Source organism: Copadichromis virginalis, linkage group LG2 (genome assembly GCF_057382275.1).
Source record: "Copadichromis virginalis isolate Kocher_CV1m ecotype Utaka linkage group LG2, C_Virginalis_male_GT1.1, whole genome shotgun sequence".
Taxonomy (NCBI): Eukaryota; Metazoa; Chordata; class Actinopteri; order Cichliformes; family Cichlidae; genus Copadichromis; species Copadichromis virginalis.
The window spans coordinates 14,149,084-14,262,944 of NC_140619.1; the positions used below are offsets into that span (position 1 = coordinate 14,149,084).

General features: G+C 44.1%; 1 protein-coding gene, 1 long non-coding RNA gene and 1 pseudogene across 3 annotated transcripts; 2 read left to right on the top strand and 1 right to left on the bottom strand.

The window, feature by feature from the left end:
- The first annotated feature begins 1,775 nt into the window (after positions 1–1,775).
- On the top strand, positions 1,776–96,596 carry fat2 (FAT atypical cadherin 2). Of its 2 annotated transcripts, XM_085471751.1 has the most exons (30): positions 1,776–1,993; positions 17,311–20,577; positions 21,707–22,018; positions 28,346–28,404; positions 29,813–30,124; positions 30,916–31,123; positions 37,360–37,499; positions 38,676–38,738; positions 39,363–39,575; positions 39,814–40,024; positions 40,981–44,648; positions 47,033–47,429; positions 51,390–51,589; positions 52,717–52,870; positions 54,530–54,763; positions 58,053–58,442; positions 61,176–61,238; positions 68,883–69,094; positions 70,077–70,214; positions 70,296–70,439; positions 73,782–73,979; positions 74,730–75,330; positions 75,416–75,616; positions 77,097–77,254; positions 82,829–83,267; positions 84,537–84,690; positions 86,749–86,842; positions 86,933–87,081; positions 87,167–87,441; positions 93,659–96,596. In XM_085471751.1, exons 2-30 carry the CDS (start codon positions 17,319–17,321, stop codon positions 94,156–94,158), a joined length of 13,146 nt encoding a protein of 4,381 aa, XP_085327877.1. In that variant the 5' UTR covers positions 1,776–1,993; positions 17,311–17,318; the 3' UTR covers positions 94,159–96,596. The 2 variants fall into 2 exon arrangements, with proteins under 2 accessions (XP_085327877.1, XP_085327885.1); XM_085471759.1 differs by lacking the exon at positions 61,176–61,238.
- Positions 63,188–65,813, bottom strand: LOC146717089 (uncharacterized). The gene is made up of 4 exons (XR_014922732.1): positions 65,725–65,813; positions 65,179–65,257; positions 64,705–64,800; positions 63,188–63,941 (listed from the first exon to the last, which is right to left on the bottom strand). It is a non-coding gene; the product is annotated as an uncharacterized LOC146717089 (long non-coding RNA).
- Positions 96,597–101,181: 4,585 nt separating the features above from the next.
- Positions 101,182–102,037, top strand: LOC146717090 (uncharacterized; annotated as a pseudogene).
- The last annotated feature ends 11,824 nt before the right edge of the window (positions 102,038–113,861 follow it).

The following is a 113,861-nucleotide window of genomic DNA, read 5'->3' on the forward strand; positions in this document are numbered from 1 at the left end:
AGGGATGCAGAGGACTTCTGCTTACAGTCAATCAGACAACTAATAACAGCTGTAGTATGAATCTGTCATAATTCAGTGAAATTTGCTGAGCAGCTAACTATTCATCAGGATATCAGAATATTTGGTTATGATTGTCAGGCTCACGTGCAGCCCTGTGTCACATTACAGCTTTATCATGTGGAAGGAGTGGAGCTGCACAACAGTTTAAACATAATTTTGTGTTTTGCAAAAATATTGTACTAAAGTAAAATATGTAATCCTGCTTATACAGTTCCGATTGAAAGTTTAAGACCACTTGAAAAATGGCAAAAAACATAATTTGCATGGTTGGATCTTAACAAGGTTCAAAGTAGAGCTTCAATATGCAACAATGGGAGTGACACAGAACATTTTTTGAGCATGCAGTTTAATGAAAACAACACTTAAACTACAACAGATTTTACAGCTGATCAAAAGTTTAGGACCACACTGCCAAAAAAAACCCTGTAAACCCCCCAAAACAGAAATCAAAGTTCCAAACATGAACTCAGTAATGAGTAGCTCCACCGTTACTGTTCCCAAAGTTGTTGATGCAAGCATTGTCATGAGGTGAGTGGGAACATTTCTCTAAATGGTGAAGACGGCCGCATGAAGGGCATCTACTGTTTGGAACTGTTGTCCATTTTTGTAAACGTCCCTTGCCATCCATCCCCAAATGTTCTCAATTGAATTTAGTCAGGGGAACAAGCAGGATGGTCCAAAAGAGTGATATTATTGACATGGAAGAAGTCTTTTGTCCTGCGGGCATTGTGTACTGTAGCGTTGTCCTGCTGAAAAACCCAGAGGTTACCACACAGGTGAGGGTCGTGAGGACATGCTCTCTGCAACATCTGGACATAGCCAGGGGCCGTTTGATTCCCCTGCACCTCCTGAAGCTCCATTGTTCCACTGAAGGAAAAAGCACCTGTAAAATGTTCTCATTATGTAAAAATCAAACACATTATTGGATTTTTATTACCCATGTATTGCTGGGCAGCTTGAACTATATTACTGTTATTTATCACAAACAATGATGGTTTAGGCAACAAAGGACTCTTTGACTCTGCTCACATTAGATCTCTGGTTCACTCTTGTTTTATTCACTTTTTACCAAGCTGAGTTCCTCTGTGTCAGGCTCTGAGGTGGAGATTATTATTGGTGCCTTTATTTCATCACATCTGGATTATAGTTAATCACTGTGTTGTCTTTACCAACCTCCCAGGTTGTTCAGAGTGCTCACATTCAGACTTGCTGCCCATCAACCCATCAAGCCCACTTTAAGATTCTGCTATCGACTTTCAGACCTCTGCATGGACAATCACCAGAGTACATCAATGAGCTTTTACATCCAAACCTCCTCAGCAGGTCACTGAGGTCACGTGATCAGTGTCTCAGATCTGTGGATTAAACAGAAAGTGTTATCGAAATGTTTTACTGAATTCTGGGTTTGGCTGAAGGTCTGTGAGCTCTGTCCTCAGATTTGTTTTTACCCTTCAGGAAAAATCATATTTGCAATAAGAGAAATGTTAAAAATGAAGAGACTGGATGTACAGGATCAGAAACACACACATATGCACTCACCACAGAGGCTCAGTGCTGGCTGAGGCCCAAAGGCCTGAACCCACAGGCAAAGAAAGGGGGGGCAGCCCACGATCTGGGCACATGGAGGGTGTGTGTGTGTGTTGCACTGACAGAGAGGAGGGACAGTGCAAGAAGTGGGTGGAGATGAGATCCTGAGGGAGTGCTGAGGTGTGTGTCTGGTGCAGATCCTCTGAAGGCGCTCAGGCTGAGACTCACTCCTGTAACTCTGCATGTTTGTACACTCGTCTTCTTTTTCTCATGAACTTTGCACCAAACTGTGATGGGAGGACGACGGCTGTCGCCGTGCGAGCAAAGGATTTCTTTTAAAGTTTCCGAAGCGTGACGGGAGAGGAGAAAGAGGAATTCCTGGAAAAGACGTCTAACTGGACGTCAGGTAAGGTTTCCATGCTGCTTGCTGTTTATTGTGAAGAATAATACCACTATTTAGCACCTCAGTGTCACAAAACAGTAGCCAGGAGGAGCTTTAAACAGGACAGAGGAGCTGAAAACTACATGAAGCTCACATGTGAGAAAAGTTCAGTTTTTGCTTCAGTTTTAAAGCACATGTAGGTTTTCTCCGAGGGCAGCATCTCTCCTTGGGAGGATGTCTGAGGTTTAACACAGAGAATAAATGACACGTTTTAGAAAAGAGATGAAAGTGTGAGTGTGTGAAGTGTGTGATCTGACAGGTTTCGCTCCGAGCGTTTGTATGGGAGGAGAGTGAAGGAGCACATGTCAGCGCATGCAGGCTGACGTCCTGAGCTTCAGCCAAAGTTTCTCGGCCTTGTCTTCATATTTGTCCTCAAGCTGATTTACTGTATGAGCAGTTAAATCAGCCTCTGCAGTGCGCTAATAATTTGATGGTTTTGAAATAAGGGTTAGAAGGCGCTGAGGTGCTCCCGTATCCGCCTGCAGGGTCTGCCTGCAAACTGAGTCATGGTGTTTGAAACCGATGGAGGCGAGATAACCTTTAAGGACAAAAACACATAACTTCTCTAAAAGCACACTTTCCCTTTTGCCCTGAACCTGGCTTGACCTCACAGAGTCTGTGTTGTGTCCAGTTGTAATTTGGCTGCCGTGACCCTGGAGAACAGCTGTATCTCCTTCTTGTTCTTCTTCTTCTTTTGTTCGATGCCTTAGCGGATTTGGAACAGCAGCTTGTCTGCCCGTTCTCTGGTCGACATGTTTGACTTGGTAAGGATTTTACCCTGGATACACCTGGAGCCAGGCCGGCACATGCTGTATGTTAGCTGGTGATCCCGTCAGAGGTGGAGTAACCAGATGCCACATCTCTGATGGGATGTAATAGATTTACTAGAAATCTAGTAAATGGAGTTTCGTGTTTTTTAGGAGTGGATGTTCTGCTGGTATTTCAAAGCCAAGCGCTCCGTCTGGACCAATGGGTCATTTCTCCAGGGCCATTTAATGACAGCGTTGATAACACGGTTGTAATGACTTGTTGAGATAAAGACGTAGCTGGAAGGGTGGCTGAAACTACCCGCCATAAATGAGAGATGGATGGTTAGCTGGGAGCTATTAGTCCAGCCTGCTGGGCTCTTGATGGGACTGAGCTAATGTCTCACAGAAGATTACACAGGATCAAAAACCAGTGCTGAGAGGGCAAAATGAGGTTACATGCACCCTGATTCAAACACACACATGCCTACCAGAGCAGCGACACACTTCTCCTCCTCTTCCTCACCGAGTCCGAACGAGCCTGATTGACTGATAGCTGCTGCCTGTTAGCATCCTGTGGAACTTCTGTAAATACAGTGCTGTGAGGCAAGAGTGACCCTGTGTGATTTAAACAGTCCCGCAACCTCACATCACATGACTCATACCTTCACACAGTGGCTTCGTACCTGTTCAGGTGATCTGTTTTGGTAAACGCTGGGTGCAAAGGGGTTAAAAATGTCTCTCACAGCCACTGTAACACACACACACACACACACACACACACACACACACACACACACACACACACACACACATATCTGTGACGTGAGAGTTTTTATGAGGGCCTTCAGTGGTGCAGCGCCACATCTCTCACAGATGCTCCACCAGTAAAAGCTTTGATTGTAAAACAGAGCTCGAACAGAGTTTAACAGCAGCATGTAAAAGCTGTGGCTGTCGGGCGTGGGTGGGAGGGGAGCTGCTCCTAAACAAGGAAAAATGTCTTATTTTGATCACAGATGTCGTTAGTCTGCAGACGGAAAAGGACATGAAGGAAAAACGTGTGATTGTGCAACGCTGCAGTAACGTTCAGTTTAAAGGAAAAAAAACAGGTTAGTGTACTTGGGGCAGATTTTTGGCAAATTAAATAAAAGTGCACACAGTCGTGGGGGCTGGTCGAGTGTCAATCACATGATTTTTGAGTCATTAGGACAGCAGATAGCTGAAAAAAACTCTGAAAATTGCAGGTACTGCTATAGTTTAGTCAGACTTTTCTCCAAAGGTTCATTCTGTTCATCTGGACGTAGCGTTTTGTGGGAGAAACGTTTCGTCACTCATCCAAGTGACTTCTTCAGTCTCAGCTGACTGCAGGTTTCCCCAATCCCCAAAACAGTACATGTGCATAATGACTGAAACCAGCCCACTGAAGGAACAATGGGCTGGGAGGTCACCTTCATCATAATTATGCAAATTCTCATGACCATTGATCAACAACCACTGATCAATGACCACTGATCAATGACCATGAGTACCATTCACAGAGAGTTTGGGAATGGCTGCAATCACAGCACTGTAAGATGGTGAAAGATGTACCCTTAGGCCCCCTCCTCGATTCAGAGATGGTCTTTCCCTTTTCATGTAAATGGCCTCCTTGACTCTCCTGGACAGATGTACAGATGTGTACATCCTGGACAGCCTGCCTTTTGATTGTTTTCTTAAGGCAAAATAATGCATTCTGGGTAAACTTTGAGGGGTCGTGTTCAGTGGGATAGGTGTCTGAAAAAGGTTCATTTTTACCAACACATGATAGCAGCTGTTATCCATGAACCCTCATTAAGTTGCGAAGGCTCAAAAATAAAAATAAAACCTTCAAAGGCTCCAAACAGTAAAAAGATTTGGAGGTAAAAGTTTGCATGGCTTCATTAAATATGTTAAAGATAGTGTAGGTCAGGTGGGGAAGCTCTGGTTGATTTATCAATCTTTGAACTTCTCTGGCCGTGTCAGCGCACTGTGACCACACGTGTGTGTGTGTGTACTTGAATAAAGCTCATTTGATTTGGTGGACACACACAGCCCAGTTTGACGTTGCATGATCCTGACCACTAAAACCAGAAAAACCTCTGAAAATGTTAACATTTAATAAACCACCAGTTATAAAACTGAACAGTAGAGCTCAGATTTTCCACATCCAGCCTGTTTAGTGTCTCTCTCACAGAAAACTGTCTCCGCGCAACAGGCCAGGCCACCTTACTTTGCCCGGTATGGCAGGCCGAGGCTGATGTCCGGACCGCAGCTCTCATCTGCCTTTGGTCACGATCACCTATGACTCAGAACGGTGAGGAGTCCCACGTGTACGCTGAACCGGGGAAGATTGGACGTTTCTCTTTGAAACCCCCTGCTGAGGTTAGCGTCTCTGCTTTTGTTGTAGAGCAGAGCTCAGAGTAAAGGTCGGACACATTTCTGATCAAACCCAGAACATTAAATCATTTCACTCACTCTTTCCTCAACTCCTTATTTCTGACGGACTCTCCGTTTGAGGTTTCACTCACAGATGTCGGTCATCGAGGCCGGGTTAAGTCCTACCACACTGTAACTCACTCAGATATAACCGTTCAGCTAAAGGCCTCCACGCTCCAGCTTCACTCTGGGTGTGAATGGGGTTAGTTTGGAGGCCATGACCTTTCCAGACAGAGGTCACCATTGTAGCCTCACCCTGACGAAATCCAGCATCTGAATTTCAGCTGTGAAAGCTGCTTAAAGGGCTTAACATCTGCTTTTTAAGTTAAACACACCCCAGAAAGGCCCAGACTGCTGATTTTCATCAGATTACTGTGAGGAAGCTGGACTTTCAGCTCAAATAAAAAAACAAGCTGCCCTGCCACGAAGCTCACAGAGTAATGTTACTCTCAGCCTCATTATAAAGTCCCCCTAATAAAGCCCCGAAGCACTAATTTATATATGAGAACAGGTGAATAATTTGGGATGGTGACTGGAGCTGACCGTGCAGGGGTCAGGGGTCACAGTCATTGAGCTCTGCTAACGATCACGCAGGAAAAAAGCTATAAAGCGAGAGCAGAGCTGTGAGGCAGCTTCCATCAAAAAGAAGAAGTCATGGGGGTGGGGAGTCAGTCAGTCATACCTCCGACTGGCAGATGCCCAAGAGCCCGATTTTAATTGGTACCTGGAAGTAGGAGCGCATACAAGAGCAGCTGTCTGTTCTTATTTGAGTATTTTTTCACTTCATACCTCAACAGCCCTCAAACAGCGGAGCACGTTTCACTTCTCCTGTGAAGGTCCAAAAACACTCTGCAGACCTCTGGCTGTAAAAGAAAAAAGCTGACTGACACTTAACACCATGTAGAGTTTAAAGCCCTCCTAACCTGACACGTGGAGCCATCCTGCACCTGGTTGGTCCCTGAACTTAACCCGAGGTCTTTACAGATCTACGTGATGGAGGGATCTCTGTTCTGGTTTTGAATAAATCCAGTTGACCAAATGTGTCACACTGACAGAGTCTGCACTGTGTGCTGGTAGAGTCTCGATCAGTCGGACTGTTTCAGGAAACTGAGATGTCTGAATAGCAGAGAGGATGCAGGTGAAAGACAGAATCGCGTGTAAAGACGGGGCATGACTTCATGAGAAAACACAGCGTATGTATGAAAGCACCAATAATGCTGCACGTTACTGAGACAGCAAACAGATAAACTGCAGCTGCACGTGGCCGACAGGGTGGCTGTGGAAGTTCTGCCTTGTTGATAATCACTGATCACTGTGGGGTTGGCTGGTATTCGCTCTTCTTCATAGTCAGTTTCAAGTTCCAACAGGTTTGGCTTCATTGAATCCAACATTACAGTTAGGACTAGCTTTGCAGCGTCTGAGTGTCGGCCTCATTCTGGGCCACAGTCCAAGCTTCTGGAGGTTTATTTAAAGTCATGAGCCAGTGGTCGCTCTGCTGTCTGCTGCTTCATGAATGTAAACGTGAACCAAGCTGCACATTTTCACTTTTCAGAACAGTTAATCAATAATAACCTATGGTTTTTCCCTGATTGTTGGGGTTCTCTCTGCATTACTCTAGGTCTTTACCCACAGAATAACGTACTTTGGTGCAACTGCTGTTGTGATTGAAATAAAACTGAATTGAACTGAAACTGCCAGCCAGAGTCGGCGAGAGCCTTTCCCGTCATCTGTCCATCCACGACTAACAACAATCACTCTCGGCGATGGTCATGTTCGAGATGGCGTTCGTCATTTTTACAGCAGTAGCCTGTGAACTGTGACAGATCCATACCTGGACGATTCCTCTGAAATCACCTCACTAATCTGTCTGAGATGAGCCTGTAGGTGTTTTCGCATCAGAAACTATGAAATGATTGTGTGAGGGACACACACTGTGCATAGATGTTCTGCAAACAGCAGGCATTTCAAATGGCTGCTGACAATTTGCAAACAGTGCACCAATACAGGGATTAGCGGGGATTATAATGGACAACTCTTCAGGATTAATAAGAAGACCTTGAATCCCCTCTGAGGAAACTGGACCTGGCGTCGATGTTATTTTAAATGTAACTTATGATTCATGAGACATCTTCTTGTTTCATGTGCTGCGCTCTGATTGCTGTTCTTCATCAATTTTAAAACTCTTTCCATCATTAAGCTGCAACGATGTGCTGCAGAGCTGCACGTGTCACAGAGCATAAAGCGACCTTTCGTCTGAAGGCGAGCAGCTGCTGGAGCACCTCATTGTCAAATTTGACATTTGGGGCTGATTTTGCTCTTAAAGGAGGAGGAAGACATTCTTTACGCTTTGCAGTCATCAGATCTTAGGTGTTTTTTTCACCTTAAAACAAAAATGAGTACTTAATAAAGTGGCAGCGGGCGAAGCCTCCCCATCCATCACGGTCCGGCGCTGCAGCCCAGACTCATTACTGTGTGAGATTGTCCCAGTGTAACGACCCTCTGTTGTTCTTTTTAATGGCTACCAAGGAAATTGAACTCTGCAATTATGCAAATGAAGATGAAAGTCTGAAAGTAAGTTGAGTTTCTGGCAGAGGAAAACATGCCGCCGTGCCTCGGCCCAGACGACTGAGCGCATTAAAGGATAAAAACTTCAAACCGCATTCTTAGTGTTTGTGTGGCTTCAGAAGAAAAAGGCCGCCACATTACCGGCTCACTGATGTGCAGCTGTGGGCATGCTGGGACACTGGGTGATTAGTGTCAGTAAGTGATTTGTACTCAGCTAATTACTGATTGGTGGCACAGGTGAAATAACGTGAGCCAATCAGGCTTAAGCTTCAGTTTGAACTGTCTCCAGCTTCCTGACTGAGCTTTCGGCTGTGCCGAGTTTGCTCTGCACAGAGCTCAGCTGTTTGTCAATAATAAGAACGATCATTTTTAGCTTTAACACAGCGGTTGCTTTGTGAAGCTTTCACTGATTTCTCATCCTGAATTTGTGCACTTGTCATGGCCTCGTATTTATATGTAAACAAGTACAACATAAATCAGGTAAAAACTGCTGATGGGAACTGTTCTCAGACTTAAATACATGGTTTTGTGTATATTTCTGAACCTGCATCCTGTCGGGGTCTCAGCAGGACAAACCTCCGACCTGCTGAGCCTCTCTGTCCGTTTCCTCCGTGCGCCATTAGCAGATGTCCCACACCTGGACCGAACAGGTCGACTCACCATAACCAACACTGGATCCAGCTTTTAGATACGGGATGGCAGTGATAGGTTTGTCTGAACTTTGTGTCTGTTTAAACTTCCTGGATGAATTAACAAACCTCCACGGGAGCTCTAATATCTAACTTTACTTATGTTAATTGAACACTAGAAATGATCGTAGGTCTGCTTATTATGGGCCTAAAGTCAGCTAAAAAGGCTCCCGTGCTGTGCATGCAGTGAGACTAAAGCTCTATGTGTACCTGGGTTTGTAGTATAAATGGATGATTTAGCTGTTAGAGAAATAAATAAAACACTGTTTTCATTTATGGAAGTGAACCTCAGCTCTGTGAAACACCTACACCTCAGCAACTCCTTTATGTGAAGACTGGGATATTAAATTTCAGGGCCCTCGTCTCTGCTCGCTTTTTTCAGAATGGGGGTGTAATCACTGACAAAAAGCAGGAAGTGGGTTGGTGGGATTAATACACTCACAGAGGGAGCAGGAGGAAGAATAATGCCAGATAGTTTCCAGTGACAAAAGGAAAACCCTGAGATCCTTTCACTCGCTCTGCGTTTCACTGCAGTTTCCTGGAGGAGAAGCTTTTGTACAAACATATGGCCGTAATTATTGTGCTCTTCAGGCTGAAACAATGTGCCCTGCCCTCCTGTTATAAAATACCCTCAGGTTTTCACAGCCAGACTGGCAGCTCTGCGGATCCATGATTCAACTTGTTGCAGGAGTCGTCACACAGGAAACAAACTACTACCTTCACGCTCAGTGAAGTGACTCATGTTCAGCTCCTCGTAGCATGGATGAGTAAGAACATAAGAGCAAAAGGCTTAATTTATAATAAAACTGAACTAGACAGAGCAGGCTGGAGGAGGGTTCCACTTTATGCAGGAAGTCAGACTATAAGAATAAACCATTTTTAGAAACGTATCACTTTTCAAAGCAAAACGAGGCCTGAAAAAGAGAAAAGTGTGACGTATTTCAAGGATGAGGCCTCATGTAGTTTTTTTCTTTCCTTGAACAGATGAGTCAGATTTAATTTTTAATTTAATTTTTAATTTTGAATGAGTCTGAGACGGTCATGATCAGTTCAGGAGGAGATAATCTCCATGTGAGGACACTTTGTTCCTCTCACGCTCCCTCTGCCCAGTATATCTGGATTTTTTTCCAGAGGCCTGTGGCAGTTCTATGAATCCAGATTCAGTGATAAGACCCGCCAGCTTCCTTGTGTCTGATGGTGTGGAGGAAGTCATCTGGTTTCAGGAACTGTTTACTCTGACATGCAGCTGAAACCTTTAACTGAGTTTTCTACAAAATGCCCTCAAAGTGGATCTCTTATTTCTTTCTATGACTTTTCCAAAGCAGCTTTGCATGATTAATAGTTCAAAATAATCCTTCTTTGTGCCCCACAGCTCCTCCTCATTATTAATAAAGCTCTTTCAGCTCTGATTGGCTGCCCCCTGCTAACAGAAGTTTTAAACAGCAGGTAGGTGACGAGACCACATTAGAGAAACCTGCTCTATGTGACATCATCCAGAGCTTGGAGTGATAAAATGAGTGTTTGTATTACAGCACATCATCAGAAACATGTTAACGTCAGCATGAACCACTGGGACTCAGAGTTTTTTACATGAATGCAAATTATTCCGATTTTAAATCGGCGTGTTGAAAGGTTGCCCAGTTTGAGTTTTAAGAAGTGTTTGTGTCAGTTTAACTGAGCAAACGTTGTTGATCAATTGATTTTTTTTTGCTTTATACTGTGTTGCCAGGAAGTTTACACCTGATAAAATGCGAGGAAATTTAAGATGAAATGAAAAGATTATGCTAAAAATAAAAACCGAGACACAGCAAAGTCGAGAAAAAATAACAAAGATCTTAAAGATTGCTGAAAAAATGTACCAGCATGCACAACTGTGTTGAACTTAGCACTGCAGATAAGATGCACATCAGGCCTCTGTGCTAAAAGTGCTGAACAGAGGCGGCGACCATTAAAGACAGGAAGCTGTCTTTGACCCCATCCAGCTCGCACTGACTGACGGGGCGGGACCAGGATGCAGATGCTGCTCTGTTTGAGCCCTGAGCCATAGGGGTGATGTGGAAATGTAAGCCATGCATTTGTTTGTGCCCCAAAATGAGGTCTGAGGGGGAAGCGCTGAGCTCACTGAACGGACAGTTTGCCATTTCCTGTGCAATGGGGCCGTTTGCTTTCAGAGCAGATCATCTCTCACATTCCTTTAAGTGATTTTCGCTCAAGTTCTGCTAGGATTTTGAATCCACATGGAATTAAATTGTACCTGAGGTGTTCTTACTGATCAAAGAGCTGAGAACTTGTGGTCCTCCTCATGCATTTGCCCTTCTCCCTGACCTGCGCTTCTGTGAAGGATGACATGTATTCCTTCATTTCCTTTGCCTGTAAATTTCAACCAAAAGCACTCCGTGTGTTTTTTAAACCTTAGTCTGTTAGAAATAAGACAGCTTAAATCATCAGCCCAGAATGCACTGCAGATCCAGCGTGCACGCTATCCTTCGCAGGTCAAAATGTATGTTAAACATTTACAGTTTATGGCATCCTAAGGCCCACACAGTGGTCCGTTTATCCAGTGTTTGATAAAACAGAGCACCAGCGCCACTGCAGCCCTCTGAGCAGTGTGTATGAACGCGTGTTGATGAAACAAATCATCCTGATTTGTGAGGTTCATTACAGGCCGGCTCAAAGCTCATTAGATTCAAATGGATTTCATAATGTTTTCCAGTTTCCCAGCGAAGGTCGAATCCATCTTCGTCTCCCTGCTTTGGTCCTTTTTATTTCACCACTAGATGAAGAAGCATTAGATTCCTCCTGTGACTTTTAATGTTCCCAAACTGTGTTCAATACTCTAATATGCAGTAATATCAATATGCAGGTGCAGACTGGCACAGAGCAGACTACAGTCGTACGTAAACTCCTTCAACAAGACGTGTTTATTAATCACTCTTTAATAACTAATTTTTAATAGAATACCTGGCCTACTAGTTTCTCCAAAAAAATGCTAAAATTCAAATCCTATTAGAGGACATGCTTGAACCTAAATCTGCATGATCAGGGAATTCCTGTTTTATGCTCAAAATTCCTCTTTAAAAAACACGTCCCCATGCACGTGGTTTAAATTTGTATATCTATTTGTATTTGACTGTCTCTAAGTGCTGCTGTACAAATGGTAAATATAAGACTTATCTTGTTTTATCTTATACTAAAAAATTATATTATATATTTGATAAGATTGCTTTAACCTTGAAATATTCAAACTGGACTAAATGAACATGTAAATGTTTAGATTTGACTGACATGAGGCTGAATCAAACAGCTTTGTCTGAGAACACAACGCTTTGCTTTGATGTGAAGATAAAAAATAATAATATATATAAAGACATTATGCATGTGTATAGTGAGATGTTCAAGGGCCTTTTAATAATAAAGGAGAAATTAAATAGAAAAAACAAACACTGAAGAAGAGTCAGGCACATGACGGGAAATCAGATTCAGGCTTCTCCTTAAAACTTATCATAGAAACTAAAGCAGTGAAACGGGCACGTCTGCTTTCACCTCAGCTGAGCAGGTAACACTTTATAATACTGCTCCGACTAAGGGCTTAATTCTCCTGTAATTTATGTAATTATATTTACTTACAAATAGTTAAAGGTAAGACCAGGGGCGATTCTAGGATCAGAGCTTTGGGGGTGCTGAGCACCCAGAGAGCTGCCCATCCAGGCAAGGTAAACTTTCCTCATCACGATGAGACTTCTTCCCTGTCTCTGTCAGTCCCTGCATCCTTAAATGTCTCCCGTTGTCCCGAGTTCCCTCTGACTGTCCCCTTGGTGCATTTAAACCCCTGGTCCTCCCTGTCCTCGTCCTCTGTTGTCTTCATCTCCATTATCAGTCATCACAATTTTACCATCTCTGTGCAAGTCTGCAAATTTCTTTATTAAATCATAAGATTCTTAAATTCATCAAGTCTCTCTGTGCCTGGGTCCTCGTCACAAAACATGACATCACTGTTTTGTACATTTTAACACAATTTAATCCCCACATTTGTGAAAGAAAAGCAAAACACTTTTTTGGAAAGTCTGTAACAAAACCATCAAATCTGATCAAGGTTAATTTAAATGCTGCAAAAGAAGAATGGATTGGAATTTTTAAAAAATACATATACTAATAATGGATGGCATTCATATAGCAGGGCCCTCAAAGCACTTTACAATTCTGGTGGAGGCAGGTACACTTGGTGACAGAAGCGAGGCTGCCATATCGCGCCATCGGCCCCTCTGGCCATCACCAGTAGGCGGCAGGTGAAGTGTCTTGCCCAAGGACACAACGACCGAGACTGTCCGAGCCGGGGCTCGAATCGACAACCTTCCGGTTACAAGACGAACTGCCAACTCTTTGAGCCACGATCGCAGTTTCCTAACCTTAATTACTGCGGGATAATAATGAATGATGCTCACTGTGAGTAAAAAGTAAGCTGGGTGCATTTTTTGGACAGAGATTCACTTTTAAAGTGTATTATAATACAATAGAGATACATAAAAATACACTCCAAAAATAGAAGAGTCCTTGAAATGTACAAAATATTATTAAAAAATGTAAAAAAACTGAGACACCTTAGCCTCTGGTACAATGTATACAATGTATGAAAAGATCTTTACTGCAGATACTACTATGGCTCTGCAGATTTTTTCTTTTCTTTTATCCTCTGTCGCCTCAGCTTGAGGTTGGCAAATCTTTCTATCACATTTTGGTGTTCAAGTCTCTCAAGCATCTCTTTCTCAACTGACATCACAGCCAGGTGCTGGAGTCTGCTTTGACCCATGGTCCTTCTCAGCCAGGTATGGAGCTGACTCAAGACACTAAAAGACCTCTCACAGCTCCAGCTGCTAACTGGGTTTGTTAGGACAACCTGAATAACAGTTTTCAGTTTGGGGAAGATCTGATTATCCAGAAGATTGTACAATGTTAACATATCTGGGATGGCACCAGCCTCACTCTTGAGCTTCAAAAAGTCTCTGGCAACCGTGACTTCCTCTGACTTAAGCTCAATATGGTAATGCAGTGCCAGGGCTGACAACCCAGTTTGTTTTGCAGACTGTGTATAGCAGCTTTAATCCGGTTGTTCAGTCTGACATCAGTAGCCGTGTCTGGGTCTAAACTCCGCTGCAGGTCCATATATCAAACGATCACTATGGCATTACTGAGAGTTGAAAAACTGTCTAAAGTCTTTCATCTTTAATAAAATGATCAGCGTTCTACTCTACCAGGTGTAACAATTGAGTTTAACATCCAGGCATCCATGAAAATGGAATTTATGACATTTAACGGAGTTAGAAGTTAGCAGGGAGTTAGCTCGCTAGCTTCTATCTAAATACAATATAGCATGTCCTGACTGCGGGGTTTTGGAAACAAATTAAAACGTAGCCTACAGCTCTGTTATCACTTCCAGCATAAATGAAGACAGAAAACTAAACAGCAGTGACGTTTGTAGGGTTACTGAAGTTGGGCTAGCTTGTAGCTTTTCCAACTATTTATTTATAAGTGACTTATGTATGTATGTATGTATATATATGTATATATTGTACTATTCTTAGTTAGCGTATTGTCTGTCTTGTCTTAATGTTGGTTTAAAATGGAGCACTGTAACAAAAAATAATTTCCCCCAGGGATCAATAAAGTATTCTGATTCTGATTCTGATATAAAGATGTGCTACGTGACAGCTAACGACACAGCTATGTTAGCATAATATAAACAAGCTAACTTTTTTTCCACTCTATAAAAGTTAACGTGAGTGTTCTCGGTGGTCAGGAACAAATGTAATCGCATGGCAGGATGCTGTAAAAGGACCAAACTTCAGCCAGGAGAACAACTGAGATAATCCATCCACAATACGAGGTTAGTCATTCATATACTGCTGCATGGGCTGGGCTGTAGTTACATCCTAAGGTTTTAAAAACTGAGCTTAAATAAATGATTAGCGGTAATAAAAGCCGAGGGAGGTCAACAGGGATCACTGACTGTTTTAGGAGCTTTTTGAGATCAAATAGAAGAAAATACATAATATTAATATTACTACAGAGCAGGACGGATTGTAGGGTAGCAAACATAGTCGGAAAACACGTTTTCAACACTGCAGGTTACCTGGTGTAATATTTTTCAGCTAAAAAGAAACATGGCCTGACTCCTACCTAACTATATAAAGAGTAACTGAAGGTTAAAGGCAGCTAACATGTCCTGTTTTAAGCCAGGCACTTACACCTCTGCTCCGCTGCGTCTCAGCCACCATCGCTCTGGCAGCAACGGCGCTAGAGCCCGAGCAGGGGAGAGCTGGAACAAACCACTTTGGGAGGGGGGAGGGGTTATCTATACTTTTGTTGTTAAAATGTTCCATCTCAATTACGTACTGTATGCTTTTTATATTTTTAGTAGTGTGTCCCACAAACAGCAAATATTGTCAAAAAAAAGTAAGAAATCTTTGGGGGTGCTTTGATTCATTTTGGGGGTGCTGAAGCACCCTCAAAAATGGGCTAAAATCGCCCCTGGGTAAGACCATTTAAATAAGGAGGTAATAAGTCAGGTTTTAAGTAAGTAAGTTTTAGCGCTTGCGTAACAATATTTCCCAGTTTTACATTATAAGAACGCTTTTACAGGAAAAGAGACATTTGGACTGTGATTATAAAAATAAAGATGTCCCAAAATGTCCACATTTCCAGGCAGCATAAATATTCTCGGTGGAGAGATCAGCGATCTGTGAGGTGTCCTAAAAAAGTCAAGTCAAACCCTGAAGCAGTGCATCTAAAATGTGCCGGTCACAAAATAGACGTGAGCACCAGAAAAAAATGATGGTGCAGAAAGCCTGGCTAAATTACAAAACACCTTGCCTCTCTTTTGAATTCCAAGCTGTGACGTTGGCGTTTGTAATCTGATCAACTGTCACCATGTGAGTGGAGATAACACCCCTCATACCTGTCACCGTCCAGTGAAAGCTCCAGCGCCAGCCTACCTGGAGACTCGGGACCAAACCATCAGCGCGTCCGGGAGTGCTGTTTTCCTAAACCCACATGAGTGTGAGATCGTGTGAGATACTGGTATTCATAACTTTCTGCCACAATAAGGCATCTTTTGTCTTGCCCTTTTGTGTGTTCAGATTTGTTTAGACAACTGAAACCGAATGGTTGGTGTGAAGGTGCGAAGATATTCTATTTGAAATAGCTTATTTTTGTGGAGGAACCGGAGGTAGAAGGGAGAACTTTTCATACCTCTGATCTTGGAAAAAGGAGTTTGTTCCTTCCAGATTCCTATGATTGGATGAACTGTCAGAGACGCAGTGAGGATGGTGTGGGCATCCTCATTATTTTCCAGATTCCTTGGACACATCAGACTCTTTGTACTCCTCTGAATAAAGGGAGCTTCACTTTTAAAGCAGTTGTGTGATTCATGGTTTTAGGTCATTTGTGAGTTACTTTTAGCTTTTTGTGTCCTGATGGGGTTGATCTTTCTGCCAGCACGCCGTGTACACACCATCAATCAGAGGCTTGGACCACATGGACATGATGAACCACAGGAAAACATTAGCATAGGTAGATATGGCGATTCCAGAGATGCTGAAGAGTTATGCTACAATGCTGATGTATGGAAACATGGATTAGGTTCAGAAGGATATTGTGGGTCATGATTTTGAAAGACAAACTTTAAAGTGTAAGACAACACTGGCAGTGACATCCTTAACTTTTGATGTATGTCTTCATCAGATTTGAGTTTTAGGCCTCTACATCATCACGGGGATGTCTTCATCCTAACCCCCTTAAATGATTTTGTTTGTATAAACAAATTGTGAGCAATACATTGGACAAAATGCTGAATGTAGCAAAAATGGAAAAAATCTTTTGATTTTTTTTGCATGATTATCGTCATCATCATCAGGTTTGGTCCAAGTCCATCTTTTCAGAACATGTTCAGCTGCTGCTGCTGTGACTCATTTATGCAGAAAGTGTAAACAGGTTAAAACCACTGTCTTTCCCTAAGGCTAACCTGGTTTAGAGTCTGAAGTTTCCCAGGAAGTCAAAGAGAAAGTAAAAAAAGGAATTATAACTGCACCATATGCCTCCAACCTCCCAACAGACGCTGTAGGTCTGTTACTCAGGTCCGTTATTTCTCGCTGCAGCTGGCGCATGAATTGAATCTGATTAAAAAGCATTGTCTTTCAGAACACCTTATAATAAAAGATGCTGTTAAACTGGAAGAATAAAAGACAAAACACACATGTGAGCTTTGTAGAGTTGGACATGAATGTGGGCTGCAGGTAGTGATTGTTGGTTTTATATGTTTAACTTTTTGATCAGGTCTTCCCTGTAAAAGGTTATGGGTGTAGCAGTTTAATGACTCATGCCTCCACGGATAAGTGCTCTCAGTCTCTGAGCCACCCACCATCACCTACCACTCCTCCACACATCGTTGCAATGACTCAAGGCGATTATTGGGACAACTCTGCGCTGCTGATATTCAGCCTCAGAGAAATGATTAGGGGGTATTTGGGCTGCCAACTCTCTGAAAAAGCTTGTTGGCCTGAAACAATCCAGCGTTTTACTGGTTTTACGTTTTGTCAAGACAAGTTAGGACAAGAGTGAGACGCCTCTCCGCAGCCTCCCCTCGGCTGTTGTGTCAATATGCTTTCTCTGTTGTACTCTTTGTGCTCGAGCTTCAGGGAAGTGATTGGTCTATTTACAAAATAGCTTGGAGTGTACATTTCATGTCTTGTCGTGTGATACAGGCAGCTGTTGTCTCTCCCTAAAGGCTTTTCTTACATGACTTTTATTCTTCTCTTTTCTGTCTTTTTTACAGATGTGAAAATGTTCAAAAAGGGGATTATGATGGCAGCTTCAGGAGCAATCCTTCTTGTTTTTGCCTCAGTCCTCACATGTGTGACAAGATCTGAAGGTAGTTATAGACTGGGAAAAGGCAGTTCTCCTCTGCTGTTTACACACCACCTCTACAACGCTGCCATCAACGAGAACTCAGCCCCGCGGATGTACGTTGAGACGCAGGTGAAGATGGGCATTGAAGTGACAGATCCGCTGTGGGACATCAAGTACAACATCGTCTCAGGTGACGATGACAGCTTCTTCAAAGCAGAGGCAGTCAAAGTCGGAAATTTCTGCTTTCTCAGGATCAAGACGCGCAGCAGCAACTCGGCTCTCCTCAACAGGGAGGTCCGAGACTCGTACACTCTCACTGTGGAGGCAAAGGAAAGCACTTTTGGCTTCGAGGCAATGACGAAGGTCTTCGTCCAGGTGCTTGACACCAACGACTTAAAGCCTCTCTTCTACCCGGCATCGTACAATGTGGCCATCAGGGAGGACGCTCCTCTAAAGTCAAGTGTCACCAAAGTCAGTGCTACAGACGCCGACATTGGGAGCAATGCTGAGTTTTATTATTCATTCACCAGCAGAGCTCATCCGTTTGTTGTTGACCCTTTCACGGGCACGGTGAGCCTCATCAAGAGGCTCAATCACACTCGCGCACAGCGCTACGACCTCACCGTATTAGCAGAGGACAGGACTAAAAAGATATCCGGTGTTCAGAAATTTGGGAATGTCGCCAGGGTCACTGTAAACATACAAAAGATGACCATGGCATCTCCAGTTATCACACCGCCCCCTGAAGCTACAGTGTCTGCAGATGGAAAAATAGATATCAATGTCCATGTGGAGGAAGGAGTTAAGCCAGTGGAATCCCTCAATATCATTGGAGGGGATCCCCACAAGTGGTTTGAGGTAATCCCCTCAGGTGTGCAGGGCAGTGACTTCCAAGTGATCTCTACAAAGAGGATTATCTGGTCTCAGGCTCGTTTTGGGTTGAATCTTTCACTGCAAGCTAAAGACAGGAGCTTGCCAAGTTTCCTCTCTCCAATCACACAAATCCACATTCCAGCCTATCATTACAGCCCACTGGCATTTTTGGAGGACACCTACATTGTGACTCTGAGTGAGTTTTCACCCCCACAGACTCATGTACTTAAGGTTTCTGTCACCTCAGTTCCCTTTAACGTTACCTTTAGTATCAAGAACAATCCAGACACCTCTAACTTTAAGATCAATCCTAAAACTGGGATTATCATAACTACAGGGAAATTTGATTATGAGAGGAAAGATCGATATGAGTTTGATGTAATGGCCAATCACGGTGAAGCTGAAACTCACATCGTGGTGGAGATAACGGATGAAAACGACAACAGCCCAGAGTTCACACAGACATCCTATCAGGCCACGCTGGATGAAAACAGCCCTGTTGGCAGCAGCGTGTTGAAAGTAGCAGCTTCAGACAAAGACAAAGGCAAAAACGGCTTTGTGACTTACGCAATTGCAAATTCAGGCCCTTTGCCTTTTACAATAGATCCATTCACGGGCATCATCTCTACCTCCGAACACTTGGACTATGAACTGATGAAACGGCGGTATCACCTGAGAGTTTGGGCGTCGGACAGCGGCGGCCCCTTCAGTCAGGTCAGCGAAAGCCCTGTGACAATAACTCTGAACAACATCAACGATAACATCCCTCTGTTCGAGCAGGTGGGCTGCAATGTTACTGTACCTCTGGATTTACCTGTGGGACACGAAGTCGCAAAGCTGTCAGCTATTGATTTAGATGAGCTGCAGCAGCTGAGGTATGTCATCGAGTCAGGGAACGAGCTCCAAGTGTTCGGGATCAACTCTGTGACTGGAGTCATTTCCCTGAAACAACCTATCCCTCTGCTGCAGGGTTCATTCACTCTGAGAGTTGTAGCCACCGATGGGAAGCATCACTCTGAAGCATCGGTTGTCAGGGTAACCATTACTAACCGAGGTGAAGATCGAACGCTGCACTGCAAGGAAACTGGCATTGCCAAACAGGTCACTGATAAACTAATCAAGTCAATCAAACCCATTTTAATCAATCAGGAGGAGGACACATTCTCAGATATCCACATCACCAATCGACATTCTCCCAAGTTTGATACAAGCATTCCCAGTTCGATTGATCTTGTCGAGAACCATCCATTAAATTCAACCATTGTTCAGTTCAAAGCAACAGACAACGACTCTGGGTTTAATAGTAAGCTTGTGTACGCCATCTCGAGTGGGAATGAAGATGGCTGTTTCTCCATTGATACGTTCTCTGGTGATCTTCGGCTAGTTTGTCCACTTGACAGAGAGAGAAAGGGGTTCTACATTTTGAACATCACTGTTTATGACTTGGGAATACCGCAAACTTCTGCGTGGAAATTCATTGCCGTTAACATCATGGATGTCAATGACAATCCTCCTGTTTTCGATCAGCCCAGGTACGTGATCCACGTGCCTGAAAACAAAGAGGTGAATTCGGTTATTTTTACATGTCGCACAGCAGACCTGGACTCAGATATGAGTGGTAAAGTCCAGTATTCCCTCCTGACAATGACCGACATGTTCAGGATGGATGAATTCACCGGAGAGCTGATTGTGACGGGTAGACTGGATCGAGAAAGCTCACCCAAGCATGATCTCCTGATTGAAGCAAGAGACCAGGCTACAGTCGGCCCTCAGCTGTTCTCCACTGTCAACCTGGTGGTGATTTTGCAGGATATAAATGACAACCCACCCAAATTTGTGCCCAAAGTGCATAAAATAAAAGTTCCAGAAGATGTTCCTGTGGGCACGCTGCTTGTCTGGGTGGACAGCATGGACTTGGATCTGGGCAGTGGAGGCCTTGTCACCTATAACCTCAAAAACACAGAGAGCGGGATCTTCCATCTCGACTCCTCCACCGGCGCCCTCACCCTCGAGAGAGAGCTGGACTTTGAGAGGCGGCCATCTTACAATCTCACAGTCTGGGCAGTCGACCACGGCCTCCCTCGCTCCTTGTCATCGTCATGCTTCGTGGAGATCGAGGTTCTGGATGTCAATGAGAACCTCCACCGGCCGGTGTTCTCAGAGTTCGTCTATGAAGCTCTGGTAAAGGAGGACTCAGCTGTAGGGACATCTGTGGTAACTCTCACGGCTTCAGACAAAGACCTGGGCAGAGACGGGGTTGTCAGGTACCACATCCATGATGGTTCTGGCTTAGGAGTGTTCACCATTGATGAGGAAGCAGGTAACTAACACTTGGTGATTCAATTTTTGTTGTTGTGATGTTTTTATCTAAAAAGTAGAAAAGCAATGTTAGCAATTTTTAGTCAGATGTGAAGCCTGATCTCGCTCTCATAGTTTAGCTTAGCAGAAAGACTGGGAAAAGGCCTTTGTCCTCTCCAAAGGTTGCACCATTAAATCTCACCTGGTAACACACTAGGTTTCCATATAGAAACAAAGTTTAGGAGCTAAGAACCAATCTGACTGAAAGCCAAAGCTAACCACCTGCTAAATAAAGCACTGTTTAGCAGAGTGTGTCTTCAGTGAAGGGTAAAGATTATAGACTAGTTCTCAGTAGAAAGGTCAAAGGTCAGAACCGTTGTGCTCTGTAAACAGTAATTAGCACTGCAGCATAAATTAAACGGCACAAGTGTTGCATGGTAACATTTGTCTTTTCCACCTCTCTGACACGCCTCGTGCTGCATTGAACTTTACAGCTGTATGCTCATGTGCTCACTCTGATAGAACGGGACGTGTACTTGCTTGAAGAAGCAGTTCTTCGTCTGGGGTTGTTAAAGTAGTTTGTATATTTTTCCATCAGCATATCCTTTGCAGAGGATACCCTGCGACCTTGCAGCGTATCACAATGTATTCCATTGGCCTGCTGCTGTACTTAAGACTCAAATAAAATCAGACTGAATGGCGTTCACTGTGACAAAAGAGTTATGCTGAAATATGTCTTTGTCTCCACGTTGCTGCTTCATTATCTCTCACTTGGGGCATCAACATTTAAACAGCCTCTTCAGACCACTGTGCAGAGGAGTACATTTCCATTGTGTTCAGGCCTCTGTGCGGGCCTCTTTTCTAGCGTATTAAGCTAACACAAATATGTCACACATTTTGCTGAACAGGGAATAACTTAAAATTTCACAACCCACGTCTGGGCTCCTTTCCAGATTTTTTTTGAATGCAAAGAGACACCTTAAGCTCAGTGACGGCGCAAGTGGCTGCTAGTTCCTCCCGGGCTGTACAGTGATTAAGCATGAACAGATTAGATGGATAAGTGATTCATTCCTGAGGCAGGGCAGCATGTTTGAAACATGTGAATACCAGTGTAGACAACAATGATTTAACTGTACCGTTGGTGTGTTTAGGTGTGATTCGTATGACAGAGATGCTGGACCGCGAGACGGCGCCTCATTACTGGCTCTCCGTCTACGCCACCGATCTGGGGACTGAGCCTCTGATCACCTGGACTCACGTCTTCATCGAGGTCCTGGACATTAATGACAATGCTCCCGAACTTTCCCAGCCGATGTATTTTGCATCTGTCCCAGAGAACGTGGACACGGTCGAATCCGTCATCAAGGTGTCAGCCACAGATGTGGACACGTCCTCTGAGGGGAAGCTTTCCTTCCAGATGCTGGAATCTCACCGATTGCACTTTGACATCGATCCTAACACAGGTGAATACTCTTCAATGAAAAATATAATCAAAGGAGACCTTGATGAATTTCAACATATCACAGAAAGTTTTCCTGGCTCAGAAAGGTAAAACAAGGTGATATCATGTGAGTTATCTCAGTCGCAAACTGAGGCACAACATTTTAACACCAAGTTTTGAATGGCAAGCTAACCTGGAGAATTTCTTATCCATCCAGACCTTTTCTTTAACTTGTCCAATTCAAGGCTGCAGCGTCACAGGGCGAGCGGCAGAATACACTCTGGACACTTTGCTAGTCTGTCCCACAGAGAGACACACACACACCTACAGTCAATTTAACCTCAACAGTTTATTTAACGTCAGGGGTGTCCAACTTGAGAGCTACTGTCCTGCAGCTTTTAGATGCATTCCTACTCCACCACTGCTGAATAAAATGGTTGGATTACCTCTTCAGTATGCCATCAATTTTGGCAAAGGCCTGATAACAAGCCATTCATGTGATTCAGGTGTGTCGGAACAAAGACTGGAGTTGGACACCCCTGGTGTATGTCTTTGGACTGTGAGAGGAAGCGTGAGTACATGGAGAAAGGCCAAACTGCCCCCAGCTGTACAAAGAGTGTTTAACCTTAATTATGAGTACTCACCAATAAAAACATGGTCAGTACTCTGAACTCTGTCCTTAAAGTTCCTAAACCTTCATAAGATTGAAAAAATAATTTCCAGACCTAGCACTTATTCCATCCAACAGGTAGACATTGTGTTTTTAATTGCAGCTATAATTATTTTGTTATTGAATTTATTATTAGAATATAGTACAAAAGTACAATTTTCCAGTTTTCCAGCTTTGGCTCACGTCTCCTCCCTCCCACTTAAACATTTCTCACCCCTGAATCATGGTATTGAAGCATTCAGTGAGCAGCATATGTGCAGGCAAAAATACAGGAACTCTGGGATGTAATTGGATCAAGTTGCTCAGCGTCATTCTGGCATTTCACGAGCAGCTCGAGCAGAAAAAGAGACTTCATGCTCTCATTGCAATTGATTTACATCTTGATTCAAACTCCCTTTGTGTGTGCAGGACATCTGGCAGGCCTCTGTTGCAGAGTGTTTTGGTATATCTGTACGTGTTACATTTTGATTCATGGGTGAAAAGCTAACAAGCATATGCATGCTTGCAAATGCAGTGTTGCAAGCATGAGTGCAGTATGTGCTGCGGAAGCTAGGTCTGTCTATACCTATACAACAGGGAGCTCCCTGAGAGTCACTCACAGAGTCAGTCACGTGCGACCTGAAATAAAAACTGAGTTAGCATGACGGGAACAATGAGGAAGCCTAAACATCTCTGCCTTCCTCGCTGACAGTTGAAGCTGAATCACCTGGCGAGGACTTTGAAGTTAAAGCTATTGAGCGCAGCATTAGCTGTGATGCTACCAGCCGCTACCAGCCCTGTCCTTGTCCTCTAACATGCTATTTGTCCACGCCCCGAGGCCAGTGTACCGAGGGATTACAGAGATGTCGCTCAGAGACGGGGCAAAGGTTTGCTGCCAGCTGGAGTGTGTCACATTCAAACAAGTATTTTTCTATAAATGCAGGTGTATTTGGTATCCATTTACTCATGCATAGAAGCACAGGATGAATAGTGTTTTGCTGAAAAGGGGTTATTAAATCTCTGTGAACCTTTTTGTATTCTGAGGCTGCAGGCTGAGGACAGCTGACTGACACTGACCCAAATTCTTGCAGAACTGACCGAAGTTTTATTTTTTTTATCCCTGTGCTGCAAACTAAAAATAATTAAAGTAAAAAAAACTCCTAAAACCTGAAGTTCCTCTAACATCTAGCAGAGGCTCCAGCAGTGATAATAAACGTGCAAAAATAAACGTGCATTATTAGGGCTGTGGTCTCTTTGACTGACGGGTGGCTGGTGACCAGTGTTGCCAACTCCTCAGTAAGGAAAATCGCTATTGGCTGTCCTAAAAGTCGCTAGAAGTTGCCAAATGACGTCATCGCCTAATTTGCATAATTGGTCATGCTAATGTAATTGTAACCTACGGTGTTTTAGAGAGAAATAACATCGTGGAAGAGACAAAGTGAGTAAAAAACGTCCTAAATGCAGTTGGAATTTATTTAGAACTACAAATTAAATTTCTTTCAATTATTGTTTTTTAATGTCACAATTCCAACCCTGCTCCTTTTTCTGGGCCTGGACCGGCAAAAGTGACCTGAAATAGGCACTCTGGTGGAGTTACTGTGTGTGTGAGAGTGTGTGTTTATAAGTAGTTTTAAACCTTGTGATCCACAAAACAGCATAAGAGTAAAAGAAGAACAGACTGCGTTACAGTCAGTGCGGGAGCAGCGGCTTCGCTCATGCGCGATTCATTTGCCGTTTGGACACACAGGTGTGAACGTCTCCTGCCCTGATAGCAGCTGGGGAGGACTATCCTCCGCCTGTGAGCGCTTTGGCACGGGTGAGGTGCTCACGGCAACACCGCTGCTTGTTGAGAGTAAGAGCGATACGCGTTTTCATGTCAAAAAGTCATCATAAATAAGTCTCCAATACCACCAGAAAAAGTCGCCAGATTTGTCGCTAGTTGCTTTTTAGAAAAAAAGTCGCTAAGGTGATCTGAAAACTTGCTAAATATAGCGACAAAGTCGCTAAGTTGGCAACACTGCTGGTGACACAAGTGGCTGTAGCTGCTAGCTGCCTGCTAGGCTTCTCCTCAGCTAGCTGGAGTTCCTGAACTGGACCTGTGGACTAGGGCTGGGTACCGTCACTGATTTCTAGAATCGATTCAATTCCGATTCACAAGGTCCCGAATTGATCCACGATTCGATTTAATTCGATTCGATTTAATTCGATTCGATTCAATTCGATTTGAATCTGGGAAATTTTGACAGTCAGAAATATTATAATTCAGATCAGTACATTTACATATTTTTGTATCTATAAAAAGGAAGCTGACACACGCAAGACTTTATCAAAAGTGTGTGCATCACAGCAGATGCCTTTAAAGGCATCTGCTGTGATGCACAGAAACACAGAAAAACATGAAGGTGATTTTCCTGGCCTGGGATTTTATAAAAATATTCTGCAGTACATCATAAACGAAAGAAATCCATTAATCAATAAATGAACATTACCTCTGAAGTTACAGCGGTTTTATTAGAGACACAGTTAAGTGTTTTGCATTTTGCATAATTTTAAAAAGTTTAAATTTGTTCAGTATTGAACGGCAGAAATTAGGTTTTCTTTTTGGAAGTATATAAAACGGAAAGAAAAAAAACGTCAGCCGACAGCGCTGTAAACAACGGCAGACTTGTGCGTAACAAGCAAGCGAATAATGAAGAAAAACTGTTCTTGAAGTACAGAGAGAGAGAGCTGTGCATCGTGGTCGAAGCAAAACAGTAAAAGTAAGAGTGAATACATGTCGATGTTTATGTTTTTAATGAATCGATTTCACGTTATCCAAGCCAGAATTGATTTTAATCGATAAATCGATTATAAAAACCCACCCCTACTGTGGACCACATTTGTGCTGTTGGAGCTCTTGCTAATAGTTTTTACATTAAATCGCAGCTTCCACAGGTCCAGTAAACATCAGAACAAATGCTAAACAGGCTTTTTGACTTCGAGGTCTGCAACTGGTTTTTGTGGTTCACTGAAGTCCAAATCAACAGGAAACCTAGTTGCCAGTTTGTGGCCTCTAGAGCTCTGACCTCAGCTTCTTTCAGCTCATATGGGATGAACTGGACTCGAACTGGGACCTCATCTTCTGCCTTCAGTGGTCACTAACACTCCTGGAGCCATGTCGGAGCACAGGCTGTCATAGCTTAAATCAAACAGACTTTTAGGATGTGCTGACATCCTCTCTGACTTTTACTTGTAGACAGCAAACTGAGCTGTCCTTAAAATCCTTTGACAACAAAGAATCAAAGAAATATCGTGTACTAGCTTATATAGATTAGAAAAACGGCGTAAGCAGAGGGAGATCATGTTACCTGGAACCTGTTCCTCTTTGGAACATGACCCACCTTGTCTTACTGTTAACAAATGAACCTCTTATTAGTAATATGAGGGTGAAACCACTCGTGCCTTGACAAGATGAAAGTGACTCATGACCACAGCGCTGTGTCCGTTTCAGGCGAGAAGAATCGAGGAAGCTTCGTGCTTTAATGCAGAAATGCACATGAAACATTGTCGTGTGTGTTTTGAGAAAAAGCATCTCGTGGAACACTTCATTATGTGTTTGTTTGTTGACAAGGCCAGGCAAGTCAGGAATGTGCCCACTTCATTAGCATTTTGCAACAGCAAATTCCTCAAATGGCTGCAGGCTGTTGATGATTCAAAAAGTGATATGATGCGATTGTGTATTTTATATTCTTGATGTACACAAAGCACTCACCAAGATGTATGATATTTTTCTTACTATTAACAAATTTACATGAAAAAGAGTCCAACACCTGAGACCAACTTTTATATGAAATCTGTCTTGGGTAGCACATTCTCAGTCTCAGAGCCTGAGACTGAATTATTACGTCTATCGAGACGGGAACGATACACTGTGTAAAGGAAGGATGCAGCCAAAAGCCCAGCTTTGAAGCCTTAATGTGTTTTGGCCGTTGCCATGTTGGCTTTTTGGAGGCAGGAGTGACTGTATGTGGATGAGAGGTTGGAGTGCCAAGGCTCCACCGACCTTGTTATCAAGCTGAATCCACAGACTCAGTGGGAATGTCACACAGACACAGATACCTGCTAATTACCCCTCAGTAACATACAAACAAAAATTCTCAAACTTTTTTCTCATTGGCATTTCTGAAATAGTTCTCAGAAATTTGCGATGTCTGAATTAAAAAGCAAGTGAAACTAGTCCACATTCAAAAAAGAAGAGACGTAAAAATGTGATGTGAATCCTGCGAAAAAGGAATGAACGGCCCCTGACGCAGAAGCAGCTGTTTGTCCTCGTGTGGTTTTGACAGGCGTCCTGGATGGCTGAGTGAAAACAGGCGGTGGGGAGGGACGAGGCTTTAGCCGTGATTCCCACATCTGCACTAATGACAGGAACACACTTTCTAACGTTCCCACCTGTCCCTCCCAGCAGGGCTTGTTTGCTCTGTCATAAAAGGACTCGATGACGCTCAGTGGGGCCTCTTTTGCAGCACTTACGACCCCCTCCTCTGTCTGCAGCTCCCACACCTCTTTTGGTTGGAGACACAGAGACTTGTATTTTCCCAGCCTGTTGCTGTGTGTCTAGGACGCTTCTCCCAGCAGCTGCAGACACTTAAACACGCTGATTCAGCAAACTGTCAGCCGTGGTTTCCCTCGCGGTGTCTGATAATCACCTGTCACACAGTTCAGAGGCCGACTGAGCTCAGGCGGATGCGGCGGAAGCATCTGATTGGCTGTGAGTGACCCCTCCTCCCAGTGATCAGTCAGTGTTGTGCTCTGAGTGTAAGGTGACCCAAATTGCTAATTTCCAACTGTAGAGCAGCTTTGGATGACAAAATAGTGGTTTTGTCTTTCAACAGTAAATTCCACTGGTCCTGTAATGTGACACAGGTGCTTCCCGTATCTCCCAGCCATGCTGAAGGTGATGCCCTCCCCTTATGAGCAGCCGCTCTATGCTTCTGTCTCCTGTTGGTTATTTTGAGTTTATGGGCCTCCAGTTTTTTCCTGTTCTGCCAGCATCAGTACCGACAGCTCCAGTTTCTGTGAGAAAACGATCGAGTCCGGACGCCCCAGCCTTTGCCTGGTGGCAGCGGGATGGGCTCCAGCCCCCGCCCCCACGACATTGAAGTGGAGAGCGGAAGGAAATGGAGGTTTTTTAATGTCTTCTGAAAGTTTATTCTTGATATTAAACAATACAAAAAAAATGGATGCTGTTTCTTTTTTTAGACAAACAGAAGAAAGTCCTTTGCAAAGCTCCTCGATGCGATCTCTGTCGTGTTGAAGGCGGCTTGTTCTCTGCTTCAGAAGTTTATCACGCGATCCATCGCTCACTCTGTCCCTGTTTGATATCTGTATCAGTCTTTATTCAGGTCGACTTCACCTCAGCACTGCATCACACCGCCATCATCATCATCATCTTTTTTTTAGCTGTTTGTTGTAATTTTTTTATAGTGACATAAACAAACATTGAGTGACCCTCAAAAACAAAAACAACAGAAACAACATCAAGAGCTGTAAAATACAATGTGTTTTCTTCTGTTACTACTCAGGGACACCCGCCTCCATTCCCAACCGCCACAACACACACACACACAAAAACTCCCAACTCTGTTTGTTTATGTGTAACCTGCACTCTCACTTCCTGCTAACAGCACCTGTGTTTGGTGTGTGTGTTTGTGTTTGCAGGTGTTATCAGCACTGTCTCAGCTTTGGATCGAGAGGATAAACCGGAGCACAGTATTGAGGTGAGACTCTGATAAACAACATTTTCTCTTCCCATCAGATCGATGCAGAAACAGGAACACAAATCCAGCTCTGCTGTGAATCGCCGACGTTCCCATAAATCCAGAATACACAGCAGTGCTCGCTGCTTTACTGACACGGGTAACGAGCACCAAACGTGACGTCAGTGTGGAAGCTGCTCTTTTTTTAATGCTATAATTTTAGTGATCGTTCAGTCGATCGCTGACCTGTGAGTCAGGAAATAGCACAACCCCCCCACACATAACGATTTTTTCGAGAAAGTTTTCAGACGAACAAATAAAAGTGAAAAAGGTTTTTTTGCCCCGTCCGAATGTGTTGTGATCATTATTATTTATTTATTTCCAATATTTTTTTTTTAAAGGCCAATAGTTCATCTTTTAGTGTGTCTCTGTTGGTTTGTGTTGTTGGCTCATGTTAAATATTTAAGATATATATGGTTAAAAAAATGCATGGCATAAATGAACCGTGTAACTAAGAGTGCATGAGGCTGAGAGTATGAAAACTGGAATTCTTCCTCAGGGAAACAAGCTTTACTTCAGTTGGAAGCTCCACTTTAAAACTTCCACAGAAATGGGAATCAGTGCACAGTCATTACATTTAATTATGTTGTTGTTATGTGGACAATCGGAGGTGTGTAATGAGATAAAAGCAGAAAGAAAAGGCATGTGACTGGTAACATTTAGATGCTGGTTCAGATATTTCAACATCAGAAAATCAAACCACATTTCTGGCTACCGACTAAAAGAAATGTATCTCAGCTGCTTGGAAATTAATCTTCCTTAACTGGTGTGACATTTCAGGACAGACCCAAAGTTTCAGAGATTTGAGCCGTCCATCTGAGACCATTTTTATTTTTTCTGATATTATCTATTCAAATCAGTTTTATGTATAGAGCTCCAAATTAGAACAACAGCCTTCTCAGCCTTCTCCATTTTTTTGTAATGATACTACAGAGAAAACAACAACAGGCAGATAACTCCCCTATGAGCAAGCGCTTTGGCGACAGCGGGAAGGAAAAACTCCCTTTTAACAGGAAGAAACCTCCAACAGAACCAGGCTCAGGGAGGGTCAGACGGGTTGGGTGTGAGGGGAGGAAGGTGGGACAAAGACAAGCTGAGGAACAGAGCCAGAGATGAATAATAACTAATGATTAAATAAGACAGGTGCATGACCACATGGAGAACATCTCCACCCCAACCTCCCCCACTCCTAATAAAGGAAAACTCTTAGCAGCAACACAAAAATACCCCCGCCTCCAGCAATCTTTGTCGTAGCTTTAAAACCCCAAGAAATTCATTTAGTGGTTTAAAATTAAGTCAAAGTAAATATAAAGATCAATCGTGCTTTTATTATTCTGATGTTGACCCTCCAACTCTTTTTCACCTTCAGGTTATCGTGTCGGATAACGGATCTCCGGCTCTGAGCTCCACCGCCACCGTTGTGATCCAGGTTCTAGATGCCAACGACAACCCTCCCAAGTTCATGGAAAAACGTTTTGACGTCAAGCTGCCTGAACGGCGTCACGACGGTGGCAAACAGGAAGTCTGCAGGATACTCGCTCAGGATAACGACGAGGGCCCGAACGCGGCAGTAACCTACAGTCTGCAGGAAAACGTGGACGAGCAGTTTGAAATCGACCCAGTGACGGGCGTGGTCACATCGCACGGCGACTTCTTGCCCGAAAGCTACAATATTCTCACAGTAGGTGCTGCAGAAATTTTCACCACAGCAAGTTTACTTGTCCCGTCAACGTTTCATACGGCTGATGAATCTGAAGCTGTTACAAACCTGTTGTTAACGCAGTGTTTACTCATTGGATGAATTTACTGCATGTATGATTATTTTATCAAGCTCAATTTTTCCGATGTTTTGTGATGCAAACAGATCTGACCAATCAGACCACTGCATTTGGCAATAAGTGCACTCACAATACGGAAATAGTAAAATAATCGTAGGTTACCTCTGCTCCGGCTCAGTCGGCTCTCTGAACGGATTATTACATTTCCTCAGATGTGTTTCCACCTCTGACATCCTTAAATCAGGACGTCAGGATCTCATCATCACTTTTTTTCACCGTTGTTATTTAAGGATTTTTTTTACACACACTTGCGATTTGTGTCCCAAAAATTAGGAATTTCATGTCTTTTTTATTTTTCAGAATGCGCTCGTTGTGCAACACCTTCAGTCTGTCAGCATCTATGTGTTGATCCTGACTCAGTCAGAGCGCCCCCTAGAGTCAAAATGACATAAGCAGTATGCGATTGTTATTGTATGTGGCACGACTGTTACCATAGTTACCATAGGTAACCAGTGAGTCCAGGCCCTCAGCTGATAGTTCATCTGACGCGGCGACATGAGTGACGGTGTAATCGTCATTTTTGGTGAATCTGAAGAAAACATCTGGACGTGAGCTGGAAGTGTTTTCAGTTACCTGCTGGACTGGATGTGCAGGTGTGTCACAGCTTCCTGTTTAGTTTCTCTGTTTATTCCAGATTAAAGCTACAGACCAGGGCAGCCCGTCCTATTCATCCACCGCTCGACTCAACATCGAGTGGATCGCCCTCCCGCCTGCCTCTGCGGAACCAATCGTGTTCGTCGAGCCACACATCAACTTTGCTGTCATAGAAACAGACCGCGTCGCTCAGATGGTGGGCGTCATCTTGACGGAGCCGCATCGGGAGAAGTGGTTCGATATCGTGGGTGAGTGGAACCACACACACACTCTGAGGTTTGACCTTTGATGGAAGCCGAGCATCACACAAATGGCTGTAATGACCTTGAAAGTAAGATAAATGATGGGGAGAAGTGCTGCTTGCATTCACGCCTGCAGAGCGCCCACTTCCACAAAGAAAACAAATTAGAGGAATCACCTGCATCAGAGCTGGCTGAGCTCATAGTAATGATTCAGAGTTTCTCCGTCTCCGCTCCTCCCGCTAAACTCTGCGGCCATGGAAATTATATTTGACGTTCGCCATATTTCCACTTAGCCCAGAGTGCTGACTCGGAGAGTCACAGCTAACAGGGTCTCATCATTTTACAATCAATCCTCATGAGTTTCCAGATGAGCTGAAGTAGTGTGATTTTCTTAAGGTCAACCAATATAATGCAGCCCGTGCAGGACGAGAGCACCGGAGGAGGGAAATGTTTAGATGTTGGTGATTTATGTAATTTTCCTAAATGTGCCTGCTCGGCTTCAGCCAGAAGTGCCCCAGAAGTGTGTCGGCTTCACTGAAAGGCCGACATTCCCATGCGACATAACTCGACCCGCATGAGCAGAAAAGTGAGCGAGCGGGTTCATTGCTTGAAAAACTCAGAGTGACAGTCGAACCGAACCTGACTCAAGAGATCCAGTCACGACGTTTATTACTACAGTCATGTTATTGCAATAAAGAAAATTGATGCAGGCGTTTTTTTTACGTGAAAACATTTGATTGATAACTGAGGCATGGTGAACTGGTCCCAGAGCCGTGACCTGTGTTCACTCAGCGAGATGAGAGACCCCGGAGCGAGGCATCTGTGGGATAATGTTTTCAGCTTCTCCCTCTTCTCTTGATCGCCGATGTTCAGGGTTTATTTCATCGATCAATACAAAGATTGCATGAATGATTCCAGCAGGTGGCGAGGTGTCAGCTCCAGTGTTGGCATGGCTTTTATCTCGTGTGTGTGTTTGTCAGATGTTTGTGATGACACTGCAGCTGGATGTCATCACCAGGGGCCAGTGTTAGAGATGGTGTGGGGTCAGGTTTACGTCATCAGTCCTTCAGATGAGCTGCTGCAGTGAGGACAGAAGTCAGAATGTAGAAAGATTTTCCTGGTGATTAAATCAAACAAAGTCTGTGCTTCTCAGTTTTCCCCCTCCTTTTGTGCTGGACTTCCACCAATCAGCAGCTTACTTTCAATTCAACCTGTGTGTTTTCTGTTTAAAAAATCCCAGGAGTTAGATGTGACTCAGAAGGACAGATTCATCCTCCCTTTTCTGATTCGTCAGTCATGTAATCACTGAATAAACATGTGAAATTATGCTGTTACATACTGACATTTGCCTGGCGGCATCTCAGGCTTCTGTCTGTGCACAAGTGAAAAATCTGCAGTGCTTTCAGAAAACAGGTAGAAAAACTAGCAGCGGATAAATAATGCAAAAGGCCGGCGCTGCCTGAAGAGGGGGAAAGGATGGAGGAGAGGAAAAAAAGGTCTTGGTGTCAGCGGTATCAGCAGGACGTTTCTCTCTGTGAGCAGGACACAGCAGAGCTCCTCTCATCACCTGCCAGATCCCCACTGCAGGGACAACTGGCCTTTCCTCCTCTGCCTCCTCCCTCCTCTCAGGAGGCCGCCACGGAAAGCTCTACAGAAATCCATGAGAGGCATGACATCACATTCAAGTGGAAGTCATCGCTGGCTGTTCCCTTTGAGGCTTGCTGGCTGGCTGGCTGGCTGCGCCGAGCTCGGTCTGAGCCAGAGCCCGGGCGTGACCCTGTGCGTCCCAGAGGAGGCGCTCGGGTCTGCTCATTCTCACATTTATTGTGATGGAGGAGCTTGTACACACAAATTCAAATTGTAAGAGTCATTTTGTCTGAAAAAAAACTGATAATCTTTATAATCTTCACCCTGTGCCTCCTCCTCCTCCTGTGTTTGCAGGGTTCCATCTTCTTCTCTTATTTTACTGTTTGGCACATGGGTGCTGATATCTGATGGGACTCTCTCAGACAGATATCATCAGGTATTTATTCCTCTGATTTGCCCTCCCCCCATCAGATGTCTATCGCCGTGCTGTGTTAAGGGCCAAGTGGAAACGGCAGCAGTGGGATGTTGGCTAGCAGGCGAGGAATGCAACCCGGCTGTTTGTGGATGGATGTGGCGCCCTGCAGGTTCACTGGGCACTGATCTGAGATCTGGGTCCTGGATCGGGTCCCAGCCGGGTGCATTAGGATGAGGCTCCAGCTTCTGTTCAGACAGAGCAGTTTATAAAATGTTTATCCCGAAAGGTGACATTTAACCCAAGACATGTTTCACTGATCAGACTTAGGAGGAATGAAAAAAGAAAACCACATATGCAGTAAAAATCCAGTCATGTCATGTTAGAGGTTAAAGGTGTGCTCACACAGCTGTTAGCGGCTTATTGTCGATGCTTTTGCAGGATTTAAGTCTGAAATAAATCGTGCACATGTGATTTACTACTTTGCTCCTGATGTGGTTTTAAGCTTTAAGCTACGAGTGTTCATTGTTTTTGGAGTGACAGACGTCATCAGAACAAGCTCAGGTCTTGCTCTGTCCTGCAGGTGAAGACCTGCAGGACAGAGCAGGTCCTGCAGGTGAAGACTTCACCCACATGTTTCTGAGCACAGATGATAATTTGGGCTGAAGTTGATGTGCAGTGTGGGCGGGAGGACGTGTCTGCAGGAGGTTGTTTTACCGCAAGCAGAGCGCTGTGCGCAGAGATGAAGGAAACTGTAGAGCACAAACAGCTCAGCAGTTCTCTGCAGGATCACGTCAGGTACACAAACAGAGACGTTTGCAGCAGTGAGATTACGTTAGTTTAAAGTCTGAATATGAACGTTAATAAAGACGTACAGCCGGCAGAGCGACAGCTTCATTTAGTTACAGTAACTTCGGCAACACGCAGCTCGTTCTGGTCTTAAAACATCTGATTTTAATGCGTGTTGATGTTCATGAACGGAGGAACTCCTCACTGATGCCTTTGCTTCAGCGGCCTGCTGCTCACAGTCACGTGTTGGTGAGCTGTTGAGCTTTAACTCTGCCGATAACGACGCTTCTCTCATTGTGTGTTTGCGTGCTCCTGTAAGTCATGAATCTGATTTGCTGTATGTCTGCGGCGCCGCAGGAGTGAAGACAGTCCATCTTCGTTTTCTGACCCTCAGCCAGTGACTCGCGGCGCGCAGCAGGAGATGTGAGAAAATGAGCTTTTCCTGGTGGGGTAGCTGACCTGACCCCCTCTGCGGCGGCTCGGCTAGGTCAGGAGAACAAGGAAGCTGGCGGCCGAGTTGAGAAATGAAAACTTCCAGGTTTGTGCCTGGGAACAGTTAGACGGGGAAAGCGCAGCAGGACGTCTGTTGCCGGTCATGTTAACTCTTCCTCCTCGATTCGCCCTGAATAGGCGGTGGCTGCAGCTCTGCCGCAGTGCCCACAGGCAGTCATTACTCAGACATTTGTATGGTGATGTAGGGATGACATATCAACTACCACTGAGGCCCTGCAGGATGTTCAGAAGCAGGCTTACCTGTCCAACACTTCACACCTGAAACACAGGAAAGGAAGACACACAGAGACATTCGCATGTCATGTGTTAAATCTTTGCTTTCTGAACAGAGAGGCAGGGCTCAGACGTAAGAAGTTCAGGTGTTACTCACCAGTCTGACATGCTACCCAGAATGCACGTGTGAAGTTTCAGCGCTGGTTTGTCTCCACTACGTCACAGACGTGAAACTGCTTCAATTCGTTCAGACCGATGGATCCATCGGTCTGAACAAGAGCAGATTTAGTCTTTAGTTTGGTCTTGGAGGGCTGGGGTGGGATTTGGGAGGTCTGCAGTACTAATGAGATATAAGGGCTCAAAATCCTAGAAAAAAAGCTTGGCCTTCCGGCCACTGGCACCTTGCCCTGGTCGACATTCACAGGTTATGTAGACGGAGATAAATTCCTGAGATGAAGCTCTTTTTCTTCTGTGGGTCATTCTTTTCTTAAAGAAGCCTCCAGTGTCCGCAGGGATCATATCATTTTTTTCCCTGGAGACGATCAGTAACGTGAATTGCTTGACCCGATTATCTATCGATCAGGAACAAACGCCAATGAGAGACTGTGTGTGTGCGATGAAGAAGTAAAAAAGAACAAGAGGACATCAAAGGCTTAGTGCAAAAATAACACTGCACTGCCTCGCTCATCATGTTACACAGTAATATCAGTGTGTGTGTGTGTGCGTGCATGCATGTGAAACGAGGATATCGTAATAAACACCATCTGGCTGAGCAGGCATGAGGCTTACCTTTCTCACGTACATCCACAGAACCTGCTGAGAAAGAGAGACAGAGAAGGAAGGAAGGATAAAAGGGAGGAAGTGTATGAAAAGAGCAATAAACAGATGGTGGGAGGGGCTCAGTGAGCAAATGCACAGGTACATCACTGTATGTGTCATAGTTCAGTGATTTGTGACAAAAAAAGTCAAGAAAACTCATTGGATAACCACGGACAATGGGATTCAGGTGCACAGATTAGAAGGACAAACACGCTAAAGTTTCCTCTTCACCGCAGAGTAACCATCGATGCTACAGCTCATAAGGTTCATACAGAGTTAAACCCTTAAATATCTGGTCTGTGTTCCTCTGTAAAATCAAAAGATAAAGATGGGACTGAAGTGCAGTTTAGTAGCTTTTCACTCCAACTCACAGAATGAGGCCCCAAAAGACATTAATACCAGTGAAGAACTCTGTCGTTAGGCTGAAAAGGGGCAAAATAAAACTCCTGGAGATACTCGAACTGAACGGTGTTGGTGTGAAAGCAGTCCAGTCTGAGAGGAATTTTATTCCCTTCAGCCTATTGTCAATGGCTATGTGTCTGTGACATCGAACACCAGGAGGAAGAGAGATGAAGGTTAATTATAGACGCCCCCTTACTGTTCTCGTGGTGCATGAAAAGATGGAAAGCTGTGATTGGTCACAGCTGTAGTGTGCCATATATCCGTGTCATGTTCCAGCAATAATCAGCTGATTGTGTCCTTTTTACCCTGGGAGGGTGCTGCCATTGCCCGCAGGGTGGATGGGTGGAGGTACACCTACTAAAAGTCTTTTTGATGGGTTTAAAGTTTTCGGACAAGTTTTCTGAAAGTCTTGTGGACACGATATCTCAAGAAATAGGTGACCTAGTGTTTTCAGATTTGGCTGCAGCTCATTAGGTGCAGCAATGCATCAGTTCATTGGTGCTTCCAACCCTGGCTGCTTCAGTTTGCCTGCCAAAGTATCCTGGGGAGAGATTGTGAACCCTGAGTTGTATGTGAGTGTTAGATAGAAAGAACAAAGTGCTTCTGTGAATGAGGCAAGCTTGGAGTGCTGCGGTGGAGTAGAGAAGCACATAAGAACCCTCCTTTAACTGTTTACCGAACCAGAGGTGATACTACAAAGTAATCAACTGGGAATACTTGGAATGGTGTTATTTGAGCAACACATTATCCTTCTAGCTTCGTGATTATGATGAGGAAATGGTTTCACAATCCTATCTTTGTTATAAACAGACACACAGTGTTTCAGCCTCTAATCCTTTATCTGTAAGTAAGACTGAACTCTGTGGATCATATTTCATGCCTCAGACCATGAGCCACTGCAGCACATCCAGCTGTTTTCCGGCGTGGACGCGAGAGCAGACGAACCAGTTTCTGCTCTGTTTGAACTTGAAACAAGCTTCAGTTTAAGCAAACCAAAGGTCACCATCAAAGGGAAGCGATGCATCGGAAAGGTTCACATGTTTAGTATCGAACTGCATGCTGCTCCACAAATCCAACATCTACCGCTGCTGTTGACAGGAAACAAACAGAGATCTCGGACAAGTGGTGCAGACAGGTGAGTGGCTCAGTGGGCCAATAAGAAGGCGTCACAGAGTTGTGCTGTGGACTCTGGTATGAGTCTGTGTGTCCCGCCTTACCAGCGCAAGAGTGTCTGACACACATTTGTTTCAAGTAGAAAGTGACCCGCTCTGCACGCTGCCTCAGTGTGGGTCACATGATGTCATCATAATGGTGATATCATAATGGTTCATAACTGGCTGTATGTGTAATTACATGTAAATGAAAAGCAGCAGCACCAACCCTGAATGCCCCCCCAGAAATTATTGTTAACACAGATTGCAAAGTGAATCTGTGTTAACGATGCCAATAATCGTCACAATCAGCCTAAATGGTAATAACTCAAACCTGTCCCCCTCTCGTCTCTCAGGTGGGGATGAGCAAAAAGACTTTGACATCCAGAAGAACACTGGGAGGCTCTCCATCGCCCGCCAGCTCGATGCGGCCCGGCGCTCCATCTACAACCTGACTGTGCGGGTCACAGATGGGCACCACAGCGCCATCACACAGGTTAGGAACACAAGTGTCTTCTTCTTCACTAATAAACAGATGTTTCAGCGCGCAGATAACAGCAGCACTTAGTGTTGGTGTGTGGACAGAGGAGATGAGATGGTGAATAAAATAAAGGTTGTTCCACTCATTACCAACGGCTGGAGGGCAGAATTCGATTGTTTTTACCTGCCTGTGTTTGAAACAAGTGACGACCTTTGTCTTTTCTGTTTACTGCTATTAGATATTTATATATTTTGATGTTTAGCATCAGGAAATCCTGAGACTAAATCTGCCTCATCGCACTCACATCACACATTTGGAAGCTGTTTGCGAGAAAGAGATAATGAGGCCAGCTAATTATTAGGCTCAGTTAGGCCTGCAAAGTTTTTAGTTTCATTATAATTATAAAAGTATACTGTTAAAAAGTTACACTTCGAAACACATCAGCTCTCAACAACTTCTGCTGAATATCTGTACTGAGGAACCAAAGGAGCCACATTGATCAGCTTACAGAATTCACCCCAAACATCATATGTGGGTGTTTTTGGGGGTTGTCTCCTTGTTACCCCTGGTCTTAATTTCATTAACACCCAGTTTAACAGCCCCCTCTGATACCTGATGCTGTACTTTGTGAGGAACATGACACTTTTGGCTGATACTGAATTAACAGTTTGGGTCAGCCGTTTATTTAAAGGGCCAGTTCGTCTCATTTAGTCTTCTAAAAATAATCCTTGTCTGTTAAGGAGGCACTTCACACAAATGGAGTCTGGGCTGACTCACAGTGACAGTAACTCACAGCTGTTTTTCATTTAATGAGACAAATAAAGGACTGAGACAACGAGCCACTTTTCATGTGAATTTATAGATTTCTGTGTTTGTGAAGCCACAGTTTAAACCACTTGTTTAGTCGAACTTAAACAAATACATCAAAGCGTCCAAACGTCATTTTCTCCCTGTTTCTGACATCAGAGGAAACAAACGGCGTGTCTGATGGCAGCACGCTGTGGCAGCAACACATACAAACATCCTACAACTCCATTTGTGTCTTCATTTTCAGTCTCAGGGTTGCTGTAGAATCTAACTCAAGATCCTGCGGGCAGTCACAGATCAGCCGTTTTGAAGCTTGACCTTTCACATTTGATATTGTTCATGCTGAGAATCCATTTTCTCAAACCCTGTGTGTCCCAACTGCAGGTCTACGTCCAGGTGCTGAACATCAATGAGCATCGGCCCGTCTTCCTGGAGCCGCTGTACGAGGTGAGAGAAACGACAGCCCGCTTGCATGTTCTACAAAAAACTGTGCTTTGTTGTGTATCTGACGGACAAACACCAAACCAGTTCCACATCACTGCTTTCCGCTTTCTCCCTTCTCATTCTCCGTTGCCGCCATGCTTTTTTGGCCATGTGCGTATGAAAACAAAGGCACATCTTCTATCGCGATATTTCATTTTCTTATCGTTGCCTAACATTGTACCGGTATTACCATGAACAGTATAATATGGCCCAGCCCTAATGAGAATAGATTCAAGCATACTGGAACCAGTTAGCGTTTGGAGTCCTGATGATGACGTCAGAAAGTGACGTGAACATTTTGAAATGTGTTTAAAATACTTATTCTGTGAGTTTGGATGAAATTTCATCCAATCTGTGGTTTTGGCCCAACAGTGATGGCCCAACTTGCATTTACTTTACATTTTATTTTAGTGTGTTTAAAAAACTCTCACTGCGCTGTTCCTACTGACTAAAATGTCAGGCTTCTCTGGATTCACTCGATAATAGCTGGTTATGAAGTCTCACAGTAAAATGTTTTGGAAGTCCTCTTTCTCTCAGTTGTTTGTCGGTCACAGTAATCAGCCTCCAAATGTTCTCTGTGGGTTTAAGGTGAGGGTTCCTGAGGACACCTCCCCATGGAAGGACATCCTACAGATCAGCGCTCAGGATGGTGACACCAACAGCAAGCTGGTTTACTCCATCCACAGCAGCCTCCACCCGGACAGCACCAAGCTCTTCCACCTGGACCCGAAGAGCGGAGTGCTGGTGATGACGGAGGAGCTGGACTACGAGAAGATCGCCGTTCATACGCTCACCGTCATGGTATTGAAAACTGCTGATTTACTACCACAAACATGTTTATGGAAGAAGAAACTCAGATTGTGTTTTCCATAATGTCCAACAGCGTGAACTTTGAATGCTGATGTTAATTAGAATAATAAGATGAAAAATAATCTCTTCGTCTGATCAGAACAGTAAAGTAAGACTTTTATTTGTCTTTATTCAACCCTTCAGTTTCTTTGTTCCTCCAGCAGTTCATTATCTCCTCGCTCGTCTGCAGGTGCGTGACCAGGGGATACCAGTGAAGAGGAACTTTGCAAAGGTGGTGGTTCACGTGGAGGACTGCAATGACCACTCACCGGCTTTCCTCAGCCCTCGCTATGAGGTCGGTGTCTCTAACCTGGCCCACGCGGGCACCGAGGTCCTCCGGGTCAAGGCCCTAGACAAGGACATGGGAAGCAACGCCCACATCAGCTACTCGTTGCACTCTGGTGAGCAGGCCTCTCTTTTTATTCATGGTGCTCCCTTTTCTCATTTTGAAAGCTGGAAACCTCTGAGTGTCAGGCACTTGAAGTGAAAGGTTTAAGGGCACAGCGATGATATCCGAGAAATCGTCTCTGTGTATTCACAGCTGCAGTTTCCTCCTCTTCGATCTTTTCTTACCTCACAGCTGAAGCCTGCTTTCGGCCTGCTCTGTAGGTTTTTCTCTGATGCTTATCGTGTGTGTTCAGAGCGGTTATGAAAATGCGTGACGGAGCATGGCGCTCGACCCGAGTTGCCGCAGTGGAATCCTTTATGCCTGCTTGCTGTGTTTCAGACAGCAGAGAACATCCATCTTTACAAGTGTTCTGTCTCAGATTCAGCTTTCAACACTTCTTTTTTTCTTTAAAAAAATGGGCAGTGGGCAAGATAAATGTCTCCCAGAGGAGCTTCTGCTTAAATCACTGCAGCAGATCCAAGAAAATCCCTCTTTAATTCAAATTCTTTGAAAATCTTCCTAAAAGTAGATCGTGGAAACAAACAAAGGTAATTTCACATTGAATACTTTAGCTTTTGTTCACCCACCTGTTTTTGAAACAGAGGAGTTTATATGAGAGAAGTGTGTTCAATATCTTGATATCTAGATTGATAACAGTCTTAAATTTGTTAAACCTGAATGGCTTTTCCTTTTTTCCTGAGTTTCTAATAATGATCATTTGGATCTGAGTACATCATGGTCGTCTCAGGCAAACTGTTCCATTTAAGAGGAACAGCCAATCAGAAGAAAACTTTCTTAAAGAGGAAGGGGCTAAAAGATCTTGTTTCAGACATCATTTTGAAAGCTCAGTAATAAAAGGCATGGAGCTGATTTGATTTCTTGGATTGCCAACAATGAAAGGTATTTTTGAGGTATTTTACCAGTGGGATATTTTATTTGTGTCAAACTTCCTTTTCTGTGTCCCTGCAGGTAACATCGACAACGTTTTCAACATAGATCCAGACTTGGGATCCATAAGCGTCTCCAAATCTTTGGATCTGCAGCCTCAGGACCTGTTCCACTTGACTGTGAAGGCCACAGATCAGGGTTTTCCTCAGCGCAGCGACCTCTGCTCTGTCCACATCCACGTCCGGGTCTCTGAACAAACCCCACCCACTTTCCTCTCAGATGATTACCTGACGGAGATCAGCGAGCTGAGCGCTATTGGTACTCCCGTTGTCACCGTGTCAGCCTCAAGCCCAGCTGCGGTGCATTATGAGATAGAAAGCGGTAACCGGAACGGAACATTTTACATCAACTCCTACACGGGGTTGATTTCCACACAGGGGCGCCTCGATTATGAGACCTGCGATTCGTACAAGCTGAGAGTTACAGCTTCCACCACAGCTGGAGCCGTGTCCAGGACGGTCGTTCACATCTACGTGGTCGATGAGAATGATAACGCGCCTGTGTTTGAGCAGAGGGAGTACCAGGGGCAAATAGGTGAGTCCGCTCACATAAACAGCATGGTGATGGGAGAAAGAAACACCCCCCTGGTCATTCGGGCCTCGGATTCAGATCGAGATTCAAATTCCTTGCTGACTTATCAAATCCTTGAACCAGAGGCCCTGAAAGTCTTTAGAATAGACTCGAGTATGGGGACCATCTCCTTAATTTCACTGCTGGACTTTGAAACCAAGGCTGAGTATCACTTCACGGTACAGGTGAAGGACTCAGGGGAGCCATCGCTGTATGCGGCAGAGCCGGCCAAGGTCACTGTTCGCATCCTGGACCTGAATGACTGCCCACCACAATTCACTGCCTCTGTGTATGAGTCATCCATCATCCACCCAGCTGTCAGAGATGCAGAGGTGGTGTGCATCACAGCTTATGATGCTGACTCAGCAGTGTCATACAGCATCACCGAGGGAAATCTTCATAATGCCTTTTCAATTCACCCCAATACCGGACTCATCACTGTGAACAACGTGTCTGACTTCAGGCCGTTTTATCAGCTGCATGTCAAAGCCTTTGACGGCCTCTACAGAGATTTAGCTATTGTCAACGTAAGCGTAACAAACCTAACGGAGAGTGACCTCAGATTTGAGCACAAAGTCTATTCAGCGAGCGTTTCTGAAAACATAAAGACTGTCAAAACTTTAGCAGCGCTCAAAGTCACAGGATGCTTTTTAAACGAACCTCTTTTATACTCTGTCCTAAACCCAGCAGGCAGGTTCACAATCTGCCCAACAGCAGGCCTACTCGAAACCACAGGAGTCCCTTTTGACCGGGAAGAACAAGACGTTTATGACGTTGTGGTTAAAGTGCAGGACATGAGAACCCCACCGAGAACAGCCATCACCAAGGTCAAGGTTTTCATAGATGATGTCAATGACAACTTGCCACAGTTTTTAAACTTGCCTTTTTCAATGATGATTTCCGAAGACGCGGAACCAGGAGATGTTTTGTATCAAGTGACCGCCATCGACAGAGATCTGGGAGAAAACGGAGCCATTGTGTACAATTTGGAGGAAGACTATGGCCTCTTCAGAATAGATCCAGACATTGGCGACGTGTCCCTTCAAAGACCTCTGGATTTTAATGCCCTGAATAAGTACGTACTAACGGTGTCAGCTATAGATGAGGGCGAGCCCAGTCACAGCATCATGGCTCAGCTCAGCATTCAGGTGAGGAATCGAACCAATCCAGTCTTCCAGACTCTTCTGTATCCGCTAAAAGTCCCTGAAGATGTTCCTCCATTCACCACCATCCTGCACGTCCAGGCGAGGAACCCCGAGGGTTACAGGCTCATCTACAATCTTGAAGAGGAAAACGCTTCAAAACACTTTCACATTGATTTCAAAACTGGTGTGCTGACAGTCACCAACCCCCTCGACTATGAGAGCCAGACCATGCATGTGCTGATAGTCAGAGCTACTGACTCAGTGACCGGAGCTTTCTCAGAGGCCTCAATTGAAATAGAAGTGGAGGATGTCAATGATAATGCCCCGGTTTTCTCTAAGCTAATGCACAATGTGAATATCGCGGAGGGGCTCCCAGTTGACACCTCTGTGATCAAGCTTTCTGCCTCTGATAAAGACTCTGGTAGAAATAAAGATTTGACCTTCCACATGGTGAAAACACACGGAGATGAGAGTGATTTCTTTAAAATAAACTCTCAGACTGGGTTGATTGTTACAAAACAGGTGCTGGATTATGAAAGCAGGAAACATTTTAATTTAAAAATCAAAGCCACAGACAATGGGACCATCCCTCTCAGCAGCGAGACTTTTGTGACTATAAATGTCACCGATGTCAACGATAACCCTCCGGACTTTGACAGCTCCCGGTATAAAGCCACACTTGATGAAATGGCAAAGTGTGGCCACATTGTCATCAAAATCCAAGCTTCAGACCCTGATACTGGTGACCTGAATAACCTCAAGTACAAAATTCTCTCAGGGAATGAAGGCCGGTACTTCAATATAAACGAATCCTCGGGTATCATCTCCTTTTCTAATGTCTGCAGGAGGAATCTCGATCCTCACTATAACCTGACTGTGGCGGTTTCTGATGGCGTGTTTCAGAAAACTGCCCCCGTCAGTATCGATATGATAAACAGCAACAGGCACAATCCATACTTCAAGCAGAGCGTCTATGAAGCAGAGCTGGCCGAAAACGCAGAGGCGGGAACTCGCGTGATCCGGCTAGCTGCAATCGACCCAGATGATGGGCCGTACGGTAGCGTTGACTACACCATCATAAACAAACTTGCTGATGAGAAATTTGCAATCAGCAAAGATGGGCAGATTGTCACAACTCAGCCACTGGACAGAGAAAACCCCTCCCAGAGGGTCATAGCAATCAAAGTCATGGCTAAAGATGGAGGTGGTAAAGTGGCGTTTTGCACTGTCAAGATTATCCTTACAGATGAGAATGATAATGTACCGCAGTTCAAAGCATCTGAATACCAGGTTTCAATCCAGTCGACAGTTAATAAAGGCTCCCCAGTCATTCAAATCATGGCTTATGACGCAGATGATGGCAAAAATGCAGACGTCACCTACCTGGTGGATGAAGCGGAAGAAGTGACCGAAGACATTATTGAGATAAACCCTTTCACCGGAGTTGTGAGTGTCAAAGAGAGCCTTGTGGGCATGGAGAACAAGATCTTCAACTTCAAAGTCAAGGCTCGTGATGGCAGCCTTCCTTTTTATAACTCCACAGTCCCCGTCCAGGTGAAGGTTGTTCCGCCAGAGGTTCCTCTTCCGAAGTTTTCCGAGCCACTTTACACCTTCTCGGCTGCAGAGGACATTCCCATAGGGACTGAAATCGGCGCTGTGAGGGCGGACTCCGACATGCCCCTCATTTACAGCCTGGTGAATGGGAACACCGTTGAAAGCAACAAAGACAAAGTGTTCAGCTTGGACCAGGAAAGTGGAACTTTGTTGTTGCAGAAGAGCATTGACCACGAAAAGACAAAGTGGTACCAGATAGATGTGATTGCCCAGGGGAATCACAACGGGACGGACGTGGCATCTTTGGTTTCTGTCAGCATTCAAGTCCAGGATGTCAACGACAACCAGCCAGTGTTTGATGCAAGTCCATACAGAGCTTTCCTGGCTGAAAACATGCCTGTTGGAACCACTGTTATTCAGGTGAGACACAGGAAGCTTCATTTGATACCCGTCATGGTTTAAGCAAAGTGTGTATAAAAGTCTGAACTGTTATACACACTGAAAAATGCACTATAAACTCGCCCATCCACTCTAGTTACCAGACTGCAGTGTATTATATGTTCTGTCTGAGAAAGGACTGTTTCCTCTGATATCCTTGGGTAAACAGGGAGTTTCCAGCAGGGATTTTCCTTACCTGTTTTTGTAGCAGATCATCATTAGGTTGCTGAGGATGGTCTTACACCCAACGAAGCTGCTTTAGGCGGAAATATTTACCGAAGGTTCAGGAAAGTTAGACTCTGCTTTCAGTGCAACAACTGCATCATTGCATATATAAATATATTCCACACATGTAGCAATTAAAATTTAATGCTATTCTTCCAGCTGCTCTCACAGCGGATTATTTTCAGATTTCATACTATTCATCTTTTTAAACTAGCCCTTTCAATACATTATTGAAAAATGTAAGGGAAACATCACCTGTGATTTTTGGGCGTAGAGCAGACTGAGTAGAAATGGTGTTATTATTGGTTTGCTCTTTCAATAATAGAGTTGAGCAGCCCAAGAGATTTTAAAGCCACTGGAGTCAAGACAAAGCCAAGGCTTTGTTCTCAATTTTTACAGAGGATGACATTTAGGCATGGATGCAAGACTATCACACTTTGGATACCTTGGTTAGCTTACTTCCCCAGGACTTCTACAGTGTGGAAATCCAAATAATACACCATGTGCTGGAGCAACTGCCCCCTCTAAGAAACAACCAGGACAGGAGTTTGTGAGAATCAAAGTTCCTTAAACTGTTCAACACACAAATGAATCCATGATGTGTTTAGGCTGGTTCATAAGTTCAGAGAAAAGCAGTTGGTGCTTCAAATATAACACATACAACATAGTAAACATGGAGTATTTTTCTACTGGCAGTGCCAAAAAATGCACATTAGCATAGATTCAGATACCTGCTCATCAGTGTTCATTACATCCAAATAAAATGCTAGAATTTCACTGTGCACCAAGCCTGGAGCTCAGACAGAGTACAGTAACCTCCCCACAGACATACCATTGGTCAGATAATGTCATTGAAAAGGCTCCAACAGCACAAAAAAATGGTCCAGAGGTCTAGTTCAGGCAGACAGCTAGCTGTTACAACTGCGTGTGTCACCTGTCAGTCAAAGGGGGTGTCCAAATTCATAGGTTGCATGAAGCTGCATTTATACGCCGATTACCTCACAGTGACGCGACGAAGGCTGTCCAAATTTGTAGACTCCGACAAATGCGGCCGACAAATGCGTCCTCCTTTTCCCCAGATTTCAGGATGGGTCGGGTGTATCCTTCGTGGCCCAACCTATCCCTGTGCTTTGACGTTTTCAGAAATGTCTGTTACCCACCAGATTGATAGCTAGCCGGCTCACTAGAGCCGTTGAAAACAGCGGACTCCCAGCACATCGTTTTCAAACCCCCACGGTCTTTCGCTACTCAGGTTAACCATGATATACAGGTCACTTAGATAACTTAAAAATGTTATTGTTTGGGTATTTTCTGTGTTTTATTTGTTTCTGAGTAAATCGGTTTGGCTGAGATTAAAGTTATAGTTTTTACACAGCTGAATAAACATCAAACAGAAAACGGATTAAACAGAAGTGTGAGATGGTTGAGAATTTACGCCAGTGTCCTGTTATATTTTAGATAGCAAGGAGCAGACAGCTGAGTTTATTAAACTACACCGAGACAGATCGTGACACAAATCTGAAGGCTACACCGTACAATTTCACAGCTGCTCACTTCTGGGCTACCCGGCCTTCGGAGGACCCAGCCCACATAGACTGCATCCTCCTGAGGCTGGGTCCTCAGGAGAATGCAGCCTATGAATTTGGACACGACTAAAGAGGCCATGCCCCTAATAATGCAGACAGTAAGCCTTAATCCAATTTAATCAGGTCAGTTATAGAATAATTTTCTCCCCGTGTTTTGGTGGGAGAAATTATCTATAGAGAGCATTATAGTTTGAGCATCACACTGTAAACGTGTTTATTCCAACATGGGAGTCTGTGGGACTGACTCTCTGCTGGATCATTTGCTGGATGCCAGAAAAACTGCAGGTTTTGGCACTTCGGGTGTCAGTTTTTTTCAGTTATATCAAAGAAGCTGATTTCGAGTTTACAGAAGCTGTGATGACAGGTAAACTCAGTGCATACCTCTGAAAATGCTGAATTATGGATGTTTCCCTGGTTTTCTGTTTATTTAAGCATTAGCTTAGCTTAGTGAAATCCTGCAGCAGTGTATGAGCTAAAGAAACACCTGGATTCTGCAACAGCATCCCATGTTCAGATACAGTCTCAGCACAACTCTCTGCACGTATCCACCTTTAGGTAACGGCCAACGACCCGGACACAGACACCAACGGTGTGGTGACCTACACCTTGGAGCCGCTGCCCGATGACACTGCGTTGGACATTACTGAGGTGTTCTCCATCGACGGGGAGAGCGGTTGGATCACCACACTGCGAGAGACCGACTGCGAGGCAACCAGGGTGTACAGGTTCAACGTCGTCGCCACTGACCACGGCGGCAACGCAAAACTGTCATCCAGCGTCCTGGTGGAGGTGATGGTGACGGACGAGAACGACAACCCGCCAAAGTTCACAGAGGAAGTGTACCGCGGCTCGGTGGTGGAGAACAGCACTCCCTACGAACCCATTGTCTACATGACGACCACGGACGCTGATGTGTCGTTGGAGAACCGCCTCATCACGTGTTACATCACAGGTGTGTTCATGGGTGTGTGTGTTTGTAAATTTGAGCCTGTTTGTTTTGCTCTTGCGTGTCTGGGCATTACGTTTGTGTGCGTGTGTCAACAGTGTTGTTTTGTCCGTGTTTGCGTGTTTATCAGCGTCCCGTCGAAAGAGTGGCCGCTCTGTTACGAAGACGTTAATGAGGTGAAATGAGTTACGTGTTAATCACCCCCAGCAGAGAGTCAATATTATTGAGCCTCAGATTAATCGCACTGCACTGCCAGCTAACGAGGGGAGAATACCAACAGGTTGCCCTGCAGCTAACAACAAAACAAAGCCTCGAATTAATGCAAATCCTGTTTTCCCCCAGACAGTTAAACCGTTCTAAAGGAGCTCTCTGTCACACTGCGGTTTTCCTAACAGACGAGTATTTGCTTTGGAATAATTTATAATAGAAGGTTTGTCTGATGCTGACATTTGCTCTGCTCTAAGAAGCGAAAACAGAAACAAAGCCTGCCCACCTCTGCTGTGATTGATGAGAGGATTTTACTCCCATCACCACAGGACGATTTTCTATTCTGTTTGTTTTTTCCTCCTATATTTAATTCCTTTAACTTTGCAATTGCACAAACATTCACATTGTTGTTCTGGGGGCTGTTTGAGACGCTTCACGCTGTAAAAATGCTAATCTGGCTCCCAGTGAAGGCAGCAAAAGACATAAAGAACGTCCTGTGTAATGAGGACATGACTTCAGCATCCTCAGCAGCAGTGCAGACTCTCAGCTTTAGTTCAAGCAGGTTAACTAAATGCTAACTGTTCAAGAGTGACAGAGTTCCTCCCTCTTTATTGTAAAATCATTTTAAATGTTAGGAGTTTTTTCCCCCTGCAGTCTCTCTCATGAACACCTCGAAGAATACCCCATTCCTCTGTGTTGAGATGCTCTCAGGTTGCTTTTGCAGTTTACTTTGGGTAATTATCATCTGTTCTGCTGTGAAGCTGTGCAGAAGTCTGTACACGTCACACTTCATCCTGCTGTTTCTATTAGCAGTGAGATCATCATAAATCACCAGAGAGCCAGCTCCACTGCAGCCATACAGGCCCAGGCCATAACACCGCCTCCGCCATGTTAGACAGAGGATTTGGATGCATGCACTTTTCTCTCCATCATTTTGCTTCATCTTCATCCTGTTTTCATCTGTCCAAAGAGTTTTACCAGTACTAAATAATAAAAATAAAAAATATATAATGAAAAGAATAACGATATAGAGAAAACCTTTCTTCACTTCTGTTTCTTTAAAAAAAGTGACAAAAATTTGAGGTAGTGCTGAATTCCTGCCAAAATAGTGCACAGATTATTTTCCAAATACAGAAACAAAAACATCAGAAGATTAATTTAAACTCTTTATTAGTCAGCTGTGTGGAGACCAGTGTTGGGTAAGTTACTTTAAATTAGTAACTTAGTTACATTACTAGTTACTTCTATCAAAAGTAACTCAGTTACTTCAAGTTACTCATTACTTTCAAAGTAACTAGTTATTAGGAAAAAATAACTTTGGTTTTACTCTTTTCTCTTGTTAATGTGTTGCTTCCATAACTTTGTCAGTCTTCTAGCTTGCTTACTTGCCACAAGTGCGCTGTGCCACCTACCAATAGAAAGGAAAAAATAATGTGCATATTTCCACAAGAGAAATCCCACGCCTGGACCGTCGTTGTCCGCCGCCATGATTCTAGCACAGCGTCATGTGCACTTTTTACATCCAACACAAAAACTGCAGTCGTGGTGCTTTCGATTGTACTCAGAACTCGGGAATTCTGCCTTCTGAATAGGAAGATGTAGGTAACACCAGACTGCATACAGGGCTGGACTGTGACAAAAAATTGGCCCGGGCATTTTGACTACCCACCATTATAGGAAAAATCATAAAGCCTTTGAATGAAAATAAACACTGTTGTGACAGTGATGTACACTGTTTTGATGCTATATATGTATCAATCTAACAATCGTTTGTTGTAAGATTCAGATAATTATTTTTTAAAAGCTAGAAATTTTAAATGAGAATAAGAAAGAAAAGTATTTCTTTGTGCCCCCCTTTCCCTGTTAATGCCCTACATGCCCCCCTGGCAAAACTTTGCTAGACCCGCCCCTGCACAGTTACCAGCTGTCAGCTACGTAAAAAAGGATCCTGGTGTTATTTGTCTCTCAGAAACAGTTCATAACTTCCCTTCAACTCATTCATGTCACCTAAAAGGTAAACCTGTTTCTCCATCACCTGTTCAGCTCTGATGATCCAGTAAGGACATCTCCTGGTTTCATCTTCATGTTTCCCTCTCACCAGATAACCAAACCATATCATGACCAGCAGCTTTACAGCTGTGGCTCCAGCAAACATCAGCTGATACTAGAAAGTAATATTAAATAAATTCTAACAACAGCTGACCAAGCTTAAACGTGCTGCTGTTGTTTAGCGCGACATCCGCTGGATAAACAAACAAGAGAGAAAAGCCGATCAGCTGATCACTGATCAGTTTCATGATTGAAGTAGAAACGGGAGAGGGAGGGGAGAGAATGAGAGAAGAAGAGGCAGCTGTGCAGCAAAGACACAGAATAACTCCAGCTTTGTGTCTTTTTCATTGTAGCTGAAGTCCGGGACAAACTGTTCCTTTTCACCTCAATAAGAAACGCGTAATATTTTCTCTGAATACCAGACGATTCCGTTTTTTACGGGATGGTTGGCAATTAGAAACTCCGTCATGCTAGCTAGTACCCAGTACAAAAAAGTCAGCATAACGAAAATAATCTCCACCTAAACTTGGTTTATGTCTGACCCAGATAGACTGCAGACTCCTCTTGCCTCCCCTTTCCCTCCTCCACCTGCTGGCCTCCAACACTTGCTAATGTTACTGAATCTGTGGAAGCTCCACGATAGCCACCACATGAAGTAACGAGTAACGACCCTATCTAAATCCCAGTAACGATTAACGCGTTCCTGGTTTTGGCATAATAACTAGTTACCGTGCTCGTTACCACAATAATAACGTAGTTACTGTAACGCGTTACTTAATAACGCGTTAGTCCCAACACTGGTGGAGACAGAGCAAGGCGGTTGTTTCTCAAATCCATAACATGAAGTCTAACACTTTTATCTTCAGACTGAAACGCTGACCCATAAACATCAGGAAAAAGTTTTCAGAGCAGAGTGTGTCTGTGTTTTTAGGTTCTGTCTGTAAAAGTGTTGCTACTCTCACATTATCATGTATTTAATATTTTGGGGGATTGCTCTGAGTATTTGATGCGTGAGTGGAGGGGATTTTTTTTTTTTGACTGAGTTATAGATACTTAATATTAATGCAGAACATTTAAAAACAACAAGCTGACCCGAGGTGCCTTCAAGTCACAGCAGAGGGTATAAAAATAAACAGGACTCAGATAAAATATATTAAAAAGTTAAACTTAAATGAGAACAACAGATTAAAAATGCAGCAGGACGTATTAGACTGAAGTAAGAGTGAAGACTGAGGTCAAACAGCATAAAAACACGATTAAAATAAAAAGACTGGAAAAGAAATAAAAGGAATCAAATCAGAAATTAAATAAATATTCAAACTTCAGCTACAGGGAGTCAGGAAAGAATTAAAAGTTGATTTTCCTTCACACCAAATTGTAAACAGGGATACACAGGAGGGTCTGACTGATCTGATAAGGTTCAAAATGGGACAGGTTAGTCAAAATTCATCCATGCTGACCATGTCGACCCCTTCCAGAGTGAACCGATGAACATTTATCCAAAAGTTTGAGTCACAAAAGAAAAGATCAGAAGAGAAAAGCTGAATTCACGCTCATTAACGTGATCACACGTCTGATGCTTCAGCAGAATGAAGGACAAAGCAAGCTTTTCTGGTAGAAGCCTAAAGCAACAGTGCTCACGGCTTTCTACCTCTGAGAGCATGACGCCAGGCCTCTCTGCTGTCACTCACGTCCTTCTTGCTCCTGCAGCCGGAGACCCGCTGGGCCAGTTCGCCATCGTGCAGGTGGACGAGGGCCAGTGGGGTTTGATTGTGAAGGAGAGTCTGGACCGAGAGGCCAGAGACAGATACGCCTTGAGAGTCACGGCCACCGATGGCAAGTTTGAGGCTCCCATCAGCGTGGACGTCCATGTGCTGGACATCAATGACAACAGCCCGCTGTGTGAGCAGGTGAGTACAGGTTACTTCAGCTCTGCAGTTAGATGCATGGAAGCCACTCAGAGTGAAAATGGTAAGGGGAAGTGGACGCTGGGCTGTTTTTGAACCTTTATTTTTTAAAGCGTTTGTTTTTCCTTTAAAGGTGCTTCTGGGAATATCTCCACATTAAGAGTAAAGACAAAAGCTGCTGCTTCCTGTACAGGCTGTAAAGCCCCCGAGGCTAATTTATGAAACTGAGCTATTAAAAAAAAGATTAGTCTTGACTTCGTGTAACATTTAATATTAAAGATGGTTTCAGTATAAAGCCAGTATTTCTCCCTGTCTGTTTCCTCACAGTCATTACTAGAGTTTAATGGAGACAGATGCATGAAATGTTCACCATCATAGATCACGTATCATCCAGCAGCCAGGAGAAATATTTCTATCATAATAACATATTGTTTAACTGAAACCAGGTAAATAACATTTGCATGAATAATCTTTACTTAACAGTTAATAAAGTCCTTTTAAGTCTTTATAAGCCAGTTATAAAACTGGCTTTGACACAAAGTCTTCTTAAAACAAGACTTTATGGAGTATTGCATCATAAGCAGTTAATAAGTAAAAAATAATTTATTTATTACACTTGGAAGGTTTGTGGTAGGTTTGTAACATGTATATTAAACAGTTAATTGTGACATAAATCCATCCATCCACCCCCTCCATGTATACATCCATCCATGCATCCACCCATCCATGTATACATCCATCCACCCATCCATGCATCCACCCATCCATGTATACATCCATCCACCCATCCATGCATCCACCCATCCACTCACCCATCCATCATGCATACATCCACTTATACATACATCCATTCATCCACTTATCCATGTATACATCCATCCATCCATCGATGCATCCATCCATCAATACATCCGTCAGTCCGTCTGTCCCTCCCTTCCTCCTTGTGCCATATGTTATGGTGTCAAAGTTCAGATGTAAGTAACAACTTACTTAACGTGACCTTTTTCTCAGCTCTGTAGGTGTGTTTCTGCTCCTTCCTGTTTTTTCTCTTTAATCCAACGCTGAGTAGCTTAACTGAAACCCACCCAGTAAATGCAGGCCTGATTATTGTTATCATCCTCCTGCTGCAGCTCGTGTACAAAGAGGTGGTGATGGAAAACTCGCCCTCCAGCGTGTTTGTGCTCAAGGTTTCAGCTTCCGATCCAGACGTGGGCACTAATGGCCAGATTTCCTACACACTCCACGGGCCAGATGCCGACAAGTTCCACCTGGAACACAGGACAGGTATGATGGTGTCTGTTTGACGTCAGTGCACGGCATCCCTGTCAGCGCGAGTTTGAGGGTGCAATAGCATGAACTGACATCCATCACCTGATATCTTCACCACCTGCTGAAACATCAGTCAATCTTTTGACCCACTCACAGGTCAAAAGCCGCTCTTGTCATATTGTGTGTAAAACTAGAGGTTGATTTTATACTTGAATATAGAAAAGTAACACGTGCATGGATTTCCAAAAGTTCAAAGCTGCTTTAGATTGAAAGTTGATTGTATCATGATGTGAAATTTGGGCACTTACAGCCCCAGACTGTACAGACTGTTCAAATCTTGTCCAAACAATCCTCCTCTAAGTGTCCACCTCGTGTGGATACTTAGATCATTTAAAATATATATATATAATATAATAAAGAAATGAATGTTCTAAGTGGGGCTTTTAAAGTTCAGAAAAGCAAGAACACTACCACAGAAAGTTCTTGGTTGGGCTTGAAGGTAAATCAAAGCTCCTGAACTTCATGGAAGAGTCATTAGAAGAAAAGCTTTCCTCTGGAAGTCTGAACATCAGAAGGATCCCGGTGCCTTCGTGAAACATTTTCAAAAGAAAGTTTTTGTTAGAAAGACGTTTGGAGAACAAAGAGTCCAGGATCTATGAAAAGAACTCCTCTCTGTGGGGGTGCATCAGGAAGAAATGGAAAGCCTCCATAAGTGGATGGCTCATAGCACAGCACAGTGATCCTAAACACACCTTAGCATCCACTGCAGACTAAAAAAACACAACGGGCTCAACCCGAGGCCAAGCTGAAGGCATTAGGATTGAAAACCTAGACTTCAAAAGAGGCGCACCATAACGCCGTAAAGCCCATGAAGATGAGAATGTGCCCAAAAATCCTAAAGCAGGAATTCAAAGACTCTCCGTTCCCTGTAAAGTCTTTACAAGCTGTGATACCTGCAGCAAAATAGAATCCAAAATAATCAAAGAGACATCCTCACACCTTCACGGGAGCCAAACTTCAGCAAGGTGTGCATGAAACACTAAAACACCGACGGGGACAAGCTGGTGATGTGTTTAGGTTCCGCTGGAGTTTAGCATCCTGCCATTCACGCGACAAAACACCAAAAAGTTTTAACATTTGACTGAGTAATATAAGTTTATAATACTCGGGCCTAAAACTGTCACCTGTAAATGAGCAGCACCACAGTCACACGATGTTTGTGTCATGGCGATGAATAACGTGTGCGGCCTCTTTAAGCTGCTCGTTAGCGGAGGCCTGTCCTTCGTGGCTGGGGTATTTCCTGAATATTTTATTGCTTATCAAATGTTCATAAAGAACAGGAAATGCAGACACTTTTGTTTAGTGAGGCAAAGCAGTGTGACTTATCTGACTCCATGCAGACCAGTTGGACTTTGTCTTTTTGGAGGGAGTGACTATCAGTTTTAAGCAGGAAACACCATGCTCACCTGCTCACACCTCAAATATTAAAATAACACCTCACAATATTCATCTCAACACGCTACATCTGACCTGAAGATGACTGCTGATACTTTAATTATAAGACATACGTCATCATCTGCATGTGCATCACCAACGTGTGGAGATGTGTTGGCCTTGTTTTGGGGATGTTTGTGTTCCGCGGTTTGATGGTTGTGTGTCGTACACCTGTCCCAGGTGAGCTCTTCACGCTGGCCGTGCTGGACCGTGAGAGGAACGTGGAGTTCAACCTGGTGGCGAAGGCGACGGATGGCGGGGGTCGATCCTGTCAGGCCGACATCCTGCTGATGGTCCAGGACATGAACGACAACCCGCCCCGCTTCTCGTCCAGCCACTATGAGGTCACCGTGTTCGACAACACCACTGTCCGCACGCCGGTCGCTGTGGTGTATGCCAAGGACCCTGACACAGGTGAGCTGCTGCTGCTGAGTTTGACGTGTTGCTGTGGGTGCAGCGAAGGTGGAGTAACTAGACAAACTGAACACGGAGTTGTTTATGTCAGGTCCGAACATGTTGGGACAAACCCTTCATTCTGGTATCAGGTTAAAGCCTGATGCTCAGGCGTGCCTGTGTGTGTGTGTGTGTGTGTGTGTGTGTGTGTGTGTGTGTGTGTGTGTGTGTGTGTGTGTGTGTGTGTGTGTGTGTGTGTGGTTTGACTGATCCCAAACATAATAAAGGCAAAGCCGTCCATGAAACACCCACCTGAAGTTCACCTTTGCTGTGTTGTTCCAGCTGTGATGGGAATTATCTGCATCACGTAGCTTTTAACCTTTGACCCCTGCAGCATGAGCACCTCACTCATTTTACATTTTTAGCTTCAGTTATAGCTGACTCTTTCTAAAAACATTGCGCTCTAAAACAAAGAATCCTAATTAATCTGTTTTCATTAGAGTCTGCATTTCAAACCTGAACTTTCACCCTTTAGATTTTTACTGCCACATTTCTGCTTTTAAACATGACATCAGAGCTGCCGCGCTTCCTGCAGTCGGTCGCGTGTCCTCATTAATGTGTGAAAATATGTGGGTGTGCCTTAATGACAAAGCAAAACCAAAGGCCACTACAAAAGCAGCTAAAAATAATGTCAGCCATAAAAGCCGTTTAACTTGGCTTTGGTGTCACATTTGGACGTCTGTTATTATTTCATGCAGTGTGGGTAGTCCTGAATTACTGTAAACACTGCCTTTTTTATGTACAGGTGTTGCTTTACCTTTTTAAAATGACAATTAAATCTAGAGAAAACTTTAATAAGACACTTTAATGATAAAAAGTAGTTTTATATGCAGTTTTTGTAGTTATTTTAAGGACAGCCAACGTCTGTGTGAGAGCTCTGATCAGTGTCTGTGGGGTGGGGGGTTTTGGGGGATGGAGGGCAAACACGCCTCTGCTTTGATGTGTAATTTGTGAGTGTAGCGGGAAAAGGTTGGACATGAAACGAAAGACGCTTATTTTTCAGAACCAGCTGCAGGCTGATGGCTCGGTGACGTCATCAGAGTTTCTTAAACATTTAAAGTGTGAACGCATATTCATGCATCACTTAAAACTTTAATGGCATTTCTGCATTGACGCTGCTGTTTACGAGTCGCACGCAAAAGTTTGTCACAAAAGTTTCACTGCTTTTTATTTCCAACACGTAAATATAAAAGAAATACAAAATAACATAGTAACATTAGTAATATCTCTGTGTGAACAGTTACACACGTATGAATACAGAAACACTTTTTGCATCTTTAGATTCATCGCAGCCTTAAACTGTAGGCCCACTGGTGTCCATCTCACACAATATTCAGAATACTTTCTGGCAACAAATGAATGAACTTCAGACATCAGCTGTGCTTTTTTCAGCTCTACAAAATCCAAGAGTTACAGAGTTTATCTTGAACACGAGTAAAGACTCTTTCTTTGTTAAACCTTCTATTTGTATTTTTTTTCCCAAATACCACAAATTTGGTCTTCTTCATGAGGATTTACTTTTGTCAAACCGTTTTTAAATATTATTCATTTCAAAAATCTGTTAATGCTACACTTGTAGGCCGCTTGCTCTAAATCCCGATAAGAAGAGTAAGAAGCAGCCAGTGTTTCACATTGGTTGGTATTATTTGTGCAGAGGTGGAGCTGCGTGTTCACTTCTGTCTTTGTGGTTTCCTTTGTGCTGCTCCTCCTTCCTGTGATTCATGTAAAGCCCGGGGTTTTGTAATCAGCACACGTATCGCTGATGTACCCCAGCCCTCTCTTACTGAGGCGAGCGGCCACACTTTGCTGCAGATTGCCAGTGCAGTCGTAAACACCTTATTAATTAGTTTGAGTGCTGCATGGGTGAAGTCACATTAAAGAAAAGAGCTCGGTTTGTGCAGGTGTGTGTGGTTTTCGATGTGTCATTCAAATGGTGGATCACAGTGGGACTGCACACACACATTAGTTTGTACAAAGGTGGACAGATTCAGACAGGTAGGACACACACAGCCCCAACAGGCTGGCCACGCCTTCAGATGTGCAGCGGCATGTCCTCTTTCTCAGTGCTGACGACTTTCTCACAGATGCCAGTGACTCACACTCATGTTTCCATTTTTTAATGCTTTATTTGCCAGATAAATGGATAAAACCACTTCAGCACGCAGAGAAAAAACTGCAGGCATCAAAACAGAGATGTGGAGTCACATGTGACGGTGAAACTGTGCAGCAGAGCTCGAGCAGCAGACAGAAAATAACCGTAGTTGAAGTGCTAATCCTCTGAAAAACCAACACAAAGTGTTTGACCTTTACCCGTAGTGACATCTTTAGGCTGCTTAGTCTGTTCAGCAGGAGATCAGACAACGAATAAAAAGAGTGAGAAAAATAGAGGCGTTATTTCACGAGCTCTGCGGGAATCTGAATGTTCTTCTTATTGCTCTGGAGTTAGTGGTTAACGAGCCTCCTCATGGGGAGGGTCATTTTTATCATCAGTGGTTTTCATTAGAAACACACATGCTGGGCTTTTCACCCACACACTCCCACTGTAAATGTGTAACTGTGCAGAAACAGTGGGATCTCCTGGATGCTTCGTGTTTTTTCATGTTTACAGCCCGGAGAGTTCAAAGCGTGCGCTGATTATTCTTTCTTTTGATTCTTTTAATTGGCGCTATGTGGAAATCCAGATGTGGCTTAGATAACAGTTTCTTGACTAATTCATATTTTTCTGTTTGGATAAAAGGATCAGTCACACCCAACAAACCAAAGTAATAACCTGACTCTGGATGGCCTCCAGTTACACTCTCGAAACAATTTTGGATAACTCAAAACAAACATGTTGGACTTTCATCTCTGCAAAATCAAAGTCCCGTCATCCGGGGTTTCACAAACTTCCTGAAACACCTTCAGTGGATCCAAAACACCTGAACTCAAGGGGAGAACAGCTTCTGTTCATTGGCTCAGGGCCTCATTTACTGTCAGCCAATCACAGCTGGGATCGGCTGACAGTAAAATGGAGACGTATTTGTTTCTTGATGACCTGAGTATATTTATTTATATAGTTACATTTATTTATATTAACATATTGAGTAAAGCCGTCTGCTTATACAGTCTGTCTCTATAAGAGATTTCACTGCTTTAGTCTTTATGATTCTAACCTGAGCAGGATAAGGTCGCTATTAAAAGTGATGACCTGATGCAGAGAAGCAGGTGAGACATCCTCACACACCTTACCTGTCCGTGTTCCTGTGCTCAGGTATAAACTCCGAGGTGAAGTACTCCCTCCTGTCCGGCGATGACGGCTACTTCTCTCTGGACGAGTTTTCGGGGATCCTACGGCTGGAACGACCTCTGAACCCTGAAACTCCGACCACATTCGAGCTAAAGGTGAAGGCCACCGACCGCGGCCTGCCTCGTCACCTCCACTCTGTTGCCACGGTGACAGTGGATGTGGTCTCTCTGGACGACTACCAGCCCGTCTTCATGAGCTCCGAGTACACCGCCCAGCTCCCAGAGTCCTCGGCGGTCGGGTCGGAGGTGCTGAGCGTGTCTGCGCTCACCAGAGACAGCAGCTCCCCGGATCCCATCGTGTACCGTATCATCTCTGGGAACGAGGACGGCCGCTTCCAGCTGGACTCACGAACAGGTCAGAACAGCTGATTACACGAAACACTCGGCGTTTCATTATTGCGCTTAGGCAATAGTGAATAGTGGAATTGTAAAGCGCTTTGAGGGTATCGAAAAGCGCTATATAAATGCAATCCATTATTATTTTTATTATTATTATTAGGCGTACAGGTACAGGTGAGCTTTACACCTGAGCGGCATTTACCCGGCCCCCCAGAAACAAGCCACATATCAAATAATAATAATAACAACAACAACAACAACAACAACAACAACAATAATAATAGTTGTTATTATTCTTATTATATAGGTCCTTTCAGCTGGAGAAAAGAAAACAGCAGCAGAAATAATGAGTGAGGGTTAGTCAGCTGAAAACAGACAAGCCAAAACAAAGGGCTGAAAGATGCTAAACCAAATATCAGGTGACCACTCGCTAACAGTAAATATAGACACAAAAAGGATTTCAGAATAAAAGCACAAAGAGAAAATGGGACCGTTGGTTGAGATTAATTTATTGTGACAGAGTTTTCTCCACTTTTGTTACTTTACAACAAAACGATATACAACTTTTATTGCTATGGGTGACTAGAGGCTCACTAATTAGCTGAGTATTTAAATTCATGACAACGGTAATATTTCCTCTGCATTAATATTCAGGTAAAGGAAATGCTTTGGGCTCAGTCTGAATTTAAACAGTTTAATCATTTTGGACAAATAATCACAAGGTTTAAGTTTTTCTACCTGCAGATGTTTTTAAAAAGGATTAAGACTGTTGCCTTGGTGCAGAGAGGCTTTATTAATGCTGCAGATGGTGCAGCGAGCGCTCGCGAGCTTCGCCCTCTGCTGGGTTTAACAGTCGGACTGAACTGCAGTGTGGGACTCACAGCTCGTTGCCAATAAATCATTAAAGGCCAGAAGAGGTGCACTCATCTGTTTATTTTGAAAAGACAAGACAAGACGATCAGAATCTCAACTAGATGGGATTCACTGAGATTGCAGGTTATTTTTGGTTCGTATGACACTTTAAAGCTGAAATGGAAAAGTGTGAAACTGTTGGCTCGGCCTGCACACCAGAGCAAAGAGACCAGCGAGCAGCACCACAGTTCCAGCAGTTTAGCGATTTCACTGATCGATGCAGCCTCTGCAACAACGCAGGTCACTAACTCACATGTCTTTACTTATTCTCAGTTTGAAGCGCTGTCAGCCTGCAGCACACACTCACGCTTGCATGAGTGTGTGACGGTCCTTCATGCAGCTGCTCTCTGGACAGCAGAAATAGTTCTGCGTGTCGTCCCGTTAGGATTGTTTTGTTTTTTTAACAGCCGGCTGACACTAGTTTCATATTTACCCAGCATACAGGATGTGAGAATATGATTGGTCAGCGTAGTTATTTTTAGTTTGGTGAACTTTGAGCTGGTCGATGCTATGTCAGTGAAGAATTCCAGGCGAGCGGGTTGTGTTTGACCTGAATCGTGTGTTTTATGAATGGATCCTTCCCCCCTGCAGTAGAGGGAGTGCTGTTTGTGTGTCGGAAGCTCGCACGCCTCCGGCGGGAATCGCCAACAGGAAGAGTTCAGCTTTCTGTCTGAGATGATTCACAAACAGCAGAAGCTCCAGTTTCTCCTGTTTTTCTCAAAGTTAATTTCCAATCAATACTCATCCATCCACAGCACGATTAGAGATGAGTGACTCACTGGCTTGTGGATAATTTATGATTTGAGTTTTTTGATGTCTGCAGAATGATTCAGAATTGAATCAATTATTGATCCTGTGCATCATCCGTAAACATCTCCGAGCATATTGTGGAGTACGCGGTCGTAAATAGTAAATCTCCCTCCGGCCTCTGATCAAATCAGGGGCGATTTTAGCCCATTTTTTAGCCCATTTTTGGGGGTGCTTCAGCATACAGTACGTAATTGAGATGGAACATTTTAACAACAAAAGTATAGATAACCCCTCCCCCCTCCCATAGTGGTTTGTTCCAGCTCTCCCCTGCTCTGGCTCTAGCGCCGTTGCTGCCAGAGCGATGGTGGCTGAGACGCAGCGGAGCAGAGGTGTAAGTGCCTGGCTTAAAACAGGACATGTTAGCTGCATTTAACCTTCAGTTACTCTTTATATAGTTAGGTAGGAGTCAGGCCATGTTTCTTTTTAGCTGAAAAATATTACACCAGGTAACCTGCAGTGTTGAAAACGTGTTTTCCGACTATGTTTGCTACCCTACAATCCGTCCTGCTCTGTAGTAAAATCAGCAACATTTGACCGTCCTGTTGCTCCCATTTAAATGTATGCAGCCTATTTAAAATGTAAAACGTAACATTGTCCGCAGCCTACTGTTGTTACCACCGTCCTGTTTCAAATGTAATGAGAGAAACTGGTTATTTTGTCATATGTGCCGATATTGAACCCAAGGTACTAACTAGCTAACTGACTGGATGCCCATTAACCTTATAACTCCTGTTGTGTGTGTGTGTTTGTTTGTGTACAGAGAGACAGCCAGGTTCATAATGGATATGAGGTAGTTTTTTCAAAAAAAGGAGCCACATTCAGGTAAAAGTGTAAAATCAAATGATTCATCAATAAAGGATAATGTTGGATCAGTGTTTCAATATTTATATCCTTTATTAGATGTACATGTGGTTTGTTTATTTGCCTTTTGGTTAAAAGTAAACTGAGAGAGGACTTTTTTTTATTAGTGATCTTAATAGTATTTTTTAATCTAATTGAATACAATCAATTTGTGTATGATTGTCAGTCCAAAGAGGGAGAGAGGAAAGAGGAGAACATGAGGAGAAAGTACAAGGTCAGGAAGAACCAGGTAAGAAAACAGACAGGGAGTACTAACAGGCACAACAGAAACTGTTAAACTGGCAAAGAAAAACTAATTTTACTCGTACAATCTGGAAGTTGTGTTCTCCCTATGTTAAAGCTGCTATACACAGTCTGCAAAACAAACTGGGTTGTCAGCCCTGGCACTGCATTACCATATTGAAATTCAGTCAGAGGAAGTCACGGTTGCCAGAGACTTTTTGAAGCTCAAGAGTGAGGCTGGTGCCATTCCAGATATGTTAACATTGTACAATCTTCTGGATAATCAGATCTTCCCCGAACTGAAAACTGTTATTCAGGTTGCCCTAACAAACCCAGTTTGCAGCTGGAGCTGTGAGAGGTCTTTTAGTGTCTTGAGTCAGCTCCATACCTGGCTGAGAAGGACCATGGGTCAAAGCAGACTCCAGCACCTGGCTGTGATGTCAGTTGAGAAAGAAATGCTTGAGAGACTTGAACACCAAAATGTGATAGAAAGATTTGCCAACCTCAAGCTGAGGCGGCAGAGGATAAAAGAAAAGAAAAAATCTGCAGAGCCATAGTAGTATCTGCAGTAAAGATCTTTTCATACATTGTATACATTGTACCAGAGGCTAAGGTGTCTCAGTTTTTTTACATTTTTTAATAATATTTTGTACATTTCAAGGACTCTTCTATTTTTGGAGTGTATTTTTATGTATCTCTATTGTATTATAATACACTAAAAGTGAATCTCTGTCCAAACAAATGCACTCAGCTTACTTTTTACTCACAGTGAGCATCATTCATTATTATCCCGCAGTAATTAAGGTTAGGAAACTGCGATCGTGGCTCAAAGAGTTGGCAGTTCGTCTTGTAACCGGCAGGTTGTCGGTTCGAGCCCTGGCTCGGACGGTCTCGGTCGTTGTGTCCTTGGGCAAGACACTTCACCTGCCGCCTACTGGTGAGGCCAGAGGGGCCGATGGCGCGATATGGCAGCCTCGCTTCTGTCACCAACTGTAGCTGCCTCCACCAGTGAGTGAATGAATAGTGGAATTGTAAAGCACTTTGAGGGCCCCGCAAAGTGCTATATGAATGCAATCCATTATTAGTATATGTATTTTTTAAAAATTCCAATCCATTCTTCTTTTGCAGCATTTAAATAACCTTGATCAGATTTGATGGTTTTGTTACAGACTTTTCAAAAAAGTGTTTTGCTTTTCTTTCACAAATGTGGGGATTAAATTGTGTTAAAATGTACAAAACAGTGATGTCATGTTTTGTGACGAGGACCCAGGCACAGAGAGACTTGATGAATTTAAGAATCTTATGATTTAATAAAGAAATTTGCAGACTTGCACAGAGATGGTAAAATTATGATGACTGATAATGGAGATGAAGACAACAGAGGACGAGGACAGGGAGGACCAGGGGTTTAAATGCACCAAGGGGACAGTCAGAGGGAACTCGGGACAACGGGAGACATTTAAGGATACAGGGACTGACAGAGACAGGGAAGAAGTCTCATCGTGACGAGGAAAGTTTACCTTTCCTGGATGGGCAGCTCTCTGGGTGCTCAGCACCCCAAAGCTCTGATCCTAGAATCGCCCCTGGATCAAATGCTGTTTGTCACACACACTGTAAACCCGAACAAGTTGACTGAACTTAAAACTTTTGTGGAAACTGATTACCTCAAAAGATTTAAGTACAAAAACTCATATCTTCTAAGTATGGGGCACTCAAAATTTGTATTTATTGTTAACCTAAAAATTTTAAATTATATTTTATATTTTATTAATTGAGCTTTACTCAAAGACTGTATACTTTAATTTCAATATTTTTGTGTTTCTTGTAGTTTATTATTTTGATGCAACACAATGCAATTATATTACAACCTAAACTCAAATTATCTGATTATTAATTAAAAGATATTTATGTTGTGAGTGTAGACTACTAAAAAAAAAAAAAAGTACAGAAATTCAGTTACTTTACATTTTGTTTATTTAACATTTTTTCATGAAAATTTAAAAACATCACAAATGTTTTTATAAAACAACTAACATGGACATCGGCACCAAAAAGTGAGCATTATAAATTCTGTGTAGAACATTTATCTTTTATCTTTTTATAAACTCACAAAGGACGACATCAGTCCTAATTGCATCTTTCTCAAAATACACAAAAATGCAAAACAAAAAGTCAAATACTAATCACTTTTTTTTTAAAATAGAAATGAAAAACAATTTTTTAAAATGGGTACAAAGACGATCAGCTTCCAAATAACCAGATAAGGCAGTCAAGTATAGGAAAATTAGGTAAACTGATGGAGTTAAATCCACCCAAAGCCTGTAGTAAACTTAAAGTGCTTAAAGTGCTTCAAACAAAGTGCTCAGTAACAGAGTGCGTGTCCTAACAAACATTGCCTTATATTCCTTAAGAGCATGTAGGCAGGGGTTTCAGGGGTTTGCCGTCATCAAGCCCCATGAAGATATTTTGGACAAAGGCAAATGTGTGAACCAGCTTCCTGGGGTAGTCTAAATGCAGAGCATAGATCAAGCCAAACAATAAAGCAAATGCATTTGCAAATCTGGGAATATCACGCATCACCTAGTCGCCTTTCACCAAAACAGCCATGCTTGAGGAAGTAAAATGGACTGGACTGGGAAGCGCCGTCGGTAACCACTGTGAGAAGGGCAACTGGAGTGTCAATGAGGGTCGACTCATCCAATGCGTCCGCCTGGAATAGACACAGTATCAATGGTAAATGGCCTGTATTTGTATAGTGCTTTACACATTCAGTCATCCAGACATTCACACCCATTCACACACTGGTGATGGCAGCTACATTGTAGCCACAGCCACCCTGGGGCGCACTGACAGAGGCGAGGCTGCCGGACACTGGCGCCACCGGGCCCTCTGACCACCACCAGTAGGCAACGGGTGAAGTGTCTTGCCCAAGGACACAACGACCGAGACTGTCGGAGCCAGGGCTCGAACCGGAAACCTTCTGATTACAAGGCAAACTCCGAACTCTTGAGCCACGATCGCCCCAATTAAATAAGTAAGGTTGGTTTGAGAGAATGTGACAAGCATGACCTGTAATCTAGCAAAACATTCAGCAGTGTAGTGGGTTACTTTGTAACGAGTTAGGGTACTCTACTTTTTTTGAAAAATGTACATTAACGTGTTAGCTTCTTGCATTACATAATTTGTATTTTTATTATTTTTCTAAAAAAAAAAAGTAATTTTTTATTTCATGACTTTATCTCAAAAAGAAACTAAATCTTGACTTCAGCCTGGTTTTTGGGCCACCTGCAGAATAGCCATAGTGCTGTGATACGCCTGTGCCCTGCTCCTGACCTGTGTGTGTGTGGGTTTTCTACAGAGAGGGTATTTTGTTTGTACAATTTGGTAGCTGCTAGGGTATTAAATTGTATTTAAAAAAATCCATAGCATTTTATCTTACTGGCAGAATTTAAGTAATGCAAAAATACACTTACATTACATGTCTAAAAGAATTCTGGGTCCTCCTCCCGCAGGTATACAGGAAGGGCACGAAGTACTGCAGTGCGTTTCACGTTGATATCAGGCGCCTCCTAAAAAGGGAAAAGAAAAGTTCATTTAACGCAAAGTTTTCAGGTGTCATTCTTTGGGGAGAATACATGTTTATGAAACTGCATGACATCAGACTCTACTAAATTTTGGAGACTTTTCTTTTAAGACACAACCTTTCTGTCTCTTGTGACAGAGAGTATGTTTCTTAATCATTTGACAAAAACCCTACACAGTATTTTAAAATAGTGTTCTCCAGATCAGAGCTGTGATCTATATAGAACATGGGGTTCAAAGCAAGGAAAAATTGTGTGTTTATCAGTGAAACTTTTAATTTGTGTTAATTTTATCATTATCAATATATGAAATCTTCACCTTAAGGGACTTAATGAATGGTTTCTTCAATAGATCTTTCAACTCACCTGTGTTTACTGTCTCCACCTGAAATTAATTGCAGTCTGAATTTTTTTTTCTTCTGTCTTTTTGTCTTTGGCCTTCAGCCTTGGAAGAAAAAATAAAAATATTGAAAACCTTATCAGCACACTAAATATACAACACCTTGCTATATTTCAATTGTTTTAGATAGAAGTTGCCACTGCTAGCTAAGTCACTTTTGAATGATGCTAATGAGAAGAAAAAAGAAAAAAAAAACCTGCCGAACAATGAGGCTGCTGTTGTAAAAACGCCAACTTTCTTGCGTTGGCAAGGGGTCGTTAAAATATCACTAAGACCCTTTCTTTATGTGTGATTCTTCGTAAAACTGTGTTTTAATCGGTTAAAACTGTAAAACTGACGACATAATCTATGTTTGAAAAAGAGCGCGAACAACCGCGAACAACTATTCACCACCTGGGTCTGTGCTTTTTAACACAACAGCGCATTCGAAAACAAGTTATTGGCTGCAACATATTAATATACTTGCTTTTTTACGGAAAAAATAAACATAACGAAGGTTCCGTTTTACTTACAAGTTTCTCCAAATGTGTTCTCCAGTCGCTCGAGAAGGGCAGCCATATTGAACAGAATTTTCTGTCAACGTCGTTCAGGTTAGAGAGAAGAGAGAAGACGTCATGACGTCATGACGTCCACATGCGGAGCTCGGAAAAAAACATACTCAAAAATCATAATTAAGAAAGCAGTATTTACTCTTAACTTCTAAGCCATGTACAATTATAACTGTTTGAATCGTTAACCGAACAGAAAAGTTTTAAGTTGTTTCAACTTTGTGAGGAATTTTAATTGTTATATCCACAAACTTTATAAGTCAGGTAGACTGTTGGGGTTTACAGTGCACCGGACACACAGCACTTTTTCTCTCTTACTGCAGCTCTGTACTGTGAGCCAGAGCGCACAAATCTCTGCGAGCTGTGTAAGCTCCAGAACCAAAAGACGGCGCCATCACACAAATGAGGAAAACCTCAGTGACGTGTCACTTCACGCTTCTGCTCAGGCAAAAACACAACGTCAAGCTGGAAACAAAAGTCTTCCATGCATCATCGTTTCAGTTATAGGATTTGAGATGAACAGTTTATAGCATCACAGTTTGATTCTTGGGCTGGATTAGAGCAGCTTCACATGAGTCACAGTTCAAAATAATCCTTCTTTTTCTCGCACTGGACCTCAGTTCATCCTCTGTCTGAAACAAGCTGTTTAAGCCCTTGAAGCTGGCTTTGTTCTGATTGGCTGACCATTATAAACAGACAGTCTAACAGCTTCCTCTCTGTGATGTAATCCTAATCTAAAGAGTGTTTAGAGCACTCAGGCTTCCCTGTCAGCATGGGGAGGTGATGGGGGAGAGGGAGGGCTTTGCTGCTCAGGGCCCAGATGATAAGTGAAAGAAAATGGATGAATGGATCTATTGGTCTTTATTTTCTTTATTTTCTTGTACTTTTGTCTTGTTTGCCTGACTTTTAGGATTTCTAGGGCCTCCTCCACCTTCTGATAAATATATGAGTTGACTCTGCCCTCCATGGAGACACTCGTGATCAGCATCTTTTGATGCTTCGTGGCCGAGTTGTTGGGGGGTTGTTGGGACCAGAATGAAGACTCTACTGAGCTTGAAGCTGAGCTTGCTGCTTCCAACAGTGCGAGAAAAGCTGCTGTAGAAAACCCCGATGATCCGAGCTGCCTTTAACCTGATTCCGGATGATCCAAGAATTTTCCAGAGGCTTTAATGTTTAGCAGCGTTTGTCTTTCAGGGCTGTGCTCAGTAATGTGGGTGGAGATCTGAAACCAAGCTTCGAGGCGGGCTGCTCTGTTAGTGTTCCGCACATTTCCTCTTAGACTTTATGTCTTATTTAGTAGTTGTTGGGAAACATTACCATGCACTGAAAGTTAGTTAATGGCACAGAATTGCAGCGGTGACACAAAGGGAGGAAAAAAATAGTAAATCTGCAGAGTAAAAAGTGAAATCGCGGACTTCCTGCCAAGTTTGTAAAATGTGTTTCTGTTACTTCACTGAACGTTACTGATCTTTCACAGGCTGCGAACTTGAGGAATGTGTGAGCTGAAAACGCTCCAAAATCCCTCCTTTGACATTTGCCGGTAATGCGCCATTACGCCCAGAGGTCATTTGTGTCACCAAATCATGTGGGTGAGATCAGAGATGTTAATGAAGAGGGAGACGCACCGTGGCAGCTTCCAGTGAAACGAGTCGTGAATGACAGGACTCGTCAAAAGCAAGCTAGCCTGGACTTGATGTCTTGGCTCTCTGATTATTTTCTTTGAGCCCACACACACCAGCGCACATTAGCGCAGATGTGAATCAACCCGTCAGGAGCTGCTGTCACGCTCTCACATTCTTCATGGTTTTTCTGCTTTTTGCTGTGAATAAAATTCATAATTGTAAAGATTTCATTTTTCACAAAGAAGCTTGGTTTATTTTATTAAAGTCATCAGTTTAAGCTTTTAAATCACGGGTGTCAAACATTTGTCCCGGGGACCAGTGCCGGCCCCTGAGAGGTGCAGCTTTGGTCCCGTGGAGGGTCAGTGTGGATGGAGGGTTGAACTGAAAATGAGCTCTTCATTTAGGGTTGAGTCCAAAGAGGGCAAAACTATGACCCACTGGGAGACTAACTGGAATTATAAGAAACCCACAGTGAGGCTGAGAAACACTAAAAAGGTTATCAGGGAAGTGTAAGCAGCTGGGCAGAATGAGACACCGAACACGACACGGGGGAAACAAAAACAGACGCAAAGCACAAGGAACAGCTTTCAAAATAAAACAGGAAGTGAGGTCCGAGATAAAGGATGTGGTGTAGGAGCAGAGTGGGTGTGAGGAGCGTTAAAAATGTGTCCAAACTCCTGGAGTCGGTTGGTCACACAGGGACTAAATACATACAGACTTTGTGGGGCCGCTTGTGGCTCATGGTGCACATTGAATCGTGGGAAGTCGAGCTCACAAAGCAACCTTCTGATTAGCAGGCCGCCTGCTCTGAGCCACCAGATACAACAGATCAACAGTGAGGAGAGTGAGGGCTCCATCCAGGTGATGTGACCCAGTTACCTGCACCACTTAATTAAAATTGAAAGAGATGTAAAAAGGTTGAGTCCAGTTTACTTTATCTGCCTTTTGGCAGCGCCATTAAAAAGGCCTATCCTCCCCAGTTTCTGATTGGTCGAAGGGCTTCATCAAAACAGTAATTCTGAAAGAATTCATGTGCCGGTTTCGGTCTTGTACCCACTTGTGAGCGTTTCCCTGTAATGTGTTTGTAACTGCACAGTGTGCGTGCCTCCGCAAACCCTCAGAAATATGAGCAGTGTTTGATCTAATGTACGAGGTGTTCACTTCTCCACTATCAGCTACGATCAGCGCTCTTAAGCAAGGCATTCAGCTTATTGCTTTAACACATTGGCTGCAGAGCTGCTGAGTGGTGATAAAAGCTGTGCAGTGGACTTACTGTCCAGGTGAGAATGCACAGAGGCGTGTCACATGATACCATACACAGAAGGAGGGAAGTTTGTACTGCAGGGAAAGAGGAAGGAAGCGAGGGCACTCTGATTTACTGAGCTCAACTCTTCTCTCCTGTCCCGTGTCTCCTGCTTCTCGAGGCGAGGATGGAATTTTGAGCAAATTTAGCACCAGTGTCGGAGGACGTGATCAAACCAGCCGTTTCCCTTCATGCAGGCCTCGTGACCCTCGTGGCCCCGCTGGATTTTGAGGTTTCCCGGGAGTACTACCTGTCTGTGGAGGGGAGCCGTGGGAAGTCGCCACTCAGTGACATCGCCACGGTCATCATTAACGTGACAGACGTGAACGACAACCCGCCGGTGTTTGGGCGCAGTGACTACAGTGCCGAGGTGTTGGAGGATCTATCACCTGGGCGCCTAGTGATGAAGGTGAGAGGTGTGACTCACACGAGGTCGGTCGTTGTTCTGTATGGAGTCCGCATGCTGGGTTTATGTAGCACATGCTCAAGCTTTTAATTAACAATGTTCCCCAGGTCGTACACAGAGACGCACTGACAGCTTCACAGCTGAGGGGCAATCTGCATGTATTTAGTGCTCATGCAAGCTGATGATCTCATAACACGTGCTAATGTAAAGAAAACAAGTGATGAAAAACATCATTCACACACATTAATAACAGCACGGGAGGAGCACGCACACACATGCAGTTGTTCAGCAGCACGTCAGCGTCATCCTTTCAGGCCAGCAGCAGAGATAACACAGCTCACCGCCTCCCGACGGTCACAGCTGGGCTGTGTGATTCTCTCCTCCTCGTTTTTCTTGTCATTTGTTCCCACGTCGTCAGGCTCACCTTTAAATAACGAGACAGAGGTTCTGGTAGCGGAATGAAAGGATTCGTTAGTTGCAGTCACAGAGGAGGAGAAGTCGGGCGGGACAACTTCAAAACACGGCATTATTCATTTTCAGTCTTTTTTTAATCTATTATCAAGTTTTGACTTTTAATAATAATGTTACAGTCGAACCAACCCAGATTAACTGGATGACTCATTGAAGTTATTATGTTAGAGAGAACAAAAGTATGATAATGATACTGAAGCTGAAGAGGCAAAAATCCAAGTTCAATCTAATCCTCATTTAAATGAAGGTGAGAACGAGTGCGCTGTTGTGAGGAAGATGCACGCTGTGCGGACGCAGCTGCTGAAAGCTTGAGAGGCTGGATGTGAAGAGTCCTCCAGCCAAGGAGCCACATTCAGACCTTCGCACAGAGCTCAGCTCTCCGTGACCTTTGACCCACTCGCAACTCAATTTGTCGGTGTGTCGTGGGGATGTTTTGTGTGACCCCTGACCTCCAAAGAGGTAGGCGCAGTTATTCCTCTCCCGATTTTCATCCTTGCTTTTTCTCCATGTCCAGGTAACTGCCACAGATGAGGATGGCCCAGTCAATAACCTGCTGCGCTACTCGATTGTGAGCGGCGACCTTCTGCAACAGTTCTCCGTCGACGCTCGCAGCGGTGACATCACTGTCCGCACTGCGCTGGACAGAGAGGAGGTGAGCGTGCTCAGGAGCAATGTGAGCTGCGTCGCACTAAAGAAGCAGCAGGTCACGTGAAAACTCTCTCCTCATCTGCAGATCCCTCACTACTCCCTAACGGTGCAGGCAGCAGACGAAGGCAGCCCACCTCTGTCCTCGGCCGTCCTCGTCGCCGTCACCGTCAACGACGTCAACGACAACCCGCCCGTCTTCTCTCAGGTCAACCACAGTCTGCTGCTGCAGGTACAACGACCCGAGCGTCACCCACCCAGGCTGGAAGCCTTTATTCATTTAAAATATTAATGTTATTATTATGCTGACAGATATTCCCCAGATTCCAACTCGTGTTCCTGCTGCTGTTCGAGTTGACCTAGAAAACAAGCTTTAAAATGAGCTGCAATGAGCCCAATACACCACATTTGAGGGGTAATGAGAGAGTCTCACCATGTTCTGTAAATATTCAGACTTTATATTCTCAGGTCAAAGGTTTGCTTCTTAAGTAGTGATTTTAATCTCGGAGAAGTTCTCCGCTGTTTTATCCCTTATGTGTAACTTTCTAAGAAAAACATCCCCATTTTTTTTGTACATTTGTTGTTTTTTGATCCAAGCTCAGTGGTCCATATATTCCCCCGCCTCATGCCCAGGTTTATAATCACTCTGTCACCCTGCAGATATGTAATGTGGCTCTGCAGCTTTAAAAAGACACAATCATGACTGCACCACACGCCTGCGTCAGGAAAAAGAGAGTTATGTCGAGGGAAAGAAATACGTGTGTGTACCCAGAACCGGCCAGAATGAATCACCTGTCATTAATAAGCTCGGCTGTCCTCAGGGAGGGCGCCACAGTTACAGTCCTGTGTGACTTTTGACACCTGTGGATAAACACAGACAGAGACAAGCGGTTAAGGCGTCCCCGTAAAGCAGCTGCTCGGCCTAACAAGGTGATAATGGAGACAGATGACCTGATGGCTGCAGGTAATTAAAGAGAGCTCACTACAGGTGACCGTTTATCCACCTGTCAGTACTCTCTGTGACAGGTGGATATATGCTGCTCCGTCATCAGAGCGGTTTCTGAGCTTTCAGGGATCAAAGCGGCAGAAAGACGTTTCGCTCTCACCTGAAACTCCTAATTACGTTGCAAAGTCAAAGCTTTCGCTCCAGTGTGTATTTTTGGATGCTTCATTGGGATGTGGATGCCCACATGCCTGCGTGCGTGGACATGAATTCACGCTGCTGGCAGTCCCATCGCAGCGCCTCACTGACAGTTACTTTTTCCCCCGCCAGCTCGCAAACTTCCATCAAGTCACTGATCCAGGACCGAAACACTGCCAAACCCAGTGTGAGGACAAATCCGGACTCTGGGTTATCGTCCCATCTGCCGACAGCTCCGCAGCCAGCTCTGCCTGATGAAGAAACTCAGAAAGAATGCAGCTTTAAGATAATTGCACGTTCCACCTGCACATTGGTCTCGCTATCATGAAGCTGAGCTTCGTCTCTCCTGCGTCCTGTGAGGCGTGCTGTAGTTGGAAGTTTAAAGGTCCTCTCTCGGAGGTGTTGCACATTTTAGTCCATTAACTCTGATGCATCCTCTCCCAAAGCACGCCGCATGTTTTTAGATTGATAACCTATTTTTCCAGGAAGCTCTGGTTTCTATTAATTCCCTACAATATGAAAATCAGCATGCAAAGCCTCTTAAATTAGTTGAGATAGTAGGTAATCCATCACAGTAAACAGCTGAAGGTCTTCATTATTTTCTGGCACAGTCAGTGGAAACAGGAGGGAGTCACTCTACAAACAGCTTCCATGAAACGACGCCGAAGTGTCTCTGAGCTGTACAGACATGCCAGCTGTTCTTTAAATGACCAGTAAACACGGATGGAGTGCTAAACAGGAAGAGTGTGATCAGTGTGGCTCTGTCCAGCACACATAAGATATTTGACATCCATCCATCCACCCACCACGCTATCAATCCACCAATTCATTCAATCATTCATTTATCCATCCATCTATCCATCCATTCACCCACCAGCAGAGATGGGCAGTAACGCGTTACTTGTAACGTGTAATCTGATTACTTTTTTCAGGTAACGAGTAAAGTAAGGGATTACTATTGCAAAAACGGTAATTAGATTACCGTTACTTTCCCGTAGGAACGCTGCGTTACTGCGTTACTAAAACCGTGATTTCTTTTTTGCGAGAACATCTCATGACAGTGACGTAAGCGAGTGCGACGTTCGTGACAACAGCTGTGTGCAGATCAACAGTGGATCATATATCGAATCAGAACCAGAATCAGAAAGGGTTTTATTGCCAAATGTTGAGCGGGTTTACAACATTAGGAAATTGCTTCAGTGCAAACATACTGTTATAAATACTGTTATAAATTAAGCTTAAATAGACATGAAAATAAAAATGAGAATAAGAATTAAAAGTGCTAAGTAGATAGAAGGATAGAAAGATATATACATGATATATACATGTATGAATGCGGGAGAGAGTATGAGTGTGCAGCATTTAAAGTGTGGAAGTACTGACCTTACTTTGAGTGTGATTCCATAAAAAGTGACAAAAACATTAGCGTCCGTTGTGCGTGGGAAGAAAACTTCTTTTTACAGCGAAAAAAAACCCTAAACTTCCAAGCAAATACCGAGTGCGCAACGACGTAATGGGAAACTCACAGAGAAACTCGCGGATTCTTCCACTGACCGCTGCCGCACACCTGCACCAGAGCACACCTCCGCCTACCCTACTACTGCTTTACAGGTGAAAATAGAGCAACAGGACCGCTAGTCTTTGACTTTATTTATTTTCTGCTGTGTTTTACTTGCATCTATGTGAAAGAGTGAGTGTAAACACACACAAAAAAATATTTTAGAATTTTTGGAATGTGCAGAAAATAGGTTTAAATATTAAACAAATTTCTTCTAGTCAGAGAATGTTGCAGATAATTTAATTTTTGCTTGATGTATAAAGTTAAAACTAATAAAACAAGTTTTAAAAAGAGACTTTTCCATTTGATTACATTTTGTATGATGAATTATGCAGAAAAAGTAGAATTGGGCTGAAAGATCTATCGCTTTATCACCTATTCAGGTTGCAAATCTTTTTTTTAAAAAGTAACTAAGTAACTAAGTAATTAATTACTTTTGAAAATAAGTAATCAGTAAAGTAACGGGATTACTTTTTGGGGGGAGTAATCTGTAATTAGTTACTGATTACTTTTTTCAAGTAACTTGACCAACACTGCCCACCAGTCACTGAGCCTAAACAGGCCAGTGTGAGTGAAATGGATGTGAGCCGAGTGTGTTTGAGTATAATCAATGCTTCACATGTTCCTGCAGACAGAACATTTCTAACTGTCAGATTAAATCCTGCAGAATGAGCTGGATGACGTTGCAGTGTATCTCCCATCACATGCTTGATGTCATGAAATAGGCAGAGTTGCATGTGAATGATTTAACATGAGGTAGAACATACAAAATCTCTGGTTAATGGGAGCTCTGAGGTCGATGTTGGAGCTCTGTGGTGCTGGGATAACGAGAACATCCTTAGAAGCACAAAACTGAATAAAAATGTGTCCCGCAGGAGGGCGAGGCGGTTGGCAGCAGCATCCTCCAGCTGGTGGTGACGGACAAAGACACCCCAAGGAACGGCCCGCCTTTCTCCTTCCACATTGTCAGCGGGAACGAGGACCGCCGTTTCCATGTGGACCAGGGCGGCCTGCTGTCGCTCTCTGCTCCGCTCAGGAAGAAGGTGAAAGCTCACCATCAGCTCAAGATACAGGTGAGAAGCTCTTGTCTTTCTCTCACAAACTCTCACTGCAGGAAAGACATCTTAGAAAGTTTGTCTCAGCTTTGGAAGTGCTGAGCGTCGCTCCCGGCCTCAGCCACTGTGCTGTCCAGAGAGGTGAAGAAAAGTTAGAACAAAGTCGTCTTTATGGTTTTCTGTGGTTCTGAACTGTCAAGACTGACCCTGCACACCCAGTAACGATGACTGAGTTTGAATACAGGAATTATTTAAGCTGGAAAAATGAAAGTCAGAAGAATGACCCTGCTTCAACTCTTCACTATAATCCATTTACAGAAGGGGTTATTCTGAGGGTTCAGGCTGTTTCAGGTTGCAGCTGATGGTGCATATTCGTGTCCTGCACTGTATGGATTTTGTTGGCTGGAACAAATATATTTTGGGATGCTGAGAGATGATACTTTAGTCCAAAATGCTCCATTTTTCATTTTGTTCTCTGCTGTCAGAGGGAGAAAAAAAATAAATCACAGTGGTTGGACAGTGTTTGGTTGATCACAACAAAGAAACAAAAGGATTAATATGAAATGTGAAATACAAATGTTTTTGCTTTGATTGCAAGTGAGAAAAAGGTTTATTAGAAAGCATTAGAGAGGAGGGAGACACACACCTGCACACCTGTAAATGCATAAGGAGAAACAGACATGTTACCTGTCCCAGCTTTTACATTTCAATGATATTTCATAAGAACAAATCAAATCATTTAATTTTTTGTGCTCCACCTTTGCCCAGGTGACAGACAGCGGCCACCCTCCCCTGTCCTCCATCTGCGTGGTCAACATCAATGTCACCGAGGAGAGCAAGTATCCTCCGTCTGTGGTGCCGCTTGAGGTCTCCATCACCACCTCCGGAGGGCTGTTTGCAAACCGGGTTGTCGGCAGGCTCCACGCCTCAGACCAGGATGTGCAGGACGTCCTGACCTACAGCCTGGTCTCGCAGAGTCCCGACGGCAGGAGCTTCTCCGTAGACCAGGCTGACGGCAAAATCTGGGCAGACGAACACCTGGAGGAGGGCTCGTACGCGCTCAATATCAGCGTGAGCGACGGGAAGTTCACCGTCTGGACTGGGGTCAAAGTTCACGTGTGGGTGGCCACTCAGCAAGCGTTGGACTCTGGACTGACTCTGCAGCTGGTCGGGATGTCGCCGGAGGAGTTCCTGGGCGATCACTGGAGAGGCCTCCAGCGCAGCCTGGGACAAGAGCTGGATCTCCCCCGGCAGGAGCTCCACCTGGCCAGCCTACAGCAGCGGCCTGACCCCCGGGCCCTGGAGGCCCTGCTCATCTGGAGGCCTCAGGGCGGCCCCGTTCGGCCCCTGCCCACCAGCAGGCTCACAGGTGAAAGTGCTGCATGATCACACGTGGTCAGTGAGGTCAGTGTTCAGTATGTGTGCCATCTGACATGTTGGACTCTTTGGTACAGGAATTATATCGGACATCGAGGACTCTCTAGGCCTCAGCATCCTCAGAGTGAGTCACAACGGCTGTCTGGGCAGCGGATGCCCACCGCGAGGCTGCAGGAACTCCGTGCGGCTGTCGGGAGAGAGGCTGGGCCATTTCACCACCGCCAGAGCTACTTACATCACCCCGCAGCACACCTGGGAGAGCGCCTGCCCCTGCAACCGTACGTCCACCTGTCTGTCTGTACTCAGAGCATATGTACGTATGAGTGAGCTGACAGGGTGCAGCAGCTGTTTCTGACATCTTCTGAAGAGCAGCATGTTTGAATCGTAAAGTTCGGGCCTGCAGGTTTGCAGGATAAGTGTGCTGCAGTAGAGTCATGTGACTGAACACCCACAGAGGGCACAGCGTCCTCCTGGGTTATTCAGCTGTGGTGTACCTGAGCGAACCTGACATGAGGCCGGTTCAGCTCTTTATCGAGTCCTCTGTCACACGTGTAGGACTAGGCTTCTAAGCGAGCTTTCTGTTCGTGGAGGCTGGTGACTTTAAAGTGAACATCGTTGTAGGGTCTCTACCTGGAAAACGATATATACTGCATGCTTACATGCTGTGTTATGATGACGAGTACACTGACCTCCTAACCCCTGACGTCACTCCATATTCAAAGAGCTGCAGAGAAAATGATCTTTTCATGCTTCAGTGTGTGCAGCCGGAATTTCGTCCTTTTCTTCCTGAGATCTGAGGATGAGGAGGGTAAATATTCTCACCAGTGTCAGCCTGTTCTGGTGCATCATGTCGTTCAGGTTAACCTCCCTGCGGTTACACAAGCTGAACTGAGGGAGTAAATCCCCGGATTTCATGAATGGCTGTCAGTATTCCCTCAGCGGGCCACATTGGGATTTGTGCAGGCATTCCTGTATGGATTATAGCTTCAGGGGGTTTTCCTCTGGCTCTTCTTGTCACCAACATGTCTGACTCTACTAAAAACCAGTAAAGGCTGAGTTTTGTGCCAGATGTGCCACACTGCAGGTCCAAATGAAACTGCTGCCACGTGTTTCTTCTGCAGCTCAAAATTCACAAGTTCAGTTTAGAAAAAAGGTAAAAATCAGAGTTCCTGGGCTCTGATCGACTTTGGTGTTGTTAGTAAACCTCCCCACAGGCATCATCAAAGTTTAATCTTAGACCAACTAAAAAACAAAAGCAGAAGAGAAATTTGCTCATGGCTCTTATTTGCTCTGGGTTGCCAGACTGGACTCGTGGTTGCCGTCTGTGCCTGACTCTTTGCTCCGTTTTTTTCCTTTTCCAGTAACAACATCAAATAAATTTTCTCTCAGATCAGAGATCACACATTACAGGTTACCACCTCGTTTCATCTGAAGGTGTAAAAACATCAAAAGAGCCGCGCCTTTTAACACAGATTAGGATTATTAAAGATAAGTGGATGCCTAGCTGATTTGGTGAGAACTGCTCTGCAGGTATTTAGTGAGACAAACATAAGATTCCTGATCTCAGAAGCTCGCCGCGGTGGCACCCTCATGGTTGACGCGGTTAAAGTCCGAAAGACAGAATACGTAGAAGTCATCCAAAAATAAAAATCAGATGATTAGCACATTTACTCAGGAGAGGATAAACCAGGCAAACGCCTGGCCAGCTCATTCTTCTGTGTGTGACCTCTGCTTGTGTTTCCTCTGTTTGTGTCTCAGAGTCGGCGCTGAGGTTCGACAGTAGGTCCTACCTGAGGTACCTTCACCGTAAGGACGAGGACAACCAGGACTTCAAACTGTCACTGAGGTTCAAGACGATCGAGAAGCAGGGCGTCATTGTGTCCACCAACAGCAGCACCGGCTGGGGAGCTTTACAGGTATGGATGCATCTGCGGTGCTGTCATCAGAGAGCCGGACATCTTTGGTTTTACAACTGATGTAGTCTTCCTGAGAACACATCAGAGCTCTCACTGTTTCAGAAGTGTGCAATGAACTATGTCTGCCTGATCCTGTTGAACACTGTTGCAGTGTAGGGGTTTGTGTGAGAGGTTACCCAGAATGCACTTCGTTCCAGTTTATTCCGACTCTGAGAGAAGCTCACAGAAAGGCTTGAGTGGCTTCGTTAAATACACTAAAGTCATTGCTGCGGATTAGAGGGGTCACATGACCAGATCAAACCGGGACCTGCGTCATGCGCCTCCTCAGCCAGCGTAGAAGCTTCATGCAGGTCTGCGATTCAGAACCGCTTCTGAAATTCAATCAGGCATTTAGGACATGAGCACATGAAAGTACCTGTCACGCAGAGATACAAGAAAGGAATACCCGATATGCTCTCGATTTGTCGGGAGAACCAGCATGATGGTGAGGAGTTTTATTTCAAAGCAGTGACTAAAGAAAGCTGAACATCTCTACAACAAACTCCACTCTCACGCTGGCCTGCCTCGTCAGCTCACAGAGGACATCGCTGGAATTTCACACCGAAGAAGGCAACGTCGTCTAAAAACAGGCGGACTGACCCAGATTCACCACAGTGAGAAGAACACAGACCAGCAGCTCGGCGGGTATCAGATACTTCACACACACACACGGCGGCCAGCAAACAGGAGCAAATCAAATATCGGTATTTACGATGATGTGAGTGGGGATGAAGTGAAGCACCAGGTCATATCTGTGAATCATAGCTGGAAACTTTCAGGGTAGGTGTAGAAAAGAGGACTCGTATGCAGGACTCCTTTGGGAGAAGACAGTGGATGTATTTACAGTGCGGTAAAGGTGTAACAGTATATAAGTGAAAACACACGTAGTGACTCCTTCCAAACAGTAATCCCGAGTGGCGGTCCAGCTCCCGTGATCTCTCTCTCCGTTTCCCTCCTGGTGGCAAACACACAAACACACACGGAGTAACTAAACAATCCTCAGATCAACGTAAACTGCCACAAAAACCATCCGCGCTGCTCTACCGTGCTTCACACAATGATCCAGCGCTGACCGAAGCTCGATCGCCCTGTTAAGTAGGCAGCCCGGGAGATGGCGGATAATTGGCTACAGCTGGTTGGCTCCGATCAACAACAGGTGCGGCCAGTCTCTGCGCAGGAATGCCGTCACAGCTCGGAGGTAAACAATCCCGTTACGAGAGAGAGAGAGAGAGTGGGAGAGAGGGGAAGGGAGCGACATGCACACAATAACACATGGGCAGGCATCCAGGCGAGGGCTGTCGGACCATGACAGAAACATTTTGGGATGAAAAGCCTCACTCGACGGTCCCCACAGAGACCCGCCTTAAATCAACTCAGCGGCTCTGCTGCTAAATTAGTGTCAAACAACGTTACTAAACATTTGCCAGCTGAGATGCCCAGCTCAGGGGAAACTTCCTGTGAATGAAGGAATCAGAAATCCTTGTTCCGCCAAATGCTGCAGTTTTCTTTCTTTGTGTCTCAGGAGAGCAGCAATAGAGACACACACGTCTTCTTACCTGCTTGACTTTGTAAAAGAGGAAAATGCGAGCACGCTGCTTATCGTGCACGTCTGTGTAGGAACTGTATTTCATCTCGATGTGTGAGTGTGGAGCAGGAATCAGTTCACATCCAGATCACAACAACACTCACCTTGGGTAACTCTACAAATGCAAAAACTGAGCGAGAGGGGCTGCTATTGTGTGTGTGTGTGTGTGTGTGTGTGTGTGTGTGTGTGTGTGTGTGTGTGTGTGTGTGTGGATAATAGCAAACACTGAAATACATTTTTGCACGCAGGAATGAATTTTGTTCACTCAAATTAAGCTTTTCTTCGCTAAATTTCTCCTCAAAATGCAACACTTGCACCTGCAAACTTTTTTTTATGTGCGCTCAAATTTTTTTTACGTGCGCTCAGGATAGTGGCACAAAAATATCACCATAAACCTGCAGAGTTTCACAGGCTGTAAGTTTCTGAACTTAAAAAAAGAAAAATCTCCAACATTTATTGCCTCGTTTCGTGGAGCAGTACAGGAAGCTTTATTAAGCTGACTGAAAACAATGAGACCTGAACAGATAACTCATGACCCAAACCTGGTTTGATGATGTTTCCCCTCCTGGGCTTTCCTCCTCTATGAGCTCTCCGGCTCAATATTCACTCGCTCTGATTCTCAGGAAATTTCAAAAGCACCATTCAGCCTTTCCCAGCGTTCTCCCTCCTGGGCTTTGGATCTCGGTCCCTGCCCGCTTCATTATGAGCAGAAATGGCTTCAAAAGGAATTTCTGAGCAGCGAGAGCTCCCTCACCTGGGTTTGGTTCAGAGAAACTTCCTGAACATACGAGGCGCTATTCATACACCTGATTACCCGGGAGGACTGAGCGGACTGTATGAGTGTACTCTTCCACACCTCATCAGTATTCTCTGTCAGCTTTCACACCTGTGGGACAGGAAATGCGTGCTCACCTTCAGACCTGTTTGCTGCCATTAATTTCTTTGCTTCTGCATGCATGCGCTTGGAATCGGCTCCTTTCAAATGAAAATGTGTGAGCATGTGGATGAAAAGCTGCCAGGGTGAGAAGTGTAGAATAGGAAGAGGTGATTTGTCACTCCTGTGTGATGAGGAGTGTCAGTGAACACACTCCATACACAGTTGGTGTTTCTGCAGTGACACAAAATGCCTGAAATGTCAGTTTAGGCTTTTATCGCGGTGAGAGAGCAGCAGGGAATCCTGCTCACAGTCTCATTCAGCAGTCGTCCCTTTGTTTTATTAAATTCCACCAGTGTGGGTCTGCGGCGGGCGAGGCTCTGAGGTTTCTGTTGCTCACTTTGCTCCACAATCAGAGCGGAGGAGGCGATTTACAGAACTGAAGAAAAGGAGAGCTAAGCTGTCTGCGTTCCAACCTGCAGAATGAGCTGGTGGTGTCATTTGATCACTCTGGAGCCTCTTAGACGAGGTGTTTTCTGTCCAGCTGGGAGGAGCCTGGGCCGTGCTCAGGAAACTCTGGGGAGATTATATTTATTTAGGAACAACTGAGAATTGAGAAGGCTGTGATGTAGGGTTAGCAAGCCTACCCCATAAAACCCAAATTCCTACGGAAACATTGGAGAGGCTTGGTTTAGAAGGAGGACCTTCACACTGAAGACTAAGGACTTCATATGGTGAGGAAGCAACAGGACTGAAAATCCTTCTTTAAGGAAGATCAACATCAGTGCATGGGAGGAGGAAAGGCAGGCCACAGAAAACATCCGTGGGGTGTCCTGGTTTGTGTGTGTCTTTGTCCATTTCATCACAAAGACTCACACACACATGCGTGAGTAAGTAGGTGTAGGGACAGCTGCCCAGAGGAGCTGGATGGAGGTGCCGCCACCCAGCTGTCAGGCACAGAGGGAACTGTTATGAAGGGGGAAACTATTAACAGGGACCAGAACAGTTTCTCTGTCATGCTGTAAACGTGTTTATTTTAACAGTCGGTGGGAGCTCTTGCTTGGATGGTCTTCGTGTGTTTTAGTGTTTGAGCAAATGCTCACGAACACTGAATGGATGATTATTAATTTTCATATTTGGAAAACAGTCGCGTCTCCCTCAGGAGGAGTTTGCAGCTTTTTCTCAGTGCTGCTGAATTTTGATCAGGTGCAGGGCAGACAGTGATGAATATGTCCAATACTCTGAGGACGACATGAGTGAAAATGTAATTACATGTCTCCCAGGTTGAGTCACTATTTATCCCCAAAGAGAGTAAACAAAAGTTAATGCACTTTTATGCTAAATGTGAGAGCATTGCTCCTGATAAACATCGCGTTAGTGACATCAGCTTTTAGCCTCTCAGACTCTTGGCCCGTTTAGCCAGCCTGATTCTGAGCAGTCTGAACTGCTGCCTTTCATCCTCCCAAAATTCTCTCCCAGGTGCTGAAACATCACCTGCAATCTGCAGACTGTTAAAGACCAGCGTTCCTTAAAAACACTGGATTTATATCCAGGATGTGAGGATGCACACTCTCTGTCAAGTAGCTCAATTGGACAGGTATGCAGTTTCCTGGCTGTGCAGCTCTTCTCAAAGCCAAGAGTCAGTCCTGATGCAAGGAGCCTCTTTGAGTTTCATACATACCTCTGTTGTCCCCGTCCAAGTGAAGACACGCAGGATCACAAGTGTGAGCAAAGCTGAAATCCAGCCCCGATTCACTCACTTTAATTAACATAGCACCAAATCACAACAGCAGTCATCTCAAGGCACTTTGTATTGTAAGTTAAAGACCCCACAATACTACACAAAACCTCCACAATCAGACCACTCCCTTTCAGCAAGCACTTGGCAGCTGTGGGAAGGAAGAACCATACAGGGAAAGGGGTGTGTCCAAGGGTTTTTCCTTTTTTTTTAAATTGGAAACTTCTATTTTAATGTTTGAAGCGCGTCAGATTGCTGAGTTTTCCTTCTTTGGCCTGAGCTCGGCCTTCTCCCTCTCTGTCTCGGTTTGACACCAGCGCTGTAGTTTGCCTGCGTGCAGTCGCAACACACATCACACGCTGCGGGCACTCTCCAGTTTATCAGCAGCACTGACAGGATGTGATATATAGAGGCGTGAAGCACTGATGCTGCAGAGCTGAAGTCTCTGAGGAGCGGGATTCGACTTATGCTGCGCTGGTGCTGTAAAAGCCCGAGTGCATCATCTCCCTCACACGGCTGCCATAAATCACACCCAGAGTCACAGGAACGTACATGATACAGAATAAAGACGAGCAGCACAATTCAGCCCTCAGCTCCCTCCTTCAGCCCCGTGGGCTGTCATTAATCCATGAGAAGAGTCCTGCAGGTCCGGCCCCTCCGATATGAATCACTGCTGAAGCTTTTTACTGCCACAAGAAAGCAGAGAGAACATGCGGCAGCGATAGAGAGCAGTGCAGCATCACCCAGAGGACGGCCTGAACACTCTAGAGGGCTGCAAATAAAGACAGGAGCATGCCGAAACAGACACAGCAGCTATCAATAATGTCTCCGGTGACCAGCGAGGCCAAAACATCCATGCTCCTTGGAAGTTGGAGTAGCATGGTGTTACATGTAGAAAACATGACCTGGCTTTGGGAACGCTGAGCGTGCAGAAACTCTGAGAGGACGCTGAGTGCACAGCATGACACAGTGAAGGACCTTTGACCCAATATTTTTGGCATTCATTCAAAATCTGAAACATAAGTCACAGCACGAGCGCCTAAACGAAGGAAGATTAATTTAAAGCATTTTGAGACTTTTTTCTAACAAACTACAAAACACTAAGTGATGGAACCACTGAAACGAATCTGAAAGGAGCATTAAATGTCAGAGCTGCTTCCAAGCAGGATGTCGGTGGTTAAATAATGTTAAATAATGTTGTTTCTTCATTTAACAGTTTCTTCTCCCCAGAAAGAAAGAAAATAACAAGTCAAAGGCTTACACTCAAAAACTGAGTCGGACGTATTCTTCTCTGGTTTTCGTGCATGTGTCTCACTGACCTTTGTCTTCCTCCCTCAGTTGGCCGGCGGAGACCTGCTCTTCAGGTACAGATGTGGAACCACCACCCCTGCCTCACTGCCGATTGGCTCTCATATGGTGTCAGACGGTCGCTGGCACAGCGTCCTGCTGGAGGTCAACTCCTCCTCGCTGAGGCTGACCCTGGACGGGCAGCATCCGGTGTCCGCCTCCTCAGTTGAGCCGTGCCAGATGCTGCGCTCCCATGGAGCGTTGCTCTTTGGTTCTCCTCCAGAGCTCCACCAACAGCCACATAATTTCAGCGGCTGCCTTGAGGGCCTGGAGCTCAATGGGGAGCCAATCAGAACAGGCGACTCGGCGGAATGGAGGGGGTCAGGGAGCAGGAGGGTGTTTGGGGTGTACCAGTGTTGCAGCGGGGGAGGAGCCTGCGACAGCAGCCCTTGCAAGAACGGAGGTGTCTGTGAGGAGGACGCCACGGGGGGTGAGTCGCCAAAAACTAGATTTTATTGAAAGTAAAAAAATAAAACAGAGATTTCGAGATTGTGCACAGAACTTCCTGAAACAGACAAATGTCCACACTTCAGGGCCAAAGTCCCGAGTCCAGCTCAGGGCTCTTACATCATTTAGTTTCCTCTCAGCCTCCAGTTTAGCCCGCCAAAATAAAAGCAGGAAAAATGTGCCAAAACATAAGGAAATACCACACAGTGTGTGTTCCTTTATCATAGTTTAATTAGTGTTTTTGTTATGATGACTTAATAAAATTAGATTAAAGCAAACAAACAAACAATGTGAGCTCAGTAACTAAAGTACTAAAGGAGAACAAGTGAAGTACCACAGGAGGAGGAGATGGACCGACGTGCGGATTCAGCAGGAACCCACACCCATTGGAGCTGAGGTTCTCCTCAGGAGGTTCAGCTCCATGTGTCCTCCTCTGCTCCTCCTCTGAGGAGGATTCGAACTTAAAAAAGTTGCTGTTTTTGCCCCTGCAGTCATTTTTATCTCATCACTAGAAGGAAAAAACAAAAATTTAGTGCCTGCAGGTGGTGGAAGTTAAGCTTTTAATGAAGAATCAGCCTCAGTACAGCTGCAGGGCAACGTTCAGTTTGCAACATTTTATGAAACTGTTGAAACAAATATGATTTTTTGTCTGTCCCCATCTCACAGCGTCGTAGCAACAGTCGTCTCAAGGCACTTTATATTGTAAGGTAAACACAACATTAAGGAGAAAACCCCAACAATCAGGTGACCCCATCTGAGAGACCGGTTGGGTAAAAACGAGTGTATCAACATGTCAATCATAGCATAGCCCCACCCTAAATCCTCCCCTGCTTCCTGTCGTTTACAAATCAGGAAAGCTTTATTTTTATGACTCGCAGATTAAGACAAATACAGGTGTATGTGCAGAAGTCAGTTTAGATTGTAGATTAGACACATGATAATGGAAGAGTCGTGATCTCAGCCTGTGTCCTTGATCCCTGCTTCCTCATCCTGGTGGCTTCCCTCTCTGATTCTGGCTGATGAAACATGATTTTTGCTGCCTTCTCAATTCCACGTGCTATTTTCTGCCAGTTATCCGTGGGAGAATAAAGCTTGCACGATTTTTCCCTTTAAACATCAACAAGGTGCTGCACTCTCCGGCCGGACCTTGCTGACCTTTGCTTTGATTATTTCGTGCCTGTAGGGGAGACTCGCTGTGGCTTTGATCAGTTGCTCTTGTCTCAGATGTCTGGGTGTTTTATTTGCTCTGCAGAGCCGCGCTGCAGGTGTGCAGGACTCTTCCACGGCGCCCGATGCGAGCTGACCGACAACCCATGCGCCTCCCAGCCGTGCACCCACGGCAGGGTGTGCATGCCCATGGATCAAGGTTACCTGTGCAACTGCTCGCGTGAGAACCCTGAGGCAAGGTAGGCACATGTCCACACACACACCTCATTCACCGATGCTTTTAACCATCACAGCCACTTTATTAGGTACAGTGGAGCCTGCCTTTGCCGTTCAAATCAATGTAAGCACAGAGTGTATCCTTATTCTTCATAACTTCTTCATCTGGCCCCAGCCCTGAGTGATGGAGATCCATTCCTGTCGCATCATCCTCTTTATAGTGTGCAGGTTTGTGATCATCTACTTGACTTTTAAGGACTGACCAAACTAAAAATGTCCTCAAAGACCAAACAAACAGGCAAAAGTGATAACTACTTAACTCAGACAAAGGGTGGAAACCAAAAAGAGAGACCAAGACTCAAGTGCATGAACTAAGATCCTGCAACAATAATCCAGAAGAGGAAAGAGAAAATTCAACATCAAGGTCCTGAGACCATGGCAACAAGCTCTTTGAGCATTAAAACGTGATTGGCTGATTAGATATTTGCTTTAGAGAGCAGCTGCTGCACATGTGCCACTGTGCAAAAAGCATTGTGTTTTGGGTGATATATGCTCCAGTGATAACAAACTAGTGTTGTCACACAGCAAGTCACTGAAACTAAACTGAAAACTAAACCTTTGTAATGGTCACTTCAGAGTTGGAGACCAGGTCTGCAACCACTCACAGTCAGCCGCCGTCTTCAAAGTGACTTCGGTGCATCGAGACCTTCATTTTTACCCTCGAGTTCAATCAGGTTACACCCAGTCTGCAACCCGCTGAGTCGAACCCCTGATTGCATTGCGACGGGGTGCAGACTGACTGCAACATGTTGGTAAATGTCTGCATTTATAAGTTAGATGATGATTATTTGCAAACCTTCAAATTTGCCAATCTGTCTGAGAGCGACTGCAGTCACACTGCAACTGATCTACTTCTGGGCTTTTTTTTTTTTTTTTATAGAGCAGTGAAACTAATAAAAAAAACAACTAAAATTGACATTTTGAGGGTAAACTGAAACTAAAGATATAAACACGAACCAAAAAACCCAGTCTGACACACACAAGCTCACCCCCCCCCCCCCCCCCCACAGAGTTACGGCCATATTTGCATCTCCTTCCTTTCATTAAAGCTGCTTCGATCCCCGCGGCTCTGAGCCACCGTCCCTCTTCCAGGTGGGTTTGGTTTAATTTGCTGAATGAAAAATGGCTACTGCTGAATGGTAGTTGCAGGCGGCGTACTTTTGCTTTAGGAAAACATGCAGAGATATTTTATCAAGCTGTCACCAGCGTGTGTGGTGGACAGCAGCACACAACAGGACATTTTATTTAGAGTGTCCAAAGACATTCAGAAACGTTCCTCTGGTCTCCAAAGCAAAGTCTTCCTTCAGATAATAACAGGAAACATGTTTTTCTCTGCAAAGCGCTGCCGGGATACACTCTGAGTGAAGTAAAGCGGGGGACCTGAGCACCGGGGAAATAAACTGAGCTGCGGGCACATTTATGGAAAACAGAGTGCCGGCTTTGTGTGAGTGCTTCCGCTCCAGCACTCAGCAATCAGATCTGTGCCAGCAGGGTCTCAGGGTGGTGTTTCGTGCCCATGCCAGCTTTGAAGCTTATAGGATCATCACTGATTTAACCTCCACCTCTGTGCTCCTCTCCGCTAATGAGCGCTTGTTCAGACAGGCTTCAGGACCAAAGAGTAACCTCTGGAGTTTGGGCAGTCTCATCAGCAGAGAAGTCCAACTGAGGAGGGACAGGAGCTGCTGTGTGTGCGGCTATCACCGGAATCTTTTATCATTTTTTCATTTCATTTCCAACATAAATTATTTTTACAAAGTTAAAAACTGTGGACACAGTCACATGAAATTCAGGTCCTTCTGAAACTAAAGCTGATATTTGCTCTGTGAGATTTTGGGATGTAAAAGATCAGAACAGGACTGAAAATCAGTCCAGAGGTGCCCGAGGAGACGAAACTGAATGTGAGGTGTGCAAAGTTTAAATGAGAGTTTTGGTTCTTTTCACTCACAGTTTGCTGTTTTTTGGAATATTTTAGTTTTCCATCCTCTGAAAGTGCTTTAATGTTCCTCCCTTTAACCTTTTAGGTGCCAAGACACAGGCTGTTCACCCAACGAGTGTCCTCAAGGGTTCGGCTGTAAAGTCACTAATGGTGCCATCTACTGCGAGCCACTGCCTCTGGTCAGTCATGACGACAGACACACATGACCTTAATGTTCTTTCTTCTTCAGTGGCAGCAGATCAAACTTTAATCATTTTCCCGTTCTTCAGGTCAATCCATCGTTTGGATACATGGAGATCATACAGATTGGTGCCGGTGTGCTCGGATTAGTCTTCTTGGTCGGCGTCTTTGTTTGCATCAGGAAACGACATGTTCAGCAGAAGAAGAAAAAACCCATCTGCGTCCAGGACTCCAACGGGTAAGAGTTTTTATTTCTGAAGTTATTCGTCAACATATTCCATCAGATCTTATTAAATCTCTAACGTCAGCTGCTTCACCTGCAGGTACTTACAGTCCAGTCTGGCCAAGAGCCTGAAAGCAAACTCCCAGGAAGTCAACCCCATTGAGATGAGCTCGCTGGTTGGTCCAACCAATGACCTCGACCACACACCGTTCAGATCGCTACGGCCACGCAGCCAGATCGGTTCGTCGGCGGGTGGGTCTCCAAAGACGCAGGGGCCGGTCGTGTGCAGCGTTGCTCCCAACCTTCCTGTCAGGCCGCCATCGAGCTCTGATAACGACTCCATCAGGAAAAACCACTGGGACCTGGACTATGAGGGTGAGTGTTGGTTTGAATTGGGGGACTGGGAGACTTTCTGATGAAACCTCAGCATGCTCTTGGACATCTGATTGTGAGCATTAATAATGAGAATAAAGCAGGACTATCAGCAGCACTCATGCAGCGCAGAATGTCATTAGATCCGACGCTCCTGGGGTTTATCGCAGTGATTCTTCTAGCTCAACACGAATAGACAGAAGGATGACTCCACTAAAATTCAGTTTCGTCTGTGATCCAGACCCTTCAAACATTTTCAAAAACTCCTTCAGGACCTAAAGTGTGCGATGTTTGCAAACTCTTCCGCCGAACAGGTGAACTGTTCTGCGTTTCACAGCTGTGAGCCGCATTTAGACAGCCAAACACTGAGTGCATTAAAAAAAAGGAGGAAGCAGGGCTATGAGATGATCCTGGTATCAGATGGAAGCAAAAGGTCTTTTTGAGCAGCCACCTGTCCCGCCAACTGATGTGATCCATGAACGTTTACCCACAATACACTTTAGGGATTTTAACAGTGCTGCACTTTACATCATGCAGCATGGACATCATGCATCTTTGGTCTGAAGGTGTGTTGGATTTTGTTGATAGAGGAAACAAAAAGACAGCATAAATGTACGAGAGAAGGCGTTTGGACAGGCATGCAGATAACACCGGCATCCTTGCTGTGATCAATCCAGGGAAGCATGGAGTCTGTTTTAAAGAAGACTTGACTTCAGGGCAATAATTAAAGCTCTGACTCTTTAATAAGACGGCGTTGGAGTTTCAAATAATCCGACTGGAAAATCGTTTGGAGAGATGCCATCTAAGTCACAGCAGCATTTTCAGTCCTGACATATAGAAGGTCAGAAGAGACGCTGTAGTCACTCGATGTCGCCGTAAACACGCAGTTAATTGTGATGTGCAGTGCTGCATCATGTGAAACGTGCACTGTCTGTCAGTACACGGCACTGATTAAACTCTGGGAGATGAAACATTCAATGAGGCGACAGGAAGTGATAACATCGGGAAGCGATTTTTCTGTTTCACTGCTGTGATCACGTCACATCTGCCTCCTCACTGTCTCCACGTCTCGTTCTCGTTAGTACTCTTCCTTCAGTTAGCACCTCTCAGGCTCCCTAAATCTCTACAGCTGTCCCGGGGGTTTCTCCGAGCAAACGTTATACGTGCACATTAAACATGAAGCTGTGTTTCCACCAAGCTGCTGAAAAACGAAGTAACAAAAAGCATCCACAATAAACCGCCATGTTAAATGCTATCTACTGCTAGCAAACACTGAACAGCGTTTCATCGGCGACCTGGAGCTCACAGGCAGCAACATTTATGAGCTCTATCAAAATAAAGGACGTTCTCTCCTCGTCCAATCAGCTGCTGTCACTGACGACACTGATGAGCTGCAGTTGTGGTTCAACTTTACCAACACAGCATGAACCCAAAAGTGGTGTTTCCCTGGAAATAAATTCTATTAACAATCATAAAAAAGAACTTAACAATAAATTCCTCAACAACAGTTAAATGTAACTCCTGCACGTTGTTCTGCTTACTGGTTTATATGGAATATAAATAATCATATAAAATAGCTGCTGTGTGGTCCGAGCAGCTCCAGTTTCAGGATTTTATTTGGATGTTATTGATTGCACGGTGCACGGTGGTTAGCACTGTTGCCGCACAGCAAGAAGGTCCTGAGTTCAATTCCACCATCAGGCCGGGGTCTTTCTGTGTGGAGTTTGCATGTTCTCCCCGTGTTTGCGTGGGTTCCCTCCGGGTACTCTGGCTTCCTCCCACCGTCCAAAGACATGCAGCTTGTGGGGATAGGTTAATCGGATAATCCAAATTGTCACTAGGTGTGAATGTGCGAATGAATGTGAGTGCGAATGGTTGTCTGTCCCTGTGTGTTGGCCCTGCGACAGACTGGCGACCTGTCCAGGCTGTACCCTGCGTCTCGCCCTATGACAGCTGGGATAGGCTCCAGCGCCCCCCGCGACCCTGGAAAGGATAAGCGGAAGCGAATGGATGGATGTTATTGATTAGCAGGTATCTGTTTCTGAGTGATGTTTGACGATCAGTCTAAGTGGAAATCACATGAAGATGTGATGTGCCAACTTAACCCCACCATCAGTGTCACACAGACTGATATTCGATGATGTTTAATCTGCGCCTGGTTTTAGTTCAGAGAGTCCGCGTTGGTTCTGTCCCGTTTGCACACCTGAGCTCAGGTGTGGAGCTGTCGTTGTCCTCTTCTGAACTTTTTCATGAAGCAGTTTGAGTAATTCAGCCTGTGAACAGCTCAAACAGGTGGCCTTTATTCTACTATGAAAAGGATTTTCATAGTAGTGCAGGTCTTTATTTTCCTGCTTTGTCGCCGTGAGGCTGGCCGATAAGATAACGCTCCTGTGTGAGGCCAACGTCTGCTTCCATGTTTGTCTCCCTCTCCTGCTGTCGTGCTCATCTGTCTGTAAGCGATCCATACCACCGAGCTGTGAGTCCTGCGTCCGTGGTCGTGTTGCTCAGACAGATGAAGAGGCAGATTGGGTGTTTGTCATGCCATCGCTCCTCAGGCAGCACCCGGCTGGCAGGTCGTTCGTCTGTTCAACCTTACGAGCACAGGAAAGGACACGTTTCTGTGTGAGCCGCTTCATTCGTTGTAAGACTTATTGTTAATGGTGACGCCACCCGAGGCTGCCGAGTGACCTCCATATCAAACTCTTCACAGGATGATAACATGATTTCTGAACTGAGTCAGGCCTGGCTTTAGAACAAAAGGACTGGCTGTGCATCCGTGAGGGAGGTCTCTGCCTCACCCTTGGAAAAACCTGGAAATTGTTCTAATGATCATCAAACCACGACTTTATGGGCATATACTCAGGTGTCAGAGCTCATCATTAAGGGTGCTGGAGAGGTCATCGAATGTTGTCTTTAAGGGGTAAGAGTCCAGTCTGGTCCTAAAGATGGTCAGCATGTGTTCGCGAGGACTGCTTCAGGTTTAAGCAGCACTAATGTTTGAGTTGATACTTCATTTTAATTCTCCATCAAGATTTTATGCTTGAATGAGGATTAAAGCCGCCACTGCTGGTGTGAACACAGCGCCGTAATCTTCCAAACATCATGAGCTCGCTGCTGATATTTGATGTTTTCATTTGTTTTCTGTGTTTCTGGATAAAATCTCAGTGAAAGTTTCCAGCAACACTGATCTGTAGTTAAATCATGCACACAGTGGTAGATGGCAGCCCATTCAGCCCTGAGATGGGATTACCGCCTTGCCCTTGGTCAGCCTTTCATTTGTGTGATTTGGAAGCCTCACAGAAAGCCTCCAAAGGGGAATTTCATTACTTTTAATGGTCTTTTCAAGGCTGTTTGAATATCAGACTTTACAAAAACAGCTACAGGGAAACTTTTTGTCCCCAGTTCTCGAATCTTTCCAGCTCAGCAGCAGCTAACCCTAAACCAACATGATCTGCCCACTTCAGGCACAAATACCCATGGCGGTGAATTCTAACACCAATTACAATTTTTGCTTTTACACGTCATTTCACTGATTATAAATAAGGCCCAGAGGCTCTGGACTTTCATCACACATGTGTAAAGAAAAATGATGCAACTCCCCAACAGGACTTTAGTCTGAAAACATTTTCAGATAGAAAGCTTCCTCTAATTCTACCTCAGTAGGAAACAGAAAGACAAAGAGGGAGCTTTAAAGTGACCTGCCGTCTAAATACAACATCATTTATTAATTTGTCAGTAAGCATCCTAAATTTCAGAAAGTCATCCGTGTGAACCATCCTGTTTATCTTTATACATACAGACATTGTTTCAGTTTCTACAAATCCCAGGCCCTTTGGAGCAGCTCGTGCTGTTAGCCTGAGCCACCGACTGAACAAAGACTGTTGGTGTGGGTGAACCGTTAAAGATGCTGTCAGGCTTTCATCGCCGAGCTGTGTTTACTTCATCCTCTCATCAGTCACGTCTCTCCTCTCTCACCTTCCATCTGTCCTTTTCATTTCATCTTCCACCCCCTTTCCCCCTCATCTCCTCGGCTTCTCTCCAGCGTTTCCCTTTTGTCTCCTTTGCATTTCCCTCGCTCCTCTTTTGTCTCATTTTGTCTCTGTGTCTACATGTCAAGCAGCCGGGAGTCTGCTTGGTATTCTCAGAGACCAAACTAACAGCAGGAAATCCTCTAAAGTTTGTCTGAGCAAAGTGCCGAACACGTCTGCTCTGTTACTTTGAGATTTGGGGATGAAGGGCAGGAATATGAAGTGATAATCCTCGGGAAGCAACTTTGTTTTCTGCTGAGCCCTCGAGTCTGCGGGGGTCTCTTCTGGGACGTTTTGGGACCATTTCCTCGTGATGATGATGATGATGATGATTAGTGTGTTGGTATCACTGTTCAGAGGTTTTAGGCACAGACTGGCTTTACAGGTTTCCACTTGACTGCAAGGGATGATTTTCTACCTGTTTTCATGACTGTAACTCCTGAGTAAGGATTGACTGTTTTAAGCTATTTAGAAAGCACAAAGGCAGCCCTGTTGAGTTTGTGTTCTTTGATATTTTCTCATTTTTCGTATTGTATGACAGTATGGGCCCAAGCATCTGCTGAAGGCTTCGTCCAGCGAGGCTCAGGAACCCGGGATCAAGAGCCTGTTTGATGGCAGCACTGTCACATCTGACAGTGTGGGCTACTTTAGCTGTCATCAATCAGCTTTCAAATCAATAAACGTGATGTCACGGCGGCTTTGCTGATGTCACTGGTGTCGGGATGATATCACGGCAGCTGTGATGTTGTCACGGCAGCTGTAAAATGTCAGTCATGTTTAGGGGTAAAGGTCAAAGGTCAGGCAAAAGCAAATAAGAGCTGCAACTCTTTAATTCATTATATGATACATTTATACTATTATTATGTGTAAGCAAATTTAATTAATATGTACTCTGTAGTCTATTTCACTGTGTGTATGTGAGTAAGGACACAAGAAAATAATTATTGCATCATATTGATTTTTATTTTTTTTGTATTTTTAGTGTCCCATTTTATGGCTATTTACTTATTATTTTATTTTTTCTAATGAGTTGAGCTCTTTCTGATAAAATGTTAACCTTAATGAACTTTTTTATTAAAATTAATAACATTTTTTTATTATTTATTGTTGAATTAATGATCAAATTCAAGTTACAACTTTTAAAAACCTATCAGTGATTACTGTAAAAATGCAGAGCACATCCAGAGCTACAACAGATTTTTATGGATTTACAGACTTTTAGTTTTTACGGTAATTATTATTATTGATGTTTAATATTAATAATAATAATTATGTGATAATATTATAATTAATAATAAATATGAGGTTTGAGGGCGGTGTTTCGTAGCTGAATTATAGAATGCTTTTTACACATATGACTATGTCTGTGATGCTCTGATGAGTGAACTCCTCTTTGTGGAAGTGACGCCGTGCGTGTGCTCATAACCAGATGTGTGTTCAGAGCGGTGACCTCTGACATGACAGATTAAATGTCACCGAGTCACCGCTAAGGTTACGTAAGCGGCACGTTTTCCTCTCTCCTCACCGACTTCCTGCTTGTTTAATAACTAAAGTCTGAAGCAGCTGCTGCACATGATTAAAAATCCTCCTGACGGTCACTTTTGCTTGGGATGAGCAACCTGAAATCACCAAATTAGTATTTCAAGGTTGAGACGTAGCTCGAGATTACAGCGCAGAAAGATGGAGGAGCTAATCTTTAAGGTTGCCCTTGAATTGTTTTAATCTTGGCCATAGATAAGTAAGGAGGATTATTCTACTAAGGAAGTCATTAGACATGTTTCTGGATCAGTCGCCTGCCTCTAAGTGAAATACGGTGACCTGGGGACGCGGAGCTATTCTCACACACACCCACTGAGTGTTTAATATGCAGATTGTTAAAGCTTTTGAAACCCACTTTCAGCCCTGTGTTCAGTGTCAGTAGATGTGGAGAAGTTTCACTTTGATTTCAGCGTAGTAAAGTTCTGACTCCATCCCGGTGGGTGGGGATTTTCAATCCCTCGTTTCCAGCGAGTTGCTGTCGCTGATGATAGACGACATTGCAGTAAATCAAATGTAAGAGCAGGAGTGGCCTAGGTAGTGTTTGCCTGGGACATTTTAGGTGAAAGTTGGAAGTAAGTGATGATTTTCTGAGCTGATTGTTTGAGTGCGAAACCATCAGTAACCAGAGCTCTTCCTCTGCTTCCTGTCCTCAGTCTACCCCGCAGACCCGGACTATTACGGCCGTCCGGCGGTCCAGGATTTCCCTCAGTTTGACATCGTAGAAGACACTTACTCCACCTCCACCATGGACTCCCGCAGGAACTCTAGGTTTGGTGGCTTCCCGTTCCCGCTGGACCGCTGCGACCGCCGTGCACCCCTGCCACCGTGCTACAGCAACCAGAACCTGGATGATTTCCTGGGTCCAGACGGTCTTCCTCTTCCGAGCTCTCAGTGCCCCAACGAGTACACCGCCATCAGCTACTACCCGACCCAGCACACCCGCAGCCTCGACAACGTCACGGGCTACAAGAGACTCAGCATGCGCCTCAGCGTCGCCATGCCCTCATACGCTGAGCAGGCCAGCCCGCCGCCGGCACCGAACCTGAACCAGGCCCAGCCTCAAACCCGAAAAGCACGACAGAACCCACGCAGCTGCGATGGGTCAAGCATGGTGGAGAGTGACTACGGGAGCTGCGAGGAGGTGATGTTTTAAGGTGGTGACATGTGGGCGTGGTCCTCACACGGCAATCAGAAGAGATCAGATCTCTTCGTCGCTCTGTGTGAGATGATCACAGCATGTGGAATGATTCTTCACACACCTCTGATTTGTTAGACTCTTTAAAGTGTTGCAGTCTTGCTGCGCCAGATTAGACAGAGCATCTCAGGATGGCTCGCTCACCTCCGCAGAACAAGTTCAGCACAAGTTCATCTTCTGTTGTTGGGACACCACCCAGGGTGTTCGCTGTCTCGACAGGGCTGTGAAATCATGGACAATATTACCCAGCGGGCTGTGAACTGCTCAGACTTTTGAAAGCTTCAAAGCGGAAAAGTCTGCCTCTCTGCACTCCAAACACACCTCCCACATTTCACCGTTCACACACACTCGTCTGATCAGCCACACAGCTGGAGCTGTGCTGAACACGGACAGCACATCCTGCTGGGTGTGTTCGCTCATATCTGCTCCTAAAAGTGCAGAAACAGGTTTATGGTATGTCTAAGGATTTCAAATCTCAGCGTATTAAAGCACATTTCATACAGGAGAAAGGTGTCGGTGTTTGTTGTTAGCATTCAGAGGGCTGGATCCTCGTTAGAAACATGAAAGCGATTAAAAAAGTGACGTTATTGTGAAGTGGACTTTGTATTTTTAGCTGTAAGAACTCCGTAAACATCTCTTTGTGGATTTCAATGAGTGAATTTGATGACAGTATTTTCCGTGTTTGTGTATCGCTGCCCTGCATGATAAAGGGAACTCTTAAAGTGCAGCAGGAGAGAATCGTCCATGCAGCCATTTTAAATGGATTGAATGAGCAGAGAAGCTCGGAGTGCACGATGCAGCGTTTTTATAAGTGACTGTTAGATAGTGAAGAGTCGATGTTTAGTTTAGTTTTGTCAAATCAAGTTTGACCTTTTCTTTTTCCCAAAGAACTGAGCAGAGATGACTTGTTTCTAATAACACATAGAGTTGGTCAGTTCATTGTCAAACTCCCTCCTGCCAAATTACGTGTGAAGGTTATGATCTGAACTGCAGGAAATTACAGAGGAATATTTGGATGTGAGCAGCTTCAGTTAAAAGCTGAAATAATTGTTAATTGTGACTCACAGACTGGTTGTTTCAGTGTTTCTGCTTAGTTTTCAACTCTGTGGTAGCCGTGGCACTTTGTGAAGATAAAACTCTCAGGATTCGCACTGTCCTCCTGCTACCTGCTGGTGCACCGACCACTTCTTTGATCCCCAAAACTCCTAAGTGGTCATCCTCAGCCTCTCCTCTCAGCTGTGTGCAGTGTGTCTGTAAGCTCAGGTTTTAAAAACTCAGTGTACCTACAGCACACGGGGAGCTCATGGTGTCCCAGAGACCAAATATTTGAAGGCTTCAGAAAAGGCGAGCTCACTTTGTTGCGACAGCTGGAAGAAGATCCTCATGGATCATTTTATTGGAGCTGAAAGAATCTGGATCTTTTGTTTGATTTCAGGGATGGAAGGACAGAGTAGAGCAGGTTAAACGATGTCCAAGCCTGAAGTTTTTTTCAATGAGCTCCTCCAGGCGGTTTGTGGATTCCAGGACAGAAGATCAGATCTGGGACACTGAGTCGATCTGGCTGCTGTTTGGTCAGTTCATGTTTCTGTAAACGATGAAGTGCCGGCTGAATATGAGCGCTGTGTTTACCGCTGCCTCCAAAACGTGCCAAGGCTGCAGATGTAAAAATCAAAGCCTGCATAAGCGGCGTATGTGGTGAGCTCTCGGAGGCTGGGGAGATAAACAGTGCACGAGAGCAGCACTTGTATCTGGAACACGGCATTTGTAGTAACGTGAAGGCGTTAGCAGACGGTGATTCGGGCAGGGCTGGTTCTTAATGTCCTGACTGTCCAACCTGTCCCATCTGGCACCATAATGTCAAATTGCCAAATCAAAGCACGCACACTCCACATATGATTACATATTACTCCTGCTGAGCTTTGGCTTTTGGAAGAATTCGGGTTGAAACAGAGACATGGCTACCACAGTGTGATTGTCTCATACTTTTGTTTATGTTACGCACAAAAACCAGGGGCAACCTAAGGGCCAGCCGTGACTAAGGCTGAGGATGTGTGTGTAGATGTGTTATGGACATGATCCTTCTCTCACTGGTGGTTCCACTGTGAGCTCTTTCCCTTTGTTTTGAGTCCTTTGTACAAAAGAGATCCCATAATCCACTCATGTCGTGCTGTACAGTCTGTGCCTGTGTGTTGCTGTGCTGAATATGAATCACTTGAATGTATTGACATGTGTTGTTTGTATTCATTTCATCCATAAAGTTTATTTTTGTACCAATGTGGGCATCCCCATGTTTTGCCCTGATGTTTTTCTCTGAGAGATTTTATTAAGATGCTGTCTGTCCATTTGTTTTCCAATATTGTAAAGAGAATATGAATAAAGATATTATCTTCTGTAAACACCGACCATATCACGCTCTGTTCCGGTCAGAACAGGCCAGGTGGAAAAACAGCCCTCATCAGACAGGATTAGTGTTATCACAGGAATTTGATCTTCACATCTGGAATGCAGCACGATGATAAACTTTTACTGTTAAAACTACTAAAATCTCCCCATTCCTCTTTAACAGGGCAAGTGGTGTCCCCCAGAGGTCTGTTCTAGGACCTTAAACCTGTAGTCAAGTTATCAGTTCAATTATATTTTGTTTAAATAGCAGCAAATTGCAACACCAGTTGTCTTAAGGGACTTTATAATGACTTTATAATGTAGGGTAAAGTCTCAATAATATCCTGATGCATGCTCAATCATCCAGGTAAGGATGATTCTGTTCATCTGGACGTTTTCAGTGGGAGAAACATTTCGTCACTCGTCCAGGTGACTTCTTCAGTCTCAGCTGACTGCAGTTTTCCCCAACCTTATAAACAGTGCTTTTGCACAATGACTAAACTAGCACCACTGAATGAACAATGGGCTGGGAGGTCATTTCCATGATCATTAATATGCAAATTGTCATGACCATTGATCAACAACCACTGATCAAAGACCAACGCTGAGGAACGCTGGTTTGAGCGGGCAGTCAAGGTCATTTACGGGAAAAGGGAAAGACTGAATTGAGGAGGAGGCCTAAGGGTACATCTGTCACCATCTGTCACAATGCTGTGATTGCAGCCATTCCCCAACTCTCTGTGAATGTAACTCATGGACATTGATCAACGGGCTTTGATCAGTGCGAAAACCTAATTGTCTCTCAGCAGTTTGTGAAATACCTGTTCAGTTCAGCTTGAGCCAAGATGACTAAAGCTGGGCATACACTGTGCGATTTGTGGCCCATTTTGAGACATTTTTCAGTCATGCGACCATTTTGGGGATCGGCCTGAGTTTTGCCTTAATCGTGTGTCGTGCATTGTGTAGTATACATGGGGTAATGAGAAGCGATTAACACCTCACAACCAGCTCCCGATCAGCAATTGTACGGTCATAAGAAAATCAAACCTGTTTGAAATCCTGGGTGCCCCTCGTGAGGGTATCGCACTGTTGAAGCAGTGCCATGAGCCGATTTAACGCAACCTCTCACGCTGTGCATGCGCAAACAGAAATGGAAGTGAGAAAGATGGAGTAGCACGGCAGTGCAGCGTGTGATCTGGACACAAGCGATGGAGGCCCAACTTGTAGAACTTTGGCAAGCTCATCCGTGCCTTTTTGATGTGGTCTCACAAAATTATCACGACTGCAACAACCGTGAAAAGAGTTGGATGGATGATTGTAATGACCACGGCAGACCCAACAACATGAACATGCTTTTAAGCATCACTTTATTGCACACACTATTTAGTCAAAGGAGCTTGCAAAGAAAAGCGTCTGGACTTCTTTAAGTTGCTTGAAGACGTTTCACCTCTCAGAGAGGTACGATGACCTGGATGACTGAGAACCTTCACAGACGCACGCTATTTACACTTTTCTCACGGATGCTGTGCACACTCGGCTGCAGTTCTCCTGCTGCCAGCCACACACATCAATAACAACAACATGATAGGACTCAGTTCAGCCTTTTAACCCAGCGCCTACCCTGCAGCGGCACCGCTGTTCACACCCCGCCGCATAATTGCTGCTCGATTGCAGCTGCCTGGTCAATGTTTTTCCTTAGCAGTTTAGCAAAGTTGGTGGTGTGAGTGTGTGTGTCTGTGTGAGTGAAAGACAGAGAGGGAGAGAGAGGGAGAACGAGAGACAGATTTTGTGTTAGAAGATTTTGTAACACTTCATGTTACCACTTCATGTTAGTATGCACGCACAGAGTGAGCAATCAGGTCACGTCAGAGCATCAGGCCGTATAGTATGAGACTATGCATTGTGACCTATGAACTTCTAACCCCTGCGATTCAGTTGTACAGTTTGAGCAGGAGCTGAATAACGTGACTAAAAAAATTGCAGTGTAGGCCCAGCTTTAGATAAACAAGATCACTGCACAGGAAGCAGAACTGTCAGTTTCTCTAGTTGAACCTGTGGAGGGATCATGGACTGCCTGCAGTTTGCTTACAAGAAGGTGCTCTTCACAGGTTCACCTACAGGAACCATCGCCCAGCACATCCAATCATATTCCTCGTGGAGGCGTCACACCACACACCAAAGAAGAAAGTGCAACAGGGCTCGCTTTGTGAAGAATTAGAGTAGTTTCCCGGAATGAAAAGTGCATTCATCTAGATTGTTAATGGAGCGTGTTTAAAGACATGAAACGCTGCAAAAACAAGCAGAAGCTGCAATATGATGATGATGAATGATTCCCCACAGACTCAGTCATGTTCCTGAAATGATTAAAGACACGTAGTGAAGAGCAAACGAGATACGAGCACCTTCGTCTGCAGACTGAGGCTGTGAGAGTGTGATGGGACGACAGCACGTTGAGAGATAAATGCAAGACAGCATGTGCATGTTTTAAACTTCCCTTTTAAAACAAATGCTCTTATCTGGCCGAGTCTTGACATTACCTGATAAGGTGTGTCTGTTTTGGGTGAACCTGCTTTCAGCTACTTCCACTTCAAGTTAGTGACTCCTGTTTTCTAAAACTACAGGTGAAACTTCAGCTGATATTGTGTGTACTCATTATCCATCTATGTCTGTCCATCCGTCCGTCCATCCGTCTGTCCATCCGTCCATCCATCATTTAATCTGTCTGTCCATCCATCCATCAGTCCGTCCATCCATCAATCCAACCGTCCATCCATTCATCCAACGTCCGTCTATCCATCCAATGACCATTCATCCAACCATCCTTCTCCAGTCCTGAGCACTCATGAGCTGAGGCGTGTGTTCCGGAGCATTAACACCAGGAAGGCGGCCGGGCCAGATGGAGTGCTGGGCCGGGTGCTAAAAGACTGTGCTGCGGACCTGGCGGACGTCTTCACCTCTATATATAACACCTCGTTGTCCTGTTCACTGGTACCATCCTGTTTCAAAGCAGCAACCATCGTTCCCATCCCAAAACAGTCAAATGTCACATGTCTGAACGATTTCAGACCTGTGGCACTCACCCCCATTCCCGCCAAATGCCTGGAGAGACTGGTCATTAAACACATCAGAGCTGCTTTTCCACCATCCCTGGACTCGCACCAGTTTGCATACAGGGAGAACCGGTCAACCGAGGATGCGATCGCCACAGTGCTGCACACATTACTGAAGCACTTGGAACACAGGAACACCTATGCACGGCTCCTCTTTGTAGACTACAGCTCGGCTTTTAATACCATCCGGCCATACAAACTCCGTCCCAAACTCCACCAACTGGGACTTAACTCCTCTCTGTGCAACTGGATTGTGGACTTCCTCACTAACCGTAGACAGAGTGTCAGAGTGGGTAAGAACACCTCTTCCACCCTTGTGGTCAACACCGGTGCCCCTCAGGGGTGTGTTCTGAGCCCTCTGCTATACACTCTCTTCACCCATGACTGTATTTCCTCCTGCGCGTCCAATCTCATTGTTAAGTTTGCAGATGACACTACAGTGCTCGGACTTATATCCAACAATGATGAGACAAACTATAGGACAGAGGTGCAACAACTAGAGTCATGGTGCCACGACAATAACTTGGTCTTAAACACCAAAAAGACCAAGGAGATCATTGTAGATTTCCGGAAGAGGGGTCATAACAACCATCTGCCTCTCTTCATTGGCAGTGAGGCGGTGGAGAGGGTGAGCAGTTTTAAATTCTTGGGGGTAACTGTGACCAAGGACCTGTCCTGGGGCAACCATATCACCTCAGTTGCACGGAAGGCCCAACAGCGCCTCTACTACCTGAGGAGACTGCGGAGCGCACACATTCCCAGATCTCTGATGTTGAACTTCTACAACTGTGCCATCAGCAGCGTTCTGACGTATGGATTTCTAGTGTGGTTCCCCAGCTGCACCAAGGCCGATCAGCAAGCACTCCAGCGGGTGGTGAAAGAAGCTGGCAGAATTATTGGAACAAGTCTGCCAGAGATCAGTAATATCTTCCCCACTCGCTGTCTGAGGAGGGTGCACAGTATCCTGCGGGACCAACATCACCCTGCGCGCCACCTTTTCCATCTGCTGCCCTCAGGGAGAAGGTACAGGTCTATACAGGCCAGAACATCCAGACTGGCCAACAGCCTGTATCCACAGGGTGTGAGGCTCCTGAACTCTCTGCCCCCCTCTCACGGACAATAACCATATCCAACTTCTTAATAGCAATGAACTGGTCTGCATTGGTGCATCATATCTTTATTCTCTTCCCCCTCCTGCCCCCCCCCCCCCCCTCTTTCTTAAATAGATAACTATCATATCTGATATCATATCTCACAGTACAATAATATTGAATGGGTTGCATTGTTGTATTTCTGTCATGTTTCTCAGGTCTTTGTCTGAATTTCTACGAACATTATTGCTAAGGATTGTCTTATTGCATTGGAGTCACACTGGGTTAAATATGTACACTTGGGTTTTAAGGGGTATTTATTATTTTCTTCTTTTTTTGGGTTGTATGGAAGCCCCAAACGCAATTTCATTGTTCTTGACAATGACAATAAATAAATACTACTACTTTTTCCAGCCGTCCATCTATCCAACTTTCCATCCATCTGTCAATCCGTCTATCCGTCTGTTCATTTATCCGTGCATCCATCTATCCGTCCATCAGTCTGTCCATCATCCATCTGCCCGTCCGTCCATCCATCATTTAATCCATCTGTTCATCCATTCATCCAACCGTCCATCCATCAATCCAACCTTCCATTCATTCATCCAATGTCTGTCCATCCATCCAACTGTCCATCTATCGTCTATCTGTCTGTCCATCCATTCATCATTCAATCTGTCCACCCATCCATCCATCCATCTGTCAATACGTCTATCCATCCGTCCATTTATCCATCCATCCATTTATCCGTCCATCAGTCTGTCCATCATCCATCTGCCCGTCCGTCTATCCATCATTTAATCCATCTTCTGTCCATCCATCCAACTGTCCATCTATCGTCTATCTGTCTGTCCATCCATCATTCAATCTGTCCATCCATCCATCCATTCGTCAATCCACCCATCCATTCATCTGTCAATTCTTCTATCCGTCCATCCGCCCATCCATCCATCAATCATTCAATCAGTCCATCCATCCATCCATCCATCCATCCATCCATCTGTTATTAAGTCCTTCCACCTGTCAGTCAGTCCATCTGTCCATCTCTCCATCCATCCCTCCATACTCAGGGCAGACTGCACAAATCACAGCAGCTGCATTCTGTGGAAGGTTTTATTTCCGTGGTTAATTCTTTCTACAAAGAGTAATCTTACATTTAACCTCCCCACATCAAGCTGCTCCGTCTGCAGTGCAGCAGAGGCTTTCCCACCAGCTGTTTGATGCCCACAGTTTCCTGATTATGTCATCATCCTGACAGCCTGACATGATCTGACTGATTACAATGATGATGTTTCAGCGCCAAATCACACAGACCCCGAAACACTTGCTAATGACTAAGTATCTCCTCAGCCAACAATTTACCCTGCTTCCTTAGCATAATGAGTGCGATATAATACTTCATATAAGAATATGACTCTCATTATTCCTGGTGAGGAAGGCCACACCCTTCCTGCACAGGACACTGCAGGAAACCTGGGAATAGGCTGATTGTTCCTGAACAGTGCAGCAATGTGAGAGGAGGTAAAAATGCTGAAAATCTGCTGGTTAAAATTTTATATTATACAGTGGGGCAAAAAAGTATTTAGTCAGCCACCGATTGTGCAAGTTCCCCCACTTAAAATGATGACAGAGGTCAGTAATTTGCACCAGAGGTACACTTCAACTGTGAGAGACAGAATGTGAAAAAAAAATCCATGAATTCACATGGTAGGATTTGTAAAGAATTTATTCGTAAATCAGGGTGGAAAATAAGTATTTGGTCACCTCAAACAAGGAAAATCTCTGGCTCTCACAGACCTGTAACGTCTTCTGTAAGAAGCTTTTCTGTCCCCCACTCGTTACCTGTATGAATGGCACCTGTTTGAACTCATCATCTGTATAAAAGACACCTGTCCACAGCCTCAAACAGTCAGACTCCAAACTCCGCCATGGCCAAGACCAAAGAGCTTTCGAAGGACACCAGGAAAAGTATTGTAGACCTGCACCAGACTGGGAAGAGTGAATCTACAATAGGCAAGCAGCTTGGTGTGAAAAAATCAACTGTGGGAGCAATCATCAGAAAATGGAAGACATACAAGACCACTGATAATCTCCCTCGATCTGGTGCTCCACGCAAGATCTCATCCCGTGGGGTCAAAATGATCATGAGAACGGTGAGCAAAGATCCCAGAACCACACGGGGGGACCTGGTGAATGACCTGCAGAGAGCTGGGACCAAAGTAACAAAGGTCACCATCAGTAACACACTACAACGGCAGGGAATCAAATCCCGCAGTGCCAGACGTGTTCCGCTGCTGAAGCCAGTGCATGTCCAGGCCCGTCTGAAGTTTGCCAGAGAGCGCATGGATGATACAGCAGAGGATTGGGAGAATGTCATGTGGTCAGATGAAACCAAAGTAGAACTTTTTGGTATAAACTCAACTCGTCGTGTTTGGAGGAAGAAGAATACTGAGTTGCATCCCAAGAACACCATACCTACTGTGAAGCATGGGGGTGGAAACATCATGCTATGGGGCTGTTTTTCTGCCAAGGGGACAGGACGACTGATCCGTGTTAAGGACAGAATGAATGGGGCCATGTATCGTGAGATTTTGAGCCAAAACCTCCTTCCATCAGTGAGAACTTTGAAGATGAAACGAGGCTGGGTCTTCCAACATGACAATGATCCAAAACACACCGCCCGGGCAACAAAGGATTGGCTCCGTAAGAAGCATTTGAAAGTCCTGGAGTGGCCTAGCCAGTCTCCAGACCTCAACCCCATAGAAAATCTGTGGCGGGAGTTGAAAGTCCGTGTTGCTCGGCGACAGCCCCAAAACATCACTGCTCTCGAGAAGATCTGCATGGAGGAATGGGCCAAAATACCAGCTACTGTGTGTGCAAACCTGGTAAAGACCTATAGTAAACGTTTGACCTCTGTTATTGCCAACAAAGGTTATGTTACAAAGTATTGAGTTGTATTTTTGTTATTGACCAAATACTTATTTTCCACCCTGATTTACGAATAAATTCTTTACAAATCCTACCATGTGGATTCATGGATTTTTTTTTCACATTCTGTCTCTCACAGTTGAAGTGTACCTCTGGTGCAAATTACCGACCCTTGTCATCATTTTAGGTGGGGGAACTTGCACAATCGGTGGCTGACTAAATACTTTTTTGCCCCACTGTATGTCTTGTAGAAAGACATAACCGGTGGACATATGACCCAGAGCCAGTAAAAATATGTCAGCCAGGTAGGTTAGCCAGCTGCTTCTCTAGTTTCTCAGCTACGAATCACAGCTTTGAGCTGGTGAAATACACTGACTGTGGAAGTGTGACGGGCCCAGGCAAGGGGAGGTAACATGTAGAGAGAAGAATGATGGGATTTTGTCAACGATCCACATCACTTCACTTTTCATGGTTAAGTTGGAAAGAAATTCACATATTTGAGCTGCGGTGATCAATAACTCATAAGAAGCATTATTAGAGCATTATTAAAGGACCAGCAACAGCTCTGAATCTTCCTCTGAGCTGGACCGACAGCACTGGAAAAGAGCACAGACACAATCGGTGATAACTTTGTGTTGATACATTCTTACATTTGGTCCCATCAGTTTCTACTGTAGTCACTGAGTTTTTAATTTTTTGTTCCAATTTTTTTTTTAAATGACCAGACAAAAGAGTGATGTCCCGCTAACTCACCGTGAGGAGGAGATGTGCCCTCTCTGCATGGATACATTCAGTCTCTGGACTGAAGTTTCCAAACTAAGTTATTCTTCTTTTCTGTTTTAACTGACGAGAACTCTCCTACAGCAACATGAAACACATCTTCCTAACGTATGTATTTTGGCTGACACTTTTCACAGTACTGAAATAATACTTTGAGCACTGTATAGCTTCCAGTGGTTAACTGAAATACAAATACTGACAAAATAACCATCATGCAATATGGCGGGACGATAGCGAAAGCTAGCTTACACAGCAAAATAAACAGCGCACAGTTCACCTCTTACAGTGAACAATGACGGACTAAAAGTAACACGAGTTTTGTGCATTGTAATAACCTTAAACAGGAGAAATAGTAGTTGGGGGGGGGGGGGGGGGGGATAAATGAACATACTTGACACACAGCTTTCGCTTTCACTCGTCTGTATTGAATCCCTCTACTGGAGACTTGAGGTATTACCAATGGATCAACACCTAAAAACCTCAATGAATCGAAGTAATGTAAAGAACAGTGACCAAAGTTCCTCCACAGTGAAGCAACAGACTGGAAACATCACTGAACTTATCATGAGGTGGACTCTTCTCTGCCCGGAGTGAGGTACAAACTCTCTGTCACATGACTGTATGAGCATGTGTGTGGAAACAAAATCATATACACTATACTGCCAAAAGTATTTTATTATTTTATGTATTATTAGAGCTGGGCGATAGAACGATAACGATATGTATCGCGATATAACTTTTACTCGATAGAGAAATTAAGCTATCGCGATAGACCTCGCCGCTCTTGTCCTCTTTAAAAAAAAAAAAAAAAAAAGGTCAGCCAATCCAAATTAAGTAGCGCAGAGCCGAACCAATCACAGCCGCAGCGTCACGTCGCGTGACTTGTTACATACAGCACAAGTGCCAAGCCGCACGTGTGTTTGTTTGGGAAGCAGCCAGCGGGTAATGGAGCCAGCGGGTAATGGAGGAAATGAGTGTGCCGACTAGAAAAATCAACCGAGCGTGACCGAAGAGAAAACAGATGATGGTTCCAATGCCGGAGAGATTGTCGAACGGAAGAGCCATAGAAGTTCCGTAGTGTGAAGGTATTTCGGCTATTTCAAGTCTGACAAAAACAGAGTAGCGCGCACTGTAAATTGTGCCGAAAGCAAGTCTGGAAATACAATAAACTGGTGCATGCGTCACACTGTGCGCCACGTTATTGTTTCGGTGAAATGAATTTCTACAATACTGTTACTGTTAATTCTACTCTCTGCAGTGTTTAAATGCTTACACATACACACAGTTACTGTCCCTCCACACATACGACTCGGTTCTGCTTCTATGCCCCAGCTTTGTTTACTTTTTCCCACCGAGGCTTCTAGACTTCTGATTGGCCAACATTTCTGCACGGTTAGGAATCTAGCGCCACCTGCTGCTTTGGCATGTTCATAGCAGCGTTTTCCTTCATTTCTGCCTTAATGTGTGGACGGGATTATTTTTTAAAACGAAAACGGAAAATCTCCGTTTTCAAAAATACCCGTGTACGTGTGGACGTAGCCTCAGTCTCTGACTGGAAGCGCTAATTCGTCATTCGGCTTTTGTCAGACTAAAGTAACTGTTAAAACTGTTTGAAAAGCTAAGCTATACAACAAGGAGAGATTGAGAATTTCCTTTTAGTTCTCAGTTTATTTGATATTGACAAAAGTTAGTCAATTTTGTCTGTTCTTCTGTAAAACAAACTAAGATTTATTTTTAGAATTAATATTTTGTTTCTAAGTGGAATTGACAATTTAGTAGTTTGTTTCGTTTGTTCTATTTTGAAACTTAAACGCTTTAGCGGCTGCCTTTTGTGTAGTTTGCAATATTTGCCTTTATTTATCTGAAAAAGTCTCATGTTCCTTAAGTACATCTACCCTGTTGAATTTATTATGGGAAATAAATATTTAAATAAAAACAAGCTGCTGATTATTTCACATTTTACTTGTGAGCAACGGCACATTTAAATCTTACAAATATAGTTATTTGGCTTATATCGTGATAGATATCGTTATCGCCTGAAATGAAAAAAACATATCGTGATATGAAAAAATCTCATATCGCCCAGCTCTATGTATTATATATTATATTATGAGTATTTGCTTGTCTACCTTCACTTACAGGCTTTATGGCCCATGCTTTGTTCACTGGTGTGAAGTCATGTTGGAATAGGAAGGGACAAACAGGGCAAAGGTGTAAACCCCAGCAGAGCAAACCTGCCATAGTCTGCACACACGCACACGCACACACACACACACACACACACACACACACTCAAACTATATTAGACGGTGGCCTGCTGGATTTTAGAATCAAGGATCAAATATATAGGGAGTTCATATTTATGTGCACAGGTGTGTGTGTGTGTGTGTGTGTGTGTGTGTGTGTGTGTGTGTGTGTGTGTGTGTGTGTGTGTTTGGAAAGACATCAAACATCTTCAATTATTTCAGCACCTCGGGTGTCATTCTCATTATCTACGACCAGTGTGAGAGGGTGTGTTTTCTTTTTTTTCTGTCCCGTTTGGATCTTTAGCCATCAGAATTGTTGTCTTAAGGCCAAGAAAGATGCCAAGCGGATTTATTTTACCAAGTGGATCATCATGGCCTTGCCATATTGGTCCATTTGATTGACCTTTATTATAATTATGAATTTATTTTATTTTCAGTTGCTACAAACGGGACAGACATGACTGGGGGATAGGACAGGGAGAAAGAATGAAAGAAAGAGAGGGAGAGAAAGAAAAACAGAGGGGAGAAGAGACGGTGAGAAGGGGGGGAAGAAAGAAAAAAAAAAAAAAAAAAAAAAAACACCTGGATCACCTGTATGGAGAAAAAAAAACAGAAGAGAAAGCAAACAACAAAGAGCAACATAATAAAAAAAACTGCACCATCACAATAAACTAGCTAGCAGTAGATAACAGTAGATACTAAATAATAAACGATATTGTGCAGCACGCAAGATAGACAGCGCACAATGTGCTTTGAGGCAGCAGCCAAGAAAGCTGTTTGTCTGTGAACACCCGTGTGTACATCTGTGTGCATACCTGTGTGGATCAGCATGCTTGTATGAGTGGGTGTGTTTTCATGAGCAGCGAGTTGAACAGCTGAGGAGTAACACAAACGTCCCAGAGATACACACACCTGTGCTGCTTTATGGAGCACGTGATGCAGAAAAACATTGATGGCAATGAAGAACAAGTCAGCGCTGGAGTCAGCAGACTTTCACTGAAACGTCTCCACTCAGACATCTGACCTTAGAGATGGACCCCAAAATGACTGCAAGATTCCACTCAGTTGTGAGCAAAACTTCAACCCTGCACAACTCACATATAATAAGCCACAGAAGTAATTTTAAATCGAGCACTATTACTGAATGTTTGTGGAACTGCTTCATTAATCATTCATTGCTGTTAGTACAGAAAATAAATGATTGCCTTAATCTTCCACCTCCTGAGGCTTTATGGAGTTTTACAGTAAGTTTCAGCCCTTTGTTGTTTACTTGGTGTTGTATTTTTCAACCACAGCAGGGGACCGTTCAGCAAGAAAAGGCTCGGAAAGCCCACATCGGAATATAGAGAACAAACCATTTGAGAGCTACACATTTCATTTTAATGCCAGAAAGATCATTGTGTCTTTACGACGGCTGCTGCAGGTTTGATATGGGACTGAGAAAGAGCATGTGGTACTCACAAATACAGTGATTACCTGCTGATGCCAGGGTGTGAGGATTCATACCTCAGCTCAGGCAACCTTTTCCAATCCACACGGTGACAGGGTGGGTCAGTGAGTGACCTCCTCCATGGTGACGGATTAAAGAGCCTCTCGGATGAGCGCTTACGACTGACACAGCAACTCTAAAACCTAAACTCAAGTCGAACATTTTTAACGAATAAAAAGTAAATTGTCACCATCCATCTGCCAGTCAAAGAGGCCACACCCCTAATAATGCAAACTAAGCCTTAATATAATGAACGATATTTGGAGACCAGAGCAGTTTTTATATCAGGCTGCGAACATGCTCCCTCCTGGGAGTCTATGGGACTGGCTCAGTGCTGCCTCTGCAGGAGGTTTGGGTGCCTCAGGCTTCAGCCGTGGCTGCTGATGCTTGTTTGCAGCTAAATATTTGCTTTCATCACGCAGATGAAACCAGTTCTGTATGATCTGTACGAGTTGTTTTTCTGACCTGAGTGGGCATTCATGAGAAATTTCTCTGCTCTGCAGGCACTCAGAGTGACTCAGCAGATTCATTTTTTTCATTCCTTGACCTGAGAGTAGACTTTACAATTGGCCCAGACATTTGTTGCTTTTCCCCCCGCCTGCTGGTCATCATGCATAAATTCCTTATTTCCAGGAGAGCTTCTGTGCTTCTTCTTGATTGAATTTGGCGAGCGGATGCCTCGGGGTCTGAATAAATGCACCCTGAAATCACTGACAGGAATTTGTGCGTGATGCACTGATGCATAGAAGATGTAAATAAGAAGCAACCGATCCCTGGTTGTATCTCTTTCTCTGTGTTTTTCTTGACATATGAGGCTTTCTGTGCCTCGTACAGCAGAGCGACTCTCGCTCATCAATAATAATGTACAGTATAAAGCATGTTTCAGCTATCATCTCAAAGATGCAGGTGTATTTGCATACATAGATGTGTGCATCAAAAGCACTGAATCACATTATTCACAGTGGAGACTCGGGCACCAACAAAGTGCATGTGAGATGAGGCAGACGAGTATTTGGCCTGTTTGGATGAAAATCCAAAGACTTAGTGAGCGTTATGTTTGATGTGGAAATGAAAGATTCAGATTCTCAGGGCGCCATCTTGTCTTCTCACACCTCAGCCTCCACCCTCTTCTTCCTCTACTCTTGTTTTGGGGGAAGGCGCATGATCCAGATCTGTCTCCTCATTCAGTCCGTACTGTACTTCATTCAAAAACAGGTGAGCTTCTGTTTTTGCTTCTGGTCCTTTATATTTAGTCTGCACCAGTGTTGGGTGTTACGTGTTACTAAGTAACGCGTTACTGTATTTAACCCTTTACAGCCGATCGGAGCGGGCACGCTCCATTTTTTTAAATCCCGGTAGCTCTGCAACCACGTAAGCTAGCGCAATAATTTTTTTTGCATATGAAACCGGAGGAGTTGTACTTACATCTGATGCCATCAGCTTGTCCTAGGTCACAGTTTCCTTCCACATATAGCTTTGCAAAAACTGCATAAAAATCACTTGCAGCAACAAAAACATGATATTCCAGAAACACGCTTCGCCGATCCGATCAGCTGTTTGTAACACTTCCTACATCCATCAGCGCGAACTATCACATGACCGCATGACCTGCCCGAAACCGGAAGTGACGTCATTTTGCGGAAATGTAGTTTTTTTTACGATCGGGGCCTTATGAGCCTATACTTTTAAAAAGTTATGTTTGAGTTTATGACTTTCTGTGTCGTTTCTGGGATGCTTAGGACTCATATTGCACTGCTGGAAATAGTTTATTTTGATGCATATGCTGTTATTTTGCAAATTTGCACTATAATATTTATTTTCGTTTTTCCTGCAGTGTATAAAAATTGGTGTATTTCAAAAATAAAACTATGAAGACACTCAAAATAAATTTCCTGTGGTGGGAAACTAGTTTGTGCAACTTTTTTGTATTTACAGTTTTGAGGGATGAGCCTCTTAAATTTCTCTAACTAGAAATATATGTTAAAAAAACAAAAACGATTTTCAATTTTTTTGTAGTTTATTGCACTTTTTTGCAATTTATGTAATTACTATGCACCTAATGCAGACATATTATTAAAATTTAGGCTGTAATGGTTGTATTGATGTATAGCAACTTGAAATGCTCCCAAAAATGGCTCCACAGCATGTAAAAATATAATATAAGCTCTGGCGGACTTGGTTCTATGGTAGGTCTTAAAGGGTTAAATTACTTTTCCACTGAAAAAGTAGAGAAACTAATTACTGTTCATTTTTAGGTATTTTAAATACAATTACTTACAATGTACTTGCGTTACATTGTAAAATAACTAAACTCGCTGAAAATCATTATGTAATTTCAATAATTTATCTTCTAAAGGTAAAAATAAACTCTGCCGCTTTAACATCGCTGTAGTGCAGCTGTACGTCATTTCGCGCCAGTTTGCCGCATAGTCGTATTCTACAGCGGAAGATGTCGGACTCGGCTGAAGCGAGGGCCTGTTTTATGAAATATTCCCGTCACTTCACTTTTCTAAAACAAGCAGACAAGAACATTACGGTAATATGTAAGCTATGTCCTGGGGAGAAAAAATTATCGTCCGCTGTCAATAGCACGAGTAATCTGCTGAAGCACCTGACACGGCAGCACAGACAGAGACTTCTGAGTGAGCCATCTTCATCATCCATGGATAACACCGCGGCAACTCCTGCTAAGCAGACGAAACTTGATTTCACTTCAGCAACACAGAAAGTGTCTGAAGGTGAGCTTAAGAAAATGATTGCAGGCTACGTTGTGGAAGAGATGCTACCGCTGCGTACTGTAGAGTCTCCGTCTTTTAGGTGCATATTAAACAAAATACCTGCGTGTGGCAAAAAAGCAGCACTGCATGATCGAAAAACGTTTTCTACTTACTTCGATAAGTGTTATGCTGACATGGAAATGGAGCTTAAAGAGACATTCGAGAGTTTGGAATATATTTCCACGACTGCTGACATTTAGACCAGCCATAACAAAAGTTTTCTCGGAATGACGGCACACTGGATTGATCCTTCTACTTTTGTACGAGGACATGCAGCGCTAGCATGTAAAAGAGTTTGAGGGAGACACACATATGATGTCATCGGCAATGAAATCGAGCAAGTACATTCGGCTTATGGACTGAACTCTAAAGTGACAGCCACCGTGACAGACAACGGGTCCAATTTTATCAAAGCTTTTAGAATGTTCCAAAAATCAGACTCTGATGAGGAATCGGAAGAAGATGAAGAGGTGACATTTACTGATGTCACCTCTTCAGTAAGACCCTCTCCACAGAATCTGAAGGACAGTTTTCTCTCCCTCCACACTTAAGGTGTGCATCACACACACTGAACTTAATTTTTCATGATTTTGAGAAATGGCTTCAAGCAAATGAGGCAAAATTAATCTACAGAAGTGCAACTTCAAAGTGTTCTGCAATGTGGACAAAAGCAAACTGTTCTTCTGTTGGTTGGAGTTGGTAGATAATTTTTTCAAGAAAAAACTCGTAGTACCTGTTTCAACACGATGGAATTCATTTCACGACGCTCTGTCCAGGATCACTGACATTCCCCTTGCTGAATTAAATACTGTCTGCACTCAGTTTGGAATCAAATGCTTCACTGATCGAGAGTATCTGTTCCTAAAGGAGTATTGTATCGTGTTGAAGCCACTCACTGTTGCATTAGACATATTGCAAGGAGAAGAGAACTGCTATTTTGGAATCCTTCTTCCAACTCTGGAGATTCTAATGTCCAGGATGCTGGCACTGCAGGACGAGCTTAAGCTGACAGCATCCCTCCCTGATATCATTGTTAAGGTAATATATATATAGCCTTACCCTAAAATTAATTTTTGTTTTATTTATCATGCTCTTATGTGAAGTGTCTGATGTATTTTTTTCTCATAGGCGATCAAGGTGCGCTTTTCCTCAATGATGGACAATAAAGAAGCTCTCCTGGCTGCAGTCACTTTGCCTAAATTTAAGTTACGCTGGATCAGAGAAGAAGAGAAAAAAGACATGGTTAGGGCATTGCTTACTACAGAGTGCCGTGGGTTGTCTCTTGAAGACCAACAACCTGCTCAAGATCACAAGAACCCTGCTAACTCCACTTATGACTTTTTTTCATTTGAGGAGGACGACTGTACCTACTCTGCTGAAACAGAGGTGATGGAATATTTGAAATCTGCTGGGTCTGAGCTGGGTGTTCTTAGCCAGTTTCTCAGGATTAAGGCCATTTCACTGAGGTACAACACAGCCACACCATCAAGCGCACCAGTCGAAAGGCTTTTTAGCCTCGGCAATCTTGTGCTTACACCCAGAAGAAACAGACTGTCAAGTGAACGCTTTGAGAGACTTACATTAATGAGATACAACAACTTTTTCAAAAACAACACAGCTAAGTAGTACAAAAAATGTTTTGGAAAACATGAGTGCATACAGCATGCAGGAAATATAGTGCTCATTGGTTTGAGGAAGTTTCAGAGGAATTCTGTTTGTTAACCAAAGTTCAGAGTTAACTTCACTTTGATGAATCACATGACATTATGTATGAATATGTTACTCATTGCATTGAAAATGTAAAAATTTTAATGTTCATTGCGTGAAATATGTCATGTTTAACATTTTTTAAGTTAAGCTTTTTTGTTATTCAGATATGTTGCAGAAAAATATATTTGTTATTCTGGAATTGTGTTTCTTAGCTAAAGAAAGTGTCACGGTTCTGGGTCCGTTGGACCCAGTATTTTGAGTTTATTGTGTTTTGATTTAAGTTTTCATCAGGGATTGTGTTCTTGTTCTCTTGTCGTGTTATGGTGATGATTATGATTTCTATTATTAGAGTTCCATGTTTCTGTTTATCTGGGTTTACGATGTGAGTTTAGTTTCATATGTCATTTCCTGTCTGTCTCTCAGTGTCAGGTCTGCGTCTTGGTGTGGTGTTCTCATTTCCTGTTTTATTGTGAAGGTCTGGGTCTCATGTGAGTGTGTTCAGTTTTACCTTTGTCTCGTCTTGTTGATTATTCCCAGCTGTGTCCACCACCTGTGTGTAATTCCCATGTGGTTCTCTGTGTATTTAAGTCATGTCTTCCGTCATTGTTGTTGCTGGTCCGTCTGTGTATTCCACCCTGCGTCATCTGTGTATCTACCATGTCACATCCGTGTGCTCTCCCTGCTGTCCATCGTCATTCTCCTCTGCTCGTTCTCATTCAGGTTTGTGCTTTGTAGTTTAGTTGTTTCCCAGTATAGTTTAGTTCCAGCTCCATTTGCCGTTTGTATTTACTTTCATGTTCAATAAACCACCTTTACACCTTCACGACTGCCTGCACTTGGATCCTCCTTCATTTCCTCCACACGGCTCACCTCACTCGCCGTGACAGAAAGTTACATTCCTTACTAAAAAATGTAATTATTAAAGAATGTTTTTTTTATAGAATGTAATAAAGATGATTCAGGAAGCAAAAAGGCTAAACTATTTCATGTTAACTCGTATTTTTTTTTTAATTATTTATTATTTAAAGAGTTTAATTTCTATTGTTTGTCCACTCAAGGTTTATGGGGATTTTAATAAGTATTTAGTTAAATTACTTATTGAGTAATTAAGTTACTTTTCAGACACAGTAATTAGATAAGTATTTTAA

What these genes read in the sequence shown, in the direction of transcription:
- fat2 (XM_085471751.1), top strand. Translation starts at nt 17,319, where the DNA reads ATGTTCAAAAAGGGGATTATGATGGCAGCTTCAGGAGCAATCCTTCTT. An exon ending in AACCGGAGCACAGTATTGAG is followed by an intron (nt 28,405 to 29,812) that starts GTGAGACTCTGA and finishes TTTCACCTTCAG; the next exon opens with GTTATCGTGTCGGATAACGG. An exon ending in TGCCAAGGACCCTGACACAG is followed by an intron (nt 54,764 to 58,052) that starts GTGAGCTGCTGC and finishes TCCTGTGCTCAG; the next exon opens with GTATAAACTCCGAGGTGAAG.